Genomic DNA, 144,179 nt, shown 5'->3' with positions numbered 1-144,179 from the left:
TGAAATCTCTAATAACCCAAAATAAGATTTTTGTAATCTCAGTACCTCAAGGTTGTATCTCTAAAAGGGGGGTGATGACATGTGCCTTAGCTCTGAGTGGTTCATGAAAATAAATTTAATAATATCTGCAAAAATATGAGGCTGGAGTGGTAAGTATTCTGAGAAAAATGATCTCTTAAAAAAAAAAGATTTGCTTATTGAGCAAAATATAATTAAAAAAGATTGAACAGTGGAAACAAACTACTGAACAGAAGCGCACTTTTCAATTGTAGCACTGAATTCAGAAAAAAACTATGAAAACATGGCACTTGGTAGTTTTAATGGCACAAATACAGTAAAAATTTAATCTAACCTTAATTTTTCAATTTTATGATTCCTAAGGGCTCATTTTTGTTACCATGATAGTATTCTGTGAAATATACTTTTCCATGGGGTAATTCACATGCATGTACACTGCACATCCCCATGCATTGGGTAGGTGCTACTTGTCAGCAGTTTTTACCTTTGCCAAACACATCTCTCTGGTGTTATCCTCACCAGAGTGTTTCCAAATAATATTATGATAGGTTGCCATTCTAAACCAAATACTTTAATATCCCTGTCACGAACAATCCTCCTGAAAGGCAAAAAATGCCAACAGACATAACAGCCACCCTTCTGGAGAATCTCTGACGCCCTGTCTCATTCTATTTTTGTGCAAACCATTTCTCTTTAGTAGCAAATGGGAACTCAACCTCTATTTTAATTATTCATGTTGTCCATCTTTCCTGCTGACTCTGCACCTCTCCTGAGCGAGTATGTCTTTGGATGAGTGAGGGGATGAAAAGTAAAGATTTCTGGATGGGAAATAATGGGGTTTGATGGCTTACAATAAATTTTCAATTACATGGTGAGACTAGCCAAAGCACTGCTGGAAAGAATTGTTCATCTGCTAACATTTTCACCTTCTGCTATAGCATAAAAGGCTAGGGCTTTTTTACTCGACTTCCTCTAAAGGGAGAGTCCTAATGAGCATTGCGGTTCTGTCCTTCTCAGCGGGAGGCGTGGATTACAGATGGAGAGCTAATGAAAGCTATCAGGTAAAATGAGGAATTTATGCACACTGATTTTGATGTCAAAGAAAGGCACCTTAGGCAATGAATATTTAGACATATTTATTCCACTTATATGTTTAAGAATGAATAAAATACTTGGATAAAAACTGACACCTTTTCATGGCTTGGTATTTGGATGTCATTTAGTGTCACCCTCCCCCAGTGGAATTATTCTGTGTATTTTTCTGGTCAGAGTTAATGAGGAATCTCATCTTACTGTGCTCCCCTCTACACATATATATAACAGAAGAGACTGTCCCTAATTTACAATGTTCTTTATCTGCAGTGGATGCAGGATTGGTAATCCTGTGTGCTCCAAACCACATTATGGGTCCAGCAGGGAGACTACCAAGGAGTCCCTTTATAGTCTCAAATAAACACAGCTAAATTAAGACTACATCTTAAAAAGGATGGAAAACCATCTCTGTGCACATCTCTAGCAGTCTGCAGGGACTGAACAGTAATCTAGCTATATGCCATCAGGTGAAGCATACTGTGTGTGTATCCTTATCATTATACTCTGCGCAGTTTCCAAAACATATTAGAGGCTGCTGAAGAAGATCATCACAGCACTTTGGATTCTGCCAACCTGCATTTGAACTCACAGGTTAGTAGTAAAAAGCTCCAAGTCCCATTCTGTGTTCTAGTAAATCTAGTTCTGCAGTGAAACACAAGGGAAATTTAAATTCCTATGCTAATGAAAAATAGCTGGGCTTGAATTAGTTATGAAATGAGCAATTTGCTACTGGTTTTTTTTACAGTAAATAGGAATGGGAAAATATTCTTTTAAATCCTTATCTTATAAGGAAAGACGTCAAAAATAAACAAACCAGTGATAGAAACATGGGCAAAGCCCATAGGAAAATGCTGAAATCACAAAATTTGAAGGGGGGGAAAGGGAATGTTTGAGTGGGCTACATGAGTAGCCCGCATTTTGTTTTAAAATTTTTGCTGGTGAAGTTTCTTTCTTTCCACCCTGAAAACAATCACGTGGCCAGTGTCTTCAGATGGCATTGCACATGCAGTCATTTACAGAATAGCTTCCAGTAGGCCTCAAAAGCCATCACTGAATTGTGCTTTAGAAACTCACAGCACAGCCAAATTGCAAAATTCTGGTTTCTAAATCCTTAATCAGGCACTTTTGCTGACTTCAAAGTCTGTTAATTTCTCCTTTCGCTCAGTGCATCTGCGTGTACTTTTCCTTTTCCTGATATGCTGTTTTCTGCACAGTTTTTATAAATACTGCTAATCACATGCATTGACTATAAAAAAAAATAGCCAAGCTTGTAAGCTCTTTTTTTTTCTCCTGGAAAAATGCCACTGGGAAGATCTAACTTAAGTGGCTGCAATGATGGCTGCAGCTGGTGCTCTTCTCAAAACTGGATCTCCCCTCATTGCTCTTGGCTCTGGGCTGCAAAGAGTAGAAAAGCTGGGGGGCACTGAAAAGAGTGATGCTCCTGGCATCCTCAGATCGTTTTAATACATCTCATAGTGCTTTATTCAAGTCTTCTGTTTGAAGGGATGGAGAAAGAAAAGATGAAACCCTGCTAACAGTCTAAAAGCTTCCTGAAAACAATTAATCTCCCAATAAACCCCAAAAGGCTATCTGTCAAGAAGTTAATAAAGATGAAATGTCAGGATGCCACATGGCTGCTAGCAACTGCAGGCAGGAGGGGAAATGAGTTCCAAGCAAAGAAGCACCAGCTATGTCATCCTGCATATGATCATGTATTAAAACCACACTGAAACTTCAGATGCTGATTTTGTGTCTCTGCAGACATCTCTGATCTTAGCAACTCTGCTGCTGCATTGGCATTAAGAGCACAAAAGCCCATGACAAAGAGGGATGCAGGAAGTACAATCTGCAGGTGTTGGATAATCCAGAGGGGACTGGTGGGAGAAATAGAGGCTGCCCCACGTCCCAAGAGCTGCACAGGTTAGATACAGGCCAATGTCCAGCGAGAGGCCAATCGAGCTGCCAGACAACCTTGGAGTATGGCCTCCATCCCATACGGCTCTACTGGTCTGCATTTGTTTGATGGATTGGGAGTCAACCAATGTTTTATTTCCTCCCCGTTTCCGGAGGGCAGATCAGAGCCCTGGAGCAGAGCCCTGGCCCCACTCACTGCCAATGAGCAAACAGTGCCTGCTGACAGCCCAGGCTTGCTCAGGACAGAGGGGGAGAAGAGCAAAGCAATCTTCTCACCATGCACCCTCTTTATTGCACAAGCCTAATAATTTAATATTACCAATCTCTGAACTGCACTACAGATTTAGCATTTGAAGGACACCTCTCAGTAAGCTTTGATCCCTCCCAGTGGGAGGATGCAAAACATGGGCAGGCTGACCAGATCAGGAAGCTGAAAGAAACAATTTCAGTGCTTCAAGATTGCAGAGAGCTACAAAATCCTGCAAGCAGCACTGGTGGCAGAACATTAATGAAACCCTTTTAGCATTTTCTCTGCTTCAACAGCCTCAGGCCTCATAATGTTAAAAGGGTTCTATTTCTCTTCAGGGAAGAATTTTCATGTCTGCTTCGTCCATTTAGTCACATATGTTTTTCCCCTGCACCTTTTGTCTACCTAAAACAGATATCCTCACCTACTATGAGATCTTATTGTACACATTTCGTCACTGTCTCAGGTACCTAATGGGCCAGGCAGGTCCTTGATTGCAGCCCTTTTTCCCTGCTCTCCTTTTACATTATTTTTTACTGGTGTTGGTTGCCTGGTAACTCTAACACCTTTGCTTCCTTCAGAGGAATTTTATATGCCCCTGCTCCAACAGGTACTGAAAAAACCACGTTATTTCCATCCTGGCTGCTATTTCCTTTTTCATCTGTGCCTCCACACTACGCAAAGTTGAAGTCAGACAAGTTACCCAAGCGTTGACCCCAGGAAATAGCTGCATAGCCAGGGCCACTCATCCCTGGGACCAGAGCAAGCAGGAATTAGTGCTAACATCTGAGCTAAGCTAAGATGGGGAACCTGGCCTATTTGCTGGGCCTGTGAAAAATGATCTATTTGAAGTGTTCCTTCTGTGCTGGGTAATACTGCATTATCAAAGGTTATTTGCAAGGTAATTGGACACTGTTTTGACAGAGGAAAGGTCGAGTTTGGTAGAGGTGACATAAGTTTATGAGGGCCTTTCATCTCAACAGCTCTTGACTGCTTAGTCTGAACAAGGTATTTTCAGAGGGGGGATTTCCTCAGTCACTGCAAATGTGGCTGAGAAGGTATGGGTTCCTCTTCCTTTCCATTCAGAAGTGGCTGCAAAGTGTCATTATAGGCTTCACCTTCTTGCTCTATAGCCTTTAAACTGCAAAGTCCTCTATGGGGTAGGAATCTACTAGTGAATCAGTGTTCAGCATGGGCTCTGGGTTCTGCATTTTATAGAGAAATCTCAGGACTATCCCATGCTTCTCCTGCAGGATTAACAGAATTCTTATCACAGGTTGCATTAAAAAATATTATGGGTTTTCCTACACAAATACAGATTATCTTACACTTGGCTTCAGTATTGTCCCAAAGAAGGTTGATCCCTTGTGTATCAGAACAATATCAGCCTGTCATGTTGGTGCTGAACTCTGCATCATCAGAGACTGAAAAGAGTCTTGCTGTGCCACTTCACAGAAACTTAGAGAGACTGCATTTGTGACCCTGAACTCACAATGTACAAAGCTGGAAACAACGTAGCTTTGCAGGAGGACACTGTCCAGGACATTTTTGCACATGAGAGAACCTCCATTTGTATATTCTCTCAACCACATCAGCCAAGAATGGGCCAGTTGGAAATATTTTACACCAGGCTTTGATAGGGAAGAGTAGATTAAATTAATTAGGCTCACATCACAGAGATTCAGTGTCTGCTCCAAACAACAACTTGCACTGATACCAGAACTTCATCTGCATAATGGAAAGCATCACACCACTCCTCTGCTTTGCAGTTCATACTGAAGTCAGTAGATACAGAACATGCTGGGATAGACTCATATCCAGCAAAGAACTAGTCGTGTTTTTCTGTCAGTGCAATGGAGAGTGCAGCCAGGACGCTCACAGATTAGCAAGCAAATTATTTTATTTGATCATTCCCCCCACTCTCATCTCCCCAGTGTTTTAAATATCCCTTTTGTTGAACAGGAAAAAATTAGAATAGCTAGGCAGGAGATATTTGAATATATCTGACCTACTGGAGTGTAGCCACAACCACCAAAGTCAGGCATGTGTTTCTATAGTACTTAGCAGAGTGGGGCTCCACTGGGACTCAGAAGCTATCATGATGCAGTAATAAATAATGATAATAGGAACATCAGGAGATGAATACAGACAAGCTGTATGTGCTACAAATCTGTCAAAAATTATTAACATTTGCCATTAGCAACCACCACATGACCTTCATAGCTTGATTCAGTGCCATGAAGTGTAGACTGCTGTTTGAGGGAAAAAATGGTGAGGCAGGGCAATAGGGCTGTTTCTCCAGGACAGGCTCCCTCAGTATGGGACAAATCAACAGCAAAGTGTTTCATTCACATATAGAGCACTGCATCTGTAAAAAACTGCATTTCTGCCCAGCAGAAAATGTCCTCATGTAATCAGCCTGGGCTCTGTACTGAGAAAGGACATCATGAGCCTTTCTGAGCTATACAGTCTGATACAGCCATACAGCCCCAAAATAATCCTTGTTTAGTGTCTGATACTTTACCAGATCTCTCAATCATATTAATTTTTTTTAATTATTATTATTCCAAGTTATAACAAGATTTGGATTTAAGGAGGGTAGGTTAAATGAGTTTCCTTGTCTTTGTAAATTCACTATCAGGCTTGTGGTGAAATCAGTATCCTTCAGACTTTAGTTCCAGGATGACTGCAGTATATTTTCCATCTATATTATCTATTCAACTCACTGTTTTTCCCTCCTAAAAGGGAAGGTTGAGCAGAGAGGAACATTATGTGGCTTATGACTTACTAGCCTTTGAGATGAAACTTTGGACTCTATTCTGGGCAGAATAATTGATCATTTCAAACTGATTCTCAGGTGAGTATCAAGGATACAGAAGCAGTATCCTGAATTTTTGTATTGCTCATGGGTTTTCTTCTTTTTCATCCATACTCGCTTTATGGCAGATCAAATGTCTCCTCTGTTGAACATTTACATAAGTGGACATGGAAAGCTGTATTCATCCTGTATTTCTTTTTCTGTATGAATCTCATTTGTTAAAATTCATATGTTTATCTGGTTTGTAGTCCTTTTAATCAAATTAATCAGTAAATTTTACAAAATACAGACTATATTAAATGTTGCAAATTCTTGGGTCTCACCACAATAATCTCAGGTAATGCAAGTCAGGACACACTGGCATTCCCATTTGTCAATACCAAGTTTCCAAAGCCTAACTGCCTTTCAATGCTGATGGACTGGAAGTGACTATATATGGCATTTGTTTTCCAGATTGTAACTCATCTCCCATACACATTTTCAGTGCAACAGCTTGTCTCAATGATTCCAGAATCTAGTCCTTTTTAGAAGATGTTTCTCATTTCTGTAACCCTGAGGCCTCAGACAGCTGAACAGATAAAGACTGGATTTATGAGTGCAAGTGTATGTCAGAAAATCACCTCTCAAACGAAGAAAAAATTATCAATGAATCTACAAAGATGTTCCTACTTATCCAGTCCACACATATAAACCTTTATATAAAATATTTGCTATTATATAAAAGTGACCTGTTTGCTTTCAATCTGTAGATGACTGTGGTGTTATACAGTGATTTGTAACATGAACATGACACTAGGTGATTATATAAATTTTTGTATTCCTTAATGCAGTTCAAATATCTCATTTCAGCATTTATATTAATTGTAAAGCACTCTTAAGGCATATGGTAAACAATTAAAAGCAAATTTCTAAGTCTTGTGTCCACGCCTGTCTTCTCTTCATTCCCTCATTCAATAGGAAAATGCTAAAAACACATCATACATTTACAAGATGGCTTGAAAAATACACTGATACTGGTCCTAATCACCAACCCCCTAGAAGAGTTGTAGCTGAGAAGCCTCATCCCACCAGGAGGTGCTGCAGGACACGGCAGGGGGGCTGGGTCACTGGAAGACGTGGGAGAGACTCAGAGGAGAGAGGTGGGAAGGTAATTCGACTGAGATGCTCGAAGATGTTGTTAAGAAGTTGGACCACCTATCCTGGATCACGTTCCCAAAGGTTAATGCCCTGGTATGCCACAGGGGTCAGTTCCTGAAATCAGAAGCTTTGAGACCCCCATGCTGCTCATGAGCATGTGTTCGCCCATTTTGTGTTATCAGCTGATGGGTTTGTGGCAGTATCCCCTGTTCTCATGGGTACCTTTCTACAGAGGGCATTATCTAACAGTAATCCGAGTAACCTGTACGACTTCGAGGAGCTCTTTGTATTTATTAACATAAGATACATGTATGATTCTGTAGGAAGAACCCTTAAAGACAATGAAAAAAAAAAGAATAATCAATAAACTAAACCGAATACTAAGTGGATGAGCAAGCAAACAACACCAGGACAATTGCAACATACCCCATTTCTCCAAGCAGAGTGGCTGAATTACCACCATTCCCAAAGCCTCCCAGTACAGAATGAGTGATCTTGCTAATAAGGTCAAGCATAGCTTATTCTTCTAACTGCTCTGCATTTTTTAGCACTGGTATTTCTAAGCCTAGCACTGTGATGAAAACAGTCAAATAATTGTACAACTCCGTGAAGGAAGGAAACAGCTCAAGGAGAGATTTATCTAGGCAGACCCTCGTGAGCAAACCGTCCTTAACTGAAAACCAAACTGGCTAAGAATTAAATGAGGTCTGGATACCAAAGTCAGTGGGTGGTTGACAGGACATGCAAGCAGAGAAGCAAGCAGAGGCATGGTCAATGAGCAATTTAATAAATCTATATTAATACAGATATTTTAATTTTGGAGGAAAATAGTCCATTTTCTTTCTGTTCAGTCTCTTCAACACCAGGAAGCCTTCCTTTCCTGAGCTGCCAGGACACTCGTGCTCAGGGCTAAGAAATTATTGTGACAGCTGTGCACAGACAAGTAGGTCCATAAGGACTGTTCACCTGACTCTCCTCAGGGCAATTTTGTTGATATAAGCTGTGCATGGCAGCTTATGGGGAAAGAAATACCTTTTGCAAAGAGTGTACCAATGCAACAACAGTGTGTTGCAGGAACCATGAAATAAATTTTCTGCAGTGAAATCCTCAGTGAGCTTCGATTAAATAGTGGTAGTGCTAATCTCTACATGTCCACATTGGGACCTTACATTTACAATGTCACGTGAACCAACTAAATGGGTTTAAAAGGCTTTCATAGATCAAGGGCCATTAGAATTTCTGTGCTCTTTGCAGTATGAAGCAATGATGTTTCTTCACTTAAGGTTCATTTAAGCTTCCAGAATACACAGAGTTATACTGATACCACACCATAATGGCCACTTTCCACCACTGCAGTGTCCTAGGAGATGAGGTCTGGCCTGGAAAGCTGTCCAGATGAGGAACAGAACCATTTTTGCAGCAAAAGAAGAAAGCTGAGAACCTTACATGTGAACTGCAGGGCTGATGCTACTGGGACATGGACATCTGGTAAATCTGCGACCATGCTGCTTGGGGCTTTGTGCCCATCAGACCTCGCAAGTTTCTTTGAAGCAAATGTGGGAATGCATGTTCTCAGGAAAACCTCACATGTTGCACGATGATAAATATTGGGGTTGCACCATTACGTGTGCCTCTTTCAGAGGTTTTCTTCCTTTTTCTGCTTTTCTGTGAGCAGATCACTCATACATGTGGTAAATGAGCTTAAAGATGTCCAGTTTCCACTGCAGCTTTCACTCAAGTGGTTTCACTTGAGCACTTCTTTATATACAAGAATCCCCATTCTCAGAAATGGATCTATCTCTAGGATGAAGTGAGACATCTGCTTAGCTGTGCACTGCAGCACCCTCAGTATGTTAGGGAAGAGAAAAGCAAGCAGAATAACTACATCCAACTGGAAAAGCAACTGCAAATGCATTTACACTGAAATTTGACCCAGGTCCTGCAGTTTACACCTCAAACTCAATAACAGCACAAGTGTATTAAAGGTCAGGAGCATAAGACACCTTCATCTCACCTCTCTTCTAAAGATAGCATAACCAACTGAGCTGCAGGGCCTGCCAGTCTGCCGACACGGTGGCTAAGTGCTCTCTTAGGGGAGTACCATTTACTGTTTTGTCAGCCACACTTCTCGAAATAGCCTATTTCTCCTCAGAGGCCACTCATCTGATCACCATCAACAACTTACAGGGACTTTTGAGACCAGGCAGGGAAACAGTACAAACTTCTCTTTGACATCAGCCCAGGCAGGTATGTCTAGCATAGCAAGACCCTTCCCAGAGGCCAGGGTTTAGTACTCCTCAGGTATGACAAAATTAGTTGGCATAGCAAAGATGCCATGACACAAGACAATGAAAATGGATGAGATGTGTAAGACAATTAATGTAAGCCACAGTTTTCAAGGACATTGCCAAACTAGAAACTTTCCAGACAACTTTGCTTGTTGTGAGATCTTAACTCCTTCACACATTGCCAGAACAGGTATTAGAAGGGCAGACACTTCTCTAGCAGGTCTGCTTTCTCTGTAAAATGAGTGCTCATAGCTTTCCTCTTGCAGTTCAGCTGTAAGAGGGGTTGGGAATAGCTGCGCCTCACACTATCTGGCAGTTGCACAAAGCAAGCAATTAGAAGCATAAGCATCCCCATTTGCTCCCTTGTGTCCTTTTGTAATCTCATAAACAGAGTCTAAGACACAAAACTGAGAGAGATGTTTTCTCAAGTTTAGAGGTAGTTAGATGCATATTTGATGTGTGTCTATATGTTACCACAGAAGAATTCAGCTGAATGAGAGTAACAGCCATATGTGTAAATGCAATCCAAGGGTGATTGGCGTTAGCTATAGAGGTAGTGGACAAGTAATGATAAATATGCACTCATCCTGGTGTAAAGACTAGGCAACAGTTCTAATGTGGGCATACAAACTGAACAGGCTTTACTGCTGGTGGTGACTGGATACGTTTCTGTTCTGACTGCCAGCAATTCAAGGTTCATGGGCAGTCAGTGCATTTTAGGATTCTTTTTATGTTGTTCAGTAATTCAATTTCCAGTTACACTCACATACTGTCTCATTAGACTCAAACCCAACTGAATTACTCCACACTCTTGTACAGATCTAAATGCAGTGTCACCTGGTCACTCTTGGATGTAAGTGATCCTTACTAACCTTGAACTACTTGGCATTTACCTAGTCAGTAAGAAGATGCCAGACAGGAGCAGACCCACAGTAAGTGCTTCTATGCAGCCTTATTCCCCACTAATGCAGCACAATATGCAGCCTCCTAGCATTATGAGAATGAGTGTCTTCACCTTCATGGAGGATCAGAACAGGCACCCTGCCAGTCACAGTGGAACAGCTGATGCACAGTAACTTGAGCCCATACTGCTGTGACATAGCATTAGGCAGTTCTGAGGGTCTCTCTGGGGCAGTAGTAACTGTGACAGTAGAGAGAGGGTCTGCTTCCTTAGGGTCTCAGTAAAAGCATTGTTTTCAAGTCAGATCTAGGTCACTGCTAACTCAAAAGCCTCACACCAGGCTTGTTTGTCTGGTGTAGAAGTGTCTTCAGAATCAGGACAGCCTTGGATTCTGGAAGGTAAGATACAGGAAAAATAAGGATTGAAAGATAGAGGAGTGCCTGCTTCAGAATTCTAAATATCTGTCTGATAAGCAAGATATGGGTGTGGTTTTTCCAAATCTACTCTCTTCACACACAACATAAGAATCAACCTTCCTGGTCTTTAGTCCAGCCTGAATAAAGTGCAAGAGTAACCCAGAGCATTGGGGTTCACTTGAGAGATTATAACTGCAGCTTGCAGATAGACTGTCAACAACTGATTTTAAGAGATTAAAAATGTTTCTCAAACTTTGTTGGCAGCATTCCCTTCCAGTGTGATTGTCCTGTAAATCAAAGCATTAATTTTTAATTAAAGTGCAAAAAGAAACAGTGGGAGTGATGTTAAATAGTTTTGATTTGACCTGTTCTGGGTCCATGGTTAAGCCTCTTAGTTAGCAATTTATTATCGCCTTCATGAAAAAGAAAGAATTCAGAATGCTAAAAACATAATTTGAAACAGTTGTTTTAATTCTGAACAGCTCATCTGTTTAATCATCCGCCCCTTAGTACTGTCAGCAAACATTTCTGTGACAAAGGTAGTGGTTATATACATGCCCAAGGAATGGTTTGTCATAGATACTCTCATTTGCCTCCAAACATTTCTGTTGACCATTTTTCCTTGATCGTATACTATTCCTCGGAGTTTCATTGTAGTCCTAATTAACCATTCTCAACTAGGCAATCAGCAGGCATCAAACAGCCCAGCAGGATCAACTGACCAATCAAAGAACGCAGACCATGGAAGAAAACACAGGCACAATACCCTTTAAGTGGTTTGTTGCATTTGATGAACACTTATAAACTGAGGATCTTGTGTGATAAAAAGGACTTGTTGACTGCAAAAAGTGATATGGGGAGATCAAAGGAATTTGTACTAAGGTGGCATCCTCTGTTGCATGTGATTTTATTTGCTTTTCCTCTCTTCCTTGGGTATAACTACATAAGATGATCTCCCAAGCAATGGATTTCAGAGGCTTCTCTGGTTTTGTGTTTCAGGGCCTTTCAGAACCTCTTTCTCTTCTTTTCACTGTATATGGACAAAAGGCTATGGTGCAGAGCTTTACATACAATTTGAAAATAAATAATGGATGATTGACTAAGCTGGTGACAGACTGTAGCAGCAGCAGCTGTGTATGCTGGAAGCTTGCTGCTGCTTGGGAATTCTGCAGCTGAATGCAGTCGGTGAGGGATCTCTTTTCCACCATTTTCATCACAATCAGAAATGGATGAGGCTTATGCTTTGGCATGAAGGACTTGATGAAACAACTCTCACACGGCCAACAGTCCCATCAGCATGAATGAATGAACAAGAACTGGACTGAGGCCTTACATGCTATACTGCTTTCCAAATGGATATCTGGTTTTGCATATATATAGACTTGCATCCTCATAGTAGCCCTTAAAGTTCCAGTTTATAAAAAGCTCACCTCACAGCATAAATGCTACAGTGGATTCACATCCATCTAGAAGAATCATAGAATGGTTAGGCTTGAAAGGGATCTTAAAGATAATCCAGTTCCAACCCCGCTGCCATGGACAAGGACACCTTCCACTAGACCAGGTTGCTCAAAGCCCCACACAACTTGGCCTTGAACACTTCCAGGAATGTTTTCTCTAGAAGCTTTTCTGGGCAACTTGTTCCAGTGCCTCACCACCCTCATCATAAACAAATGTCCTCTTTATGTCCAATAAACCTACCCCCTTTCAGTTTAAAGACAATCCCCCTTGTCCTATCACTACATACTCTTATAAAAAAAGTCCCTCTCCAGCTGTCTTGTAGGCCCCCTTTAGGTACTGGAAGGCTGCAATAAGGTCTCTCCAGAACCTTCTTTTCTCCAGGCTGAACAACTCCAGTCTCTCAGCTCATCTTCATAGGGAAGTTTCTCCAGCCCTCTAAGTGCCCCACCAGAGCCCAAGTACCCAGTCTCCTCAGCTGTCTTGGAAGCCTTTCCAGTGTCCTTATAGCAGTATCCTGAAATGCAGGGAATCTGTCCCATATGCCTGTAAATTAATCATCCTATGGGCAGGCAGAAACAATTGCAGCTAAAGGAAGGCTGGAAGAGCTCACAGCTATGTGAGATCCAGTATTTTTCTCAATATTTACCATTTCACCTAAGAACACATCTCCCAGCCACGAACATGACTCTACAAAGACAATTTTCTTCAGGTAACCTGTGAACAGGAAATTATGGTTTAATGAGTCACAGATCCTAAAATATCCCTATGAAGCATGTGACCGCTGCATAACACTACTATTAATAATAATTGAGCGATGCAAGTGTATGCTTTGGGAACATGCTTAGGAAATCTCACTGTGGAGGAGGAAAGACGGCACATCCAGGCAGTTTCAGACACACAGCACCTGGGGACATCCAGACAGACAGGCACACCCCATCTATTACAGTGTGAGACAGATAAGCACATTCTGCTTCTACGGACAAAACCCCATCACCATTGGACAGAAGTCAGGCACAACAGCTAATAATGACTAATACCATGACCTCATCTCATGGCATACAGATAATGACTGCAAACTGGCCTAATTTTATCTGAATGTACGTATGCCTTATTTCACAGTTCATTGTATCGATTTGATATACAAACTTACTTTTTCTGATGCTTTCAGGTTCCTGTCTTGTTTTCAAGCTGGATATCACTAGAGGTGTTGACCATGGCAAGCTTGTATGGTGAGTCTACTGGGCTCCAGGCAGCTGAAATCTAGACCTGAATATCACGTCATATGTTAAATGAAATGTGATGTATCTCTCAAGTACAAATCTTGTCTGACTCAGCAAGGTGATAGCTTCTCATGTTTTCCCCTAAGTACTATGTTCCCCTTGAAAAAGAAACAAACACAAGGGGTCCCCTACATGAAGAGTAAATGGGGTGACCATATGACTGGTGTGATGCTTCTTAAATGTTTTAGTGCTGCCAACACACTACTTAACTCAGCTCCTGAAGGAAGGAACTGATGGGCTAAACTGACCTTTACCAGTCATCCTACACATCTTACAGCAAGTCCTCTGGCTGAGAGATCCAGCTCTCAGGTGAGGGATACTGTTTGCTATCAACACAAAATCTAAATTGGCCAGCAAACAGCAATCATTCATACACTTCTGTTATGGTCTGTTTTGGGACTGACAGTTGTGACATTTCTCTTCACATGCACCTGCAATACCAGGAAGACAGGTTAGACATTTCTTGAAGAACTACAAGATGGAAAACCCATTTGGGTGGTTAGGCAACATTTGGGACTAAGTCACAGTTTGGTGTATTTAGTATAGTTCATAACGTGAGGAGCACCCAGTTTTGTCAATATTTTGTGACCATTTCTGACCACTTCTGCACCCATATTGGCAATGGCCACTGACAGACTCTTCAGTAAGAAAACTTCCAGTTTTCATAGCCTGTTTCAGACTTCTGCTGTTGACCAATAACCAGGGGAAGACACCTCAAAAATTCCTTAAGCAGAGGGGGGGGGGGGAAGAGTATGTCACTTATGTCTCAGTGCCCCCTATACCATGTGTATCTGTGGGCTCAGGCAAACTCTGAAAGAGGGAAGCAACGTTAACTCCCAATGTCACTTTGCTACACTGCCCTCCAAGAAAACAGTCCCTTCTTCGATAGCTTCTGCAGCTGCTCAGATCTGAGTAATTAATCCTCTGTGGCAATCCCCTTTCCTCTGGCAAAGTCAGCGTTCCAGCACAAGAGATGTACATTGTCCTTGTGAATTCTCCCAAGCAGCAATCAATAATGGTACAATGAAACCTCTGAAATTACTTAAACTTACCTCATGCAATATGACTAGCAGACAGATTAAAAAATGTCCCAATAGGAATTCTCCTTCCTTAATATTTAGGTTCCACACACAAATTCCACTCTAGCTATTGTGACTAATATCCACCACCACCACACCCACCCCTCAGGATTTCCTGATTTTAGATCAGATGCACTTTGAGCAAGATTTGTAAGTAATTTATCTCATTCTTGGCTTGAGGTACCTGAAAATACTGAGCATCCATTTCCATAAAGTAAGATTTCTTGAAGATGTCTAGTAAGGCACCTAGAAATGAAAGCACTTGAAATCATGTTATCATTGCGGAATACCTTAACTCTAATTTCTCTCATGCAAGTATTTACAACATTGTACATCTATCACACTAAGTATGATGCTATTTGCTTCTCCTTGAGGTTCCAATCTTTAGATTTAAGTGAGTAGATGTATGTCTGGCCCACACTGTGACCATAACTTCAATAAAGTCCAAAAACCTAGCAGCAGGGACCAATGCATAAAGCACTAGTAATAAAAATAACAGGTAATAACTGGTAAGCAATTTATTTGCCCTGCTAAAAAGGAATTATCCAGGCACCAGTCCCAGACCTGCAGTAATACCTTTACATGAAGCTGTGCTACACAGCTATCCCAGTTTGCCCAGCACTGCACCACCATGTGCCATCACAGTAGGCTGGTCATATTCAAAGAGAAACTCAAGTCCCATTTTAAAATGGCATCCTAGTTGCTGAGAGAGCTTGAACACATTGCACCACAGCTCTTTACCATGTAAGAGTTGCACGGGTAATGAAAAGATGCCTCTCAATATATTATTTAGAAAAAAAAATCTCACTGTGTTTTCATCCAGCCTATAATTTTTAAGCACGAGGTATGGCCTACAAAATATCTTGGCACAACAACGCATTCAATTACATCAAACTGCTCTCATATTCAATGCAGACATGGTGTTTGGCCTAACAAAGCAATGCCTGGTGCTGAGTACAGTCCTTCTGCTGTCTGTCTGCAGGAGGAGAGCCACTCCCCACTGGTACCCCCCAACCGCGAGATGTTCCAGGCTTCAGTGAGCATTGCCCCATTTTTCAGCAACACATGGGGAAATCTGCTTCAGGAAAATCAAAGGCCCTGAGTGGCTGGTGCCAGGGCGGTTACTGGGCCTTGGCTTTTGCTGCACTGATGCGGAGGACACAGGAAGTTTCACTGCCTGGCACTTGTTTGCCCGGCGACATGGAGTACACACACCAAAACACCTTGAGGGACCATGAGCAGATGTTGGTGGTGGGTGGCCACTAGTGGGATCTGGGAGAGGCAAGAGAGATGGGGAACTGGGGTGAGAAGAAAGGAAGAGGTGGGATGCCATCCCGCAGACAGGGAGGTGAGACCTTCAGGTACAGGCAGGCAAGGCACAGGGTGCAGAAGGGACTCGTCTGTGGGGTCTGAGGGGAGCCAAGCCTGAGGGAGAGTGGGAGGCTGGGCGGGGGGTCTGTGGAGTCGGTCAGTTCGGGGACCTGCGGGGCCAGGTGTACGCTCGCCCCTTGCCGGGCCAGCGCGGAGAGCGAGGAGCGGGGCCGGAGCATCCCCACGCCCCGGGCTCGCCCTCGCCGCCCCGCGCTGCGCCGGGCGGGGGTCGCAGAGGCGCGGGGGGCGGCGGTGCCCGCGGCGGGCGGCTGGTGGCGGGGGCGGGCGGAGGCGGGCGCCCCGCGGGCGGCGGGGCGAGGGAGGAGGAGCGGCGGCCGCCGGAGGATGGGAGCGAGTGGCGGAGCCGGGGAGCGGCGCGGGGGTAAGGCCGGGAGCACGGCGGCGGGCGCCGCGGCATCGCCCGCGTAGGGCGGCGCGGGAGCCGGGCGGCGCCGCGGCCATGGAGAGGGCGAGCCCGGCGGCGGGGAAGCTGAACGCCGGTGGCCGCGGGGCGGGCGATGGGCACGGCCCCGCCGGGGGTGCCCAGCCGCGGGCGGCGGCGGCGGCGGGCAGCGCGGAGCCGGGCGAGCTCATCGGGCGGGCGCTGGATTTCAAGACCGAAGGGGCGCAGTGCTACAAGGACAAGAAATTCCGGGAGGCCATCGGCAAGTACCACCGCGCCCTGCTGGAGCTGAAGGCGCTGCTGCTGCTGCTGAGCCAGGAGCCGGCTGGCCAGCGCCCTCCCGCCGCTGCCGCCGCGGCGGGGCTGAGCGAGGAGCAGCGGCAGGCGGTGGAGGCCATCGAGGTCGACTGCTACAACAGCCTGGCAGGTCAGCGGGGCCGCGGGCGGGGGGTCCACACCTGCGCCGCGCACACCTCCCTTCTCCTCCGCAAAGCAGCGCTGCCGCGCATCTCCTTCCCTCCCGCTGGCTTCCATTTTCACGTTCGCGCTCACGCCGGGCACAGCGGTGCTGTCGGCGCACGGCCGGGAGCCTCGGGCAGCTCTGGGGAGGGGGCGCACGGCCGCGCCGCTCCTGCTCGTCGGGCGCGCCCGCGGCCCCCAGCTCTTCCCCCGGGCGGCTCCATCCGCCAGCGATGAATCCCGTGCCCTCCTCCCCCGGGAGACAGGTGGCAAGGCGGTGGTGCGTGCGTGGGGCGCTCCGACTGACAGAAATCGTGGCTCGTCAAGTGGCCGAGATTGCATGCTGCGCTGTGTCCTCAGCCCGAGATGTCCTTCAGTCCCTTCAACCACAGCTCCGCTCTGGTGCCTGTAATTAACGGTATTACAGAGAGACAGACTCCTTCTACCACATTTGATGTAAGGAAGGGGAAGGGTTTGGGCTCTACTGCAGTAGCTCCAAATAGTTCTACTAGATATAAAAAGAATTTTTTGGCCTCTTAGCACTTAAAGCTGAAAGAAAATACAGCCCTGGCTTTTCGCTAGCTGCCAGTTACCGCTGTGGTCAGTAGACGTTTGATCATCCCTCCCTTTGCTCTCTGCCATCTGTTTAGAAGTGCTGCAGAAGATGGAGGGGACGGGTGGGGGGTTTAACCACTTTGTAGTCTGATTCTGAAGTCCTTACAGAAACAGAACTCCTGTTGACTTCAAAAAAGACCTGCAGGATCGGAGGTTATTTTTGGTTATTTTTGCAGCAGCGTATGTTTTTTTTTCTTTCCAAGCCTGAAAACATCTCTGAAACAAAAACTCGTGCCTAGGTATGAACAGGGAAGAAAGTATTCATAACCTGGACAAGGTGCACAAAATAACATTAATAAAGCTCTGCTTTTTTCCAGAAGGATGAAGAGTTGCTCATTACCCTTTATATCCTTGGGGCTAAAAAATGGAAAAAATAAGGGCATTAGCTTTTGGCTTCCTAGACAGAGTTGGTTAGCTTTGTTTCCTGTTCTTTAGTGCTAAAAAAGATGCAGAATGAAGTGAGTAGTTTGAAACACCAAGCCAGCACTCTCTCTTGTCTTAATGCATGCCAGTCTCTTATATTCCACATGCCTTTTGGGATGTAATGGGGAGTACAATTTAACTCCCTTTCATCATGTTTCCAAATACTCTTCCTTCGAAAGCCTATTGAAATCACATAGAGGGAAAGGCAAGTGAGATTTCAGAGCGATACCATAATTGCACGGCTGTAATTTTGTCTCTCTACAAATTTCTGTTCACAGGTTTATTAAAATCCATTGTATTTGGCAAGGTTCATTTAGATTGGCAGGGTTATACAAAGAACCTGTAATACTCTGAACAATATAGCTTGGCGAGTTACTGGGCTTGAAAAGGGCTCACAGGCAATATCTCTACTAGATACAAATGAGACATGGTAGGTAGAAGGTAAATGGAGTGGGAGGGAAGGATAGAATTTGCTTCTGTGGCACTTTCTGCGGAGTACACAAGTTCCACTTGCTAGAAACTTGTCAGCTCCTGCTGACAGAGTTGTCCTGTGTAATGGTCATTGTCCAGCCCATTTATTTCCCATTTCAGGTTTGTGCAAGGAATTTTTATCTTTGTTGGTTGTATTTGATCTTGTCAGCAGTAGCAACTGGTGAGAGAAACATGCTCCATCTTTAACCTAGATATGAACAGATTTTTTCCTAAATTTAACCAGTATGAACGCAGGAGGAGATGAGTATAATTAACCCTGGAGTTACAAGCAGCGCTTTTCCTGGGATAACCTCACAGCAGGTCAAGCTGTCATTTTGCACAGATGGTTGTCACATGTTTTCAGTAGATGGCATGCACAGAGCAGAGAACAGCATTTGTCTTGGAAATGCATAGCTTCACATGGGTCTGCTGGGCTGTCCGCAAGCAACTTTAAAGAAATGCCCTGCATGTTGGAGAGGGCAGTGTGCAGTTAAACTGGAACTGCAGTTACTCCTAGCCCATTCCAGAGCTCCCACTCCAGCAGGAGGATCTCTGAATTCATGTCTGAGGTGAAGAGGGGAGTGGAAATTTCCCCAGAACTGTAACAATGATTAGTATACCTTTCTAATAACTACTTCAAGAGGTGCAACAGTGGGACTTTATTTTCCAAGCGTCCTACAGCAGACGGCACCAGTTTCTTTACACAGTGGGCTCTAGCAGAGGCAGCAGCACATACTCTGAAGTATGGAGTCAGTGTTACTTGACCTGGGGAGGAGAGGAGATGCAGGGAGTTTTGCTTTCGAGCACTGCTGGGTGTCTAGAGCTTTTTCTAAAATATATAAATCTGTGTAGTTGCAGAAAGCATAACAGCAGTACATGTTAACTCTAGAGAAGGCAGTTTTTCACTTAGCTCTGAAGTATACCCGGTAGCATTAGCAGCTGTCATCTCACTGTCCTTATTACCAAGTTCTTTTAGCACCTCCGCTTACTCTCCAGGCTTGGCATTTGACAAGTCCACCTTGCTTTTGCACTGTCGTTTTTCATGTGGCCCCCACACATCCACCTGTCAGAGATGCTTTGCATCACAACTATAGATGCATGCACACACACATTTACTTGTTTAGATGCAGCAAAAGAGTAAGAGGAGAGCATCAACTGCAGGTAAATATGCATGTAAGTGAGAAATACACCCAGAGGGAATTTGGGGCGATCTCATGGATGAGGGCTGGGGTTCTTTGTTTGTTTGTTTGTTTAATCTGATCTATTACATGAGTAGGAACATGTGGGCAAATACTAAACTGTTGTCAGTGCCTGTCATTTCCTGCAGAAGGTAAATGTAGGCACAGACGTGCACACAGACTCTTGTTTAGCTCCGCTTCTTTAGCAGAACACCTTCAACAGGCAATTCTGTTGTAAGGTGCGGTGGCGTGGCCAGCCCTCATATTTAATCAGAGCCCCAGAGTATTTGGTGTGTTTTCTAAAGTACGCTGTTGTGGAGTTGTGTGGCACCCCCACAGCCTAAACTATTTAGCCCATTTCAAAGGATCCCAGATCTGCTGGGTTTTAAATTTGTGTGATTTTAAAAAATTATTATTTTAAATCAGCGTAGGATTTTCATGGCATGCTATTGGCAGAGCTGCTCATGTTTCTTTCACTAACCTACTGCCTGGACTTCAGTTTAAACTCCAAGAGTTTTACCTTAAAGGGACTCCACATCTGCAAAATCCAGTGCTGCTGCATTCTTACGCTGGCCTGCCAATAATTTTACCACAAGTCATTCTGATGAATGTCACCAGAGGAAAGAGCAGCAGCATAGCCAAGGCTCCCAGAAATTGCTAGGGTAGGCAAAGAAAAACCTTACCAGCAGCACAGAGCTTTGCAGAATGAATGCAGGCTTGTAAGGCAAACAGTCCTCTCTTTATGACTCACTGATGGTCTCTGACCTTGAGGGAGTCATTTGACCTCTTTCTGCCTCTCTCAGCCCTGTTGAAAAATAAAGAATGGAGACCACAATCTCATCCTGATGGCACATTCAACTGTGTTTTCTCAAGTTAGTGTTTTATGTTCTTTTAAAAAACAGAAGGATATACAAAGAATGCTTGCAGAAAAGCAAGCTGGCCAGATACACCTCAGGTCTTGGTCTCCTTTCTACTTCTGCAGCATCTTTGATGTAGAAGAAGCTTAAATGCTTTATGTGTTGCATGCAGATGTGGATAATATGCCCACTACAAATGCAACCATGCAACGCAAGGATTGTTTTATTCCACCATTACTGCCTAAAATTCTACAGGATCAAAAGGACAGTGTCTGCTCTGCAGAGAGAAACAAGTCCTAGTCATTCCAAAGCAGCAAAATGCTAAGGGTAATATAGTTTTAAGCTTTTCTGGTGAGGGAATGTTGCAGTGTGATAAGCAAACCTTTGCTGATTTTCCTAAGCATGCAGAAATGCTAGAGCTAATCCTGGCAGGAGAAATGGAATCAGAGAGAGATCTAGGGATGATGAGTGGCACAGGGGGATCTGGTTTTTAATCCTTCCCCTCTGGGCTAACCAATTGTATTATCTTCACCAAATCTTTCCTAAACTTCAGTTTATCCATCTGCATTAATGATCTCCTGGGAGTACTGTCAGGCTTTGCTAATTACATGAATGTAAATTAAATGCAGCATATTTATATTCTCATTCAGGTATCCTTAGTTTACTATAGGAGTCTTGGCAAGAGGGTACACATACCTGCAGAGTATTAAAAATGTAGCCCTCCAAGATACACCTCAGCCTCGATAATGAGGTGTGGCTTCCTACACTGGCAGAGACATGGACTAGCACCAATCATATGACTATGTGAAGGTCATAGTGGCAGTCACACAAAGCATGGCACTTCCATCAGCATAGGAACCTTCAAGTGCCCTCGGCCTGGGGTGTAGGTACTACTTCCATTTGTCACCAGTTGCATGGACTTTGGTGAGTGCTTCAACTGAGGAATCCAAATAAAAATACTTATAATACTTAATCCAAGTAAAAATGTAACTAAACATGAGAAAAACTGGTAAAACTTTCCACTGACCACCCACTAGGACGCATCACAAGGAGTCTCTGCTAAAAGCCCATTCCAGCATATAGCCGTTAGCAAGTACAGACTCTACCAGGACACATGGTGCTGTGGGTGTTAAAGCAGTCTTGGATTGTTGCTTGATGTGATTTTTTTTTTTTTAATGTGCTGCATCAACAAAAAACACCCTCTGTAAGGATGCCATGCAGTGGGAAAAAGGGACAGCAGCAAACAGAGCAGCCGGATGTGGTCTGCGTTTTCACTGATTGCTGTGGGAGTGTTTCCTGACACTCTTGGTTTAGATATATCTGCCCAGCCCAGAATGCATGGAAACATCTTGTTTCACAGGATTGATGCAATTGCTGCTCCAGGTAGGTGCAACTGCAGCAGAGAATAAACACAGATCACTGTGTATTGGTTTTAGTGATAGGCCCAAACTCTGACATGTATTTAAGAAAGGTGTGGGTTTTCAAGCTGTTGTCATTAATTACTCTTTATAAATACTCAGTATTTACCTTTACCCTTGTATTTAGGATAACAAAATTCTCCCTGTTAAGGGAGTTTCTTGTGCATTGAAAGGATGGGATCGAAATACATCCAGATGCCAGGGGGGAGGGAGGGGGAAAAGAAAGGATAGCAAGCTGCCACCAAACTTGGTTTAAGTGATACATGTCTGACAGCATCTCTTACTGAGGCAGATGCGTTTTCCTCTATATATGTAACTATTCATCCTAAGCCTTTTCAAAACTTGGGGCTTTGTGGGTTGGTTTGGTTTTTTGCAGCCACTTCTATCACATGTTGAATTCCCTTTGCATGAGGAGAAGCTTGTCCCAGCTGACCTTGTCACCATTTGCCTGAAACAGAGTACTGAGAAGGTACAGATCCCCTGGCCAGACTGTCCAGAGGAGCTGCAGTCTTGGTAAGCTGAGATCCCTCAAAGTCTAGCTACAGCTTACTATGGGAGATGAAGCAGGAGATACCAAAATCCACAAAGCTTCTCCAAGAACAGAGCAGTGGTTAATTTGTTTACCTAAGAGTACTGGTTGTTCTCCACCTTGAGAGCACTGCTGTTTTCTCAGAGTTCTGTAGTAGCACATCGTTCCAGCTTTACTACATCTTCTGAAATGCTGTCCTAGAGTTTCCTCCAGCAAAAGTTATTCAGTCACAGCCTCTTAGACCTCCACACGTTTTCATCAGTGCTGTGCTGAAGATGTTTCAGCTGGTTCAATAAAATCTAGGGTTAATATCAAATCTGGGTTCCAGTCTATTGCTAAATACATTCATGAGCTCCATGGTTACCACCTTTTCTGAGAGCTGGGCCACCTCTGCATGGTTCAGCAGGTGGAACATCCTTCTCTTCTTGCTGTTCACTTGGGCTCAGGCCCAGAAATTTCTAACCCAACTCCAAACCTCTTTCTCCAACCTTTCTCCTAGAAATGCTTATCAATTCAGCAGCACATCCCAAGTTCCTCATCAGTGTCCTCTAGCATTGCAACTGATGTTCCAAGAAGGGAGAATCATCAGAAGTTCTCACATTAGGATTTTAAGATGATAAAGGAGTTGCTATGAAGAAAGGAACAGTAAAAGTAAACCGTATAAATAAAAGGGGAGGTCTAAATGTTGCCAGTTTGTTCCTGACATTGTGCCATCTCACAGAAAATAACATACAAAGGACTATGAAACTGAGGGAACAAAATGAAGAAAGGGAGAAAATACATAATAAACTTTTGAGACAAAATACTGGCTATTTATCTTCTTCTTTCTTCTCTCACTTCGTGGGTGAGAAGCTGATACAGAAGGAGGACAACTGTTTATTAATTCTGGTTTCAGCTTACTCAGATGACCGTACCAGTGACTAATACAGAGGGTCAAAATGCTTTGAAAAACAGTCAATATTAACTGTCATTAACTAGGAAGTTGTTATTAATGGCTGCTCAGGAATCTGTCTCCTTTTGTTCAGTTCTGCACTGCATCTTGGATGGGAAACAGTAAGCTTAGGACATTGATGGATGAATGCAGGTAAGTCTTCTTGTGGTGGCATGGAGTGTTGCTATTCTGTTCCTTTTAACAAAGATTGTAGTCAGTGCAGTTTCTGAAAGCTTTGCTGGAATTGCTGAAGGTACACTTGCTTATGTGAGGCTGGTAGGTGGTAGTGTTCTTATACACTTGCCTAGGCAGCTGCAAATGTCATCCATTAAAGATCCATGGATGGATCTCCAAGGGGCTGGAGCAGCAAAATCAGTCTCAGTATAGCCATTCAGACTTTAGGACACTGCTAGAGACAGTACTAAGACAGTTCATGGAAATGAATTAGACGCAGTCCCATTTTCTCTCTGATAACCTGTGGCGCAAGTGACAGCTGGGAGCAATGATCTTTAGCTGTCATAGCTTGACATTCCAGAGCTCATCTGTTACTATGCATATGCAGTAGCTAATGTCATGATCTTTACTTCAAAATCCGCTCCATTTTTCCCACTTTCCAAAATTCTTGATATGCCACTGCCCTGAGGCTCATAGGCTGGATAGCACCATCTGCTTCTCCTTGTCTTTGCCCTGTGTACCCAGTTCTCCCATCTTACTTCTCGACACAGGAGTTGGGGCTGCTTACACAGTCCATGCCTCTACCCTTTGAATTCTGTTTATCGCTCTCCTGATTGCAACACAGCTTTGTCAGACGTTATGATCTCCCACACAAAGCTTTGTCCCTTTCCCAGATGCCCCCATCTCTGCTCTGCCAGTGAGGTCCTCTCATCCCTCTGTGGGTGCTGTGACACTTGCAGGAAGGCAGTCAGCTGGTGCTGGTCACCTGTTTATGTATAACAAGGAGGAGCACCTCTCTACAACAGAGCGCATGCGTGCAAGCGTGAGACTCTGTTCTTTATATTTGCATGCTCTGGCATTCACCTTGATAAAATTACCAACTCTTCCAATTAGGGGCATGAATTTTATCACATGCTTGTCCTGTTTATCCATGATCACAACTTTGCCCACCAGATTAGCACATACTTATCTGGAAAGCCTTAGCAAGTGTAAGTCACCACCACTGAGTGGTTCTGCAACAACCTCCCAACAGGAGTTTTGGGGGCAAAAAAACCCTGATGCTGTTTGCACCTCTAGTAGTTGGGGATGTTTGCCAATAAAACCATAATTGCCTGACAAGTCCTGTGTCCCAAGCTCCTGACTGTCGTGACATCTCAGTCCTGTTCACTCGCATGTAGCATCAAAAAGGCGGGAACTGCAACCCTTTACATGTCCCTAGGGGCAGAGAACAACCATCCTTACATTGCTGCATAAGCTTTTCAGGACGCAGGATACTGATTGATGCTTGCAAGACTACAGCACTTTTCCTTCTCCAACACATCCATGCTTGACAGGTCAAATCTCTGCCCTACTAAAGCGAATACCTTTATAGCCACTTCTCAGTATTCCCTTTCTTTCTTTAGTAGGAGCACTGCCCACTGCATTTAGTTGCTGCCAGTTTAAGGGGCTGTCATATAGATTGTTCTGCATCAGTGGCAACAGCATCTTCTTTCATATCAGAGTGGCAGACAGCAAAACTCTGTTGATCCAGCAAATTATGTTTCTCAAATTTTGATTCCAAAGCTCCTTTGATGCCCTGATTACAACTGTCCTTTTCCACGCCTCTGATGTTGCTTTGGCCTGGCCACATCAGAGATCTCTAAAGAGCTCATTTCCTACCTGATGAAACTCAAATGAGGTACCTTGAGTATAAGTCACCTTATTCTTGCTGTAAGTCACCTTATTCCGTAAAGCAAGAGGGTTCAGGGCCCTCTTGGTAGAACCTAATCAGGAAATTCACTGCCCATCTGATGTGTCTGTGAGGCTTAGCGTAAAATGTAAAGACTGATTTCAGATCTGTCTGATTGGATGCTGCTTATCTTTGGCCATTTCCAACTTGAAAACTTAACTCCAGACAGCAGAGCTGTTTACTGCAACTTGAAGAAGGAGGACAGGAGAATACAAAACAAGCAGTGGGGTATCCTTGCCCTGCATATTCCCCACTGTAGTGCATGGGAGAGGAAATTTACTCCCAGAAGCAAATTAAAAGCAGAGAAAGTGTTTGGGACTGGAAAATTTACGTCAGACTTTTAGTGCTTCCTTTGTCTATTCCTGGACCTGTGTGACTAACAAACATCTACCTCTGCTGTGCTGTGTTATCCCTGCAGTCACCACATAATCCAGAAATTCACCCTGAAATGAAGTGCATCTTTATGATATAAAGAATGATCTTTCAATCATCTGCAGGGAGGAAGCTGTGAGAATACACATTCCTCTGCTTCAGTTTTGCTCCCAGAGAGGGAGAGGGCAGAAAGATTGTGTTTCATCCACACTTTCAGAGAATAAATCCACACAATGGCCACAGCCTCTCCCAAACAGGAGCTGCCCACAGAGGCATCACCCCACCCAGTTGATCTTACAGAAGCAGAGATCAGAGAATGTGAGGAGGAGTCTGTTAGGGTGCTCTGGAAAACCATAAATCAGCCCTAGCCATTGTTCTGCAAAGGCACTTTTTTTCTTGTCTAGTGATTCAAAAAGAATCAAATCAGGATCTCTGCACCATGCCTATAGCAATGATTCTCTCATTAAACACTGTGGTGCAAAGTTAAGTCTCGATTCCTTTTAGTCACCACATATTTTTAATACTAGGATAATTTAAATCCCAGATTACTATCCTCTTAAATGCTTTTCAGTGATTAATTGCTTAAGACACAGTGTGTTCATGTTGCAAGGAAACCAGAGCAGCATAAGATCCTCACCTATACTGAAAATACAAAGCAAATGGATTCATTGTCCTTTTTGCATTCTCTAACAACTGTGATGGGACTCAAACTGAGGCAGCTTAGGAGCTTTGCTCGTGGGGTGGGGTGGTAAATTAATAGATTAATACAAAATAATTTTTAAACCCCAGGTCTGATTAACTTGGGAGTACAGTGCCAGAAGGTATCATGGAGTTAAAGAACCTAATAAGGTTAGAAAAGAAGGCTTAGACATATAACTAATCAGAACACTCACTGCCCTATTAAATAGGATAAAAACTGTAAAGCAAATATTACATTTTCATGCTTGAGAAGCACTGCTAACTGGTTTGAGTTTTTGAATAAACTTCTCCAAGATTTTCATTTCCCTGTCCACAGCCAGGTCACATAAGTGACTCATTCTGTGATCAAATAGCATATTCACATCCTTTTCCTCTTTGATTGTTTTCTCACAAATTCTAGCAAAAATTCTTAGTTGTCCCGAAGAGCACAGTCTTAAATTTTGTAACACCAAATTCCATCCCAAATGAATTTATTGCTGTGTACCAGGTCATGTAGTTCTTTTTATATCCCATTTTCATCCTCATCCCTTTTGACAGTATCTTTGAACTTGACAGTCAGTAGGTCACTCTGACTTTTACACAGGGGTATTAATAAAACACTAAACAAGCTCCATTCTGAAATTAATTTCTGAGGTATTCTACTAGTGATCTCTTTGCAGACCAATATGCTTGTCCACAGAACCCATTTCAGTCTCTTTAGCCATCATATAATTCTTATACTGTATTTTCACCTTCCTTAGCTTAACCAAAAAGGTACAGTCAAGACAGGGAATTCTACTGATTCAGTATAATAATTCTGGTGTTCATAGTGCCTGAAAACAGCCTCTCTATTTGGGGTGGAAGTTACCCCAAGTCAGACACACACTCCTACCTCGTTCTTCCACTGCCAGCAGTGCATTGCACAGACGTGGTTTGTGAACACTTTGGGAGTGATCTGAGATCTTTACCTGAAGCACTTTGCCACAGCTTAAAGAGCAGGCATCTTATTAGAGTTCTGGCTTATGCTCCTTCACAGTTCAAACCCTGACTTTTTCAAGCAAATAATATATTGAGTCATCCCTCTGGTCTTTAGTTTATTCATTTTCAGCCTGACTTCTAAAGGAAATGAGTCATAAGCATGTATGTTTTCTGCAGTCTGCCTGTCAGTACCCTCTCAATAATTTTCAAACCTGTTGGCCAACTAGATTTGATGTATCAATGATACTAAGTTTGTATGATATAACTGGAGGACAGGGAAGTGGTAAGGACACTAGAAGCCAAACTATGTGAAAGGGTGATGTTTAAAGTCCCTTGACATGGTCTGTCAAAACTCAGGCAAATGACAGCCTGGCACAGCCAGGGTTAGTTCGCTGTTGCTAACAATCCACTCTTCTCTGTAAGTTTGTTTCATGCATTTTTAAGGAAAATAAGTTTGAGAGGTTTGTTTTACACCTCTCCCTCTTCCATTATTTAGAAAACAGTTGACTTGGCCATCCTTGCCTTTTTGATTCTGTCAGTTGTTCTCCTCTCCATCCCTCCCACAGAGGCCATAAAGGTTTCTCTCTGTTTCAAAACATCATTAAAAGGAAAAGGCTTTGGGCTACACTGGACCTGGATAAAACATGTAAATGAGTAATTAATTTAATGAAGGAAATGCTCCTCCTCATTTGACATCTCGATGATGTTGCTAGATGATTCTTTTCAGCTAGGGAGCATTCAAGGCAAAAACTAAAAGCGTTTCAGTCCCTATCAATTAAACATGGTACGAATATACAAGGAGGTGGCCCCAGGGCGAGCCTGCTTTCCACCCCTTATCAGACTCTGCAATGGTCAGCTCTTTTATGTGTCCTGGGAGGTGAACTGTGAGCCACCACAGGGCACAGCACACAGATGTTATGCAGCCACGTCATCATGGCTTGTAGTACAGGCTAAAGAACTAGCTTTCATCCCAGATTGAGCATGCTGCAGTAAACCAGCCTTGAGGCAATCATGGCACACACAACTGTCTGTGACTTCATCTGAGAGTCTTCAAGCTGTTCCAGCTGCATTTCACAGTACTGTTGTCAGTTGTTTGAACCACTGTGAGCAAAGGATGCTTTTCTCTTCAGTAGAGAAGGCAGCTTGAAATCCACCACTTCTTCCGAAGTGCCTCCCTGTTTACAGAAATACACTCCTTGTCTCAGATGGGTTTTAAAAAAACACCATTCTTCCATTAAGACCTTGGTTTCACTGTTTAATATATTCTGGTAAGAATCATAGAATATTTGATGGCACTTGTTGGAGTTGGACTGCTGTTGAATGCCAGACACTTACTAGATGGTTGTCTGGTGTTGCTGATCACTGATAAAATTCTGTGTACTTTTCTCTTGTGAAAACAACTCAAGAGACAAGATTCCTCCAGTGGATATCAATAGCAACAGGAGGCCAAAGAAGGAAAAGATATGATGTAGAGAAGGTATCACAGTGAGGGAGTAAAGCAACACGAGGTGAGCAAAAGCAAACAGCAAGGAAGAGGCCCTGGAAAAAATAGAAACTGGAACAGATCCGAAGGTTAAGCATATGTAATTGACTGGACTAGACTAGGCTAGATGATTTTAAAAGATAAAGACAGGTCAAAGATTACTAGATAAGTCAGAGAGGAGGAAACCTCCAGGGTGTTTAACTTGAGAAATCAACAATAGCAGCCTTGGCAAAAACAAACACAAGGAACTTCCATCTCTTCTAATGTAGCTACAGTAGAAGCTAGTGTTTGTAGAATCAAAATTATCTACTAGTTAAAAGCTGACTGAAGCTCTTGTTCCACCAGTTCTTTGATAGGACTTTGCTCCTACCTGTGGGAAAAAACCAAAGGCATGCCTATTAGAAGATGCAATATGAAGATCATCTCCAATTGAAGCTCTTTATTTTGGTAGAATAAAGATTTCCTGGTACACAGCTGGAGGCGGATTTTGGCTTTAGACAACAATTCTTGTTTGCAAGACATCTAGGTTTCAACTACTACTTTAATATCACCACAGCTAAGAATTTTCAGTAAGCCTCTGGTTTAATTTTGAAGGACCAGTAACTACAGAAAGTGGTAGCTCAAAATACTCTTTTGAAACAGAAGCAATGGGGATCAGATGAAAAGTTGGCCAAAATTCCTTGCTTCTCAAAGCTTTGTCCCTTTAAAGGAAAACTACAGCATTATATCACTGGATTTGTGACAAAAAAGAAGCACAAATCACCACAAACTTACCTTAAAGTAGCTTAAGAAACATAATTTAGAAATAATAAACACTTTTAAATAACTGTGCTCTTCAAAACTATGGAAGTCTGAAATATGGGAGTATAAACACATTGCAAAAGCCAGCAGTTATGCCAGCTGTTATTTAAACGCTCACCTGTTCACGTGTCCTGCTCTGACATCCTCCAGCAGGACCTTCTGATAGGAATTAGCATTAAATGGCAGTTGTCAAGGACAACTCAGGATTGTGTATGCTCTGAGTGTTACAGGACAGTCAAGAATGGGACTGAAGAGCAGTCAAGAGCCTTCTATCCATACCCATGTGTGGTACAAGTGTACAGATAAGACAATATCCCAGATAACTTTTGCTTAAGCTGTTCTTAAACACTTGGAAATATAGGAATCTTAACAACTTTCCCAAGCAATCTCTTTCAAAGCTTCTCTCTCTTTACTGCTATAAAGTTTTCCCTAGCTGAAAAGTAAGCTCTCTTCTTACTTCCTGAGTACAAGAAGAGCAGATGGTATTCTGGTTATGCCCTTCTTTGCATTAGAGTTGGGGTTTTTTCTTTTTATGTAGATGATCAGAGTTAGCCTCTCTTCCCTCACTGTCTCCTTGAGGGCTTATATTCTGTCCTCTCTGGACCATTTGTTTTTGTCAGGGTTCTCCTGTGGATTTTCAGCAGAATTGTTCTCCAACCAACTGTTCCTCTGCTGTATTTACACAGTGGGGGGCTTTCCTGCCTAACTGTAGGACTTTTAACTTTCCCCTGTCGAATTGCATCCTATTTTTATCAGGACAGCACCAGTTTGTGGGGATACTTTGGAATTTTACCCGTATCTTCCACCAGACACCGGTTCCACACATCTGGGTGTTATCCGCAAATTGACAAGACAGTCTGCAGTCTGTCATTTGGGTCTTTATTGACAATATCAAATACCATGGGGCCTAGGACAGATCAGTGCAGAACCCTACTTAATGTTGCCTTTCGTTTTGTTAACAAAGTTAAGTCTATTCATTAAGACTGTACTCTTTCAACTTGCTTAGGAAAATGTCACTAACATTTGTCATTTGGCTAGCGTAAAAGCCAAGATATCCACTCTTTCTCTTTTATCTTCAAGATTGATCACCCTATCACAGACTGAAGTTAAACTGATCTGTTCTGACAGCTCATATTAGCTGTCACTTATCTTCTTGTTATCAGCCCTGTGCATTCCAAGGGGAAGCAATAGGCAGAGCCCTAGTGTGGGCTGCCCACCACAGAAAGCCTGACACACAGGCTCAGCAGCAACTTTGAGAACTACTGAACACCTTTTAATGTGTACGGTGGTGGAAGTGTCAGCATACTTCTGTCACTACCATTGCCTCTCTCTCTCACAGAGAAGCCTATTGGAATGGTGAACTCAGGGTCCTTCTTCTGGAATAGGTATGAAGGATTTGGGAGCAGCAGAGAACTGAGAGAAACCGTGCTACATATTGTAAGGAAAGCATGGCCAGGCTGGCGGGATGGGGAGGAACAGTTGGTATCTGTTTACAAATTGAGAGTCACGATGAGAAGAATGGGAAGGCGGTTTGGAAGAGGTGGCTTACTTTGGGCTCTTCAAACATTTGTGGATCCACACTTCATTTAGCATTAATCCCTCCCTGTGGGGAGAGACAACCTGTCATATAGTTTGGATTTTAATTTTCCACGTTTCCTCGCAAGCAGAAACATACGGGCATATTTAGGCTTTTTTGGTACCTGGAGAGGAATAAATGAGAGCCACTGGCTGGAAAGTTGTACCATCATCGTGATATTCCCTTTTCATCCCATTAAGGTTGTCTGGGAACTAGGAGTCAGCTGATCAGATTATTGCCAGACATTATCAAGCTGTCTATAATTAGCTTTTTATTGGTGAGGAGCCAGAAAATCCTCTTTGTTTGCAAGCTTGGACTATAGAGAAAGAAGAAAAATATTTAATGGAAGAGATTGTTTGGAAACTGTAGATCCTAATTAGTGTCTCAGTCTAGTAGTGAAACTGCATGCAGCATTTCTCTGAAAAAAGATGTTTTAAGCATCTTCTTTTGAGGAATGCTGGGTTGCATTCTTGAAAGGCACAGCACACATGGAGCTCTGTGCAGATATGGACGCTTTACTCTATTCCTTTGGCACAAGCTTCTTACAGTCAGCATGTAATATGGCTCCATTTAGGCCAATCTGTATTGAAAATTTAATACAAAATAAAACATAGGTTAAAAATTGGGCTGTGCCTTCTACATGTAGCCTGTACAGTTTGCAGACTCAGGATCAGTAACTTCAACTTTAGAGAAATTTCGATAAATATTTAAATAGCTAGTTCTTTTTATGCTGTGCATTAAAATTACAATAGTTTAAGTCCAAAGTGACTTTTAAACTAAGATAACCCTTTACATTTTCAGCATCATCTTATGAGTCACGTTACCAGATTTATTTTAGAAACTTTATTTAGAAGATTTATTTTAGAAGCTAATTATATTCAAATTACAAACACATGACTGACATTTTTAGTCTCAGGTAGTAATGGTATTCCTTTTAATTCTTCCAGTGTACATTGTAAGCTCCATGTGCTTTTTGTAAACACCATTTACACAGTCTGCAGCACACGAAGATTAATGATACATCTGTTAGTGGCATGGTTAGAAGGTTACTGTCTATTCCAAGACAAATATTTTTTCTTTTTTTTCCCCTCCTGATTTGTTGTTTTTGTTGTTGTTATATTCCAATAATTTCTCTTCCCAAATGCTTAAACCAGAACTTATCTCTACCATCTTTTCTCTTTTCTGAGGAAGAGCATCACCATGAAGGATGCCAAGCCTTCTGAAGTACAGGACTTTCCTAGTCTGCCCTATTAATTTGAGTCTTGGATATGAGAACAAAGCCTGTTCAATGATATATAAAGGTCTTCATGAAATATCTGAATAAAAACCTGAAGCAGTAATATCAAAGTATTAATCATGTTCCCAAAGTAGAACCAGAGGAAGAATATTCACCATCTTCCTGCAATTTAAATATTTTAAGTGAACCACTGGCTGCTATACTGAAGGTGAGAGCATATCTGAAAGCAAAGTATTTTACAGAGTTTAACTGTGGTTATTTTTAGGAATGACACTGTCAGTTTGTGAAATACAGGTTGAGTTTGTAGTGGTTGGAGTACCTAGCGCTTGCTAAAGAGTAACAATCCACATAGGTTGTTAAACTTCAGTGACTGAGTCAAGAGTAAATACAGTAAAGAGGAAAGATCTGCTTCAGGTTTAAGCAGTAATAGGTTTAGCTACTTCTCTCTGCATTGCAGCCAAACAAATCAATACAGGCTGTTTTTCTCATTCTAAAAAGTGGGTAAAAAAACTAAGGTCATTTGGATTCAGACCCTTTTGCACAGGTATATGAGAGTGGTTCAACTACATGACTTGCCATTAGCTCTTGTATAGGACACCTGCTTCAGTCTCCAGGGAATATTTGCAAGGGCTGGCTTGCAGCACTGCAGGTTACTATCCCTTGGTGAGTATAGCCAGCAGAGAAAAAGGTGATTACAGCAGGAATGTGATTGGGGTTAAGTGATCTGCCAGAGAAGCTACTGCCATACACAGCTAGGGAGGCTGGTTTCCTCTGCATGGATTTCAGTGCTATAAATGCTCCTCGTGCTCTCCAGGCTGGCTGCACTGTGTCTCCTTAGCACCTTGTCCCAAAATCTTAATTCCACTTCTCTGCCCAGACTATGCCTCCTCAACAGACCTTGGCTCCCAACTCCCTTGCACCACCCCCCCTTTCTGTGCCTCTGTCCCCACACTACTCTCAGCTGCAGTCTCTTCCCCTTGCATCTGCCTCCCTGTCTTTCTGTCATATGTGAAACTTGATTTCCACTTTCTGCTCTCCTTTATTCCTGTGACCAGTGAGCCAATAAGAGGATTTTTGTGCTCTAAGTTTCCAAATCCCCACTTTTTCTAGATCAAACTGTGACCTGGGTGGACTGAAATATTCAAAGGATTTGGGTACCAAATTCTACAGTATGCAGTACCATACTGGGTTTTATTTTCAGAAGGTTATCAGTTGGCCAGCTATAGATTACTGTGGGGATAACAGAAGGCACCTGCTTGACACAAATTTTATCTGCCAGATTTCCATTTGCAAAGCCAAACGGTGAGGAAACGAGATACATCTAAAGAGACAGTCACCAGAGATCTTTAACAAGGGAAAAATAAGATATGTTTCCCTAGCCTCTTTTTAAAAAATACCTGAACTGTCTTGGCTGACATTTTCCAAAAGCAGACATCAAAGGCAGATATCGCACATGGAATATTTTAGTCCATAAACTTAAAAAACAACAAAGTTACAAGTTACCCTATCCTATAGTGGAAGGCACAAGGCAATCTTAAAAATAGGCAGTGTGACCAGCTTACCTGAGTGATAGCAAACAGCAAACAAGACAGGAGTTAGGGAAACATTAACTTGCAACCCAGGATTCTCCTGTAAGGTAAAGGCATTTCCATCTCCTAGAACAACAGCAAATGGATTCCTGTTATGACTAACACAGTGTGCTGAGCCCAAGGAACATGCCACAGGGTATGGATATGCTAATGCTGCTTGCACAGCAATTTGTCCCACTCACTTAAGTGTTCTGTAATATGGATGGGTCTCAAGCCTTGCCTATAATGGGAATTTAGCCACTGGTATAAATAGTCTGGATACTGGGAGCCCCCGGTGGTCTAGGGGAAATGACACTGCACTGTCACTGCAGAGACCTGGGTTCGATTCCCGGTCGGGGCCCCTCCCCGGGCAGATGGAGCTCGTTAGCCCATAAGGCAATCCATCTACGTCCTGAGGACCTCGCTGCCACCGTCCAAGCGTGCTTGGCCCCAGCAGATGAACCTCAGGATTAAAGGGTGGGCTCAGTTCCGCGCACACTGTGTCTCACCTAAAAAATCCAATGTGCAGGCTGGAAGGTGGAAAGACCTTCCCCGGTTCTTCGTTCGCGAAGAGACTGGCCATTCAAATAGTCTGGATGGTTGTTCTGGCATGCAGATTTACCCTTCAGTGAAAATTGCCAGGTGAGCAAGGCCCTCTTGATACTGTTGTTGAAAAACCCTGTGTTAAAACCTGGACATTCTACTCCCAGACTTAGTTCTTAGCTCAGCCAAAATTAGAAGCCAAAAGTTCAGGCCAAACTGAGCTTTTTGCGTAACCTGCAAAGGTATTCACACAGAAGAGGTTTCTGTGATAAGATGCTAAATGGCAGCACTTTTAGTTGAACTTCATTTTGCGGGTTCAGAGAACAGCTATAAAAGTGAGGAAAGATGAAAACTAAGGGTATTTTTTTAGTAAGAGACTCTAGTTACGTCTTTATAGGAGCTAAGAAAGAGAAGATGGAGTGGCTTGATCTTTGATCATAATCTCAGAGTACCGATGCAACAAGGAAACACAAGCCTTTCAGGGTAGCAAAGGTGTGGCTAGTCAACTGCAGCTAAACAAAAAAATCAGAATAGAAATGTAGTGATGTTTCTTAAACAATTTAAGTAATTAGCATTTGAGACAAAAGGGTGGTCACAAATCTTTTCTCATTGGCACCGGTCAAGCCTAGATAGCTTCCTGAAAGATATTCTGGAATTCAAAATTACTTCAGGGTGGAATAAAATAGAATCCAAATCCCTCAACTGCCAAGATTTTGGTTACAACTTCCCACCATTGCTAACTACAGCTGGCGGTAAAGGTTAAAGGTGTAGATGTATTTTGGCTCTACAAGTGCTTTAATCTTTGTTTTGCCCAGCCTTGTGCTGAGCACGGATATAATACAAACTATCTCAGTTATCTCCTGGTACCAGATCGGTACTGCACCTCCCAAATTGTTGCAGCTCATGGAGCTGGCTGGCATAGATTTGAATCCACAAATTAAAATGTACAAATCTAGGCTTAACGTTCCTCTTGTGAAGAAAAACAGCCAAATTTCCTGTTTCCTTGCTTAAACATCAGTTGGAATTGTGATGGACAGGGCCCCTCCTGTGGGACTAATAGCATTAACCTTCTCCCTGTTCCCATGGCACATTTCACCCAGTAGTTTCAAGGTGGCTATTTTATTTTATTTTATTTTATTTTACAGCAGATGGGGACTCTTCAGCACTATGTGACATACATGGTTTTAAAAATTAAGAGTTACTTATTGCTTAACCTGACACAATAAATCAGCTGCCAAACCGAGAATCATAACCAAATATGGTGCAGGAAGCAGGACAAGCAACATTTCTGAGTTGGGAAGACGTAGCCACCAGGTGCTGTATTACAATGGCCGTGAGACTCACAGGGAACTGATGACTGTAGGCTTACATCTGCAAGTAAAGGGCACCCTTCTAATCACCAAAGAGCTACTAGAGCTGATGCTGTGCACAATCAAGCCCACTGAGTTTTGAGAAAGTAGAAGGAGGATCTGGATAAACCTCTAGATTTGGTCTTTCTCAGTGAGCTCTGTTCCTCAGAGGGATTCACTGGGGGCCTATTATGAACATAGAAGGAGGGTGATAAAGTGTTTGATGTGGTAAACAAACTCTCCCAGCCAGAGCTGCACATGTCTGTTTAGGAAAAAAATACATTTTTGAAACAATTCTCCCCTGACTGAATTAGGTAGGAAGTACGAGAATTCAGTGTATATTCCATTTCTGAAAGCTGAATTACTAACAGCCTCAATATTTGCATTGGATCACAGTCGATTAAGATCATTTCAGTCCACGAAGAACTGAAAACACCCATGTCTAAATATTTATAAGGGAGATACTCCCTCCAGGTTCATTTCCAACAGCCGCTTCCAATGCTGGGTCTCCAAATGGCCAACTCTTCCAGCAGAACTGTTTCCTGCACATCCATCTGCTCGCTCTGTTCAGATAAACACACGTCTCTCCTGCTAGCCATGTGGTACTGACTTCTCTTCACTGCATGCCTGGTTAGTGGGGATGCCCTGCAGAAGCTTTACTGTGAGTATGAGTCACAGAAAGAACCCAGCTGGATATCTGGAAACCCATTTTGGTTTGTGAATTAGCAGGATATGGGAGAGAGTTTCTTTTCTTTTAAACCAGTCCATGAAGCAAGTCCAATATGGAATTACTGAGTTAAAATATATCAATACTGCCTGTATTATATATATTAGTTAATATATGAATCTGCCTGTCATTTTTCACAGAGGTATTTCTATGACTTTAACTGGAAATGGCAAGTAACAAATGAAAAGAGAGACTGAAATCTGTCCCCTAGTTGCTCTGAAAGGCAGTTTCACAGAACGTGGAAGGCTGGCTCAGATTGGCAGTATGCAGAAAGCTACTGCCACTGCTGTACATGCTACTGGTCAGCAGATAAACAAAGCAATCCTGTTTCCAGGGTGGTAAAGCCAGAAGTAAATTTACACAGCCCTCTTTTTAATAGCTTTGAAAAATAAAGAAAAACAAGGCACAGTCATTTCAAGCTCCATTAGAAACAGAGTAAGAAAAATCAATGTGTGACAAATAGGAAAGGACAAACTTTGCATAAGGAAATGCTGCTAAGCTTTTAAAAACATACATATTTTTTTAACTGGCAATCAAATAGCAAGTAACCAGAATCTTTTGAAATACCTGTGCACATTAATGGCAGGAACTGTTAAAATATATTGACTTTCCATTATTAAAGCAAATGGGACAAAGCTCTGGTTACTCATGGCTGCGTCACTCAAACAAATGCACCCACAGTGGGGCTAGTTCTGCAGTCCTTGTTCAGCACATCTGCACCATCAGTGCTCTGCTGGTAAAAGCCTGTTTATGATTGTTCCCAGTAAGCTCTTTAAGCTTTAAATGTGTAATTGGGTTAGGAATGTGTTCTGTCCACGTTAAGTGATCATAGTCTTGGACTAATTTATATTGGAAGGAATTTTTGGAGGTCATCTAGGCAACCTCCTGCCCATGAAATGTAAAGTGGGATACAGAGAGGGTGTAGGGCTTACATTAGGGGTGCAGGGGAAGAGGATCAAGAACTGCATCATATTCTTGACCCAGCATCATATCCTCTCACCTGCAGTTACCATGCAAAAAATGAAATCTGGCTGTTAATTTGTGACACCTGAACTGTGATGACTTGGATTTCCAGGAGCAGTGAGTCTTCTCCTTGCCAGAGACACACTGAGTAACACCACCTGCCATGGGAAATTTCTCTCCATGCCCTGGCACTTGAAACTGTCAGCCTCTGAACTGATCCTTGTGGCATTCTGCCTTCCTTCCCCAAATTGTGTCATTCCCGAAGTTGCCTTGGAATGCAGCTGTAGATGGGCTTATTTTTGGTGGCAACACATTCCAACAGGGCAGAGCCCCTTGTTTTCTATAGCAAAACTCCCCACAGGATCTCCTGGATAAAAGGCAATTACATACTATTTTTAAACCTAACAGCCTTGGATTAAGTTATATACAAAATTTGATCTAATTTATCCCCCTTTTTCTTGTCACATAACGATTAGACTGCCTTTCTGTATTTTTTGGAGCTGCAACCGTCAGTCTGAGAAGCAATGTCACTACAAATGATGCCAGCCACTGCCACGAGACTGTGTGGCATTCCAAAGCTGCAGAGGGGCATTTATGTTCTCCCTCTCTGCTTCAGAGGTGTGCCTGTGTGTGCACTGTGTGTATGTGTGTCCCAGGAGTAAACGCAATCCCTTTGTTTTGCAATGCCAAAAATAGAAGCATTGGTATTTAAATTGAGAACAATCGCAGGGTTTGGCAAACAATCCATACGACTGCACCCTTTCTGAATCGCGGGGCTGAGTCATTTCCCTCACCTAAGCTGCTCTCTTCTCCTGCAGATTGCAGGAGCAGGGACAAATAAGGCACTAATGTTCTCCTGTCTGTCTGTCTGTCTGTCTGTCTATCTCCCTGTCATACCCGTCCCCTGCAGCCTGCCTGCTCCAGGCCGAGCTGGTGAATTACGAGAGGGTCAAGGAGTACTGCCTCAAAGTGCTTCAGAAGGAGGGCGAGAACTTCAAGGCGCTCTATCGATCGGGAGTGGCATTTTACCACCTGGGTGACTTCAACAAGGCCCTCTACTACCTGAAAGAGGCAAGATCCCGCCAGCCGACAGGTATGGGGAGGGGAGCAGGGATATGGCTTTGCACCGAGTGCTTTTATATTTCTTTTCATGAGACTTAGTCTGTCCCTCACTTGATTGCGTTGATTTCCACAGGGACGAGCATGACTCACTGTGTATCCTTTATTGTACTCCCCTTCCAGCACTCTCGGGTAGTGCAGCAAGGTTGCAGTGCCCAAAGATTAACCATTGCCAAGGCTGCAGCATGACCTGGAAGATGACAGCATTGCTGGAATGCCGTCGGTGTGGAGAGGATCCTGCCTCTCTTTCCCTACAGGGTTTATTTTTGAAGAAGAAAGCAGGATGGAGGACAGGTGTACCCTGACCATTATATTTTCTGAATCTGAGAAAAAGCTTTTTCCCCTTAGCAATGCCAGGAGACTATTTGTAATCCTCAATGGCTGTGCCTTCCACCATCTCAGTAAAGATGCTTTGATCAAGGAGACAGACATTTACCCACAAAGCATGCATTAGGATGCTTCAACTTTTGCCATGAAATCAGCCAGTTGCCTGTTAAGTATGTCATCCATCTGTCAAAACCATACAGTTCATTTGGGGACAGCAATGAAATTGTATATCCAAACAACTTGGCCTTGCTAGAACAATCATCTTTATGCTAACCTGCCCAGCCTTAGAAGGCAGGTGGCAAGCCATGAGCAGAGGTGATGCTTTTATTTTTAGATAGTAATAGGGAGATAAAACAGCACTATAGAAAATTAAAGAATCACAAGAAAGCAAAATGTGCAAAGAAAACCACAGAGAGCAGCTCTTCAGCTGAACCTGAGAGGAAAGAGGGAGAACTGGGTGTGAAACAGGAGCGAGCCTGGGTCCTGGCAGAGCCTGGTGGAGCTGATATTCATTGAACTAGACGAGGGAAGGGAGGCTGTCAGAGCTGGCTGTGCTCGATGTCCTACAGGCATTGGCCCTGCAGGGCTCCTGCAGTGGCTGTGCCCTGGAGGAGCATCAGGGAGGGTGCGCTTGGGAGTGTGCTGGGATCTCCTTCCTTTTCCACTTCCCATAAGGGTGCTTGGTCCCATCTGCTGCGCTTGGCCATGGGCTCTGGGCAGTCTGACAGCACAGCTGTGCACCCCACATTCCCAGAGCCAATGTGTTTAAAAGCTCAGTTTAGCCTATTTTAGTTTACAGTGTGCCCTTCTGCGTTCAGCCCTTGCCAGAACCAGGAAATGGAGAAGCATATGCAAGAGAAAAATAGTCAGTGGAAAATAAGAAGTTATCCTAACCTTGAGGTTTTGACTAAACTCAGATATGAAAAATTACTTTTAGCTGAACCACTTTGCTTCCATTTTTTAAATATATGTTTCTGTGCTCCTTTACCCACCCCTCCTCATGATACTATTTATTTGGTATTCCTCATTGCTTCTTGAAATAAATACTAATTTATTCAACAGCAACAACTTCAAATACCATAGCTTGCTACAAAAACATACCAGAAAATGTCCCTAAAGGCCCTTTATGTATACAAAACCAGTTCTGGCCTTCAGCTCTGCATCAGAGACTCTTTCCTGTTATTTGTAGGCCATTCAAGGCTGTTGTTTCACTGTTTTATTTATGATTATGGAAAACTTGGAGGGTATTCAGGGGGAAAGAATTGAGCATGTACAGTAAGAAAGGATGTGGCTGTTAAAACACAGCAGTAGGAATCGAGTAATGTTATCAAGAATTATTATGTGACCAGCAGTAAGTCAGTGTCTCCACTTGTAGTGTCTCCATTTGCAAAGTGTGATTGCTTTCCTTTTTCTGAGGTTTCACTAGGCTCACTGGTAAAAGCGCTTGTTTATTATTACAGACATGTTCTGTGTGTTCCTCTTTTTTCTAATAAGGAATGTTTTTGGCAAAAATCACTGGCAGTTATTCTCTTCGGTGCAAGAGATTTTGAATGGTAAAGAGGAATTAGCTAGCAGAGGGTTTTACTGTTGTAAAAGGCTGTCAGCGCAGCAGATCCCTTATGGCTATACTATCTATCCAAGGTGAAGGAAGGTTGGGTTTGGCCTGATTTCTTGTTCTACCTCTAAACAAAAATCACAAAAGCAGATAGAACTAACCCAAGATAATTGTATAACCCTCCTTACTCAGGGATAGGGAAGCTGTTGTTAAGTCATAGAAAGCATGGCTGGAGCCCTCCATGTGTGCAGAGGCTGCTGCAAGATGGGCAGGCAGACATGGCTGCAAGCATTTCTCAGCCCTGTTGCACTGGGGTGGATTGTCAAACCAGGTACTGACTGGGACTGGGACCCGACCATTAGCTGCTAATGGCCTGATAATATCAAACACAGGTCTCTGCTGGCCCTGTGCTGAGAGCCCACCTTCAGACATCCCATGGGCTGCCTGTACAAGATGTTTCCTGCGCTGTGTGGGGCAGGCTTGTGGCTGCACTGGGGCTCTGCTTTCCTCAACTGAGTTGTCCTGTTATTTCCAGATCAGCCGTAGGGGATCACTTCCTCACTGAGAGACGAGAGCCTTCTCCTCATTAACATTTACACTTTGAAATACTTCTGTAGGCAGAGCTAGTATGGTGCAATACTATTTGGTAAAAAAAACTTGACAAAGACTGGGCTCCATTTCTATAAACAGAGTGTGCTGATCTCATTATTTCTCCTTGGTAAACTAGTGGCCCTCAAAAGTGAAGCAAAATATGCCAAAACCTGCCGGAGAGATTTGTAAGTAGCTCACAATAGGAGCATCTCCTGCCCTCTATCAGGCTATACCTTATTTTGCCCCTGGCTTTCCAGGCATGTGGAAGTCTCCCAGGTGAGTGAGGCTGTGCCATCAGCAGTCACTACCTTATCTGAAAGCTAAAGGAGGCTGGCAGCTTTTCCTTTCCCAGTTATGCACTGAGCCCACTTCTGCCCCCTCAGCTAGATGCCAAGTCCCTGCGGGCCCAGGCAGGTGGGATTTCCTGCCATGCCCACACAGTTACGCCTTTCCTGTTCACCTGCACCAGGCAGGCATTTAGAGCATGGACCTTGGTGGCAGGGATGTGTACCCAGAGTGCAGCCCTCAGAGCCTAGGAGGGCACGGAGCAAAGAGGTTACAGTGAGGTGTGGGCAGCACAGCAGGACCCTGGCCAAGCTGCGTGCCCTGCCTTTACACTGCTGGGAGTGAGTCAGCCACCTGCCACCTGCGCCCATTTTATTTTAAGTCTTAAATTCAGGGCTACCCCCTCAACTGAATTTGTTCATTCCAGGAGGCTGCGCAACTAAAATCAATTTGGTTTTTAAAAAAGATGCTTTAAAATTTGCTGGGCTGGTAAGAAATGCTAATGCATGAACAGCCCAGGATGCTAGTGCATCTTGTTTGACACAAGCAACAGCAGAACTTCTTATCTCATTATGAATGCCCCAAACGGGGCAAGTAGCTTAGTCATCGAATCCCAGGCTCTGGAGTACCTAGGATGATGCAGATGAACATGAAGAAGACTCAAGGATACCCATCTCACCAGAGACAGCTTGAGAAGTCACAACAGCACCACAGTGCCACAGCCCACTGATGCCCCATGGCATGTTTGTGGATAGCTCTGTATGAAATCTCCCACTCTTTCAGCACTAGCGGAGGGCACAACAGAGATGTCCCTTTCTCACATTTGAAGGAAGCTTTGCACCCACAACTGCTTTGGTGCTGGTGCTGGACATGTTCTCAGTAATTTGTTCATTGCTTTGAAAGATCAAGCACTTCTCCTTTCTCTCTCTAGCTGGTGTGGAGCATATCATTGTTTGGATGAGGAGGAGACAAGATTGCCCTCTGAATGGACTGCAGTTCAGTTCAGATTGGTTTCTGAGGATCTAATACATGGACCAAGCTGGCCCTGTTTGTATGTCTGAGCAAGGCTCTGAGCAAAGAACCATTTTTCAACCAATACAGAAGTGAAAATGGCTGTGTTTTTGTTTGCTTGCTTCTGGTCCCACATGGCTTTTGCACTGTGTGGGTGCTGCATGTGTGGGAGGTCACCCTCATGATAGAAATAAACATGATTTGATAAGGGATTGACCATGATTGCAGAATCATTGGCTCTGTCTGGAGGCACATACCCCATTTAGATCAACCTGTGATTCAGGATGAACAGGTTCCTTTATAGCTGAGGCCAGGAGTAAAACTCACGTGGTATGTGTGATGTGTTGATGCTCTGAAATGCTGGAAGGAAAAAGAGGGCTCAGCTTATCACCTGCACGGTGCTGGGATCTCATAGTTCTCTGCAGGGATGAGTCAGTGGTTCTCTGCCCCTAGGAACTTCAATAGACAGGACAGACACAAGACAGTATGCAGCATACAGCATATGACAAAAATGCAGATAGTGTTGAGGTGTCAGATTGTGTCATGTCATTTTTATATTTCCAAATAGAAAAATTAAGGAAAGCAAGGGTACAAAGAGAACATGAAGGATGCTCTTCCCAATTCTACTCACCATGGAATAATGTGAAAGGAGTGAAATAGACTGTAAATGGAATAGGAGAGTGAAAAGGCAGAGCATGAACGTACACAGAATGCCTTTAGGGACTTGCATGCAGGCACTGCAGGAAGGGAAGCCAATGGAGGTGCCACTCCCCAAGTACAGGGAAGGACTACCTGGATAGTTTCAACCGTGCAAGTTCGATTGTGCTGACCAAGACTAATCAGAGAGAAGGTAAAAAGTAGTGAGGCAAGACTGTGACCAACAGAAGTGATGAGCACAACTCAGAGCAGGTTCTCCAAAACCAAAGCTTTAGGGTTTGGTTCAGAGTCCCTTTCAGCTGATACTGTTCCAGCACACAGCGCTGGAGCTGTGCTGCTCCCCAAGTGAGGTACCAAGGTTGAAGATGCATCCTGTCTGTCTTCCACAGGGAGCTGTGTAACCACTGTACCTGTATGTGTGCATTCTTTCCCTGCAGATACCAATGTCATACGATACATCCAGCTGACAGAAATGAAGCTCAGCAGATGTTCCCAGAGAGAGAAAGAAGCTTTGTGAAAATGAAGCTGCTTCAGTTGAAGTGCCCAAGGGGGAACATTCCCTTCCTAGAAGCTCATTTGGTGGATTTTCCTGTTTGCTCTGCCTCATCCTCATCTCCTCATCCATCCACTCTCCCTTGCTCTTCATTGAATACCAGTTTTGAAAAATAAGAGACTTAGACGCTGGATATGGCTGCTTGCCAACCATGGTAATACCCCTTCCCCGTGGCAAAAGAGCACAACAACTACAGCCAGCCTTGTTCCCAGACAGTGTCACACACCTGGAGTAGGCAATGCTGGGGGACCTGTTCCGGTCTGGAACTGACTGCCTATTACCTATTAGGGAAGCAACCCCAAGAGCAACGACTTCCTGACCAGGCAGGTTGGAGACAAAGAGTTTCTGATCTGAGTGAGCACTGGAGCTTGGAAGAGCTAAGAAACCAAGAGGGCCGCTGGTCATTTCACAGGGGACAGTAAATGCCTTTTTACCATCAGTTCCCTCTGCCTGCTTCTCCAGTGTGTGTTATTGGTCTCCAGTGAGAGCTCACATGCTCCCAGTCTAATGTCAGTGAAAACTGTTTCTAAACATCTTCTTAAGGAAAGCACAGAGCACCCTATGAACCCCCTGCAGAGCTGTCCCGGTGCTGGAGGAGAAGGCTGTGGGCTACCACAGAGCGCTGAATGGACTGTGAAAGCATGGTGTACAGTGTGAGGGAAAAACTGTGAAATAATTCATTAAAGGCAAATAAAAATTATTCATAGGCAACAAGTCCAGGCATTGCTTTTCAAAGGGACCTGTTGGGTTCCCCGTGTCCAGACAGACAACATTGCCTAGTGTTGGGGCAGCATGGGGTGGGGAAGAAGGGATGTCTCCATTCTTACCTTGGCTCTGCCAATGCCTTGATGTGTGATCCTGGGCAAGTCACTTAGCCTCTTGGTGCCTCGGTTTCCCTATCTGTACACTAGGGATAAATAATACTTCCCTACCTCGCAGGGGTGTTGTGAGGATGTATTAGTTAATGTTTGTAAGTAACAGTACAGTGATGTACAGTGCTAAGTATTATCAGTACATTGGATTGAGGTCTTGATTCTGCCACCTTGTGTTGGTGCTTCCTGTGTCCTGTTTTTTTCTCTTGTAGGAGAACATGGTGCTGACAAACAGGGAAGGACCAACAGCTTTGGAGCCTATTTCAGCAGCCCATAGGGCCTATTTAGACCTCCTCCAGCAGTTTGATTGTTTCTAAGAGCTCAGGCTCCTTGGCTCAAAGGTCCTTTTCTGAAACTGCCAGTAATGGGATCAGTAAGTGCCACAAATACACTTCCAGTGTGACTTGCTGCAGCAGTGGCCCAGAGAGACCTGTTTACAGTTGCAGGATGTACACGAGTGGTTTCATCCCGTGGTGGTCAGTGTCGAGTGAGTATACCCAGAGTTACTTCACTCAGCCCTCAACTGAAACATGGAAGCTGAAACAGAGAGCTGAACAAAGTTCAGCCAAGTGCTGTGTGCTTTAGTCTCAGTGGATGTCGTGTCTGCAGACAGTTGGCTACGACATCCCACATTCCAGCTGTGGTATCTAGCCACACTTTTCTCCAGCCCAAATTTGAAGGAGTTGTTAAAGAAACATCAAGAGAAAAGGCAAATTGAATATAAGCCAACAGTGTGCCCTGGGGGGCATCAGGCGGTTGGTAGAGGTGATTGTCCCCCTCTGCTCTGCACTGGTGTGGCCTCACCTTGAATATTGTGTGCAGTTTTGGGTGCCACAATATAAGAAGGATACAAAGCTCTTAGAGAGTGTCCAAAGGAGGACTGCAAAGATAGTGAAGGACCTTGAGGGGAAGCTGTATGAGGAGCAGCTGAGGTCACTTGGTCTGTTCAGCCTGGAGGAGACTGAGGCAAGTCCTCATTGCAGTCTACAACTTCCTCGTGAGGGGAAGTAGAGGGGCAGGCACTGATCTCTTCTCTGTGGTGAACAGTGACAAGACATGAAGGAATGGTGTAAAGCTGTGTCAGGGGAGGTTTAAATTGCATATTAAGAAAAGATTTTTCACTAGAGGGTTGTTGGGCACTGGAACAGCTTCCCCCCCCCCCCCCCCCCCCATCCTTCCCGGAAGTGGTCAGGGCACCAAGCCTGCCTAAATTCACGAAGCGTTTGGACAACGCTCTTAGGCCCATGGTGTGATTTTTGGGGTTGTCCTGTGCACAGCCAGGAGTTGGACTTTAATGATCCTTGTCAGTCCCTTCCAGCTAAGGATATTGTATGATTTTACAAAATCTCTGTCATTGTCTCTGAAAAAAACTGAAGTCGTATTCTTTCATATCCAGTCATATCCAGGTCACATTAGAGGTGGGGAAGAGACCATGTTTAAGTGGCATATAAGTCTCTGAAATAATGCAGACCTACATCAACTGTGTAAAGCATGTGTCAGCTGAGATGGTACCAGAAGTTCATGTTCCTCTGGTGGGTGGTGGAAGGCAGCTGCTTCCCCAAATTAGGAACACATTGTGTAGGGACTGTGAAGGAAAGGGCTGCATCCTGGAGGCAGCACAGTCACCTTTTTCAGATGGCCCATGGTTCATACATCTGGACCAGAAACAGCAAGCACCCCTTCCCATCACTACAGATGTCTAAGCAATAAATGGCACTACAGCTGCTGCTAGGAAAATAATTGATTTCAAGGCAAAGAGGACAAATGAGGGAAATTCTGTAAGTGGTTTCAACCAGACCATAAAATAAAGGTTAGGCAGAGATGTGCTTGGCTGCATATAAGGTGTACCTGGTACTGCATAAAACAGAGTTAATAAGATTCTGGTTGTCAGATGCATGCAGTCCTCTATACCCTAAACACATCACAGCACATAAAAAATTCAAATAGAGGTGATTCTCTCCTACTTCATATTGCTCATGACAGTTCATCCCTCAGCCACATGTGTTTCTTCACTGGGAGTGAAATGAGGATTTATCCTGCAGGCCATGCAGGAGGAAAGGACACCACCTACGCAAACAGTCTCTGCCCCAGGAAAGCTCAGACAAGCAGAGGCAGGCTTGTTACTCATGACCTTAATGTAAGAGAAAGGGCATTCTCCAGCCACTGGAGATGTAGGTCCATGGCTGTCATTTTGTCTGGGAATAATTTTAGCCCTCACAATGGCTTCACTGACGTACTGTCACTGCATTAGTCTCATGTATATATTAGTATAAAAAAGGCACAGCAGGCTCCAGTCTCCTCAGTTTTCAGCATCTTTCCCTCTGGGAGCACTACAAAGGGTGGGAGAAAGAGGGAAGTTTGTGAATGTGCATAAGAAAAAGATCTCAGAGAGCCTTCAGGGACTACACAACAACCTATTTTCTGCAGAAAACTGTTGTCCCTACATACCTTGACATCCAGAGCACCTTGCAAGCAGTGCACACTCACAACAGAAGCTGAAGAAGGAAGTCGCCAAAGAAAACAGTCAGGGACTGTTTTGACACTATGTAGCATTTCTATGTTTCCACAGTAACACTGAGCCTGAGAGAAAGTGGACAAAACTCCATACGGGGGGCTCTCCACATGCAAGGAGAGACATGGCAACAATGCCACCAAAGCCCCCAAAACTCCTTTGGGCTCTGCACTCCCAATAGTAGCCAGTTCTCCCTTGCTGTCTAATTAGAAAAATGTGCAGACATATCACCTCTACTGTGTATGTCAGAAGAGTAAGAAGAAGCCTTTGAAAGCTTCTAAAATGCTTTGTCTGCAGAAGAAAGAGAAGGCATATTTGACATCTGACACATCAAGGGGCTCTTCAGCTCTAGAGAAGCAAGGCCCTAAAAGACCATGGGCAAATTTATCCCATGGCAACTCCTGAATTTAAGAATACCTAAGGGAGAAACTTGTGTTTTTGTCCAAGAACTGTCTTAACAGGAAACAGAAAAGTGAAATAAGGGTTGGCTGTAAAGGGGAGAACCTAGTACCAAGCCCCCAAGAAAAAGATCTGCATATACAGTAAGACACTCTAGAGCCCATAGTTAAATAGAGTTACACACCTTTTCCACTGAGTAGTCCTTAACAGCCAGATGTGGAGGTGTGGGCAGAGGGCACCCAATCCCCCCCAAGTTATCCAAACATGGTTACTGGGAGCTGTAGAGGCAGAGAAGGACCTGTCTCTGTTGGAGGTAGTCATGTCTACTACAAGTTGGTGGTATGTTTCTGTGGAGCAGTCAAATGGCAATGTGAAGATACATATCCTAGAAGCCCAAAAAAGCAAACAAGGCTTTAGCTCAGTCAGGTGGTATATCCGTATGTCATCAACATGTGGTACAGAGGGGAATGAACACAGGTCCCTACATGTACCCAGCAGGGCTAAAATCTCTCCAGTGCGATGAGAAATGAGCCTATTCATCCATCATGTGAAAACAGCAGGAACAAAATGGCAGGTGCCAGGCACAGCAGTAGGACAGCAAGCAGGAACTGAGGCTGAGAGAGGGATGAAATGATCATGGGATGCAAAATATGAGCCAAACCCAGGTTCATGGGCAGAATGAGGATTGAAATAATAAAAAAAAAAAAAAAAAAAAACCTGACCAAAGGCTTAGCCACACTATTTCCAGTTCTTAACAACACCCAGTTTTGGCAGGATACACAACAGGAAAAAAAGGCTGCAAGATTAGATGTGATTTTTCCAGCTGGATGGGACAAAAGAGGGGGAGGCTTCCTTCCTCCAGCACAATCATTTTCGATAGTGTGAGGAGAAGACAAACAGATGCTGGCTACAGAATTTTTCCAAATATATGTTAACAGTTGCTGTTGGTAGAAGTGGCCTGAATAGGGTGGAAATGTCTTTGTTTAAATTAGGAAGAGGGTATGACTGGTATATGGAACTGATGGGAAGGCAAAGGTCTGGCTATTTTTGCTTGCTAGTGAAATCCAGGAGCCTAAAAGATGAAGAGGAGGGTCTTGAGTGCAGAGCAACCCCCTTAGCAATGCATCTCCATTTAGCTTCGACAGAATTTCTCTGCAAGTTTCATTTGGTAAATGTTCTCCCCAAAGTACAGCCAGCAGGCCCAGGAGCGGCTGTGTTCTCCTCATGTTTCACGTGAGATCTCCAGAGGTTTTGTCTGCATGGTTTCCTTTATGCTCCGTCCCTTGACGATACTCTTTCGTCTCACTTTTTTGGAGGGGCATGAGAAGGGAAGGGGGAGGGTATGCACTGGGCAAAGGGGAAATCAAACCAAATTCACACAAGACCTGCTGACTATCTCTTCTCTGCTTGTTTGTTCACCTTTCACTGATGTTCCTCCCAAGTTTCTATGGCAAAACTTCTTGGTCTGCACAGTAGTTTAGAAGCTTGGGCAGGGGTCACTTAAATAAGGAGAAACAGTGGTGGGCCAGTGTGTCATGTCACGCAGAAAGGATGCTTGGGAGGATGCAGTACATTATCAGGTTTCTTAAAACTATCCGTGTGTTTGCATAACCAATTAGCAGGACTTTGTATCACTGCAGCTGGTAAGTGGTGGATTCCAGAGATTATTCTGAGTTGATCTTCTTAGGAGTTCCTTGGTTAGTAAGTGCTGCAGGCACACCAACAAGAGCCTTGATGCTGCTTCAGTGAAGGTGATGAAAAGACAAGACACCCTCCTGGCTTCTCCCACACCTGCAGTTGAAGGAAGGTAAATTCATGGATACTTGGTGAGAACATGAGAGGAAACCTGTGGCAATTTGGGACTTCACTGAGGCAGTTAGCAGCTTGTGAGGTGGAAGGCACAAGGATGTAGAGTGGGGGAAAAAAAACCTCTCCTTTGCTTCCCAGAGACAGATGCTCTCTCTCTCACAGAAAGGAAGCAGCTCAAACTCTCTTCAGCCCAGAGAACTGTGCCTACAGCAACTGTTTCCAGTTGTGGTTAGGAATCAGCAAAGAAACAGACTGTGTAGTGCCCAGGAAACTATGTTGTTACTCTACTTTCACCTGCTCTCTCCTTATCCTATGGAAAGCACCTGTTGTCACATGGATAAGAGGACACATATGGCACTATTCAACCTTGGCCATGGTGAATGAAGCTGCTCTCCAAGAGAGGCTTCACAGGCCCTACCTACAGCCTCCTTCCTTCCTATATTGCCACCCAGGTCTTATAAATAGCAGTAGCTCTGCAAAACCAACTTCCACAACTTTTACTTCCTTCCAGAGGGCTCCCCTTTTGCCTGCGGGGAGTGTGAACCTGTGCCAGCTGGTAGCTACCTCTAGCAACTTCTGTCACTGGTGAGGAAATAATTTGTAATGCAGCCAGGTGGAATTGGCAAGGGCATCACTAAATAAGAATTTGGCTGGGGTTTTGGGGCCAACATGGATTCTCATACAAGCAGTGCCTCCAGATCTTCAGTGATTCCACATGCCCAGGCTCCTGTATACATGTATACAAGAACACCGTATATGTGTACACATGGCACTCACTAGATCTGCTCCCTATTGCCCACCAAGCCCAGAGAGGATGTGGCAGGTTAGCTCAGAGAAAGGGTGAACTACTGGTGTATTCTCTTCGTTGGACTATTTTCTCCCTATAGATAAGCTAACAGAAGCACATAAGCATATGTTCTCTTGTCTATTGTTAGAGCTGCAAATCAAAACTGTGATTAATGTGAAACTGTACATTTTATGTATTAGACCACAGCTAACCTCAGTACTGTAAAGGTTTGCTGTTAACTATTGTGTAATATTGGCATCCAAAATGCAAAATTTGAGCACTGAAGATGACAGAACAGCTTTCTATAATGAACTCTGCCCAGAGAAAAATATCACTTTGCAAGAAAAGGAAAAAGATCTGGTTACTAGTAACAGAAACAAGATTTAATATTAAATCATCTTGACCGGTGACTTTTTTCCCATCACTTAAGGAGGCATTCCTCATCTACACATATGTGAATGTCTGGGTGGGTGGGCACACGAGGGGGTTGTGAAGTGCAGCCCTGAGGGCAGAAATGTACAAGACAGAGCTGGACCAGACCACATCCTGCTGCCCAGTCCATCCCACAGCAGGACCTGCTCCAGCTCAGCCAGTCCTGGTATGTTCTTACTGACTTGTTGACTCCTGAAATGAGAGCAGGGCAAATGTTTGGTTACCCATTATTGCTACTATTATATATTATATTGTTACAGTTCCCATTTCTGCAGGCTTTTATCTGGCCATGAATCTGCAGTGAACGTAACATGTTCCCCAGGGAGAGAGAGGAGGGAGGAGATATTCCAAGGGAAGTGAGAGCTTCATTGAATGTGAAAACCAGCCTGAGTACTCATGGCGAACCAATCAATCAAATCAGATGCAATTCAGAATCTGGGATCCTGTTTGAGCAAGAAAGGAGAGACTAGTTTAGGTGGGAAAAGGAACACAGGAAAAAGAGACACCAGATACCAGACACCGAAGATACCCATAGCTGAAAGTCAAAAGGGCCTGGCAGGAGCTCTTACTGCAGAGCAGAGGAGGGGTTTTTGGAATGACACAAAAAGGAGTGAAACACAAAAGAAAGAGGAAATAGAGAAATTGAATATGGTAAAAAATAATCAAAATATAGAGCTGATAACCAGTCTTCCAATCCCAGTAGGACTTGGTCATCTGGATGACCAGACCCTACCACAGCACCGACTCTGAAGACAGAGCGAGGAATAGTGAAACTGATATCATCCTGAGGACAGAAGGAGATCTCAGGCAATGGCCATCTGCTGGAACTTTAAATGCTGATCCCTTTCTTTTGCCTCTGTATTGCTTCCAATGTGCTGAACCAAGAGACAAACCAAATGCCTTGTCCTGATGTATTTTTTAACACATGACAGCAGCATCAGGGCTGGGGGGGACAGGGACATCGTGCATAGGGTCATCGTTTTAAGACCTACACTAGCTGGAAGGGATAAGTTACCTTCGGTATGTGTTTTGGGGACAGAGTTATTTTGAGACCCGAAACAAAGCAAATGAGAGCTTTTTTCCAAGCTAATATTTTCTTGATGACTTTCAGATTCTAGCTCTTCTGCTGAAGTTGTCCATAAAGCAGGCTGATATTCCAGTTTGGTGGGGGGAGCTTTTGCTGTCAATGCCTCTCCTTCAGCAGGGGTCCAAACTCAGATATAGTTGCACCTGTTTCCTCCTGCAGCAGCATCTTTAATTCATGTTCCAGACAGAAACTGTTGCTGAGCATGTGATACTAAAATTAAAATGTACTTTAGTGGCCATTGGAAAAATGTGACCAATATTCAGATTACCCAGATTGAAACAGATGGACTAAGCATTTCTCTGATTTTGCTTAGCAAATACAGCTGGGGAATTTACAGTTGGGAACAAAGGATTTTCACTTCTTAACCAACAATGGAAGCTTTGCAGCCAGTCCGGCTGCCTGTGTTATTCTTATTTCATGATAGCAGCCCAAAGAAAGCATCTTAGCATGGCCTGGAACAGCCTCAGGAGAAGTCAAGTGCTGGGTGGACTGTGTTATCAGCTCCCTGAAAAGAGCTGGTGATAGAGCTACAGACTCTGCAGACTTCCTCCACTTCACACAGCAGCAGTACTGGGTTACAGCAGATCTCTTGTCAGCAGATAAAATCCCAGCTGTTCCATATTACTTCCTACAAGGTGGGTTAGAGAAATGGCCACATGCAAATGGCATATTCCTCACTCAGAGGTGGTCTCCAGCATCTTGCTGGGGCTGAATTAGATCCAACCAACAGCTTGCTGAATTCAACAGGTTGTCTTTAAGGCTCAGCTGCCTCCTGGCAAGCTCTGAGCATTGACACAGGGAGACCACATAAGCCCAAGGACACAAGCCAAGATGGAAATCCCTTCATGGGGTCCTTTAGATGGCCTCTGGCTGAGCGAGATATGGGGGCTGAGCCAGCACGCTCACAAAAAGCCAGGTCTCGGCATCAGCTGAGCAAAACAGATGTGTGACCCTTTTGTAGTGCAGAGGTCAGGCTTTCACATCAGCTCTGCAAACTGCGGGGGTGGGTCACAAAGCCAGGGCTGGCTCTGACTGGCATATCCACATTGCTAACAACACTGCTGGGACTGTATCACACAGGCCTGGGCTTCCATATAAGCACAGAAAAATAGGTATCTAGTCATTGACCCAGAAAAATGGAAAGGTTGAGTGAGAGAAAAGCCTGCCTTGAGCATCACTAAAACAACATGTCACAGCACCAACCCAGACTTAAGTTTTCACTTCAACCTGTCAAAGTCAAGTTGCTGTTCAACAGGCTGTCAGTCTGGAAGATTTGATTGATGTCTGGAAAATTATTTCCATATGAGAGAAGATGTACACAGGAATAAGGTCTGAATCTGCAGATTACAAGTAACTATAGCTTGATTCTAAGATCAGTGGCTGGAAATACAACACCATCACTTAGGAAAATCCTGTTATTTAGAGCATACACAGTCAAAATTGAAAGCAATAGAAAAAATGAGGAATCCCACAGTGTCATTAGTACTGGTTCCCATTATAAAATGAGCTCCATTTTTCTTCACAAGCAACGCATCTTCTTCTATGACATATGCTGTTGTTGAGAGACATCCCTGTTATTTTCAGTGTTCTGGGACAGCCATTTCCCACTCCACCTGTTATTAGTCCAGAGACTGCTGTGGAGCTCTAGGGATCCCAGATGTTTATATCTCTGTGATGTCAGAAGGACTCACATATGACTAATGAAAGATAGCTGTCTAATAAAAGATGAGATCTCTCCTTTCCACTCATTATCAGTATAAACACAAAATCCCTGCAGGGACTTCACAGCTCTGTTCATGATGAGCAAGCCAAGCCAAGCCGTATCATCTCATACCATAAAACTGAGGAAGTATCAACTCTGAAAATAGGACTGGAAAAGATCCTCAGGAGAGCATGTACATCACCCATTACCTTAAGGCAATTGCGTCAGAACAAGTTAAACTACTCTTGAGAGATATTTATCTAACCTGTTCTTAAAAGCCTCCTATGACAGAATACCACTGCCTTTTTAGATGGAAAGTTAAGACACTTTTTACTAAAGCTTAAACTAAGTCTCCTTTCCAGTAATTTAGACCAATTGCTTCTCTTTTCAGCTACAGCAGATATGACCACAAAGTTAGTCTCTCTCTTTGCAGCAATTCATGATTTTTGTGAAAGTCTCTTCTCTAGGACTGATCTTGCAGCTCCCATCAACGTTTCTGCAACTTGGCAAGTTTTCTGGCTCCTTGCTCGTTCTCATTCTCCTCTGGATTTCTTCCAGGTGGTTTACCTCAGTACAATGCTGAAGGCAGGACAGTTCTCCAGCTATGGCCTTCCAGTACAAGAGAGCAGCAGCATTATTTCAGAGGTACTATATAAGATAGGCCTCCTTACATGTTTGCTGCACTAGCAAGACATTGTTGACTCAAGTTCAAGTTTCACCCCAGACTGCTTTGACTCACCCCAGTTTTTCTTCTGCTCTGTCATCATTAGGTCCTTTTGTATCTGTGCAGTCAACACTCCTTACTGAGATTCATCCCATGTGACTGAGAAACAGATTCCACAAAAGCAGACATCACAATTCTTTTTCCACAGAAAGAACAGATCTCCATCTCTCTACTTTTTAAAGGATACATGTGGCCAAATTTTAAAAAGCAGCAAAAGTAAGATTCAGTATAAAGTACCAGGTTTTGGGTGGGGAAAAAATCAATACACACGTTCCACTTTTGTAATATTGTTAACAAATTCTACAGCTGCTCAAGCTCTTCAGTGCTTTAGCAGTTAAGAAAAACACTGACAGCTGAGAGGCACAGTCTGTAGGGAGCATCACCCGTAGTTGTGTTTCATCATGCAAAGCAACTTCTGCTCTTTTAGATTGCCTTGCAGAGTCAGGCCCACTCAGATCATCCAAAATAAGCAGGAGTAATAATGCCTGAGCAAGACAGCAACACTAAAGAGCGACAGCACAAAAATCAAGTGTTGGTCACCAAACCTTGAAAGCTCTTTCCCCAACATCCCCCCAGTCAGACAGAAGATACATGTTTCTTTCAAAACCTAAGCCAAGTTCACAGGCACTGCAGCCCATGGATTTGAATTACCCTATCTCCTGAGTGTCTTGTATTGTCAGCGGCTCATGACCACGAACAGAAAATCAGATGATGCTCAGCAGAAACTAAAATTATGGAGGAGAGATGGGGGGAAGAGGAGGGGAAATGTTAATTGAAGTTTTCCCAGATTTTAGTGAAGATTATGGCTTGGCTTCTGTTCCTAGATTTTTATCCTATACTCACAGGTAGCGAGTAGTTCAGTGTCATCCAGAAAAACATTCTGGGTATTTGACTTGCTGTGTGTGCAACAGAGGACTTGATTTGGTAGGTCGTGAGGTCTGAATCCACACATTCAGTGTTTCTGTCTTTAATCAAGACCTAAGGAACATGCCCCACAGTAGTTGCAAGCAGTGTGAGGTTTCTGAAAACCTTGAAGTGGTGTCAGTGATCTCCTAACATTACTGAGCATCTAATTCCAGGGCAAAGCCAGCGCTGAGTTGGATCTGCTCCTCTATGCGGCAAGAGCAGAGTCAAATCCATAGCTGCTTGGTTACACTGAACCAGGCGGTAGGATACTGCTAGAACTCCCTACCTATTGTGGGCTCCATATCCAGGTTCATGTTGAAGGTGTTAATTGCTTAGACCAGACCATTGCTTGAAGGACAGGTAGGTCCCTGATTCTCCAAGACTACCAGTGAAGGCATAAAGCCTGTGATGTGTGCTGCCATGCCAGACCTTCAGGCAACCACAGGTTCCAAGTGTGCCCTGGAAGTGCAGGTGAAGGAACCCGATACAAACATGCATCGTCCACCTTCACTAAATCATTTGTTGCATGTACAAACTCAGCCTGTGCTCACAGCCCAACCTGGTGGGCTTCAGCTTCTGCCCAGAGAGGAAATAATCCAAATGCTCACCATTCTTGATGGGAGCAGTGAGCTAAAGACATCTTAAAAAACCGCTGAGTATCGATGGGAAATCCATGGGAATTTAGTCTGAGAACATGGGCTGGATCCAGACAAATATCAGCATTTCCCAAGGTGTTGAAGGAAGTAATGGTGATTAAAGTGACTGAGGATCTGATAGCTGGGTACAGGGTTGAAAAGCAGCTCAGAGGGGAAGAAAAGTTGTGTAAGGCAGTAGAAGCTGGACTTCTCGTTCTGCACTCTCATTTGGCCCATGTCAGAGACCTGTGCTGAGACCCATTTCTCACTTCACTGAACTAGCCCTACCTTCTGTTGCTGAGTATGGAAGACTTCAACAAATAATGATTCCAGCACACTTTTGAAGGGACTCTATGAGCATGAAATATTATTGCTGCTGTTGTTAGAATCAAGAACACAGTCTGCTGCTGAATAATTCATTTGATGTGAAAAACAGCCAGCGAGTTGTTGAACAAAAATGCTGTACAATGAGACATAATTACAGAGTGGTTATAGGGAGCAGGATGCAGATGGAGCTCTCAGGTTGACCGGTGGTGACATCAGACCATGGACAAGCAAGAATATGTGTCAGGTTGCATATTTCATTTTCTGAATTATTGTAACACTGTGCCTTTAATCTTTGATATATCCAAGGATTATCTCATTTGAAGGGACCATTTCTGGTTGAGAAAGAGGATTTGGTGTTTCCAGCCTTTTTGGTACTTGACCTTTCTAGTAAGGTGGTAACTATTGCTTTCTGGGAGGCATTGTCCTGTCACATCAATACTGGATTTCTTGACAGGAGGAGTGGGCAGAGCTGCTCATTCCACACAGATGTGTCATGTTGTAGACACCAAAACTTTCCTTAGCAGTTTTTAAATATGGGAAGGGGATTCTCTACCTCAGATTGCTGTTTGAAAAAAGATATCAGCCTTCACAGAGCCCCGCCTGCAGTGTGGGGGCCTTAGAGCTGTCTATGTTCTTAATCAAATCACACAGGTAAATGCCTTGGCTTGGGAAGAAAACTGATTCCTCTGTACTCCGCTCTCATGAGCCCCCACTTGGAATACTGAGTCCAGCCCTGGGACCCCCAATATAAGAAGGACATGGACCTCTTGGAGCAAGTCCAGAGGATGTAATGAAGGTGATCACAGGGCTGGAGCATGTTTCCTATGAAGTCAGACTGAGAGAGTTGAGGTTGTTCATCCTGGAAAGAGAAGGCTTAGGGGAAACCTTATAGCACCTTCTAGTACATATAGGGGACTTCAAGAAATCTGAAGAGGGACTTTTCAAAAGGGTATGTAGCGATAGGACAAGGGGGAATGGCTTTAAACTGAAAGAGGGCAGGTTTATATTAGATATAAGGAAGAAACTCCTTACTGTGAGGGTGGTGAGATACTGGAACTTGTTGCTCGGAGAAGTTGTGGGTGCCCCATCCTTGGAAGCATTCAGGACCAGGTTGGATGGAGCTTTGAGTAACCTGGTCTAGTAGAAGGTCTCCCTGCCCAGAGCAGGGAGTTGGAACTAGATGATCTTTAAGGTCCCTTTCAAACCCAAACCATTCTATGATTCTATAATTCCTGTCCCTAAGGCTATGTCCTTTGTTCATACTCGATCACAATCACCGGCTTGAAAGTGAATACAAAACCTCAAAATCTGCTGCAAAACTGTTCTGCCATTTATGTGCACAGAGCTGTGGTGCCCTCATTCTTCTTCAGGGACACTGAAAGCCTTCAGTGTACCAACAAAAAAACAGGCACTGAATCAAAAACTAAACTGAGATATACTTCAGGCAACTTGTCATCAGAGTTAAACAAAAACCCAGAACTCCCAGATACTACTGACAGATTCAAGCCTGGCATAAGAGACTGAAAGATAAAGGTCCCTCTGCATCCCAGGCCTCTGGCTCTTTCTGGCCTGTGAGCCAGATTCAAGGTACGTGGGAGTCTGGAAGATATGGATGGCTTGGAGCCAGGGAGAGAAAGGGCAACATGAGAAGAGGCTTTATCAGCAATTCCTTTATAATAGCCAAAATACCCTTCTGTTCTTTCTCAAATATCCTAGATAGAGCACAACTGAAGTGTGAAGAACTGTTTAATGGATTTAGTAATAGTATTGATCTTCTGTCATTTAAGAAGGGACTCAGAGCTTAATCAGATCTGTTAGAAGTGTCTCATTATTTATTTTGCCAAAGGAAAGGATTAGATATCAGAGAAAGAAAAGGGCCTTCTCTAGGAATAGGGTTTGCTCTGCAGGATGAAAATTCATCTGTTTACTTTTACCGCATACGTATTTAAAAAGGAAAGAATCCAAACAACTCTCCATGAGACTCTGCCTAGACTCAGAAAAACAGCACCCTGATTTAGCTCCATAATCTGGTCACATAAGCACTGATGGTAGAAATTGTATTGTTGGTGACAGTCAGAGACAGATTGAACAAGTTTTCACCTTCTGAAGTGCCATCCTACCACTTAGATACAAAGCGCTGTTTACTTGCAGGCTGAACACATCTGACTGGGAAGCAACACTGAGAAGGAATAAATCAGACACTCTCAAATGACATTTTTACAGTCACCTCTGAGACAACAGAAAATTGTCTTATCACACCATTGCCCATAATACCCTTGCCTCAGGAAACACTGCAATACTTTAATTTCCTTGATACTTAAAGCCATAACTTCCCCATTGTAGCAGCTGTAGATTGGCTACTCAGCAGGAGTTGGGTCTACCAGCAGAGCAAAATATTTCAGGTTGAACACAAACAGTGACTTTGCAGTGAGATTTCTTTTGCAGTGAGAATTTTTCTTGTGAATGTCTCAGAAGTAAGCAGTAGATTCTGGGGTAGGCACACACACACACATGTATATATACTTGCATGATAATTATGATGAATAATTTGGTTTGATTTGGCTTGCAGGAGATACTTTAAACAGCTAATCCAATTCCATGCAAACTCTACACCAGTTTCTACTACTGAATTCCACAAACAACAGAGAGAATTCAAGAACCTCTGTATTTTCCATTGCAGGAAAGATTTCACATTAGTTCTCTTTCAGGAACTTCTTTTTGTAGACTTTTACTTGAAACACCTTGCTGTTTAAAATAGGAAGCTTGCAGATGGCTTACTTTTTTGGATCAACATAGTGCTGAGCAAGGCAGATCAGCCATTGTTCTTATTCATCCTGATCTACACTTGCATGTAGTTGTGGGTTTGCCATATCCCTGGCAGGTTTGTAGTGAAGTTAATGGAACGTTATTTGGGACATGAAAGTTTTGGACATCCCTGATGTCCCAACTACATATGTGAGGAAAGAAAGATGCATAAAACCAAATGACCAACAAAGGGTTACTTCTTTCATTTCTCTAACCAGAAGAAACCTTCTTCCAGGGCAGAGATGGGTGAGCATGTGAGCAGAATATCTGCTTGGAACAGCTCAAGTAGGCAATCCCAATGTCCCCAAAGCACAGGAACATTGCTCTCTGAATCAGAGACAGTTTCAGCATGGCAAGAAGAGCCACTGCCAAATTTTGAGAAGCCTGAAAGCAACTGACAAGCCCACAGCCTGTGCCAAAGTGGCAGAGAGCAGCAAAGGGAGCGCTGTTCTGCCACAGCAGCTGTGGCGCTGGAAAAATGTCCCCAGGCTGGCGGCTGCTCCCCGGGCAAAGATGCGGGCTGGCAGGGATGGCTGGGGAGGCACGGGGGGAGGAGGAAGGGGTAGTGGGAGTGTAAATTCTCACTCTTGTATAACCAGTGGATTTCACCTGGCAGGCACTGGTAGATGATAAATTTAGCAGAAAAGGAACACCATTTTTTTTTTAGTGTTCCTATTAAGAAGGTGACAGCATTGGAAAGGTGCTATTTATTTATTTACCTATGCTGCAGTACGTTACATAGTTTGGTCTGACATTAGAATCCAGTGTCTCAGAGACATTTTAAGAAACCTGTACCACTGAAATTCTGGTGTAGATTCAAAAAGCTTGGAGAGGCAGGAGTAGCCAGCTGCTACAAATACATTTTCTGATTACAGGAATTCCAAAGGAAGAGCAGCTTTGTCTAAGAAGAGAACTTTTCCTTTAAGCTCAACCATCTATTTTGTGCAATGATTGAATGTCTGCTGAAAAACTGTCTTGTGATCTGCTGTAATAAAAGGAATATGTTTGATCGTAGCTTGGTTGTGCTCAGTGAAATGCTGCAGCCCACAGCCTTGAGGGGAGAAAGCCTGACACATTCCTTCTCAGAGCACCCCTCATTCATATAGAAATATTTTGGGCCCCTTGGATATTTTGCTTCCAATGCCAGAGCCCTATCCTTCCTAAAGCAAAAGCCTTCGAGCTCTCCTTTCACTGTTGGAATATTTTTACAGGGAGGGGTACCTTGGGCTTTCTATCAGGTTTGTAACCTCTTTCCCAGATTTCATGCTCTGTATTATATCCACAGTCGATCACAAAAATAGATGGCAGCTTTTATTTCCAGAGTTCAGTCTGAACCCTACTGACTTGTCAGGAGCGGGGGAGATGTGGTGAATTCATCTTAGCTTGTATTGTGTCCTCTCAGTACTGCACCTTTGTATCTGTAGGAGGACCTGCCATTTTATGAAAGCAATTTACTGCAGCGTGATCCAGACAGCTTTACTTCTATTTTTTTTTCATTTGTCATCACATTTAATCTAAATCCAGCCTTACAGTCCAAAACCAGATATTCCACAGAAGTGCAGATAATTCAGAACAAGTAAACCGCCTTTTTTAGAATTGTATTCTATAATAAGCAAGTATTACTAGGATTGTTAATATCATTAGGAGTGAGGAGACAATTTTGTTTTGGTTTTAAAATCACGATTTTGTGATGCTGAGAAGCGTACCACAGTTCTGTGTTGTACTCCAGTGGCTGCTGCAACACCCTCCTGGAAACCATAAGGAATGAATGTGCTATGGTGAGCTGGGTGTGGGTGCTTCCCCTAACTCACACAGGCTTGGGTGCACGTGTGAGGGAGGACCTGAATGCACAGGCACATACACACTTCAAAGGTATTTTATATTTCCCTCAACTTTATCCCACCTGTTGAATAACAGCCTCGGAATCTCAGTGCGTAGCTATTCCAGCCTTTCCCTACCTATTTGCTCCCTCACTAAAACTGATTTTAATTCTACATCAGAATTCCCCTCATCCAGATTAACTTCATCAATTTTTGCTTTGACGTGGGTGACCCAATGACACCAATAGATTCCCCGTCTCTCCCACGGCCCCTGCTCTCCAGCTCAGAGAAGCACCTCTCTCTCTCTCTCTCTCTCTCTCCTTGGCTACTCACCAGTTCAGCTACTCCCATTCTGCCCTTGGTCTTACCCCTGGGCAATAGGACTGGCATGCCAGACCTTTTACCTTTCGTTGTTCTTTGGTACAAAGAGGTGGTTTATTGGAGCAATGCCCAGAATATCATCTGTCTTTGTTGAATACACACAGAGGGGCATAAGAGAGGGCAAGGGCATAAGGAGAGAAGGCATTTAAAGTTGTGTCAAGTCTTGACTTGTCTCTCTCTCTCTCTCTCTCTCTCTTACCTATGCGGGAGAATATGTTATCTATCACACCTACCTGTTAGCAGAGGTCAGAAATTACTTTCCTCTCCTTGTCCTCCACTGGAGCTAGAACAACAAAATGACTGGATATGAGAAGGGTGTATGCAGTCCATAATGCCAATCAGAGGGTCATTAAATGAGATCAAGAGTTAGAAATCAGCACCGATTAGCTGTTAGAAACACCTGGTACTTCACAAAGTGAAATGTGCAGAAGAGCATCAAAGAAAAGCTTCCAGGATAAAGGCAGTTCCAGGACATACAATGCGCAAAAGCACAAGCAGCTTTAGTTCACTGGGCTCCTGTCCCCTCACTCATTTCCCTACCAGTGGATAACAGTAACATACAATGACAGTTTGGGGCTTAAGTCCATCTCTCCTGTATCATTCACCTCCTTTAGCTGCTATGTTGGCTCCTAAGTAGTGTAAAGAACTGGACTTTCTTCCTTAGGTTACGAGGACAGCCCTGTTCCTTTCTCCACCAAAAGGTATTTTGCCAGTTTTTATTTTTATGATAGCATTTCACATTATTCCACAGGAAAACTCTATGTCCACCCTCATATTCTTTTCCTAGGTTCTGCTTCTCAACCAGCATTTCCCTGCTCCTTTTATTTTGGTAAAGCTTATTCCTTTTATTTGAATCAATACTGCTTTATTTAGAATGGCATCTTTCATAGAAACTGTATTCTCAAATGCCTGTGAATAACACCAGATCATGGCCTGCATCTGGGACAAAGTACTGCAAGCAGCAAATATTGCATGGTGTAAAAACATTCAATCACACTATTTGTTTCAGCAAATCTCATGTTATTGATTCCTTACCTTTTCTGCAGCTCATAGATTTCATATCTCCATACTTTTCCTCTCCTCTCAATTGCTAGTGTTGCCCAGTTTTGTCCTTTATGAGGGTCTGATTACAGCAGAATGAAATCCTCAGGAAGGGAGATGTTCTCAATTAAAATATGTGCCCAGCCTATACTTCCAATGGGGATTTGAGATGCTAAGGTAGACAGCTCCCTACCTCGCAGTGTATCCAATCTCATTAGTTCTACCTAATTTATCTAAAGTATTGCTTATTCAGAAGAGGTTCTGAGTGTTGGTCCCAGAATATCAGCACCCATGTGTAACATGCTGCTGTAAGAGACACCAGAAGCATACACTGAAGGACAAGTACCTGCCCCAACAAGGACACTTTAAGCCCAGACTTGTCAGGGTCTCAAGTCAGTAACATCAGGCAAATGGCCACTTTTTAGTAGGAAGAGGATGAAAGGTACATTGGTGACCTCCTGGGGGGAGCACTAAAAGGGAAAATGATAGTTCTTCCCCAGTAAAGCTTCAGATCCTCTATATCCTATCCCTGTGACTACATCCCAGCCTTTGTCTCCCTGTCTCCAATCCCACTGATGCAGGGGTACCAATACTGACTTTTCCAGAGGCATCTCCTGTATGCTCGGGATTGTCCCCCTGAAATGTGAGCAAAATAGAGGACAAAATGGGAAGAAGAGCCTCTTGCATTAAGTTTTGGTTGTTTTTATATGACCAGAGAGTATGGGAACAGGGATTAAAAAGCATTAGCACATGCAGTGAAAACTAGGAACAGCAAAGACCCATGTACTCTGATCCCAGAATAATTTGGTTCCCCTCAGGACTCACTGACGTTAAGGATGGGTGGTCAGCCCTGCCCACTAGACTGTGTGGCAGATAACCACCAATTGCCAGCAGCTGGCTGAATCCCCAGATCTAGTGTGCTCAGGAAGCTCCATGCACATCTCTGAAGGGCTGGGAGACTGCCACCCCCAACACATCAGGGCACAGGAAGCACAGCACAGAGATCACCTCTGGTGGTGCACATAAGGGAACCCACAGCTTGGACTGTGTGGTCTAAGCACTGCAGTTCAGAGATGCTTTGACTCACATACAGCACTGCTAAGGGATGCTGACACTCACTGTGTATTTTTAAGTTTCAACCAAGAGAAATGCTTTATCATTCAGCACTCATGCATCTATCACTAACCTTCCTTTATTATCTAAAGCCCACAAAACTCACAACAAAATGTTTGACTGATCCCCTGGGTAGAATGCAACATTTTCTTAGGAAACAATGATCAAAACCAAAAAATAGCCTCAAATTCTGTACGTAATTTTTCTTCTTAATGGGCCATTAAAAGCTCGTTCTTGAGCTACATTAATCAGTACCTAGCTACAGCATTTCTCTCTTTCCTGGTAGTGCTGCTCTTATTAGAGCATTTTGTGCTTCCCTGTAGACCTCTAGAGACATCCAGCCATTTTGTTTTAATATTATTATCCCTGCTAATAGCTGAATACAATTGTCCAAGAGAGCAAGCTAATGTATACCTCAAGTGAAAACCATTCGTGGAAAATCGAAGAAGAGCACTGGGGCCAGAGAAGAGAATTAAGAGGCAGGACTCTAAGGCTGTACTTTCAGTTCCGCTTAGAGCTTGCTCCTTCGGAAAGATTTTTTTTACCTACTTTCACCTCAGTTTCTAAACTGTAGATAATCCATGGAAGAGGTTAGCTTAGAATATTAAAAAGTGTTTGAAAAGATCCTGGATTTAAGGTACTTAGTGCGCTCACAAAAAAGTCAGTCTGCACTTCCGTCCCCCTTAACTACACCACTTACATCTCTGTGACTCTACTCATTTCCTTTTCCCACACTCCATCTTCAACTTTTTCTACTTATAAGTTTTCCCTCCTTATTTGGTTATTATGTGCATTATTTAAATTGCACACAGAAACATCTGTAGTGGATGTTAGGAAAGCAATTCTAACAGGAAAGATAGCAAGGTGATGATGATCATTTCCCCCATAATGTATTTAAAAGAAAGGAAATGAGCACGTGGAAATGCCTGCCCCACAATTACTCTGTGCAGCTGCCAAGTATTGCTGATCCTCAGGCCACACGGCTGGAAAGGAGGTCACAGCAGTGCAGTGCTGTGGTTTCACATCCTTACTGCCAGAGTGGCTTTGCTGCCGTCTCTCAGCCATCCTGCCTGCAGCACACCAGTTTACCTCTCGTCCTTCAGTAAGTGGCTTTGCTCCTGCACCCGAGGCCAGGAACGAGGACATGCTGCCCGGCCTTGAGGAGTTAGAAGCTCCGTCCTCGTGTTGATGTGTACGTGCAGTTCCCTTCCTTGGAGGAGCACAACTCATCTCAGCAATCTTCACTTATCTGGCTCCCTCCTTGAATCTAGAGAAAGTAAAAGTTGTTGATTTTGAGATGTGCTATGGCTCCAACCACCCACAAGACGTGTAAGGGTAGCCAAAACACAATTCACAGCTCACCAAGGAAATTTAGCCACTGAACAACTTACAAAAACCAGAAGGGCTAGGAAGAAACTTTGGGGAGGTGAAAGCACATAATTTGCACATAAATTTGGATTTGAATCGTGATGTTCACTGCCAGACAAAATCAGCACAAGCCTTAGCCTCTGACTGGGACAAAAATGACAAAAGGTTAATGAGCCTCGATAGAGAGAAAAAGAAGAAAAAAAATCTGAAAAGCTGTTACAGAATCAAATGCAAGCTGCCAGAGCAAAGCCCAGTTCTGTGACGGTCATATGCTCACCTTGGTTATTATTTTGTACCTCATTACTAGCCTTGCTGATCCTATAAATGCAGAAAGTCAGCTCAGCTGGAACTAGATGTGATCTATACCAATTAGTATCCCATCTGCTCAAGAAGACACAAAATGGCACAGCTACATAAGACGCAAAACTGAGTGCTGGTAGATGAGGCTCCAGAAACGCATCCAAAAAAGTCAGGTGAGAATTGGGAAACAGAATGGGTACACACAGCAGCAAGAGGTGGTGAGGAAGGGTATACAGGAGATCATCGCTCCCGGGGTTAGCAATAGGAGATAAGGTTTCATGGTGCTCAGTCAGCAGAGAGGGATGTGCAGGCATCCTCGTGTCTGATGACTCACTCTTGACTTTAGGTGTAAGGATGCTTGGCAAAAACCACTGAAAACCCAGAGACTCCTGAGAAAGGGGGCATTTTGCAGCTTCTGAAGGCACTAGATGCGTGCTGGCAAGTCACTGAATGTCTGCTGTAAAATTCAAAATTTTCTTGGTGAAATGTAGTTTCCGCACAAGCAGCATGCACATTTACCACGAAAACGTGGTAAATTTCCTCAGGGCAGCAAGGGGCAGGAACATGGCCCACACCTACTCCCCACTGACCTGCGGCTCCCCACCTTGCCCACCAGAGCCCAGCCAATCTATTCCACAGACCCTTTATAGCATCATCTCTTCTCTGCAGGGCCCTCCTCCACCAGTGTGGTTCAGGCTGCAGAACTCAGATGGGAGTTCTGGATGTTTTCCTATCCACAGAAGCTCTTTTATCTTTCCACTGCCAAAGAGGCATGTGGATCCTGACAGGAAAACAAGCAGCAAGTCTATCAGCCAGAGACATCAGGGACACAGGCATGTTTAAGCCTCACTCCCATTCCTAGCCCTTATCTGACTCTATACTAAACTGTCAGGTCCTTTGAAGAGTCTGAACTGCTCCCTCACCCTGCTCAATGTCCAGGATCAGTGACCTGCCCAGACCCACTGAGAGCTGCCCGGCCTAACATCCGGGGAAAAGCCCCTGCCCTTTTAGCAGCTATCTCAGATGAGTGACAAGGGGTGTTGAATGGAAAGGGAGTTGTGTAACACCCATGGGGACCCTTGTGACTTGTCACCTGCTATTGCGATTCTTCCCACTTCATCTACTCTGAACTGGCACCAAGTGTGCAACATCAGAGATTGCTTCTTGTTTAATAATCATACAAGAAACTTGTAATCTGTTTTTAAATAAAGGCTGAGTACTCTGAAAGATGAGTGACTGGGGCAAGGAATATAACTAAAAAAATAAAATGAGATAGAAAATACACACATGCTCCCAGGGTCTTCCAATACAAGCTCCAAAAAAGGTTATGCAAGATGGTATTCACATCCACTTTTTGCTGTTTTTTGGAACTGCTGCATAGTCCTAGAGATAAGGAGCTTTCAGCCCTGAGATAGATGCCCTCAGCTTCTCTGGGCAGTGTCCTTCTGTTCTACCCAGGAGAGGGTAGTAAAAAGAGCATGTAATGAGATGTAATTAAAAACCACCACCACTATTCCACCTACGAGCAAGAGGAAGGGCTTCACACAAAATGTCTCCTATTCCCACAAAGAGGTCTCTGTCCTCATGACCTTTCTGAGAAGGAGCAAGAGCCCTTTTCTTATAGGGAGGAAACTGAGGGGTGCACGTGGTAACTAAAGGTTGCCAAGCTATTGCATGGCTGGGTTGGGAGCAGGTCTATGCAATGTCCTGGTTGTAATGCCCAGAAAATACATCCTTTAAGTGTACAACAGGTCTTGAATGGGGTAGTGGCTTCTGTGCTGTGACTTGAGCAGGGGGAACAAAAATCTACAGAATATAGGGCTCCACAGCACTTGGTGCCCAACAGTGGCTGCTGGCGACCACAGGACCTGAAGCAAATCAAATCCAGTGACCTCCCTCAATGAGGCTTCTTTACCACATTGTCCAATGCTTGTGCAACAAGAGGAAATGTTTTATTTTTGGCCTGTCACTGACAGAGCATAGCACTGAGACGCAGATGTGGTAAATTTTCTCAGGCAATAAAGTGCTGAAATTAAACGGTCATTGCAGCAAATTTTGTCCTTCAAGTTCTTAAAGCAGGACACAGACCATCACATTGTGAGTCATCCAGCCTCACAGCAGCACAAACTTGCTGTCTATACCCTGGGTTGCCTTTTTACAGTAAATCCACCTCCTTACCCGCCTGTCACAGCATAAAGCATTTAGCAATGAATAATAACTCTGCACCGGTAGGAACATCCCCTACAGTTTGAGGATGCAAACAGTTTCTTCCTGGCAATGCATAGAGCAGCTGCCAGAGGCTACCAATCTGAGCTGGAGCCTCGGTGTTATTTTAAGCCCTGTTCCCAGCTGCAGCAGCACTGTGTTCGCCAAAACCCTTCTAGAAAGGAAGAAAACTAGCCAGACCATATGGTGGCTTTCAGGGAGACCAAGTGTTGACTTTTCTCAGCATGTCATGAGGATAAAATTAATCCATGCTTTAAGCGGTGAAGAATACTGTACACCTTTGCATGTTCAAACCTGTGTATTTTGTCTTTTTAATTCTAAATTAAATACATGTTCCTAAAATTCCAGGCTGGTGCCAAGACCTACATGAATGCTTTGTTTGTTACAATCACTGAACAAGTATATGGCACAGCTGCTGAGCTGCATTAAAAGCCAAAGGTAGGGACCCACATGTGAGGATGAATGAGGTCTTTGAGGGACAGAAGGTTGGTGTCCGAGTGACACAAAGGAGAATGCCCAGAAGAATTTGTGCACTTCTGACTCACCTCTGGCTAGGTAGCCAGCCCCCCTGCACACTAAGACAGACTCAGGAGTGGGCTTCAGAGAGTTCCAGACTCAGAGAGGGAACATTGATGACATGGGGTCAAACCCGGTTGAGCAGCGACACTCCAGGAGCACAGCCCACGCAGAGAGCGCTGTGCGCACACACGTGCTGTCCGAGGCAGAGGGGACACACCGCTGTGCTGCACTAACTGAGGGCTCTGCACTGCCTGCAAGCTTGCTGATGTACACACATACCTGAGAAGGGTGATTAAGACATGCGCTCTGCTCCAGGGTCACCAAGCACTTCTGGACAAGTCTTGCTGCTTTTCTGTTCCCCTGCCAGAATTGGCAAGCTTAGCCACATCCACCAGATACCTGGGTATAAGGCTAAATGCAGGCAGCACCCGCAGAACCTTCTCAGCTGCCAACAGAGAGGTTTGCCTCCCCATATGCATAGTCACCCCAGGACACACACAGCTTCTGTTTTAACTACTCATCAAGAGAAACACTTAAGTATGATTTCAGTCAATTTAGCAAAGGTTTGCTTTAGATAAAACTGAAGAAAGGTGAGAGCCTTGCATAATCTAAATCACATTTACTCCCACACACAAAGAAAATTAAAAAATCCTGTATATTGTGCACCATAGCCTACAGAGAAGTATATATATACTAAACATCCCCATTCTAAAAGTGGTTAAATGAGGGGTGTAATGAGCCATGAAGGAAACACATTGGGAAGATGTATCCAAGTGCTCATCCAGCTCCAAGGTCTCCCAAGTTCGGTCTGCTTTCCTGTGGTGGCTCACAGCAGTCAATCCCAGCAAACTGAAGCGGACCCATTGGCAAAGAAAATGGCTGTTTGAGTTACAGGATTAGGCCGCTGGCACTTGGTTGGCATAGCGCTTCAGTCACAAAAGAAAGGCTGATGGGGATGTTGCTGAGTGGCAGACCTTCTTCTCAGCTGGTTTTATTTAGATTATGTACAGGCATTCCAAATCTTTGGAGAAGAGTAAGTTTACAAAGGGTATCCCACAGGGCTAAGACTGCCAGTCTGAGACAGATCCCAAGGTCATAAGAACTGCATCAAAATAAGGCAGTTTGGATGTGCCATATAGCCTGAGGGGAATCTCTTGTGGGATGAGAAAGGAGTTGCACAGAGCTGGCCAGGCCCCCAGATTCCCTTTGCCACATGGTCCCAAAACTCTGCCTTTGGCTTGTGTGAAAGCTTGCCAACTGTTATCCAATCACTGAATGGTTTAGATGAGGAAAGGAAAACTGTTCTTGAGAGGTATTAGCTAGCATTTACATCTTGAAAACTGTATAAAAACAAGTCCAGAAAAGACTTAATTATTAAGCAGATTATTACAGCTAATTCCTACTTTCCATAGACACTTTCAGTTTTGCACTGCCAAACAACATTTTTTTAAAAATCTGTTCCACGCTTAGTTGGATGGAAAATAATTTGTGATTGAGAGTTAGACATCTGTTTTTCTGATAGCTGTTTAAGTTGAAGAACCCTGAAGACTAAGTTTCTGTGATGCCATTTCAGAATTAAGAATAGATAATATTGATTCCTTGTCCGTGTCTCCATGCAGGAGGAGAGGGAAGAACATGGTTTTAAATAGTACTGCTTGGAGGCATGTGTACAATTTGTGAGAAAAAAGTGTGTCCTACCATGCACATAATTTGTGAAGGGAAAAATACTTCAGGCTAACCCAGAAAAGATGGTATGTGGCTGCAAGAAGTGGTCCTAATGTCAGAATTGCTACCAGGTGAGACAAAAAGTTGACAAACTCAGTTATGATGGACTGCTCCAGAGAAAGCTATGTGATTGCAGAAAAGAAGCTTGGAGTATAAAGATGGAAAATTGCACAAAGGAGGAGAAGGCCAGCAGAGAAACTCAGCTGTCTGTACTGCAGATACTAAGTACTGCTTCTTCTACCAGACTTGGCAAAAGCTAAGGTTCTGAAACGCCCAGTGGTAGTAAAAGGTCCTGAATCCTGGTCCTCCTCTCATCCTCAAACTGCACATAATTACAATGCTGAACTGTAGAAATAAACAAAAAACCCTCGAGACAATTATGAAGTTTAATGGATTTTGTCACTGAACAGGTATCTGCCCCCCTTGAGTGCCCAACAGCCTCCATAACGTCTTTTCTCCTTCTACAAGTTTAGCTGCTTGGGCTCCCACACTTAGCTCAGACAGAGCTGTGTGTCTTTGCCTGGGTCAAGAGCTCTGAGAAACCTCATCACAGACTCCCCACCTTCACCAAGCAGGCACATTTTCTTGCCCACAGTCCTTGCCTCAGCTAAATTATGATCCTGTCGAGATACCTTGCTCACCCAGATGCAAATTCTACCTCTCTGCCTTCCTAGCTTGACCTTGGACCTGTCTTATCCCTACAGACTTGCCTGAATCACTGGACCGTGGTTGGCCCTGGTTACTGTCACTTGGTCTGCTCTGCTCACCTTGCTCAGGTGGGGCTGTATCCATGAGGCTACAGCCCTGCTGTCACCCTTTGCTCCAGCTCACCTTTTCTTACAGAGCAGTACCTGACATTGCTGCCCACTGACACAAAAATCTAATTAAGGAAACCCAAACATTACAGTTATAACCTTGATAGCACCAATAATTGACACCAGGCTGTTTAGAAAACCTTCACTTCTTGTCAACTATACAAATGGGTTGACTAGATGAGTAGAATAAAATTTTTAAACTAATATTGCTGGAAGCATACCTGGAAGTTCTGCTCATGAGTTTGCAATGTTACTGATGCAATAAGGAGGGAATTTATTTAGTTTTTTCTTGGACAGGTCCAAATTTAAAATCACTTCAGTGCTGACTTGATAGTCCTGAAACCAGCATAGAAACAACAAATGTAGAAGTAGCAGATATTACAGGTATGCTACAGAGCTGGCCTAAAAGGCTCTGCCTGCCCTGAGACATCACTAACATTTGCTTGTTTGGAAGATGCAGTGAGATAACCAGGCCTACAGAGACAAGGTTCTGAGTTCAATAGGGATTAAGACCTGAAGCTGATGATGGGACATCTCTCTCCTGCTGTACTTGCTTCTTGTCACTCTAGGAATTGACTCTTTCTACCCTCAAAAACAGAGAGGGATGCAAATTCTACCTCTCTTTCACACCACATAGGGTATGAAAAGTGTAAGTTCTGTCTTTCTTAAAAACATCCTCCCTCTGGCTTCAAAATCACTGTGAGCAGATCAGTATTTCAGGGACCCCACATTCTGTTTTGCTGCTGGAAACCAGGTGCATGATCAGGTATCAGCCAGAGTATTTCCTCTTCTGTAGAAACTCTGCTGGTTTCTCCTTATTTCCTGTAGCATCCCAACAGGGTCTGACCCATTCTCCTCAGTGCTGGTTCCTGTTCCAGCCATCCTTTCCCTTCCGAAGGCAGACAAGAACAAAGAAATCTTTCACCTTTTGCCTTCTTCCTTCCCCCCAAGTCTGAGACCTCTTCCTTTGCCCCAGCTTCTTCAGTCACAAATCATCAAGAAGCAATTCTCCTTCATAATGCACACCAGCTTAGATCTTTTTACCTCCAGCTAAGGCCTGCAAGATCTGGAGGTATCTGTAGAAGAAGTAAATAGCCAGATGCAATTGCAGGAAGATCACCAAAAGCAAAAATGCCAGACTGCTGCAAAAAATAGTAAGCTCACTGTACAACATCCGGAGGTATCTGTAGAAGAAGTAAATAGCCAGATGCAATTGCAGGAAGATCACCAAAAGCAAAAATGCCAGACTGCTGCAAAAAATAGTAAGCTCACTGTACAACATCCAGTTGTCCAACTGCTGTCTCAGGGTCCCATAGGAGAGGAGGATACTCACATCCATGAGAGCCAATTCTTTAAATACTGGTTGCAATCTGTGACAGATAAAAGGCATGCATGACTTTTTTTTTTTTTTTTTAATTTCAAACCCATGAATTGTTATAAATTTAAGATACTAGAGCATGATTTGGGGAGAAAGGAATATATTTCAGAGCAAATTTTGCAAGCATGAAGTGTATGCACTTTGGTTATATTTAGTAAAGCGATTATGGTTTTGTTCTACTTTGTGTTGGAATGCCATCAGTTGATCCTGCCTCTTTTCATTCCACTCAGATTAGTTCATTTTTAAATTAATGAGGACTTCACAGAAGTAAATCACATGTCATTTAATAAGATTTCAGATGAAGTAGCAAAGAGCCACAAAGCATGCTGAAGTCTACTTGAAAGCCCCAGAGCTTTGCCCAATCCTTAGTCACAATTATTTCCTCTTTCACTGCCAAAGGAAACTGCAGTGTCCATTGCACCCAAGCACGAAGACAAAGCTTGTTAACCCTTGTTAAGATACTGATGTTTGTTGCTGCCATATTCACTCCAGAATTTTTGCTAAAGCTTAGTCTTCTTGAGCCTGATACCAATATGCCTACATACTTTGCATCTTACAATTAATTAGGTTCTTGTTAAGTCTAGCTTTAGGAGGACATCCTCTCCCTTTCTTTCCTTGTCAGAAGGGCCAAGAGTGTCAAAATTTCACTAGAAACATCAGGTTAATTCATCATATGAGCTGCATACTATAGAAAAGCCTGCCCTCTTTTCCCTTTGTACAGCCTTTGAAGGTTAGTGCAAGTTTCATCAAAGTAGCACCACTTAAATCTATTATTTCAGCATGTACCATCTGAGGAACATAATGTAATCCATAATGATTTCCTCACTTGAGCGCATTCATAGCTAAAGGCCTACATACAATTTGTAGATCACTGTAGAACTTTTATGCCCAACACTTGCCCACACATCAACCAATGAAAAACTGAAGCTACTCAGCCTAAAGCATCTGTTGGTGTGTTCATTCTACATCCATGCTGACCCTGCCAGCTCTCATTTAAGATGCTCCCTCTCTGCTAGAAGTGGTTAGATTCCACTGCTTAGAAAACTATTTTATTTTTCTACTCTGTCCCAGTGCTCTGTGTTCCTGCCATGGTCTGCAGAGTTTGCAGTTGCTGGCAGAAAGGTATCTGCCATGATGCATGTAGATTTTTGTTGCTGATGAGGTCAGCTCGAACACTATGGTAACCTTGTGCTTGTGACAGGGGAATGAATTCAGCTAGAAAATCTGCTTCTTTTAGGACAGAATCCTACTCTGCAGAACATTACAGGAGGCAGAAATACTCAGTTTCAGATGGGCAGGATTTGGGAAGAAGGAGTGGAAAAACCGTTTGAAAGACAAAACATTGCATGATACCTTTTGTTGTAACAAGTAAAAAAGCGATTCATTTTGCATGCTATTATTTCTAACTAAATGGACTGCCTGTCCACTTTCCTCTCAGTTTATCACAAAGCAACACTACAGCAGTTTGAATGGAATATATGACTGAGGGTACCTACCTATGCATTGTTCAGTCTGTGTCTGTTGGAAGACTGTTGGATTTCTTGCATGTACCTGCATTAGAAAAAAATCCTTTTTCAAAGGAAATTACGAAACCTAAGTTCTTGTAGTGCATAGTCCTTCATCAGTACAGGCACATTTCTTTAAGCAGAGAAACACGAAATGATGGCTTGGTGGCAAAGAAGAGCAAAGGTACAACCTGGGAATCAAACACATGATCTAGGAATCAAAACCATGTTATTTTGGCTTGCACACCTACAGCAGATGAAAGACAGCTTGGAAAGATCCTTGTTCCTGCAAATGTGTCTCACTGAATGATGTGGCAGGGACAAAGGCACAGCATCAGAAGCGAATCTAAACCATCTGTTAAATGTCAACATGTACAAAACATGTTACTGCATCAGCTTCAGATTCAGGCATTAAGATTCACATTCTGGCTGCAATACTAAATAAAGAGTAGAAAAATCTCAAGCTAACAGAACAGAAATATTAGCCTTAATAAAAATGGTATGCAATTAATTACCCGGTTCAGAGAAAAGCCAGAATCGGGTTTAGCAGACAGTTACCGTGTGCCAAGACTCGTACTAAACAGTCAGGGCTTTTGCAGAAACATTTCAAAAGCCCTATGGAGGACCCAGAGCTGGAACAGCTGATCAGGATTGAGATACCTAGCAAAGAAAAATAAACTTCTTGTTGCACTGGGCAAAATTCTCAAATCCTCAGAGCAAGGTAATGCCACTGCTATTCTAAATATCTGCTTGAAATTACTTGAAGCACAAACCCAAGAACTCAAGGCCTAAAGACAATCACTTTTACAACAGTTTTATTCAAGTCTGTGTGCTCTAGTGTTGAGACAAGGCCTAGATCAGCATTACACTGTAATACAATAATTTTAGCCATTGAACCAAGCCTGCTTGGCATCCTTGGTTTACAATTTACAGTACATCCAAAAAAAGAGCAAAGAGAAAAGAAAACCCAAAACGCCAACAACTTTCAATAGCTCTTTGCTTCGCTTAAATATTGTTCTATAACATAAAATAATTTAATACAAAATGAACTGTAATCCAAATACACATAATACATTGACACGGAACAGAGGAAGGATACAGTAGATTATGCACAAGAGTATTCAGTTGATGTGTTACTTACAGTGAAACAAACCGGACATTAATATAATTTAACTATTTAAGCCCAAGAGGGTCAGAGGCAACAAGTCCAGGTCACAAATAAAGCTTTTTAAAAAATAATGCAATCCTCTTTTCCTCTAAGCTTACTGCTGTACAGAAGTTAAAGGAAGGCTCCAACAAATCACTTAATTTGACAACATTTCATCACACAAACAAGAAAAACTTGGTGGCCTCTGTTATTTTACTCAACTCTGGGGTACATTGCCATTTGCTAATGCAACTGCTTCACTGCAGGTTCTTCAGGCAAAACATACCTTCAGGTGCTACTTCCATAGCAACAAACTTTTGAACACCATGAACAGAACAGAAGACAGAGAGAGGTCTCCAAAACCAGACTGAAATACCAGAGTTGTAAGATGAATCTCAGTCCTACAGAGTTTGGAGTTCTTTATGAAGTACCCAACACTCTACACAGTGATTTCAGCACAAGTAGGAACTACCTCATATCTCAAAGGATCAGACGTGGGGCATGATCTTATACTAAAGTAATCTACTCACCTGGTTCTTCAGATTTAAAACATTGTACCTAGCAAAGTCAGGTCACTGCTTTTTGCATCTGGCTTTAAATAGGAGCAGGAGAAGATCCACAAATAATAAGGCAAAAGAAAAAAGTAGCTTATAAAAAGAGGAGGAAATACATTCTCTGGCTGAGAAATTCTTGAATTTTCAAAGCCACAGAAAAGACATAGTTAAAAGCACAGGTATTTTCCCTGATTTTTCCACCACTGTTGCCTGCCACTCCATTTAAGCCTCTAAACTTGAGTGAGGCAAAATATCTCAGATATTTCCAGCTTGTCGTGAATTTACAAGAAAGGATTCACGTACAGCAGCACAAAGTGCTGTGCCAACAGCTGCCAGACAAGAATCCTAGAACTCTAGTGAAGTGGTGGATGTTGATCACTGCTGAACTTGTCAGGTCTGTCCACCAGCATGGAGGGATGCATTTTGAAAATGAGAAGAAACACTAGAGAAAAGGCCCCAGGTTAAACTGCCATTTGCACACACAACCTCCAGTCACCACTTAACTGCCCCTTTACAGACAGCAATCTGCTAATGCAGAAGTTGTTGCTCTTTCATCTCATGTCAGAAAACATTCTGAGTGCTTACCCTGCTTATGGTAAGAATTAGCAGTCAAATAGGCATGGCATGTACAGTCATGGAAAGGCCACAAGAGTCAGCAGTCAAACCAGCATTTACCCAGAGGATTGTTGAGGAACTTTTTTCGCAGATTAACTGACTCTTTTCTCTGGCAATCAAAGTAAAGAGCCTGGTCCTTCACCATTGGTCTCTAGAGGACAATCCTCCAACTTAAAAGCTTTGCTGAACTGAGGTCTTGAGCATTTTGACCCACAGACACATTCCACTGACTTCAGTGATGTTTAAGTATGTGACAAAGAGTTTTCTGAATTGAGGCCTCTTCCCTTTTAACTTGAAAAGTAATTACCCTAAATATGAACTCTTCCTACTACAAGCAGCCTAATGTGAGTATCTGGGCGGCCGACAGTAACAACTCAGTTTGAGACACTGACTAGGCCTGGGAGCAAAGACATTGCCCAAGTTGAGAAGTGGCCACATTTGCAAATTCCAGAAAAACCTCAAGAAGCTCAGTGTGCAACAGAGCTATGCCACACAGCAATCAGAGGCTATGTTTGTTCTGAAACTTAACTGCTGTTAGCAGCATTCTTATCTACGAAGCTTGGAAAAACACCAGCATGTCTTCCTGCTCCATTATAATCTCTCCTGCTAAGACCATGAGACACAAAAGCATCAGCACACGCCTAGAACAATGTTTCTTTTTTTCAGACAAATATGTCTCTCCAAGACAAGGAGGTTAGTTTTATCCAACCTCAACATCTGTTCTTGAGAAAATGCTGAATTGAAACAATCAAGATAGAACAGGGAGACAGTATCAATCACTCTGAAATAGCATATTTAAAATGCATTATTCTAGTCTTATGTTCCAGCCAAAAACTTTTGAACACAATGTAGTTTCTCAATAGCTATCCTGGCAGCTAAAATTTAGAGCATGGACAAGATCCTAGAAAAGTATTTCTGAATAATGAAGGCCCTTTTTCCCCGCCATGATTACTTTTCAAATTGCTTATTTTAAGCAAATAAAACTTTGGCATTCCTCCTGCAGATTTATTCTAAGCCCTCTTTTGCTAGCTGTGCATCCATCTGACCCACCAGCTACAGACCTAAGAGTAGCTCACTTCAAGCTGAGCTTATAAATCCACTACACTGCACACTAAAAATGTGTCATAGTTTCTTAATATTAGCTATATTGGCTGCACATTATTAGCATTCAGATACAGTAAGGGCTGTTATTAGGAGCTGATACATTAGGAAAACAGGACTGCAAATACAGGAAAACAATCAGGATCATGTGTACGTTCATTTTAAGAGCACATGAGATAATTAAAAAAAATCTGTTTTGAAAAAAACAGACTGTTGCTCTTAAAAACAGTAGTGACCAATATGAAATCACCACCTTTTGGTCTGTGGACAGTTAACTCTTCCACAGATCAGAAATCATCATGAAAAAATGCCCTGCCTTGTCCTTTATTGTTTATTTTGGAGACACCAATCTATAAAGGAAGTATAATCTTAATAAACCAAATGGTCAGTTTTATTTTTCCATCAGGAATTTGCACATCAAAGAGCCAAACACAGAGTTTGCCTCTGCTCTCCCATCTCATTCCAGCCTCAATTGCTTACTTAGAGCAATTCTTAAAATGTGAACTTTCTTCCCATTCTATCTCTATAAATGAGGTAGTTCAGGGTAAAATACAACAAACCAACCAGAAACTGGAGGAGTTGGATGGGACTTTGAGCAACTGGTCTAGTTGAAGATGTCCCTGGCCATAGCAGAGGGACTGGAACTAGACGATCTCTAAGGTCCTTTCCAACCCAAACCATTCTATGAAACTAGGTAACTACACATTAAGTGACTACACATTCCTCAAATTCTTCTTTGGGACCCAACTGACCAATTATGCCAACAGATTACCAAGCAGCTAATCTCTCTCTGTTCTCTGACTTGCATTAAGAAGGATAACTTCATTCTTATTTGCTATTTCCTGCCAACCTCCACTTTCACTTCACCCAGTTGTATCTGATGCTTCTACCTTGGAAACCTTTTGGGTCAAAGCACACCTAAAATATATACTGCTTTCTGTCTTAGGCTTGTTACTTTGGTAACAAGAATAAATAACCAATAAAGATGGGGCAGGGGCAAAATTCTAACAGAGATACTGAGAGCCAGTGATAACGCATCTCTTCACACAGGGGTGTGGGCACATCTCTAACTGGGAGGACATGAACACTGTTCTGATATTTGGCCTGGTGTGTGATGAAGAACAGTACTGAAAGCTACAACCAGGAGTTTCCTCCAAAAAACTCAGCTCCTAGCAAGGAAACATGTGAGATGGAAGGCACCTAGGAATACAGGATGCACCTCAGACACATATATATTTCATAGGCTTAAAATACAAACCAAAAATAATCAACATCCCCAAACAAACAGAAAGCGAACAAAAACACAGAGTCCAAGTAGCCATTCTTAGTAGGAAAATTATGTTCCTGGTCAGAAAAAGTAAGAGGTTTTTCACACATGTACAGAAGGAGATAAAATGTATTTCTTGTGTACAAACACTGATGAAGTGCTGGAGACTTTCCAGTAGCAAAAAGAGAGATCCTTGTTAGAGAGGAATAATAATAATTTTGGTAGCTACATCAGATCCACCATCCAGTTACAAGTGACAAACTACTTTTTAATCAAGCACACATACCTCGTTAGCCTGGCAGTCACTACTTTCAACATACAAAAATAAAGTTGATATAGGTAATTTCAGAAGTTGTGTCCATCTCCGACCAATAGAAGAGTGGCTGAAAAAAAACTCAGCATGGGAAAAACTAAAAGCAAATGCACATCTTAACTGCAGCATATGACTTTCTACTAGTGTGTTCAATAGAGGGAGCAGCAGAATAAGCCATGAATTCATTTCCATACTGCCTTGTGAAATCACGAAAGTAAGGCTAAGGAAACAATAAAACATAAGTTCTTCTTAAGAAGACTGTGTTGTTTGTTTAAAAACAACAAAAAAAATTAAACCACAAACTTGATTGAAAATAGAGGAAAAAATCAGAGAGACAAATTTGATTAAAGATCCTTTCTGTCCAGCTAGCTACTATACTGTGAAAACCACCATATTCTAATCTTAATCATAGTATAATCTTAAAATAGTAAACGTAACAGAAAAACATAGGAAGGCATTCTTTCCTAAAGATACCCTAATTACATAATCAAACAAAGGTTTATGAAGTCTGAAAGTTATGCTCTGTGACAGCATGAGTATATTTTGGTTCCCATATTTGGTGTTCTTATTGCTTGTTCGCAAATATGTTTTAAAACACATCTATCCCCTCACTCTTACTGTCCAGTTTGACCCAAATTGTAGTCTTAAGTGAGTAAAAAGCACAGAAGCTAAGAAAATGATCTGCAGTGACAGGATAAGGATCAGAAATCTTAGTTTCCAAATATAGATGTTCTTGTTTCATACCAAAAAAAGCCAAGCCAAAAGGAGGGCCTAAATCACTGTGAAAGATACAAACCTCCTTATTCATCACTGAATTGGTAAGAGTTCTTGAGAACATTTCCAAAATGATGGAAAAGGTTAGAAAGCAATAAGCACTTTTTCCAAGAAGAAAGATTTAAAAAAAAAATCCAAAATAAACAAGCCCATTATAATTGGCTTAAAATTACTTACCAAAGTAACAGGCTGTCACTGAATTTTGGGATACAGTATTAGGTTTAGTTCCATACATCTAAAGGGACTCCAGCTCCCACATTAATCCCACAGAGATTAATTAAATTCCAAATAAAAGTTAAGCTCAAGCTAGAAAGGTGACTCAAGATGAGAGGTTTCCTGTCATGTTCTATTTAACAGAACACTCCAGATGGCAAAGACCTTTCTTTACTCGACCATTACTGCCTCACCTTCCACAGAATGAGAGGTATCCAGTTTCGTGACATATCGAAGCAACATCTCTGTGCAGTATTGTCCACAAAGTCTTAAGATAACAGCATGCTATGAAGAGGAAGGCAACTACTCCCATTCCTAGAGGTACAGAAAAATACTTCATCATAAAAACATGTCAAGCCAGAACAGGTCTTTCTACATCAACAACGAAATATTCACTTTAAAAATACTCATTTTGTTAGAAAAACATTACAAAAAGAGTATTTTCACTGAGGTTTCCTGACTCATAATGAATATCAATCCACTGCAATACTAATCTGGACAGAAATACCTACAAAAGGTTACATTTGCACCTCTGAAAAGGACTGAAAGGAGATCAAGACCTGCTTGCTGGTAAAACAGAGCATTGTGCAGTCCGTAAGAAGCAACGGTATCAGAAAAGTCCAGAACTATTTAATCGCCTTAGTTTTGACACAAAAGTTTTCTTCTTTCTACTTGTCCCACACTCAATTTCTGTGAAATCAGTAAAAGTTGATTAAAAAAAATTGCAATTTTTTTGCACTGGTTGCTATGTCTGTGCTTTCCCCCCAGTTTTACAGGAAAACCAAACAGGCTACAAGAACAGCATATTTTGAAGGGCCAACAAACTTTTTTGTATTTCCTAAATCAGCATATCAATTACATAGTGATCCATACTGGCAGCTGACTAAACAAAAGCACAAGCATATTTCTAGACCACAAACATTTCTCTCAGCTACAATCTCACTACTACTGTCAGTTAAAAAACTGCCCTTTCCTCCTGTAATTAGATACACTTGACTCCATTCTCTTGTCATTACGTTTAGACTGCTCAGTGATTTTGTCCTCTCATGTTATCTTTTTCTCATTTTCTCAGAAAAAAAGTGCAACTTATTCAGATACCTAGGAAGCAATGCATTTATTAGAATTTTTTTAAATAACATTTTCACTATTTCCCTCAAGAATACTACTAGAAAAGTATATCAATGAACAATCTCCCTGAAAAATGGGAATAATAGTGGCCAATAGGAAAAAAAGATTTGTAAGCTGATGGGCTCACATCTTCTCACTATCTAGTGGACTACAGTGGAGCATTCCTTTGGAGATGTGGAACACCAACAGACTAAGAAAGCAGCAAATTCAAGCCAGAATGGGACACATGGATATAGGGAGAGGTTTGGGGATTCATGAGGTAAAACAGCTCTTTGCCTTGAGAGCCCCCTCTGCCTGTCAGAGAATACCCCACCACCTACTAAAGTCATTAGTCTTGGTTCCACAACAGTCTTCTCTTGCCTGATACCTCAGGTTAGTCACCGGAGGACAGCTATGGGTTGATGCTCAAAGACTACCTCGGGTTAATTCATGTTCTAGATTCAATGAAGATAATTGCATCAAGTAAGGGTTTAAAAAAAACCCAAAAAACAAACAAACACACCCCTAACACATTATGCTTCTACCTAATCTTTCTAGCAGCTTTGTAATAACAGTATCTAGTTTGAAAACCCTGACTTGACTCCTTGTCACCTGTCCTACCCAGTTATTTGATGGAGCAATGTCCATTTGGTATTAGTGAAGATGCTCTTTGGAGCAAAATACTTCTTACTGGTCAGCTACATACCACTTTCACCAAGTGATTATCTAAAAGAGAGAGAGTGGCAAGGAGGGTTTGATATGTCATCCTCAACTATCTTAAGCAAAAGAGAATCATAGAATCATAGAATCATAGAATCATAGAATAGATTGGGTTGGAAAAGACCTCCAAGATCATCAAGTCCAACCCCTGATCCAACTCCAATTACTATAGCATGGCACTAAGGGCCACATCCAATCTCTGCTTAAAAACCTCCAGGGATGGTGAATCCACCACCTCTCTGGGTAGGCTGTTCCAATGCTTCTTCCAGCTGCCTTGACTGATGGGAACTTGACAGAAACATTAGAGGTTACTTGGTGAACTTACTGGTCAACTATCAGAAACTTTAGCAGGTTGAGCTAAAACAATGTGACCTAAACAGGTAGTCTCCCATTTCGTGCAAGTAAATGGATTTTAAAGATTTCTGTTCAAATGGGGCTATTCCAGGTGACACCTTTGCAGAGCACATGATATTCCCTATGACACTTATAACAATACTTTTTGGATAGAAAACATTACATTTAAGAACAGCTGATCCTGTTTTGTTTCAGTCTTTTTAAAATGGTAAGGCAGACTTTGAATAACAGACTGTTTTAATCCCTTTCTTTTTAGTCCCTCTGACACAGCCTCTCACCTCCTTCAGCTTGATTTATAGCACAATTAAAATCAATCATCTTTTGGATGGGTTTTGCCTTTTTGTTAGTCTCAGGATCACAGATTAATTTTTCAGAAATGGAAAACAAAACTATGAATGCTTAAGAAATCAACAATGCTAAGTTCTGCATTTAACAAAACAGTCAGAAATGTAAGTCCCACATCACAACACCTTGTCTACACAGTCTATCCAGCTTCAGCACCTAGTATAGCACAATTAAAGCTAGCTCTGGAGCATTTAATGGGGAGGGTGGCAGAAAGTAATTCTGCCACTAAAAATTTTTTTCATGGAATGTGATAAATAAGAAATATGTGACCTTGCTACACAAAAACTTACTGTAATTGCTTGGAAAAAAGGTGCACTTGACTAATGGCAACATGCTAGTTTCAGTCCTCAAACAGAACTAAAAAACCTTATGTACAGTTCCTCCTCACATGCTGGTTTTTTAAGTCCAATTACAAACACGTAAACACACAGGTTCTCTGTGCTGACAGCTGCAGGAAGTATTTGGCTACACTGCTTTGACACCAGGACTGGACTGCCCCGACAGGCTGAGCACTGCATTGGCGGCACTGTCAAATGAGATATTTGCAACCAAATGGTCAGTAGATTAGCAAAATGAGCACAGACCTGTACAAAAAGAGTGAACAGATATGCTTAACCTGCAACAAAGCAGACTACCCTATTACACTCATTTAAAGGCTACATCTCTTATTTATAATGCTGAACCTGGGGAAGCATGACGCTCTCCTTACAGCCACTAAGTTATACCTGTAGTGGCACAGACACACTTGGAAGTCTCTGTATAGAAAACTGTGAGCATAGGCACAACCTATTTATGTGACTTCCTCCTTCAAGACAGGGGTCTGTTCTTGTTCCTGATTTACTTTTTTACATATTTGAACAAGAATGAAGAATTTACATGTCTATAGGGCCTTTCACTCAAAGATCTCAAAGGACTATTACATGTGTCCCAGCCCCTCCCCTTGTGAGGTAGGTATTATTCCTATTATTTACAGATGGGGAAATTCAGGCACAGAGGTTACATTATTTGCCCAGGGTCACACAGTGAATCAGTGACAAAATAAAACAGAATCCAGATGTTCCAATTCCTGTTCGCACAATCCAACTACTGACAAGCCTCATTTTCAAAATAGCCTTAAACAAGTACCAGTGTGCATAAGAACAGTCTCGGGTTTCATGGGTCACTCCTAAAAAGTGTAAGAAAGGAGAAAAAACAGGAAGATAAATTTGGGAACATGTCATTTACTTCTGCAAGTCAACACAGCTTTAAAGAAATAACTCCCTTCCCAAAACTGAGGCAATTTCACTACAGCCTGAGAAACAGGCAGTAGGAAAAAAGGGACAGATGGAATCAAAGTTTGAAACAAAAAAGCAAGATAAACAGCCATACCATAAGACTTCATCTTCTTGAAAGCACCAGGTCATAGAAAAACAGGGTTGAGAGGGACCTCAAGATACCACTGAAGTTCATTCAACCTACCTTGAAGCCAAGATCAACTACACCTACTTGTTTCATCTGGTTCACCTGCTCTCAAAGACCTCCATCAGTGGAGATGCCATGCCCTTCACCTGCAATCTGTTCCACCTTAGACTATCAGTTAAGCAAAAGAGGACAAACAAGCCTTAAGATAGCTACTTTTGCTCTTTCAGTGGGGGTATGATGATTCCCAGGCCTGTCTAATGATTTGAATATATTTCAGAGAAGGTAGTCTCTAGATAATTACTTGTTTCTGTCCTGGATTCCTTGGGAAAACATCAAACACTGATGTCTGCTATTGTATAATATTTGAGTTTTGAAAATACTGATTAATACCAGCATAGATACCAATATACTTACTGCAAGTGCCAAATCCTACAAGGTCAGTAACAAAAGGCTTTGATATGATAATTTTAGCTCATTGCAGATTCAAACTGCAATAAGAGGACAGGGAAGACTACAGAAAAACCCCACAGCAAAAGTCAGCAGCTCAGAGTTGCCAAGTTTCACCCAACTGCAGACAAAAATTAGGCAGTCAACAATACATCTTCAGCAGAGGCAGCACCATATGATCTCTGTAGCATCCCTCCATCTCATCTGTCTTCAAAGTGCATTCTCAGTGCAAAAAGTAGGATTGAATTTAGAGGGAGACTCGCTGTCCCCATTGGTTTCATATTAAGACCAGAATTCTTGCTTGAGTTCATATGCTGCAGCTTTGTGTGTGTTAAGTTCACTTCTGCATAGCGGAATGGTGCTGTCCTGGCTCTGCCCCTCAGCATCCATGTCCAACAGTGTCCGCTCCTCTGCAGGAGGACCCACCTGGAAAGGAAGCAGTGCAGGCAGTCCAGGTCTCTCTTCTACAGTGCTACTGCTACTAGCAAAACAAGAGTCCAGATTGCTTGGAGTATCAGTACTTGAACTGTTGGCAGAAGATTCTCCCTTGGCGTTGCTGGGTGACACAAACCACCAGGGATCGAGCCGCTGCCGACTGGCTGCAGGACGTGGCCGGGGCAGGAACTCCAATGTCTTGGGTCTTTCCAGTGTGGGATCCTGCTGTGCATTCCATCGTCTTGGGGTTGGAGGAAAAACAAGGTTGGGGTCTGGCAGGCGAGGGACCTCAGTGGGATCTCTACTTGGACTAGGTGTTTTTAACACACCTATCCAAACCAGACAATGTAAGAGAAGAGGGAAACATGTTAGATGTCACTGTTCCAACAGATCTTGGCTTATTGTATGTACAGTGCAAAAACATACAAACTCCGTATCTTCAAGATGATGCAAACCTGAAGTAACTTGCTTCTTTATCCCTACACTGTTCTCAACACATTGCAAGACACTTGTTTCACTGACCTAGCGCATGCACCAAGTTTTGTTCATCTCCTCATTTGCTTTCTTCAGTTTTCTGACTGGAGACCATGGATTTGACCTCCTACCAGAGGGGAGGGATCTCCAAATCCTTTGGAGGGTACATTACCCACTAACAGCTCGAATGGATCAGGGAGACAGAGCATGATACACAACAGCTGTTTGTCACAAGCAGGACCAACTTCCTGGAAGAGCCACGTAACACTACCTACTGCAGATGCTTCCTGGTTTGTTTTTGTTTAGGAGTGGGGGATGGTGTTTGCTTGATTTTTTTGTTTGTTTGTTTTGCAAACGCAACATAACTTTTACCATTTTAATGAGAATTCTCAACTGCATTAACCCACATTTTACTGCAGATTTCCATTCAAAATACAACCTTGCATTTTGTTTTACCATTGGGAAAAGATCTAATTAAATCAAATTTTAATTTATTATTGTAGTCCTTTTTTTCTTCCTCTGAATTACTAGAGTAAGAACACAAGAAAACATTTTTTAGGTTATGAAGTCACATCCACTTTTAAAGACTGCAACAGTGAGAACACTACCTATTCGTCAAGACCCCTCTTAACTGCAAAGGAATAAGAGCAATAGTGGCACAAGCACCAACTGTTTTAGAGATCCCGTTTTTACTGCCTTAAAGATCAGAATTCACTTTGAACTACAAACAAGTATATAAAGGCATTCAAGATGGAACACCAAGGAACTGTTAAAAATGTGCAGTATTTTGTACTTTGGCACCATTTTTGTCTAAGAAACAATACTGTGCTCTGCCTTACAGCACAGGGGGAGCAAAGAGTTCCTTAGTGCAGAGATGCTGGAAAAGAAACCATTACTGCATTATTCTGTTAACTATTTGTGTAAAGATAGTATCCATAAGCAATACTCGCGGGCTGGTCATCACAATGGACTCTGTATAAGCAATAAGTAATTATACTGTTTGTGTCTTTATTCTGAAGAGGAAAAGGAAGATGGCTGAAAACCTACCTGCTCCCAGTGCTCCAGTTAAACAGCTACTGGAAGGGCATCCACTGGTTGGGCACCCGTTGACAATGAGTCCACTCCCTTTGATGGCCCCATCAGAAGGTGTGCGCCTGTGCCCGCTTTGCTGGGTGTGGGAAGAGACTGTCACATGTGTGGGAGTCAGGGACTGGTTGGGGTCTTGTTTGAACCTCTCGATCTGAACATTGACTAGTGGGTTGGTAATGGCTGGCAAAGGAGCCTTGACTGTCACTGGGCTGACAGGCATTTCATATACCACAATCTCATCACTGTCTGAGCGCAGCAGGGACCGGGTGGAATTACATTCGGAAATGGAAGACAGGGAAAGAAGGGTAAGGGATGTGGATGGCTCGCCTAGCAGTAACATGGGATCTTCTTTCTTGAAGATCTTCCGGGAAGGTGGACTAGTGCTCCTGCGTGGGCGTCCAGCTCGCTGAAAAATGCTGTCACGCTTCTTCTTCTCTTCCTTGGGCACCTCCGGCTCCTCCTCAATCAGCAGCTGACACTTCCCTGCTTCTAACAGATCAAAACCCAGGCCTGCAGCAGCCAGCACTGCTCCACAGCCAAGCAGTGCAACCTCACATCGCTTGTGGTGGGAGCCACTACGTTTGAGGCTGTTGGTGGGTGTCAGCTGTGGGGTACTAGTAGCAGAGTTTACAGGGGTGGACTCCTCATTGGCATCACTAGAAGGGCCATCCCAGTCTTCACTCTTCTGAAATGGGATGCAGAGGTATGACTGATTGTGTACAGGTGAAGGGTGCACTTTGTCCTCTCCATTAAGACATTCGCTGTCCTCATCATCTGGAAAGCAATTAAAAACAGACTTTGCGTTGATGCAACACTTCCGCTAGCAAATTTCACTGTCTTACAAATATACATGGAAACAAGCTTCTCCTCAAAAAATGCAACTGTTCTCATCACAAGCGTCATTCATCAACCGCCAAATAGTCACAGGCTATTGTCTCCAAAGCAGATAGGCTGAGACAAATACCTGGAAGCATTATCAAAGTGGAAGAAATTAATGACGCAATAATCTATTTGGGATTAATTGCAGAAAAGCATTTTAGAAACAACCTGCACCTCAGTTACTTCTAGAGTAAATGTATATGTTTGTGATGAGCAAAAGGTAGGAAAATTATAAGGATCGCTCCTTGCAAGTGAGGGTGTGACCACACTGCACATCTAAGTATCAATATACAGGAAAGGAGCTGAGAGGTAGCATGGAGCTAGAGGAGAATTAACAGAAGCTTATTAACTTGACAGATAACAAGCACAAGCAGAGAGGTGAATAAAAAGGAAATCTAGAAGGAGGAAGTGGACATTTCACAAAGGATAGAAGAAAAATAGGTACCAAAAAATTAAGACATTGCTGTAAGGTATCAGGTGAGGGTCAGAAAAAAAAGAAATTTATTCAAATGTGAATGAAAGCGGGGACGAGAGTATCAAGTTCAGGGAATTCCTTTACCCATCTCTGCTAAGCTGGTGAATCCTGGAAAAGCTGGTGCAGTTCTCTGGATCCTTCCAAGGTTCGGTGCACTGGATGACCACTGTTTGTATCCTTCTACCAGAGCTTTCAGACTGAAATAGTAAAAGGATGTGAGAAAATGTACCATGCTCACAAGCAGTTTCCATTTCCCCCTTCTATATTCTCTATCATTCTATTATAGCATGCATGTATCCATCCTAACTACACAGATTTGAAGCCCTCCCATAAAAAGAAATTGTGACATTTTTACAGCACCTTAAAATAGAAAAAAAAGTCATAAGGTTCCTCCATCGTTTACTACACCACAAAAGTCAAAAGACCTCTGCTGATAGCTAACAGCTATGAATGCAGAATAATAAAAAGCACCACTACAAAAATCAGATTAAACATTTTCTCCTGAAATCAAGGCATCTTGATTTCTTTTGCAATCAATCTTGCATGTAAAAAATAAAGTGCTAAAAAAAATTTAAAAAAATAAAGAGGAGGAGGGGAAAAACACCTCCAAAAACATTTCCATGTTTGCTGCAACTTTGTTCCCTTTAAATCAAAATTTGCAGTCCAGCATGATCTCAGAAAGAAGTTCATTGTATGTTAGCCATACTGCCCTCTCAGCAACACTATCCTGTTTCAAACAGTCTGCAAAATGCAATAGCTGTATTGAGTCTCCCTAAGAAGGATTCTGAATACTACAGAACATCTCAGTTGCAGAGAGAACGAGATAGTCTTATGAGCAACTACAGTTAGCAATCAACTCCCTTCCAGCTGTCTGTGCCCAAAAGCCATCAGTGCTTCAGACTGTACAGTAATGAAAACTGAAGAGCTTTATTCCCAGAATTCAAAGAACATGATTTCAAGACAAAAGTATTTTTTTCCAGCTTCAGTGATCTCCTGCCCTTTCATATAGTTAATGATTGTGAAGTTTCACATTTGTTTTAATTCTGTAGAATGCTATACTTCATCTACAGAACAAGTAAAGCACAGACATCAGTCAAAGAATCTTCCTCCCACATTGCCCTGTCAACATGTATAAGTTTATTTGAGAGAGAACATATTCTAATAGATCCAGGCTCTCTTGCAGAGGACTGCAATAGTAATGCATTATGCAAACATCTGGTTTTCAGGCATTTCACACCTGAGCACACAATAGTTAAAGATTATAACCAGTTATTTTATTTTCCCTGCTAAAAATATGGCAAGAGTAAAACTATCAACTTAGCAGAGGGAAAAAGCTTCAAACTTCATGAAAAAAAATCACAAAGCATTCAAACTTCTCAGAAGATCAAAATACTCCTACGTTTAAAGCAGCATTTCAGCAATGATCTATTGGAGTCCTTCTATAAATATTTCACACACACACACACCAAAAAAAGAGCAGCCACAGAACAATAACCTATAGAAAAAGAAGTACAATCTGTATCTCTACAAAGATCACTTTCAGGATGTATTCACTCCAAGGACATATATTTGTCCTTTTCAAACGACTGAAGATATTTGTCTGTCTCTACCAGAGATTTATCTACCAGATAAATGCTATTATTAAAAATTAAGACAAGAAAAAGCGTATCTGAGAATTGTAAGAGAGAAGTATATTCAGATACAATAAGAAACTACAGGAAGTTGAGCCTGAAAATTGAGAAAACCTACTAGGTAAAGAGTTTTGCTCAGCTAGGAAGTCCTACTGATTAGAAAGACACCTAACAACATAATAGCAAACAGTGAAAGCATCAGTCATCAGCAACAGATTGAATGCAGTTCTGTAATCTGAATCTCTAACATATCTGGTACAGGAATTAAGTTTGGGAGCAGGAAAGTGTTTGCAAGAGGATAGGCAAATTTCCCAAGAGCCAGCTCATAAGTAGTTTTAGAACCTGGAAATCAGTCTGCCTCCAGACCCTCTCTTACCCATCTTCTCCTGCACCTAGCTCCTTGTGACAAAGTGAACTTGGTCCCCACGTGCGTCCCTTTTTCTTCTGGCCTCTCTTCTCTTCTTCCTCTCCTTCCTCCTTTGGAAGGACTGAGCTTCGCCCCCACGTTTTACTGCTTTCAGCAGGAGTCACTTCACAAGTGGGAAGAACAGCGGAAAATGGGAAAGAAAAACAGATAGACAAATTAAAGAATTGCTTCCATGGCAACATGAAGAATAAAATATGGGCCAAAACAGGAATAGTAGCGAAAATTATTTTCCTGTATTTCTGACCATTTATCAACACAGCTCTAACAACCAAATCCCTTCAAAATTAGGTATTCCCTAATCCCTCAAAGTATAGGTAGCCTTTACAGCTTTATTCCATCACTGTTTTCCCTTCAGAACCACCAGTTTGATACCAGAAACATAAGTGTCATGGTATTCAAAACAAACACTATACATTAGCTAACATGACTTCCATAATTCTAAAACATGCATGTCTGTCTAATTCTGTTTTATTATGGCAACACTACTTGCATGACAAGCACCCTTTTTTTTTCTATTTCCTTGCAACAGTAACTTAATCCACTTCAATAATGTTTCACAGATCTACTCTGCAAATTAGTATTTTTAAAAATTAACTCTATACCTCAGGAATGTATTTTCTATACAAACAGCAGTATTTCAAGGACTTGGTTAAGTATGGTTTCGACTCCAAAAGAGGTGATATTCCCCCCCATTACCAATATACCAAAAATACACTCCATTTTTCTCTCTAAATGCATACATATAAGGTACAAGGAAAACATTTGAGTACTTTCTTTTACAGTCCTGTCCTAGATATGGAATCTGGACATCTTACCACGCTGACAGACTGCACATTTCCCAAATTCAATACTACATTGAGCTCCTTACACTGTATGGCCCTGAGTCTGGGAATAATGGTAGGACTTGCAGGAGGGCTGGAGCAGCTACTGATCAAGCTTTTCCTTTTATCCATCGTTGGAGAAGCCTGCACAGTGAATTTATGCTGAAAATCTGTTCAGCAAAAGAAAATAAGCAAAACAAAAGCAGAAAAATAGTTGAAGTTTTTTTTAACATAAGGAAAAAGAAATACTTTATGCTAACTTTCAAAGAGCATAACTTACAGGATCAAGGTAGAAATGAAGTTTTACAGCTAATTGCTATTTGCCCTTTATGCACACTGTTACTCCAGAACAAAAATGTGTGCTCATACTCTTGAAGATATATCTTAGCATATGTGTAACACACATACACACACATTTTGACTGACATTTATGCCAAAGCATAACCCTGTATAATTCCTTTCACCTTATCTCTCAGTTGCTTAAGCACCACCAAAATAGGCATTTACAGACCTAAGGAAAGGCATAGTTAACATACGCATTTTAGCATAATTCCTCTTCTGAACAGCCAGTATCTCCCAGAAAACAAATAATATAGTGCAAGCCATCATCCTTGATGTAATGATGAGTCTTAGGTGATTTACAAAACTCACACTTTTGTTCTTTTACGAATTTGAACCTCCATACAGAATCTGCAGTAGAAATGCTAAGGATTCAGTATTTCTGAAAACCACCATCTTCGCTCTTAAGAGTGACTTCCCTAACACCTCACTAATATTTAGCATTTCTTCCAGAAGGGTGGTATTAGAGGTCACTTGTGTGTTAATACAAGTTTACATATGAAGTAGCAATCTAGAGCTATAGTCTCACAGCTATAAATGTATTTTGGTAATTTTTGGATTCTTACACCAAGAGATCCAATACGTTACAGTTTCTGCTGCAGCATTATGTAAAGTATTCCCAGAAGAAGAATCTCCATCATTTTTTATGCACATCCTTTATTAAACTGGTATTTTGAATATTAGCATGCTAAACTGCAACACCAGCATTTTAACCATTAACCATCTACAGCCACTGATCAACAAACATGTAACATCTCAGATTTACTTCTGGCCTTCATCTTGGAACTTTGAGCAATGCTAGCAACAAAAACATCAAATTTATTTTACTGAACCCATAAGGTATGTTTTTTTCCCAAATTACATCCAATACTTTCTAATGCTTAAGTGTCAGTAGTAAGGAGCTACCAAGCCTGCAGGTTGCTCCCATTTCACCCGGTACAGCACAACATGTCACCAACCTGAAGGTAGGCTGATATGATTGCCATCTTTTAACTTGAGCCGGTTCCTCTTGAACTTTCCCATGCGTTTCTTCACTCGAGGCTTCTCCTGACACAGCTGGTGAATGATGATGTTGAGCTCCCTTTCCAGGATGTCAATCTCGCGTTCTGCCAGCTCCTGTTCCCGCCTTCGCAACAGCTCTTCATGATTCTTCTGTTCAACAGCAGCACGACTCAGCTCTTCTTCCCATGTGCGCAGCTCCTGTAGGGAGATAAGTAGAAATAAAAAGCTACCTTGTGACCTGTGCGTTAAGACTAACCTTGCCTAATCTGAAGGTACAGCAGCAATGACTTGTGATCACAGCATTGCTACCCCCACTGTTTAAAGGCTCAGCTGGAAGCCAAAAACAATCCTCAAGGACTTCTGTGCTTGCCATTCTAGGACCTTCATACCAATACTAAAATTTGGACATCAGCACTTGTGAGGTCACCCCTGAAATCCTACTTCAGGTTCTAGGCTCTCCAGTACAAGACAGACATGGACATATCAGAGTCCAACAAAGGGTCATGAAGATGATTAAGAGACTGGAGCATCTCTTTTATGAGAAAGGGCTGAAAGAGATGGGACTATTAATCCTAACACAAAAAAGCCTTGGGTGGGGCAAAGGGGGATCTTATCAGTGTATATAAAATCCTGAGGAAAGAGCAGAAAAAAATATTAAGCCAGGTCCTCTTCAGCAGTGCCCAGCGACAGGACAAGAGGCAATGGGCACAGACCGAAACACAGGAGACACCTCTGAATGCTTTTTCACTGAGAATGTTACTGAACACTGGGCATAGGTTGCCCAGGGAGGTTGTGGAATCTCCCTACTTAAGGATATTCAAAAGCCATCTGGACATGGTCCTGCAGAAGATGCATAAGGCAAACTTTTCAGTCTCTCTCTTGCTGACAAAATGAATCAAACTGAAACTGTCCTTGAAATCTCAAAAAGACTTCTCCCTGCACTCCTGTCTTCTCCCCACAAGTACATAAGAATTCAGAACTCAGAATAATTCTCTCCAACTAGCTAATTCCAGTGCAGAAGGTAAAAACTGAAGAATTCAAAGTAAACTTCAAAAAGATAATCAGATAGATTTTAGTTTGGATTTTTTTAAGAACAGCATTGTTACCTACCTCACCACCAGGGAGATCTGGTACAGTTTACTCTCTAAATGAACAGCATATGAAATTATTTCCCCATCACTAAAGAGGAACAGAGTACTCAACCTGAGGGCAGTCTATTAACTACTGTTTGGCTTTCTCCTTGTCTGTTGAAGTTTCTAGTTTTCAAAAGCTGTTCCAATACAGTTCCAACACAGGACAACAGCAGCAGAGAAATGCCAATTAGCTATTCTATTTTCCCCAAAAGCTACTATAACAGGTGAATAGAAATGTTTTAAGTATTGTGGTAGGACTTCTGTCCTCTGACCCAAAATCATCTTTTTTCTTCTCTCTGCCTCCTAAATCCAATCTCAGAGCCCTGATCAAGTTGGAGGCTCATTATGAGTTTATTTTTAGGTAAGAGATTGTGAACTTAAAAAAATATTACTTTAGTGATTTTGCTGCAGTTTTTACCATTGACTGTAAAGACAGTCTCTGTCTTTAGATGCAGCAAGCTGTGCTTTCTGAAAGTATGTTTAAAGACAATTTCATTTTTTTCACTTCTCTTTGAGGCTGATGGTCACCACTCCTTTTATTCCTGCCAGCATTTTTGTTTCCTGCTTTCTGCACAGATGGACTTCAATTAGAACAGTTACTACACCATTCCCTTGGTAGCTTTCACATTTATCATTGTCTATGCACTTTGGTTGTCTTCAAAACCTGGAAAACACAAACTTGGCAGAATCAAAGCTGCAGTGTGTACTAGAGTATATATGCTGAAACTACCCCTCCAAAATCTCCTGTTATCACTGGGTTTCTCAATTAAGTGAAACAGTTATCAGATGTTTAAACAATTAACACAACTCATCATAGCAGTTGCACAGTGTATAATGGAAGTTCCCTACAATATTAGAATGAGTAGCAGTTCAGAATAAGGATATTTATTTTTCTCATGATTCTACCCTTGCGTGCATCATAACCTGCCACCGATTCAGGGACTTAATACAGGCTCCAGTAAAGCACAGTCAAAATTATATCTGGGATGCACTAAACAATGATCCCTGTTTGAATTACAAAATGGGGAAATTATAATCCAGACAGCACAAGGCAGGGAGCACTGTTCTCTCCTTACCTTTTCTTTGGCTCTGAGCTGATCAAACATCTCTTGGATCTCTTGTTTCCAGTCTTCCTGCAGGGAGTGGAAGGAATCTTTGGGCATTTCAAAGAAACCAGACTCTTCTATGGCAGTAAGATGGTCTAGGATACTGGCAAAGGAAGGTCGTGAGTGTGGGTCAGGGTTCCAACAATCTAGAACGGGACAAAGACAAGCAACTGTCAAGCATCTCTAAGTATGGAGGCTTGAGAGGATTAGTAGTACTTTACTGATCCCCAGTGGCTAAGAGTGGCATGCACACTATCTGTGTTACCCCACCTTTCCCATTTCCCACTCGCCTTGACCGTTGTCAAGTATGCAATTCATGCTTTCTTGACTATACAATATCCAGCATCACTTAAAAATCTTGAACTACCAAACTACCCAGTCTCTAGATTCTATTGCAATAATATGTCAAATAAAATAGAGGTTTATTAATTCTACAGAAAGTTACATTTTCAAGCATTTTAAAGAAATAACAAATAATTTCCTTAAATATTTTGCTTTAAAATATATGTATGTGTTCACAGAGCGCAAATTTATGCAAGGCTTTTGTAAACAGTTCTTTTATAACAGCTACACCTCAGAGTTAACAGCCATAGTGCAGAAGGGTATCTATCAGGGTTTTTTCTAATGCCAAACTGATACTAAACTGAGTCATTACCGATATCTTCTCAAAACTGAAAACCTCTCCTACAAAGCAAACTGGACATAACTTGAGTAAAATAACGGCATTAAATAGTGCATTTGGAGTTTTCTTATTTGTAAGGATTCCTCTTTATCATTTGAGAGAAAATTGCTTGATCAGACCTTTTGCTTCTAAGAGAAACGACAGATCAACAAGTTTTTTCATTTACAGTCTACAGCAATTACTTAGCAAATTACAGAGCTCTAAAAATGCAGAATTTAAGGTAGTCATCTTACCATATAAGGCAATTCAGTGAGCAACAATACAAAAAGTAACGTTTTTACAGTGATGGGAACTGAACATTGAAAACAGAAACAGAAAACAGTACCAAGTAACTGCTCAAGCTACAAAATCACTAAAATATGTTTTTAAAGAGTGTTTACATCAAAACATTTGATTTAACAACACTTTTGAATAGGAAGTTTGTACTCCTTCAGTCCTCCCTCTTACTGCCCCCTCACCTTTACTCCTGCAGAAAACATCACTTTTTCATTCTATGTTGCCCCATATTGAGACTTACACGGGTTTTTGTTCAGCAAATACCCTTATTCTCTTTAATACTGCTGAATGCCAAATTTCAGAGCAATCACAGAGAAAAACTTAACATTCAAGTGTATTTCTAGGGAACACAGCTTTTCTGCATGAATGGAAGCAACTAACACGTGGGTCTCTCTCAGTGTGTTCATATTATCATTGCTCTACATGATCACTGGATTTAAGACACACATTACTGCAGCATGAAGCAAGAGTTATAAAAACGTTCCAAAAGTTTTTTAGACTTTGAAGTTGGAGAAAAAAGGAAACTTTTTGACAAATATTTGGTGATGTCCTAAAAGACATTCAATCATCAGATTTGTGAACTGAAATACACCAAGGAGCAGCTGTAATTAAAAATAAATATCACTTTGCAAAATCTGTGCAACTGCTGAGGCTTGGTCTTGCAGGTCTTTGATTTTAGCGTCACTGAGATTTTGCATTTGGGAGCTTTGGTTTCAAAACTGTGGGTATCAACAGGTTCCATGAGACATAAGCTGGAATGTGTTTATGTTTATGGCTTTCAAATTGCTTCTCTTATCAAAATAGAGAACCAAGGATGTTAAAGAGTGCTCTGAAGGTCCCCTGCTGCTGGTCAATTAGTAGCACTGGGTGTTACAGCTGGACTGTCAGTGCCATAATCCCTGTCTCTTTACTCCAGGTTTTAAACATGGCAAAGCAAACATGACCCAAACTAAAATAAAATGCTGCAGCCAGCCAAATGCATGAATGAGTGAACAGGATAACTAGCAGGTGGCCCGTGGCTTTTATTTTCCCAGGCCTAGATCTGCCATTATTTGCACTAATGAGGACAGTTGTAACATACAAGTCTTTTCTGTGAAGACCGAAAGTTCAGCTTTGTTGTCGCAGTGAAGACCACCAGGGCAGTAATTCAAAAGTAAAAGCAGCATTAGGGGAATAAGAGTTCACTCGAGATGGGAAACAGCCTGTTCGAAAAACAGTTTTGGTGAAGGGGCAGAAAGTAATTGGTTTTTTTTTGTTCTCGCCTTCTCCCTGTTGGAGAAGCCAAGCGTTCCAAAGCCGAGTGGGTGCTCAGCCCTGTGCTGCTGGGTTCAAGCACTGGCCATATGCCTCTACCTGACTTTCCCAATAGAGGGCATTATTTTTAAACCCAGTTGCAGAACCGTGACAAAAAATAACCACCTGGCAAAACACCGAGCTGGTAGTTCCATTAACCCTTTCAGATGCAATTTCTTGCTTTATGTTGCTTCCAAGCTACTCTACCTGCAACTCTGCTGCTGTTTACTATCCAGTAGGATATTTCTTTTTTAGCAGAAAAGTACGTAAAATTTTCTATTTTAAATTACCTAAAGCTTGTAACCTAAAGAAAAGACCAGAGAAAGGCAGAAGTACTCTAAAAGCAGAGAAATCCATCAGAAACACTTTCTTACAGAGCTTATATTCCTTTCTTGGGCTAAAAACACCACCAGAGGCCACAGAGTATCAGGTCTATGTTGACATTAACTCTTTGCTCACCAAGACTATAAACCAAGTTTGATTTCTCTTTACCTCAATTTTTCTTTCTGACAGATAGGTATCCAAATATTTATTACATATAAACACCTGGAATTCCTGGGGAATAGGGGCACTGACAAAATTACTAAGGGTAATATTGGAAGAGAGAGAGGGAAGGAGAGAGGGAGGGAAGGAGGAACAACTGAGGCTCAGGAAACAAGCAAGTAGCTGCAAGGACCAGCAGAGCAGGACACATAAGTACACCTCAAAAGCTAGCTCACACAATCCTTTCATGTCTATGTAGCCCACCGTGGGCAAGAACTATCTCCACCTACAAAACAGAAAATAACATCTTTTGGACTGAAAATATTGGTTGTTTTGGAATGTTGAAGCCAAATTTCAACCCTCTCCCTGAAATGTCAGTAGGATAAAGTTTCATTTCAAATCACTGCCTAGCAAGATGTTCAAGCTATGAATTTTAAAACAAGTTGAGGACTTCAAACCAGACGAAAATATGTGAAGTTTTTGTGTTGGTGAGCCTTCACTACTAGAAAACAAGCTAGATGATGACAGCAGTAAGTCCCCATTTTCCTATAAAGTCAGTTGATAAAAAAAGGCAGAGAAATTTCTTTCACTACTCTGGTAATAGAGGAACTGTCACAACACATTAACAGCCAAGCCTGGCTCCCATAATAACCTGCACCACTGAATAAAGCCATTTGAGAAATCTGTGCTCTTGGGTATCAAAACCAACACAAAGAGGCAGTGCTCAACAGCACTATAGAAACAGCACAAACCACACTCCCATCACAGCTGGCTTACCTTCCATGAGTTTGGCAAAAGGCTCTGGACACGTGGAAGGGATTGGAAGGGCAAGTTTATTCATGGCAACACCGTATGCTACCGCAAGACCATCAATTCCTCGGAATGGCACTTCTCCTGTCAGCAGTTCCCAAAGCAGCACACCATAACTACCAGGAAGAAACAGAAAAGAGAGTAGGTGTTTGACTTACATTCTTTGTTAAGTAACAAGAAGGTACTTGAACTTTTAAAAGTGAATCTGGTATATTAAAGAAATTGCAGTTTTCTGGACAAGCTCATCACAATTGCCAAGCTGGTGATGTGCCTTATTTTAACGGCCTTTTTTGAATAAGTTGAGATAAGATGCCATTTTCACCTTTTAGACAAAAATAATTTTCTCTCTGGAAATTGGGAACAATTGAAAACCATAAATCTTCTAACTAATTGGCAAGTTTCAAAGCAGCACCTCTCAAAACACTTAAAAATGTGAAGGAGGGTTGTTTGATGGGATGTTATTTTTAAAAATAAGTCAAAAATACTTCTTCAGAATTAAGTTGTTCTTAAGATGTTCTATGAAATATTAACTGTGAACTTATGGAAATGGTTTCAAGACTGTTCTCCCTCCAAGTATATGCTGAATAACATATCCTCAGAATATTTTCTCTATTTCTAGAAAACCCGAACCAGAAACTGCTTCTTCATCCTTAGTGACCTCATAGGTTTTTCACTCATTGGTCTATCTGTCCTACTCTCTTCTGAATCCATTTACCGTCCAACTATGTTCTCTGGTAGTGAACTCCACAAATTTAATGACCATTGCCAAAAAATACTTCCGTGTATTTGTTTTGAGCTTGTCACTTGGTAATTTCATTTGCTTCCCTGTAGTTCTTTCAACACGAAAAAGAGTGAACATATGTTCCCCTATTAGCTCCTTCTATGCCATCCATGATTTCACAGGTTCCCATGCATCCTGCCTAAATCACCTTTCCAGACCCCCAAATCCTAATCTAGCTAAATCCTAATCTAGTCACTATCCCAAACAGAAGCCATTTCATATCTTTCATTGATCTTGACATCTTCTGTGGAATGAGCAACATCACAAAGTTTTAAAGATACAGGGAGAGGCACAAATGGTACTGCTTTTATTTTTAATTAATTTTAATTTGCCACTTGCCTTTCTGACTCTTCACAAAATGAGCTAGATTACCCACAGTAGCTCAAATATCTTTTTACTGACTCATCATAGTAAAATTTAGAGCCTACCATTGTACCTGTGAAATTCTCCCATGGGTACTACTTTGTATTTATTACCACCTTCTTTACCATTCATTATAGTAAAACTTTTCTTCAGCTCTCTGCAGTAATTAGGTTTTCTTAGTCCTGAATAACTTGGTGTCATCAACCATGCTACCTAACCATTTATTGTTGTTTTGTTTTTTTTTTTTTTCAAATCACTTATGATTGTGTTGAACACAGAACTCTCCACCAACATAACTGATTTACTCCTTTAGTAATTAAGAATTGACTACAGTGATGGGAAACAGACTTGCCCTCTTCTTTGTCCATTAATTTACCTTCTTTAAAAGCTTTTGATGAAAGATTTTGTTTAAAGTGATTATAAATCCAAATATAATATAAGCAATCTTACCACTTATCCACACACTCAGTAACTCCTTCAAGCATTTTCACAAGGTATTATATTCTCTTCTATAAAAGCTGACTCTTCCACAGATGTGCTCATATGTTCACCAGCTCCCTGGTCTTTGGTGCTGTTTCTACCATTTAGAAGAACTGGAAATCATACTTGCTAATACTCAGGAAGCTCTTTCAAGACTTGTCACCATGTTTTCTGCCTTCCACTTCTGTGGTACTGCAGCAGCTTTAAGCAACAGATTCCACAGGATAGCTATTAACTCATCTATCTCTCATGTTCTTGTAGAAATCTTGGGTGTTACTGTAAATCTCAGCAATTTGTTACTGCTCATTTTATCAGTCAGTTTTAACACCTCTGTGGACTGTACTTCACTCAGATACATCGTTTAGCTTGGCTCCCTTATAGGGAAATTTTCAGCTTAAAAATCCTCTCTTTGCTCCATTCTAGCAGACACAAGTCACTAAGGTTTTTTTACTGTTATAGCCCTATCTTCTTTGCCTTCTTACATGTTAGTCACCTCTGGGCCATATGCTCTCTTGCAGGGTTCTCACCTGTACTGCATTTGAAAGCAAATGATTTGGTTTTATGCTTGAAGACTCTCCTCAAAGCCCTTTAATCTTCTTAAGTGTTTTATGTTCAACTTGCCAGAGTTTAAGTCCATGCCTAATTTTTCCTCACTGGATACAGATTCAACTTTCAGAAGGAAGTCTTTCAGAAGTCTCTTCTCCACTGTCTTCTTAATTTTTTTTAAAGCCTTTCCTATGCATTCATTTAGAGATTTAACAGGTGTCTTTAAAAGATATTCATGTTGTGTGTTCCCCTTTGGTTGTTTTTACATGAAGTTCCCAATGTTGTCATTAATCTCCTTGAGATTAAACACTGCTTTAATGGACTAATTTTCCTTCATTGCTCTTGGAAAGATATCGAATCTAAGTATACCTAAATTTGGATCATGTCATACTGTACAATCTTGAAGGCTTCATAAGCACACCTGAAGACCAAATGAAAAACCACTTCTCCTCCTACAACCTGCTTAAATAGCTGCTCCATGAAACAGTCATTTCTGAAGCTAAAAGATTAAGCTTTCCTTATTTCAAACCAACAGTTGCCCTATCCACTTGGGAGTACATTATCACAACCTGTATTTTTGCAATCTCACCCCCCCACTCTACCTACCAACTCACTGTAACTCCTCCCACTTTAGCTGGACATCCTTAACAATCTTTTTCCTATTTAGATATAGGATTTTAATCACTAAAGATTTCACCTTTGCTGCTAACACAGCTAGTTAACTTTATTCAGCAAAGTATATTTTTTCACCCATACAATATTTTGCATGTTTTCTAATTCATATCCTTGATATTATAATTTATTACTTCTTACTAACTCAAGAGCCTTATTTATAAAAAACTAAGTAGAGTTAAGGAGTTCCCATTTTCTTTTTTGGCCTTCTAGGATTAATAAACACTCAAAGAAAATGAATACTGGACTGAATGTATATTTGGACTGTCTAAATCTAATTGATCTAATTGATTGTTACTCTTCAGTTTGAATATGACTAGTGGTAGCAAAAGGTGGTAAAAGCTAACAAACATCTGTATTATTACTTTACCACTAGTACTGGATAAAGCACTACTGATGTGCTCAAAGCACTTGTTCCACAGGGTCATTTTTAAAGGAAAAAGGAATAGACAGATTGGTGTTTCTTCCAATGTGACACTGTATGTGCATATTGCAGGAAAGGTCACTTTGCTTCTGACAAAACTGAATGCCACCTCTTCCTCACATACTTAAAAGTACATTGCTGAGAATACTGCTTGCACAGAGCTAGGGGAATACCGCTTTGTGGTACTTGAACAACAGTAATCCCAAGTGATTAAACAGCAAGAGAGGTGCTGAACAGAGTGTTTTCCACTAACTCTCAAGCAGAAAATTGGGAAGTACAAAGGAAAAAGCCAGAGTCAGAAAACTTATACCAAAAAAAAAAAAAAACAAAAAAAAAGCATAGGAAGAAAGAAACAAGGGCCTCTACTCATTCTCAGCAGGGAGAAAGAAAAACTGATCAAGCTCATTTATTTTTCCAGCACCCAGTAGTAATTTTTGGACTTTAATTACAAAATGAACCATGTGATACAGACCATGCATCCAAGTCAACTGACACTTGTGTGAATAATTAACCATCTTTCAGTGATCCGGTAATCCCTTAAGCCATTTAACATCAGGTTCAATCCTACACACTGGATTTTCAGGGTGAGGGAGGCTGGAGGTCTGCAGGATTTCACATGCGATTTTGCCACCTCCCTTGTTAGTCTATGAACTTATAAAAAATCAGTAATTCTTTCTCACTGATACTGTTCCACGCATTTGTACCATAGGTTTCTCTTATCCATCTCCCTAGGTTCAATACTTTCCCTAGGTTTCAACATAAGGAATTATCAGCGCAACAAGGAGACTCCAGTTGCAACAGAAGCTAGAACATCACTTTTGTTAAGAGAAAAACCCCACAAACCTGATTACATTTGAATGGCTATTAGCAGTTAGCATTTTGCGTGTTATTGAACTGGCAGTTCCAGAGCTGACCTTTCCTGCCCATTGCACATCAGTCAATATGCTTCTCCCGGGTGAGCTTCTGCTAACACTGCTAGTCAGCACTTACTTGCCAGGTACTGAAGTCTTGCCAGTGCTTCATTGCACACAGGGAATTACAAAAGCCTACCATCAGTCAGTTGTAGATGGAAGTGCTTGACCAACACTTGATTAAAATAAAATATTCCAATGACTGAAGTTTCTACATACAGCACTAAATACCTCAAACTTCCTGATCTGCTAATCTGATGGTTTCAGCTAGTGCTAAATTCCATTTCCAAATGAAAATTAAATTCCCAATTATTTCACTGGTGTCAGAGTAGATACATCTTATAAGCATCTAACTTGAGGAATGTAGGGAACTCAGATGAAGGTTGTATGATGCCTTTATATTCCCCATACCAATCATACTGACAATATGACTGTCTTTTAAGCAGTACAAGTAAAAAATTGTTCACTGCACATTTAAGCAGTCAAATTACAGGGAAATTTGATTTATATGCCTAATAACATTAGCTTGCTGGATAGTACTGGGTAATCTGCAACATCCAGGCTTCAACTTCAACCCTGCAAATCCAAAGGAAATCTAAACGTATAAATAGATTTACAGGAACTGACTTATTTAAATAAAACTGTGGCTTCTTTGTCCTCTTCCCAATATAAGCACAAGGTTTCTACTGTATATCTAAAGCTTGCAGATACAGCACAGCAAAATTGACAGTAACAAGTTTTCACTAGCAAGTTTTACTAGGTACTGGTTGGTACTATTAACAGGGTTTACAGTGGCCCAGACCCCGGTGATCGATACCAGTGTGGGGGGCCATTCCTCACTCTTTGAAGTTTTTTGCCAACCCTGCTTTACAGTGGGACATAAAAAAAAGTTTGAGCTTTTTAAATGGAACTTGATACATGTTTTGAAAGGACAGAAGTTAGTTATGATGTGATAAGATTGACTCAGGAAATTGCAGTCCTAGCAAGCATCTTCTTCAGATCATCTTCACCTGTTTTTGCAGTGACAACCCAAGCAGAACAAGATTCTTGTTCAATGGCTGGGCAACAATTCAGCCAGCAGTATTATTCTAATGAGCTTTAAAGAAAAGGTGTTGAAATAAAAGGGTTTGTGAATGTTAGAGACAGAGACAGCCAATTCTGTTGATGCTGCACAGATCAACTGTAAGGTTGTCAGGTAAAAAAACTCCTGATGACTCCACTGAGTAACTAAGAGGTTGAACTGGACAAGAGGAGGGGCAAGTCTAATAGGATAAGAGAATTCATCCTGTTAAGAATTTCAGTTGCATCCTTGGGTGGGGACAGAATTTATTACACAAGTCCATGACTGCTTTTGTAAAATCCAGTGCTTACCATCATTGACACACTAGTAGTGACAGCACTGGAAAGTATTTGTCCTCTGCATACACGCCTCAAACATCATGTTCTTTTCAGTTTATTTAACTATGAATAGAGGTTTTAGCCACCCAGGAGAAAAGGGTTATTCAGAGATAGTATATAAGTTCTCCTAATAGTGATGACGCTCTGTTTAAGGGCGAATACTGTAAGGAACTCAACCTGTTTTCAAGGCAAGACTGGTAACTACAACAAGAGAAAGCAATGAAGGAATCTTAAAAGTAGAAATAAAGTATTCTGAAAAATTACCAAATCATTTAAGTTATGTACAATCCTTAAGTCCTGAAGTGATTCACAGTTCATAAGTCAATGACCAAACTGGTACTTTTGCACAGATATAGAGGCACTTGTGCTACCTTCATGAAAATCATCAACCAGTTAATTAAGTCGTACCTTTTTTAAAATGAACTCATACTGGTACAGAACATCTACCGATCTGTTCACAGCATGCCTGGATAAGTAAAGTTACAATTACAGGGAAACGGTTTCCCCTTTGCCTTCTCCCTTTCCCTTAAGGGCCATTCGTGGCACAGTTTCAGGGAAGCGCAAGTTGAGGTTGGAGCTGTGTACAAACCAGTACTATCATCATGTACACAGAAGGGGGCACAGCCTTGAGATTTTCACTTCTCTCACACTTCACCCTGAATAAAAGCCTGGTTCTTGCTCAATTTGTCTTAGATTAACTACAGAGGCAACTACATTTCATTAGAGTCAGAATTTTACCCACAGTATTAGTGCGCAAAATACAAGTTCACAGTCTTATCACAAAGCAGCAGTATCTATTCACCAAATCTGGATATGGAAAATGAAAATCCCCACACCAAATCTCTGCCATAACAGCCAGGCAATTCTGCCAGCTGGGGTATTTTTTTATCCTGACTGATTTCACAGTATGCACGCACTTGTGTGGGAGTGTTACTGGCCAGCTCTGAACCTTACTGCTCTGAAGATGAAGTCATCCTGACATTTCAACACCTCTTTCTCCACAACAAAACCAAAATTCTCACCAATTCATCTGTTTCAGATGTTCAGTACTAATTCTAAGTCATCCAGCATCCAGAGAAGTCACCATCCTAGAGCTATTTAATGAATTCTTTATTTACTAATTCACTTAATAGCAGTATTCAAGCTCAGCTTCTGGAAGTTCATGGGTCGATTCTTACACTCCTTCCCACTAAATTAATTAATTCACAAAACTCCCAGTGCATGAATGGAAAAGACAATATATACATGCAAGTTACTACTTATGGATTATGTACTCAGATAGACCTCAGAAGAGATTTATTATCCTATGAAAGACCGGAAGGGTGGAAATAATTAATAAGAATAATTAAAGAGAAAAACATCACATTTGGATTGAAACTGCATGGGGAATTCAATTAAGTACAGTGTGTTCGTGTATATGTACATCAGTGACAGAACTACTGAAACATGAAATTATCTTACTATTGGTAAAACAGTAAAGTACTTCTCAAATGGTATTGTGGCCTTTGATTATGTCAGTCAATAGCCAAATAAGCACAAAAAGTTTAGTTTAGATAAAGCAGAGGGGATTTGGATTATGAGTACCAAAATTATCTGAATGCAAATTTATAGAACAACAAAAATTTAGAGGCATGCAGTACCTGATCCACCACTTTCTACAGAAACAGAAAGTCTGAGATAAGTCTGACAGATGGTAAGGTGATGGATAAAGTTTCCTTAAGACCTGAATTTTAATATTTGGTTCACCATTACTCATTCTTAAACATAAAAGAGGTTTCCTGGCAGGTCTAGTTACTCTTTATTATCCAATTGCTTAATGCCAAATCAATACCTCCAAACATCGCTGCCTTTGGAGAACATGGAGGAGCGGATGACCTCAGGAGCCATCCAGGCATATGTTCCAGCTGCGCTCATTTTGGTAGTTTTATGCCATTCCCTGGCCAAGCCGAAATCCGTGATCTTCAACATCTTGTTGCTCAGATCTCCATTTTCCACCTTTTCGAGTATCAGTACTGGAGAAAAGGGAAGGGGGGGAATAAAAGGTATGCAGAGTAAAGCTAGTATTTATGCAAAAAAATTCTCATGGAGATCTCCCAAATTTCAAGTTTTTCCCTGGCTTTTAGTTATTCAAACATCATACTCTATTACAAGTTATTTCAAGCTGATCCCTTCATCCGACAACTGAATAGCTGTCTAGCAAATAACTTCAAATTTAACAAAAGTACCAAGACACAGAGAACAAATACATAATAACATAATTATTTAATAAAGTGCCTAGTGTTCTGTATAATAATTCTCTGCTAAGAGGAAGTGAACCACTGTAACTTCTAGAAATCCAGATAAGGGAAGACATTTCCTAATTAATCCTCTCTCAGCAAGTCAGTAATAGCATCTTTTTTCTTGAACTGCTTAGAAGACTTTTTTTTTAAATCCAGATGCACACACAGGCTGGATATGCCCTTCATTTAAATGTGTTAGGAGTGGAAGCTCTATGCATAATTGTTTTTTAAAGTCACATTGAAAAAATATATTTATGATTAGTAATAACATACTCAATTCAAGATTTCATATACACCACTACAGATTCCCTCTCCCATCATTATTAAGGTACTTCCTGGTTAAGCTGCCAAAGTTTCAATCTAGTTTTGGTGGCAAAGGAGTGTAAACCCAAGAACTTCAAAAACACCTTGAGGTAGAACTCCAGAATGCTTTTTAGTCAGAAAGTTGTACTGTCACAGCACTGGGAAATGAGTGTAAACCAGAGGCCAGAAGTATCCACTCTGCTTTAGCAGCATCTCATTATCCTCTTCATCTTAGTGTAAAGTGACCACACAAGTTGTGCCAGCAATGTAACATCAAGCAACAGATTATAAGAGGGCACTAAACTTCCATAACTAATGCAGCCATAAGCCTGTGAAAGAATTTTCAGCTACTTTGTAAAGAATCACAAAGTAAAAAGAAAAATCTGTATTACTATTAGTCCAAAGACCTCACAGCAAAAATCATCAAGCCAGTAATACACCATTGACGCTGCTGCTACTCTCTTTTAATGTCATTACATACACAGGTTCTTAGAAAACATGAGGGTGTTTTTTTTTCCTTTTCTGTGTATGCAGGAATTAAACAAACAAACAAACAAACAAAATAAACAAAAGAAAACTCCCAACAACCCACAACCAAAGAATCATGGATTGTAATAAAACCTACAAAAAGCAAAACTCCTGCAAAAATTACTGAACATATAAAAATCATCTTCAGGACCAGTTTTATCAGTCCATGAAAAGACTCAAGCAAACAGAGCTGCTTTTTTTTTTTTTTGGGGGGGGGGGGGGGGGTAGGGGGGCAGGGAGGGGATATAGGAAGGGGAAGGAAGAGGAATCTTGCATTCGATCTCATACTTCCCCCTACAATAATCCAAGTGGGGATTCCCATGAAATAGAAGCCAAAAGTGTTACTTGAACCCATCTGCATAATAAGTAGCACACATCTATATGTTAAAATACTGCATTTACTTTTACTAAAGGCAAACAAATTGTCTGTTCCTTGAAAATTTAAAAAAATCAGTTACTCTTTCTACATGGCTTCACAAAATACTACTTCAAAGATTGTTGTGGGCCAACTCAAGCTGTGAATAAATTAGACCTGTGGTTAAGCTTCTGGGTCTTGCTTCTTCTGCAAAATTCCTTTCTAACATGACTGAATGCTCCGTTTTTTCTAATTGCAGAAAAAATAGGAGACTGAGGCCTAGAGTTACTATTCTCTTCGTTTGGGCAAAAGCATATGCATTTTTAGAGCACCACGTCAATGTAGAAGAGAACCACCACAAGAAGCCAAGGAACAGAAGGCATCTTCCTTTGAGCCTCTTCTAGTAAGCCTACCATTTTTCCTTCTTTCTAGCAGATGAAGAACTGCTAAGAGAAATTGCCTACCAGTGATTCATTGATTACAAAGTGAAAAGCTCCCAAAGAGAAAAGCTTACTAGAACATACATATTATTTCTTCTTCTAGCACATACTCATTCTGCCTGAAGAGCTGTCAGAATAACAAAATCTAATTTTAAATTTAAATGCAGTAATATGGAGATATACAGTGATGTTGTAAGGGCAAAGCAAAACTCTGAAACAAGAAAGAATGAATTTAGGTTTTGTTGTTTGCGGTGGGGTTTTTTTTTTTGTTTCCTTTCATAAGCACAATGAGGAACAACCAAATTCATTGTTCACAAGGCACATCATATTCTGTCTGAATGAGCTCAATAGCAGGACAGAGCACCATATACTACAGTCTGTACATCCCTTCCTAGTAGGTAGTTATTTAAATCTAATTACCTTGATTTGTACCAAGTTCTAACAAAATAATTAGTACTTACATACATCTTTTGTATCCAAAACTTGTTCTTTTGTCAGATGCAGGATATTAAGAAAGTTACCATGACAAAAGACCACAGACAAGGACAGTGAAAGAGCTGGATTTACTGCAAGCCCTTGATTGCTTAGTTACTAGAAACAGTCTGTCCTATTTCTTTGTAATAACTGCTTGGGATAATAATCTTGTAATCCAAAATTTTATAAATTAATTTTAAGAATGGTATCTCTTTCCAGCATCTATTTCAGTTCTCCTTATCACTATCAAATTATTCAGTATCAATGGGCTCACTTGGAACTGCCAGGAGTTTCCCTAGCCCATCTGTCAGATTTTCAAACCAAAAACATTGACTCTCTCCCCTTGCATTTGCTTCAGTTTCAATGAAGAATTTTTAAATAGGTGAAATATTAATTCCTTTCAGTTTCCTCCTTAAAAATCTCTTTTATGGAGAACACAAGGCAGGTTGCTAGGACACAGCCAATGCACTTTTAACTTATGCTAATCAACATGGTCTCATTTACTTCTATGTTTTATCTATGACCAGTTAAGTGCATCTTGTTTAATACCCTTGAGTGCAAGTCCTCTTATGCAAGTACTACTTCTTCTGCACTCATGGTTGTCTATCACAGAACAAACAAGAAACATGAAACACAAACAAGTAACATACTTCCTACATTTACAAACATACCTTTCCATCTCTGAACAGATTTGATCACTCAGGACTGAGCTACAGTGGCCAGATGATCAACACCTGCCCTAACAAGTTCAGACAAAAATATAGAGCACTTACTCCAAAACACAACTAATTTACCAAGGCAGTAAATCTCCTCATTCTTGTCTGCTGATTTTAGAGATCTGCATGTGATATATAAGTTTAAAATAGGTAGAAAATTTAACAGAAAATCTTTCACACTGCCAGCCTTAAAGAATGAAATTGTTTGGCAACAAAGACACTGGGCCTAGTTTTCAAGGAACTGGGGAAGAATGAGATTCTAATCAGTAGGAACATGCAGAATGTGTGTCAGTTTGTTCGGGGTGGATCAGTCTTTCCATGTTCCAGCAGGGCCCATGCAAGAAATCTCTTCCTGTGTGCATGCACAGAGCCAGCCAAGTTGCAGAGGAAAGCCTGCTACGTACCACTGCTCCTCTTTTTCCTCTGTAGCACAGACTAAAAGCTGATCCTCTTGGTGAGGAGCCAAGCAGCAGTGTGCAAAAAGGACTGGGGAAGCAAATCGGGTATTACAAGCACATTCGACACCTTTGAGCACTCAGCTGCTAAAGCAAAACAACTTCATATAGCAAATTACCAATGCCATGTTTTTTGCAAACTGCAAGAGCGAAGCAAAGGGTGGTGGCTTAAACTAGCGTTAAAAATTGCCAGCAACTTTAGGTGAAGTGTACCATGAACATGTGATCTTACAGGAGCAAAACTCCAGAAGTGCTCACATATGTTTTCACATACTTCTGAAGGACTTGGAACTTGTCCTCTGGAAAATAAGCATTTGACAATGAGAAATTAACTACTGTTCACAGGATTTCTGTCCAGCAAGACAGCTCTTGCACATCTCCAAGTGTCCCAACATGGAAGGACTATGAACAAATTTGCCTTAGTACCTCCTAACAAGACTTTCCCCGGATAAGGAGGTCATCCAGATGCAGATACATACGATTTATGTGTGTAATTTCAACCATTAAGAATGCACCAAGAATTTTATTACCACATGGACTCTTAAGAATCATTACTGGTAATGATTCAACTCCACTATTTTATTTCCTGAGAGCCACGCACACTGCAAGCGCTAAAAGACTACAGTCAATTAAGACAAGTAAGGTCTGAACTTACAGAAAGAAACAGAAGTAGAAATTAAATGTTGGGTCTCCTCTTATCTAGGTTATGAAAACTAGTCTTTTTTCTTTGAAATGAAAATGTCTGTTGCGGTTCTTTGAAATGAAAATGTCCTCTATTCTTCAAGAACATCTTTGATGCCCTATAAGAAGCATTGAGTCTATTTTCCCACCAGACTCTTGTGAAAAAATTTCCTGAAGTACAGAGAAGGAAGTAGGCACCCTACAAGCAAAGGGGTTAGACAACCAAAGGCAATAAGCTAACACATACTAATAAGACAGACTAACCAGCAAAACGGTACAAGGCAGAATTTAAAGATTTGACAAGACTCAGTCTGGTGCAATCCTTAGTCATACTGTCTGACATTACAGCAAGTAAATGAACAATTGTATTGCTAGACACGAGAAAACTTGTTATCATTAAATTTTCAGTACTTTGAGCACAGGTTTCCATCTACGTTATGCTTTGGCTTCTGCTCTGGACAAAATAAATTTGCACTAACAAAGAGGAAAGGCAGCATTGCATGGCCTGCTCTCATCACTCACTTCACAGTCCTTTTCAGTCATCTCTGAGTACCTCAGAGCTATAGGCAGCAGTTTGTAGTCTATTCTCTGAAGATTTAGGATACCCTGTGACTGTAACCTTGGTATTTCATGAACAATTACCATCACGTTCATAGTAGTAACTGCAGCATCCAGGCCTGCAAGACCATCCCAGATACTAAACAGCCTTTCTTAATTATGTCCTTTAATTTGCCTTTGTTGCCATGAATGAACTCAGCAATCAAGATCCATACTACTAGCAAATCATCCTTAGTCAACAATCCTGGTATTTATCCTTTCTGAATCACAGTTATGTGGAAGAGTATAATTTCCACAAGAAATCCAGTGACTTAACATATGGTTCCATCTACTTGTTTTGAATTTTGAAGCAATAGTTAAGAGGCCAGAGCCAAAGCAGACAGATAAAGTTTACAAAGAACATCTTCAGTACAGTCTGCAGATCACTGAATGCTGGCCATTAACCAGATCTTTCATCAGGTTTAATGCTCTTCGGTTAGTAGGTAACACCAGATGCTAAAACAGAAGTATCATTAGAGACTTTCCTGACACAACTTGAGTTTCTCATTCCAGTCTCAGTCACTGGTGGTACCATACAAAAATGGTTTCTTAGGGTAGGGAAGAAAGAACGGATGATGCACCTAAAACCCTCTTATGCTTGTTTGTGATTTGATATAGCAGTTTTTCTAGCAGGGTTGGAAGTGATGGAAACCATCTTCTTGAGGTCAGGTGAGATCAGTTTATCTTCCCCAGTTGAAGTATCATTCGGTATGTACATTATACCTAACAGGATATTTTCACAGAATTCAATGTCAGTCTTACTGAAAGCCATCAAGCTTGTAGAAGTACACATATCCTAGCACTAACAGATCCCAAAGGATACATATGATTATCAGTTTAATAAATCACTGTTGTATATCAGTGGCATCAAGAAGAATGATGGTTTTTTTCTAGAGCCGGGGCCAACTCAGATGCTTTTGCTGTTTAAACAAGGATTTGTACCAAAAACAGACACCACAGAAACAGATCGACCAATGTACAATTGACACAATGGTATCTGACACTGAGTCAGCTCTTCCTCCTGTTCCACTCCATTCCAAATTATTATACTTTACTAGAAAGACAAAAACCACCTGATTCAAAGCAATACAAAAAGCAACTCAAGACTTCTAAAATGCTATCATATCCTTCAGCCCTCATGCTGGATTCCTCAGTTCTGTCTCATCATCACAAGGCACTATAAAGAGAGATGCCTTTCAGAAGCAGAAATCATGGAAACTTGCACCTTTAAAATTTTGTTAATGTGGACATCCTGTACTGTACTAAAACCAGAGGTTACTTTACAGGCAAAACAGAGGATCAAATGAATTCTGAAGGAATACAGACTGAGGTTAAAAAAAAGTGTATGGATTAAATGCTGGCCAAGTTACAACTCTGCCATAAATTATCAGATAAAACTACAGAAGGGCTGTCCTGGAGGCAAGTAATAAACATTTCTATAGAGATGAAATTCTGTCTTGCAAGTATGAAGCAGAAGCACACCTGCCACAACCTCACATGTTCAAAAGGTGAATTTCTTCCCCTTCCCCCATTGCTATGGATCATTACAATCAAAGCTGGCTTAGATGAAACAAACTCACAGCATCTCAGAAGGCAATCTTCCTAGACTCTAAACACAGTCAGAGAAAAGACAAAGCCTCAACATAAGGGGATTCCAAGCATAAGTCTAATACACATTCTCTGAATTATTCCCTGCAGGAGCCTTGCTTGACTAGAACATCTGTGCTAAGTGCCCACTCAAACCACATGAATCTCTGTGGTCTGATGTAAGCAAGCTATTTCAATTACAGAAGTTCCCCTACACACCACATGTTAGAGAGACATCTGGTGAAAACAAATTTACTTATAGATGCAAGATTACTTAGTGTTCTAAATTTCTTTAAAATTGCCAGAAATATATTGCGCTATTAGTGGACAGCTAATGTAAGTCAAACTGGTACTACTGTGAAATCAATCTTAAGTAAAACTGTCCCTTTGCCCATAAAGGCAGCTTGAGGTTACAAATCATTGTATCTTGCACCACTCACCTTAATAATCACTGAATCAGTCAAAAAGTCAATGGTCAACATCACTGTCAAACACCCAAAGCCTTACTACAAAGGAGGACCTCATTTTCAGATATTAAACAGTTGCGTTTTCATTACACATGCATCTACCAGAAAGACGTAACAGCAGATATATAAATACACCAAGACACGGGAAAGACTGGGGTATAAAGCTGTATAACCTTTGAGGGATAGGTATAGAGCTGTATATATTTTGATCTACTTGTACCTATATTTTAATAAACTGTAAGAGGACTGTGTAAGCCACATCTAATATTGTCAGTATCATTCCTGCTTCTTAGCCATTGCAGTAAGAACTCTAAAACTGCTGAGCAAAATTTTTTTTGGCAATCTTCTAGTAACTTCATTACAGCGTTCCAATGCAAAGAACTGCATTGTGGATATATTTTTCACTCTGCTTAACCCAACTGATTTGTATTACAATGCGTTTTTCATCTTCCTAATTATGCTAGAAGCACAAAACAGTCTGAATTTTTCCTTCTGACAAAATATACACATTTCTACCCCTTTCCTCTAATTTTCATCTCCTCTCCTTGTAAACACACTCCTCTATCCTACAAAAACAGATAAACTACCTCCACTGAATCTTTCAATCCGATCACTAAAAAAAATATAATAAAAACTTTACTTAGGTTTCAAGTTGGTCATTTTACAAAACCTCAGTCATACACCTATTTTTAATCCAGTACCATACTACCTCCAGTATGCATAAAAAGATAGTTTAAAGAGGTAGATTTATTCCACCAAGGGAAATGTTTTACTAGTAAAATTATGAACAAATTTTTGGCAACAAAATTTACAGCTGCTGTTTGAATTCTCTATTCTGCTCACATTACACCAGCAGAGGCAGAAAATGTATTTTAGCCTTCTTCCACAAACTTCCCCTGGAAGGCAGTAACAGTATCAGATTTTTGTTTCTTTCTTTTGGAAAGTTATTTTAGTTTTCAGCGATACTTTTGGGCAGTTAGGGCAGTGTTCTTAGTGTCCAGTAAGCCAAAGTAGTGGGAAAGAGCAAGTAGGGTAAAATAAACACTTTTACCCATGCTGATCCAGTTGCTAGTAACATCAAAGTCCTGGTAGAGAACGGCTTCTCAACTGTCAAAATTAAGTGTCAAGGCAGCAAGACACAGTAACATAATTGCCTTTTCCTGGTTTCTGCAAGTAGAGAAAGGATTAGGTTAATCTGCATAGTGTGGCGCTGAACAGAATACTCCTTTGCTTCGCTTTTGTGCTAAAAGCTGACTCATCACTTCAGAAGCAGAACATTCAGGGAGGAACTACTACAGTGTGATCTTCCGCAGCAAAATAGCCCATTTTTATATATAAAAGGTAGAGGAAAGGGGTCCCCCTCTACTGCACAAAATAGTATGAGCAGCCAGGCATACCAAAAGCTGGTTTCAGCTTTTTCAACTACTCTGCTGTTGTATTCCCAATTTATTTAGCACACAGAACACCAAGAAAATAAAGAAGTTCCTGACTTAAAAGGCAACAGTTGGTAATAAGAGAATACCAGGGAAAGCAGGATTACCTTGCAATACCACCACAATAGTTAACCACCAGCATGCCATTGCCCCCAGCATTTCATGACAAGAGCAGTATCAGCAACTTCATGCTCCATTTCCCAGTCCAGAGACTCTGTGTGTTGTATAAGGAACATGAAAAAAATTACAAAAAATCCAAGACAGTCTCTTGCACGGGCCAGCTCACACCAAGTCATTTACATGTGCGTGATGTTAATTGGTAAACCTGGCACACAAGAACAGAAATCTATTAACTAATGAACATCAAGCCTGATGGAAATGGTTCCAATCACTAAGTGAAAGGAGAAATAAAAAAGACAACGATGAAAAAACTTGATGATGTAGACTCGAGAAGGCCCGAAACCCCCAAAAATGATGGAGATACCTGAATACCTGTAAGTGTCAGAGCCCCTCAGTAGTTCTGTTTCAGTCTTCACCACCATTAGCACTGCTGTGGGTCAAATGCTTTACTATCCAAGATTGTAGGAATGTGGAAAGCAGTCATAACAAGATATAAAGGAAAATCTCCAAGCAAAAGGATTTAGCCTGCAAATGCACCCCACTCACACCCATGCCCAAGAGACACTACCCATTACTTTGTGCTGTGCTCGTCTCCTTAGGGCCACATCAGCTGCTTACACAGTCAAAGAGGTAGATGGCAGCAACAGTGATGGGCGGGAGTGACAAAAGGAAGGACTATAAACAGGATAAATATGTTGTCATTGTTATTTTACTTGGTGTAGAAGCATCAAGTTCTAATATTTAAATCATAAAGTGGTCATCCAACTAGCTGCTTAGACTCAGTGAAGTTTCTTCCCCAGTCTCCCTTACTTTTATCTGGACTCTCAACTAGGTTTCTGCTTTACCATATCTATTCTCATTTTGTTAGGACTGAAGTAAGGCGAGAATACCATTACTTACGATCTCAAAGGCTGAAAAACAGCAAGGTAACTCAGACTCAAGGAAATTACACCACTCTACCCAACTTATCTTTCGCCAGGATAATACCACATTTTTTGCCACAGCTAGGTGTTTTTGCACACCACTCCAGAGCAACTCAAGCACCAATAGAAACAACAGCCTAGTACCAGATTTGTTTTCCCACAGGCCTTTGCTCTGTATGATCACTGTTTTCGAAATCAGCAAGGTCAACTGGATACTACAAAAGAGGCAAACTAAGGCTTCCCCTTTCATAGCTGGAACGTGAAACACCATTGCTGGAGTTGAGTACTCACTGTGAGTGGAAATATGGGACACACTTTATTTCTTCCTCTATCCTAAAAGCAGAACAGCTTACTGTGGCTTCACTTACCAAAATGTAACATACCAAAAGCTATCAGATAGAGTAAGCATCAGCCCATCTATTTCCTCCATTTAGATAATTCAAGTACTGTAAGAAGGTATATTAGATACAAAGTCCATCAAATCTCAGGTGCAAGAACTTTCCAGAAAAAAAAGAGCAAAGTACAACCTTTAGGAAAACCAATACTTTTTCATTCCAAGACCCTTAAATGCAAAACATGAGCAGGGTTTCAGTTCTAAATAATGCGAGTCTTTTCTGTGGTGTGAGTTAAGAGCAATCCAGATCCATATGGAGAGTTACTACCATTAAACTTCTCTCTGCCAGCAATACAGCAAAAGTCTCAAGTGCAAGAGTTGAAGGAAATAGAAAGCACTTCCATTTCCAAACTATTCCAACTTTATTAAAAAATTGCTTTACACAAGTTTCCCAGAAAGTTAAGGCTTCCCGAAGTCCAAGGTTTGCCAGAGAGGATAAAAGACTGATTAATATCACAGGATCCAGACTCACCCACCCACGGCAAAATGTGTCCAAAACTGAGCCAATCTGTCACAGGAAACCTTGTCTTGAACAAAGAATCTCCTCACTCAACCCTGTACATTTTCTAAGGGTTTGTTTTTCAGACCACAGAATAAAGTTATCCGAGCCAGGAGAGCTCTGAAGGCTCTTTATGAGAACTTCTACTCCTAGCCAGAGGGTCCTTGAACACTAAAACATTAATACTACACTTAAATTTTAATTTGTTCCTTGATACGCATTCTGGAATTTCACAATTGGGACAGCCAACTTTAGCCTACAAAATTGTTTGCACTCATCTCCCCACATTTTATGTATAATTTTCACTTTGTAGAGATCCCTTTCACTGCCTTCTAGGTCTATTTCCATTCAAAACACTTTTCAACTGCTGTGAAATTCATGAAAATGTGGATTAATTTTTTTAAATGAAGACTAATTCAGAAAAATAAGTATAATTCAGTAAGCATATTTTGCCTCTTGCATGGGCCAATTACTACTTTTTATACTTGCTTTTATCTGAAAAGTGAATTAAAAGTTCCACTGTACTCTGAACAAATGCAATGCTTTCTGAAATCTTCAGGGTTCTTATTTAGAAGGTACTATAGTAATACAAGTATTAACCTTTGTCCTCTAGCTTTGGAACAGTCCTTATTTGAAGGAGACAAGTATTCATAGATGAAATAAAAACATTCTGGCACAGAAGATGGTTTCACTAAGCTTAGAATGATTGTTCCAATCCTATTTTCCTTTCTCACAAATAAACAAAACTTCCCAAGATACATTTCAGCTCAGAGGGCGGTGGTGGGAAATACTGCATGCTAGATAAAAAGATAGCCTTAATATACTGCTATATGCTGCTGCATGGTCTCAGAGAGCCAGAAGATAGCTACTAAGTCTGCAATTAGCCTAACAAGTCAGAAAAGCAGCACTATTGCAAAGGGAATAAGAGACTGAGATTGCTAGGCAATCCTTTTTTTTAATTATTAAATCTTATTGGCAGTGCAGTGGCATTCTGTCTTGAGGGCAGAACAAAGCATTTGGGAAAGGAATTCAAAAATTCGCTCCAAAATGAGATTTTATATTGTAGTGGTTTGCCAAAATCTAATTTGCAATTTTAGCTCTACCTTCCACAGTCAGCCGGCACAGCTTTGCTTCACAAGTATCCAGATAATGAGCAATCTGCTCTTGATCCTGCATTCAAAGTACTTAAAGTGATTAACAGATCTGCACATGGAGTGAGTTAGGGCTTTCCACATGTAGCCTTTACCTACCTTCTGCTGTTTATTTCAGTATGACTGCATCTTTATTCTAATTTGTTTGTGCTACAGAAGGCTAAGTGTTGCATAAGATCCTGGGGAGGACAGAATTTAAGACTCACTCAAAATTTCACATCTTAGAAGCAAAAGCAAAGAACATAAGTATTGTCTCTAGTAATATGCAAATATTTTCTCTTTTATTACTAACCATTCAGCAACAGTACATTTAAAAACATATATACACCTTGGAACCAAAGCTTTTTAATTACTAGGTACATGTGAGGGTTCAGCAAATCCATAAAGCTGGCCAACTGTCCTCTTCTATCAACCTAGAGGAGGTGATGGATGTGACAGCACAGCAGTTCTTGGATTTTAAGCCGTGCAGTACAGTAGCTCTAAAGAGCTTCGTGCATAATGGGGGAGGGGATAAGAAAGGCCTCCAGAGCCACAATATATTTAGAATCGATCCTTTTACCCAGCCAAGCTGAAAAAAGTCTTATCACCTTAGTGATCTGTACAAAACATTTGGAATGCTCCTGAAGAAGGCTCAGGTGAGTTTCTGGGAAAAATAGAGCTATTCAGCTCTGGTTTCAGACTAAATCCTACCATACTGCTGACATTGGAACAACCTTCTAGCTCAGGCATGGATTACTGTACTCTTAATAATCAGTTAAATGCTCCGAGGAAAAAATACAATTACATGAGTACTCAACACAGGGCGTCACCAAACCGTATCAGTCTGAGAGCTTGCAACAGATCTAGAAGGCAACAACAAAAAAAGGAAGGGGAAGAGTAAAATCACAGGAATGACACTCATCATTTTCACTCAAGGGACTGTCTGAAAAGAGATTTAATAATACTGCTGCTTCAGTGGGAGCTGTTTACAGTCAAATAGAAACACAAAATGCACAATGAAAAAAAAAAGTAGCCCAGAACTGGTTTTAGTTTCAATTAAGATGCCTATATGAAACAGTAAATATCACCAAGTACTATTCATTAATGGAATAAACTCATACATACACAATCTACAAGGTAAGGAAGACGTAAAAAGCTTCACAGGCGGTAGCAGAATCCACATGATTTGTGTCTTCTGCTTGATTTTTTCTAAATCAGATTCAATTAAAAAAATTAGGAAAAGGTAGAGAGGTCTATTTACATTCATCAGAACAAATGGTAAAAGGCTCTTAGATGCACAATCAATGCCAAGCTACAGCTGACAATAGTGAAATTCAGAGTTTCTTAAATACTGCAGTTTGACCTTAAGCTGAGCAGAACAAGTTGGCAGCTGCTGAGAAAGAGTGGTCCTGCACTGTAGAACATGGAAGTCCACACAAGACAACAGCTCATGCACCAGAGCTATCAGAAAGCTGTTCGCTTTTTGATGTGCTACATTTCTGTTAGGTTTTTTTGACCCACCTTACTCTGTAATCAGAGTCTGACTATACACTAACCTGATGAAGATTAGGAACATTCCCCTGGTTACCAGATGACCATAATCATATCAAAATCACATAGTATGTGACTGATTACATCGAACTAGAAAAAGCAAATCAGTAAATCCAGAATTAGGCATATTGAGTTCTATCAAAGTCACGGGATTTTTCTTATATGCAGGATCCTTGAACAATGCAAAGTCAAAAGCAACTAAAGACTATTCTCTCTCACATCTTTTCATAGGCCCATACTCATAGGGGAGAACAAACTAGAAACGCAATACTTTTCTGGTAGATGGACACATTGCCGGGTTCACACACATCCCACCACCCTTAAACATACCATCTTTACAGCAATTATTCATACTAGCAATTCTTTATAGTACACCAAGAAACCCCCAGGATCCCCAATTTAAGCACATCTATCACTGCGATAAGCAAAATTTTAGGGGCAAAAGTACTTACCTGTTACTAGTCAGTGGAGGTACCGGCACACTGTCATTTGGTACATATCTAAACAATGAGTCTATACATAAGCAAGGTTGAAGCCTTGCTAGCATTTTAGATGTTTCCACTTGTAATACAAATGGTAAACATTTCACAATGGCCAAAGCAAATTCCAGAAGCGTGTCTGATGAAGCATCAGAGAAAGATACACAGCAAACTAGGAGCTTGGCTTGTAGCTGTAAAAATCATCCTGAACTTAAGTAGTACAATATTCAAAGCACATACAGGATTTCAGAGATAATGTGGGGAATCCATATGTGCACTAGATAATGTTTGCTGGTTTGGAAGGGTATTTTTATTCCTAATAAAAAATGGTGTTATAATAAACGCTTGAGCAATATAAAAGTGTTTCTAGAAAGCAAAGTGGAAGAGCAACCTGTGGTAGAAATATGAACAGTTCAAAGGAAGGCTGCCTGTCCTTTGGCTACTTCCTTCCAAAGAGGACCCTACGTGATGCTGCCATGCTGCCATTACCACTGTAAATATTTAGTCTACAGGGTGGGACCCAAACATTTACTATTCTGTGAGTCCTCTTCTTCCCAATCTTAAGAAACACTGATGAAACCAAACAACACAATTCTAAACCATTATGCCTAGCAATAGTTTCTCTTAATCAATGAGGTTCTGAGGTACCTTTCTACTAGCAGTCAGACAATTAAGAAGCAATTAACAGACATGCCAATCAACTTTAGCACATGATCACACCAACATAAACTATCCTAGAATGAGAAAGTAAACGTGTACCTAAAAGCAGCTACTTAAAACCATGTGCTACACACATGGTTTTCCAACAGCTTAAGGCTTCCTATCATAAGGAAATATGCACTGTGTTCAAAGTGGTATATTACTTAATATTAAGGAAACATCTTGGGTAGTGAATCATCACATCAAAGAACAAAACTGTGTTTAACATCTGATGCTTCCAGAGCAAAATTGTTTCAGATATGTTGAAATTCTGAATAGAATTGTTTGATAAGAAAAGCAAGAGTGAACCTGCTGACAGAAGTCAGTCAAAATTCAACTAAGTTTACTGATGTGGAAGCAGTAAAAAAAAAAAAAATAAAAAAGTGGAGCTGAAAAAGTTATTCTAGCTTCCCAGAAATTCCAAAAGGCTGTTCTCACTCTTGCCTTGCTTCTTGGAAATTTCAGAATACAGATTTATCCCAGCTCTGTCACAGATGGTCAGACAGTGAATTCATGGGATGCCTAGGCACACCTCCTCCATGTCAGCACTTAGATCTGTTCATATCTGTTCTATGGTTTCATATCCACAATTTGGAAAAATTCCTTAGTGCCAAGAATCTCAGGTGTTTTTTTTTCTTAGGAGCAGAAAGAAGCCTCCAAAAAAAGAATGCAGCAGTCCAATGACTTGAAAAGGATATTAGATAGGTTTTCAACAGTAATAGACACAATTTCATTTCCTAAAAACAAGAGGTATTCTTTCCACAGTTGTCACTGAAGGTAACAGACTGCATCTGTAAAATTGCCTGTTTACTACTTGATCTGAGCAGTAGGATACCAAAGTGCTCTTGTGGACATCAAACTTATTTCATAAAGACTTTCTATTTTTGACAAGTATTTAATAGTGAAGACATCAATTCATACTCAACTGAACCAAAGCATTTACAGGAGATATATTTTGATTTTGAAGCTCTCAGAAATCTACTAAAACTTATGAAAATAGCAACACGAAAGCATCTGTCAAACCTCTCAGAGGAAAACAGCTGCAAATAATTTACAAAAGCAAAGGAAGAAAAAACCCAACAAAGTGCTGAAGTACAATATTGTCATCCTACTTCTGTAAATTCCCAGTACCTCAACATCTTAAAAATTAGCAACACTTTCAGGCATAATTTACACTTTCTGAATTGATGGTACATTAATTTTTTTCATTCTTTTAAATCAAAACTTGTAGTATTAATGGCATGCATTTCCTCATCATATTACCACATGCAAAAAGTTATAGTTACTCGAAAGTGTTTTTTAACCGCAATACAACTGATCAGGATATCAGCACAAAGGATGATACTCCGGGGAGACAGAGAAAGAAGTGAGTAACTGGAACGAGAAATGATGCACCATTAGCAATATCTTATAGCTTGTCCATAGAATCAGATAATTGCCTAAGGGCAGAACCTGAAAAGTCATCTTTCATCACCCTTAGCAGTATATCCAGGCTGTTTGAAAGTCTTGATTTCTACTGTACACATTTTTTAAACTTCAAAGAAATAAAAAAAAAAAGTTCACCAATTTTTCCTCCCTGAAAATTCATCTTCCAGCTGTTGTCTTCCCTACTACCAACCCTTCCACTCCCCCCCCCCCAAAAAAAAAAAAATCACATTTTTATCACTTTCCTCTTACAGGGCAAGGGACTATCCAACTAAGGCCAGATCAGTTCATTCACCCAGTGAAATGCACTCAGATGTCATTGAAATAGCTTCACTATACTTTACCTAAAGCATTACTCATACTCATTTAATTGCACTGACAAAGGAAATCCATTCTGATAGAAGGTACAACATTGGAGAATTAGTCAGCAAATTACACTGAAGTACTAGAAGCAGCAGTAATAACAGTGCTCTCTGGAAGAGCTCTCCTCTACAACATTGCCAGACAGAAGAAAAGGTTTACATCAAGTACTTTTCCTTCTCTGAAAAGACCAAGAGAAGAGTGCCAACTATGGCTGGACTGGGATGTGAACACTGCAACAAAGAATGAGATAAATCCAATGTTACCAATATGTAACACTGAAGTCCTACTGTCCTTGAGTTGGATTTGAACTACTTGTGTCTAAAATCTGTCTATACTTAGAAAAAAACCCAACAAAACAAAAAAAAAACTCCAAGGAATATTGTGAGTTCTAGGAAAAACTATCCATGTGAAAGTCAGCTATACTGGCATCTTTATGAACAGAAAAAGGCACTACATCAAATAAGCAAAGCTATAGGTAGAGTTTGGAATTCTTTATGAAGCTAGAACTTGGAAGAGCAGGATACCAAAGCTTACCTTAGTGGTCCAGAAGTAGGAGAGGTGAAGACTTCAAAGAACTAGAAAGGAAGAACTAATGACTTGGCTGATTCAGAACTGGGGTTTATTTTGAGCTCTGTCCTTATCTCTTTCTTTGACCTTGGCCACGCCACTTTGCTGCTTATTTTCTGTGCCACTTTGTGGAACACAACCATGGTGACTTTTAAAAAAGCACTTTGTAACTGGCATGAACGTCCTCAGCAAAATGTTTCAATGCAGTGTAAATAACAAATAAGCTTTGCTGAGACAGTCAAAAAAGGAGCAAATAACGCTTTTGCTAGTTCTCTGCAGTATTAGTTATCTGGCATTAGTCCTACAGCAGCACTGGCATATCTGACATTGACAGACAAACAGAAACAAACAGGACTAGCTTCATTATTTACAGTACTTCAATAAAACCAACAGGACTGTCCTTTTTGATCCTAAGCATTATGTGCCAAGCACCTTCCTCTGGCCAGAAATGAGACTCAAATCACAGGTAAGAGATAAAAGGAAGGGAAACTCTTAAGAGCTGTGCTAAACACAGTGATATTGACTTCAGTTGGCATTTCCAGTTGTTTTTTTTCTATAGCTCAGCATTTAGATTATTTAGGTGCCTTCACACTGGGAAAAAAACTAGTACCAATTCTGTAACATACGCTCAAATGGTTCACCAACACGCAGCTAAAGAAGAAGAGGTTGGCAATATCACCAGATGAAGAAAGGAGAAGCAGCCAGTGAGGACTCTGTCAGACTAATAAGATTAAATTTCATATAGAATAAATTGAATCCCTTATATCAAATGCCAAAAAAAAAAAGAGAAATACTTATCTCCTCATGCAGCAGAACCAAATAGTTTACCCAAATTATCTTCCTTCTCTTGTGTAGTTTAAATGACTGCTGGTAATGCCACTGGAACACCTGCCTACCAAACTCACTGCTGACTGAACTGACACTCAAAAAAATAATTTCAGGGACTCTAAAAATAAATCACAGGTGTGCAATTTATTCTGTAAAGACCTTTATGTACTCATTTCCTGCTAGCATCCCCAAATGCAACAGGTAGCCCCCAGAATCTCCAAGATTTACAATAAATCTGCCTCAAACAAACACAGTAGTAAACTTCAAGGGCACCTTTTCTACTCTCTAAATGTATTAGCAGTAAATGTAAAGTTATGAAAATGAAAAAAAAAATTAAGAAAAAGGATGGAACTGAAAAAGATTCCTTCTTTTAACCAAAAAAGGTGGACAACTTGGTTTGGCATGCTTTTTGGCAAGGAGAATCTCACGAAATAGGCATCTTCTGGAATTGTCAAATAAATCCCCTAAAGTTCAGTCCCTGTACAAGACAAAGTTAGTTCTCAAAGTAATCAAACTCCTATATTCTTTATTTACACCATCAGAAACATTGACAACTATTATTTTGGTATGTACTATTTGAGTCCACAAAGCTGCAATAGTTTAAATTAAAAAGGACTTTTTTTCAAATCCTTATATAATTGAGTAATTTCTCAGACTTGTATTAATGTGCCCATTTGACACACTACTGTTCAAAATATAATGTGATCCTAAAAGATTCAACATGAAGTCCTTATGCATTCTCTATCTGCTGAAATATAGGTAGACATCTGAAAACAAGGCATTCTCTCATTTTCTTCTATTCCAGTAGAAAACTTGATTTTGAATAAGGAAACTCTCTTCTTTTGCACTCCCCCATATTGTTCCCTAACTTCCAAACTAACTCATCCTGCAGCTTCAGGTGCATAGTGTAGGTCCCAGCTGGTGCAAGATGAGATGTATGAGAATCACTATTTCTCAACATCGGCAGTACTAATCAGTAGATCAGCACAGCTGATGCTCCCATGAAAGCTCTACAGTTCTTACAGATGTTTAGTACATTGTAAGAAATGTGTCTGCAAGAATCACTTCCAAGTTCTTGCAAGCAGAAGCTGTTCCCTCACCAGAGACACATTACTGCCTATCAGTAGGTGGGTGGTAACTTGTGCTAAGAACATGCTACATCCATGTAATTCTGCAGGAACAAAGCTAAGCAGAAAACCCGTTCTTGATTACCTACAGTAATCAGGAAAACTAAGCACATCAGAAAAATAGAGAATATGCAAGCTATATAAAAATCAGGATGCAATAACAACATACTTAGTCCACTAATCTTTACAAAACTAGCAGAAAGCCTTCCACAGAAAACAGAGCAGAGAAATTTCAAAGATGCTTATTACATATAATGGAAAAGGGATTTGAGCAATGCAGTGACAGAACAATCAAGAAAGACATGACTTGGACCTACAATCCCCTATCCCCATAAAAAAGCTCCACCGTTGTCATAATCTACTATTTATGATACTTGCTCTATAGATTCACTCTAAAAAGAACATATATATTTTAAAACATCCCTTCCACTAAACAGCCCAGAATGAGGAACTCTGCTTTGTTTAATAAAGTAAACAGATGTTGTAATATCTCAAGCCCATACTCAAGGTTACTAATTCATCTTATTTCAAAAGAGAGAAGCAGAACAATCAATTTTCCTTAAAATATCTCAAGTTCTTCCCTCCAGTATCAGCTCCTACTATTTGTTTACCTTCCCGAATGTAATGCTGCTTGCTCCAGACTTAGGTGGGATAGAATTTTCCATATACCCATCATTTCTGTACTAGATTTGGTGTTATCTTTGGTCAAGACCACCTTTCCCCTACAAACATAGGACATCTCTGAATCCTCCCATATGCATTCCCACTCATTCTTCCTCTTTCCTTACTATTGCTTCCTCTCAAATGAGGGAAATTAAAGCAATATATATAGCAAAGCTCTCAGCTTCTCACTGACAATTTACAGTGCAACACAATTATGCTCTGCTGATTCATTGTGACAAGAGACATTTACTCTTGCTGCTGACGGTACAGATGTTTTCTAGCATCCGTATCTGTTTGACTGGCAACATTGTGCACCAGTGTCCCTCCAGTTGGTCTGGTTCTCTTGTTGATATGTTTCCCTTTAACAGCTAGCAGTCTCTGCTCTGAATAAAACAGTGAAATACCCTTAGCTAGCAGTTCTTCATCTTAGAAATACCTTTCATTCTAAACCTCAAAAATGTTCAGCTAGCACTAAGCAATAAAGTCTTAATGGCCTGTGAGTAAAATAAGCAAGTAAATATTTTCTTTGGTAAGGAGGAAAGGTGCAACACTTAAAGGCAATTATTTCTTATTCACAGATGCAGCCAGTAATCCATTAATTAAGCAAATAATTCCTTAATTTTACAGCATTTATCAACATGCCCATATATACTGCCATCTGTAAGGGAGGGTTTAGGTATAAGGGCATCTTTATAAACATTAAGATTGCCTTACTCTAACAAAAAGGGAAACTTTATTAGTGTAAGACTAATATTGTAGAAGCTAATTTGAAAGCTCTCATAGTTCCTATCTGCAAACTCACTAACAAGAACTAATAATACTTTTTTTACACCTTCACAACAAACCATATAAATTCACTGTCACAGCATTTGAGGCAAAAGAAACATGAGAAGATTCTGCAAGGCCTGGAAATTTACAGCATTTTAATAGTTAATGCTAGCTCATTTGAATCTATTTAAGATATTAAAATTCCCATCTGTCAGACCTCTTCGCTAATATCACTGCCCTCAAAGCAAAAGGGAACATATGCCTGCATCTCAGCCACCCAGGTCACAGTGCTCCTTTTTAACTCAAGCCATAAATGAACAAGAGTTCATACTAACACACCAGCCTAAACCACCACAGCCAACATGCAAGTATCTGTTTGCTCTTACCATCTAGACATAGCCAAGCAGAGAAAAAGGCTAATCAGCTGCATAAGGCATCAGGAAAGGAAATTATGAGCTTTAAACTACTGCAATAATTCGCTCCCACACTCTTAATGTTCTATATGTGTGTTTGAATTCAAGGCAATTTCAAGTCTGTGAAAAGAGACGTACTACCAGAACAATACCCAAGTGACAGACATTAATGCTGTTGGTATTACAGAGTAGCTAAAATCACCACGATTCCCACAATCCTAACTACCAAAGTTCAATCCCCATGTTCTATAATGGCTCAGCTGCATCCCATGTAAAGCATCACAAACATCAGCTGAAATCAAGCGTGTACAAGGACATTTTATTTACCCAAGTAATCCTTCTCTCAGCACCAGCTCTATGATGGATAAAGAGAAGATTCATTTCAGCTGGGATGGGTTAAATCTCCCAAAAGGAAAACAAGCTTGCATGTCACCTATACAACAAAATCTAGCAAGTAAATGAAAGCTTGGGATCATTTATCTTAACGGAGGAGTATTTACCCTTCCAAAAACTGGAAAGAGAATACACATTTCAAGTTCAGTAAGACTTTCCAGCACACAGAAGTCTGCTGAAACGCCAATAAAACTGGACAGTATTTATGTATGTATATTAGCTACTGGAGAAGCATGCTTCATTTACAATTGCTTTTGCATCCAATCAGTTAAGTTGCTTATACAGAATGAAAGTATTTATATGTTTCCTGCAGTCTGTAGCACCATACTATTTAAAAATAAACCCCTCTGGGATTAAATTAGAGGATACAGTGGTTCACAAGAAAGGATCACTAAGTTAACATTACTCCTCTTTTTTCTTTGTATGATTTCTTTTCAAACCCATACCCCAGCACCCCGATTGTTCACTGTGTAACACTTACTGTTGCTGGACTTCAGGTCACGGTGAATTATGGGAACAATCGCTTCCTCGTGCAGGTAGTTCATTCCCCTCGCAATCTGTACTGCCCAGTTCACTAGTATGTCAGGAGGTATCCTTTTACCAGACAACACTCTATTTAGTGATCCTCCACGGGCAAACTCCATGATCAGGCAAAGATTAGGTTCCTTTAAACACACGCCCCTGAGGGCAATGATGTTGGGGTGTTTTAACATCGCAAAGAGCTTGGCCTCCTGGCGGACATTCTCAATGGTCTGGCTGATGTCCTCATCAGGGTCGTAGCGAGCTGCCTTGACAGCAACCTCATCTCCTATCCACACAGCTCGGTACACTTTTCCAAAGCCCCCTATGCCAATGATTTCCTCCAGAACAAGCTCTGAGAAGTCAATCTCCAGGACTAGGGAAAGAGGAAAAAAAGAAAGATGTAAATGTTTAGCAACGATGCAGCCTGTACATCACCTGAAGGTCCATGTTGCCCAACCTCACCCTTACCCTTGGAGGAAGGGACGATTTTCACTCCAAAACAATACAAATGAAAGCAGAAGTCCCCTCCAACAATCTTTTAGTGCCAAATAGTGTCGTAAAATAGATCTTGCAGTATCATAAAACTTGTATGAAGTACTTGCTGTAAATGATGAATGACAATAAAATAGCCTCCTCTTGCCACACTTAAACTCATACAACACTGATGCCCCCTCCCACTACTTACAGCTAAACCTGCATTGACAGTACAAGATTCCAAAAAAGAAAAACACACAAACTAATCTTCACTGTGTTCACAATACAGTGCTTAATGTGAGATATCTAAAACTCAGCACAAAATGCATCTGCTTCTGTATTTGTCCTTTATTTCAATGTCTCTTATTCAATTTTATTCCTTCCCAAATCAAGCTTATTCTTCCATACCTCTACAGGGTCTGCAGATTGATCCCCCACAAGAGATCTGTCAACCAATTCTGACGCTTCTGACAATAGTGTGACAGATAGATGGATCAGACCACACACTGAGTATGCAGTGCTAGCAATAAGAATATTTTTTTCTATTACCATATACTGCATTCTTATTACAGAAACTTCCTATTCCCGTGCACTCACAACTACACTTTACAGGCTGACATAGTAACTGGTGGGTATTTGGCATTGTATAGGAAAAATCTACAGACGCAGGTGTCTTAATTCAACACGTAAATTGCATCTAGAGTAAAAGCAGTGAGAAAATGCATCCTGTACAATGCACACTAAACACAGCTTATACTCATGGGTGGCCAAAAGAACCCATCCAATACTGACTAATGTAGAATGAAAGCCCCAAAGAATGACCAATGAAAATATGTTGACACAGCTGAATTTACAGCAATGGTAGGCCACTGGAGAGATACCATTCTGTCCAGTAGAGATGCTATTCTGTTTGATATTTGGCTGATTACAATTACAGTTAATGAAATTTTTTAAAGCTTTAAAAGAAGAATATCATAATGCAAGATTTAAGCAGAAAGTCACCAAGACTTTTAATACTTTCCTGCATTTGGAATGCCAAATCTGACATGGTTCCCCTGTTTTGCTTAGTAGAAAGGAAGTTAATCCTGTAAGGGAGCAGGTTAGATCACATCAAAGTAAACTATTTTCCTTATTTCAATCAAATGTCTTTCCTAAGAACACAAGACTTTGTTATAAAACTACATGGAATTAGTACAAACTCTTCGGTCCAAAGCTGTAGGCTTTTTTTCTATTTTTGCCTGAGCTCTGCCTTTCCTGAACATGATTTTTCAAAGTCTGGTTTACTACTGTAAGTCAGTCAAACCTATAAACTAGTTTAATAAGGATACTTGTGCTCCTTTTCCTGGTGTTCCATGAACAAAAGACTAATGGAAAATAAGATAAGAGAAATGGCCAGGAAAGTTTTCCAAAAGGAGAAAAGGTCCCTTCCAGTGCACAACAAAAAAAATAATTTACTTTTCTGCTACTGTGAGTACATATTTTGGGTAACACTGACCTTCAAGGATTTACAAAACAAAGAACCACTCCTGCAGTAGCAGCCTTGGTGCTCACGAGACAGAGATTACCAGAAAATACGAAGAAGAAGATTCTGACCTGAAACACTGAAATTTTAGAACAAGGCTGTAATGACAATAACTCCAGATAAGAGACTGAGAATGTCACTGAGACTACACAGAAGGAGCTGCTCTTGTATTTCTCACTAATAAAAGAACATAAGAAATCAGATGTTGAGTCCTATCTCTTCAGTCAGTAGAATTTCAGCACTGTTATAATCCTCAGTTAACCTGTTCCTAGGGACGAGCTCAGTTACAAGACTGAAAATGAACAAACACGTAAGCCACAGCACCAGGCGACTGCCCGCCCCGCAATCTCCGGACACGCAGCATTCCGATGCTGTTCCCAGTCCGTGTTCTTCTCCTCGGGCATTTCACGCACCGAGAGTACAAGAACGAGGCGGCGAGCGAGCCGTCCCGCAGGTGCTGAAGGGACAGCTCCGGCGGCAGCGGTGCCGGCGGGGCGGAGGGACGGGACGGCCCCGCGGCCGTGCAGGGGAGAAACGCGGCAGGAAGGGGTCAGGCAGGAGAGCGAGATGGGCAAAGGAAACCGAAGGGATGGAAGGGATAGAAGCTTTTGTGTGCCGTCACCCATTTTCTGTCAGAAAAAGCACATGCCCGCTGGATGCACAAGTTAACAGGGCTGAGACGTAAAACAGAGAGACTTCAGCTTCCGGATGAGATGTCATGTGTGACACAGAATGTTATTATATTTGCAAGTATGGCCTTAGCTTTAACTTTGAAAATGTCTGTTTCTTTAAGGCAGAGTGCCCAGCTCACCCTGATGTGTAGCTTCATCAGAAAAATCCCACATTTTAATAAAAAATATTCTGGGGTGGGGTTTTTTCTGGTTTTGGGTGTGGGTTTTTTTGTTTTGGGGGGGGGGGTTTGGTGGTTTGCTTTTGGTTTTTTTTTTAAAGCTATTTTGTGCTGAATTAGCTTCTTTGTTTTCAAAGACTGAATTATACAGCTACATTAGGGCACAAAATACTTCGTTTTCTTCATATTTCTAAACACACTAACCCCACCTCTAAACTCCACCATAATCTGGCAGATGTTTGTACTGGAATATACAGGCAATAGGAACGTTTAAGGGGCATTTTTTGCCTCAGAATTTAAGAAATGAAGCATTAACATTCCCCTAGGGACTGATAAGGAATTACAGAACCTGTACACCATGAACCAGTGGCTATGTTGACAACTGCAAAGCAGATGCTTTTTAATCAGCACTTACTATACCATATGATTAAGCTATTTAATTCAGTTTGAAGCGTATAAGAGCCCTCACTGCAGATGAGGGTCCTTCAAGTTGGTCCACTGCTGACAGCCTCTACAGGCTCCTTTTATCATTCTTGCCTCTCTAAGGCAAGGTTCAGGCACACTAATGGGATGACGAAAATTACCAGCCATACTAGTTCACCTCTCAGTGAAAGCAGAATCTCAAGGATTTATACTCCTAATCCACCACTAAACATGAAGATAAACTTTATGAAAGCAAGTAAAAATATTTTCTGTGCAGAGGTGTATGTCTAGAATGACGCTTTGTGTCACTCCTGCAAAGCGTTAACAGTTCACTGTCCAGTAAGAGTAGACTGTTATTCCAAACAGCTAACAAACTAACATCATCAGCTGTAAAAGGCAGTATCATTCCTTGCAAAGGATTTCTAACATTAAACTTGAAAATCCAATTCAACAGCAGCCAACTTTAACAAGACTGTCCAAATTGCATTGTTTCTTTTAAGAAAGAAACACACTCCTTAGGCATTATACACACCTATTGGAGGGCAGTAAGTTCTACTCTGCCATGAACAGATGATGATCATCATCAAGGTTGGTAACTTGACAGAAGAGAAGTATTGTAGCCCTGGTGTGGCATGAAAGACAAGGGTAAAGGGGGAAGATACAACTCCACAACTGCTCCCAAACTGTCAAACCACAGAAAATGCAGCAAGGCAGGAGAATCCCCAGTTATAAAGCCTGCACTTGAACACTCAAAATAGGATGGGAGCTGAGGGTTCAAAGAGTTCTGTGGAAATGGTTCTCCTAACTACCTCAAAGGCAAAACCTTTGAGATTAATTCATAGCGTTTTCTGCATGTGGGGAAAAAATAATTTATCTATACTGTAGCAGCAAGAAAGAAAGGACCACCACTACCAACCTAGTCCTTTCACAAGCCCAAGGGCAATGCTTCAAATTAAAGAGTTTTACCTAAATACTTTCAAGCAGAACACAGAATAAGAAAAAAAAGCTATTAGTTGTATTCCTTGGAGATACGACCTACATAGGACAAAGCATCTTTTCACTCTTTTACTTTCTAGAAAAGCCTACTAGTCTGAAGATTTTTCTCTGCTCGCCAAAAAAAAAGCATTATCCTTGCCTGAATTGTCAACAGTGATAGATAAACAGGATCCAGAAACAGTCATCCCATGCTGTTTCTCTTTCCACAATTGTATGTAGTGGCTAAAACAATGTAGAGACGAAACAGCCCTATTCTCTGTCCCTGACAAAGGCTTTTAAACTGCCAAGAAGTTCACAGAAACAAACCAATTCCTTCATGCCTTCAGCATCACAACTTAGTCAAGAAACCCTCAGGCAGGTCTAGCCACCCAAATGCAGATAGAACTCATTCACAGGTATTTTAGGAGAAAATTTGTACGAGAGCAGAGGAACTTGGTAAGACAAGTCAACTTAGGAATTTTTCAGTCAGCAATAATAAGCGTTTGGTTAGGAGGAAGGAAGATACTGAACAAGTATTAGTAGTGAATCAACACTGCAGAAAGCAACTGCTTTCTATCCAGCAACCCTTCCTTAAGGATATTCTTAAAGGGAGAGTCACCAGAGCCCCCAGTGACACCACCACTGCACAGCCGCCAGGCTTCAGCCGTTTGATGAAAATTTATCAGCCTCTGGAAACACATGACTTAACAATGGGAAACTGCTTCTGGCGCCGGTGAAACCCCAATAACACACTGAGCGAGGCTCGGCCTCCCTGGAGCGGCGCGCTAGCCTGGAAGACAGAAGGGCACTGGTGCAGCAGGAATGCGCCCGCGGGTGGGAAAGGGAACGGACCGGGGTCCTGGGGCAGCCTCAGGGCGAGAAGGGTCGAGCCGCGGCAGCCCCTCCGCTCCTCGCTAAGGGCCATAGCAGGGCCCGCTCGCCCCAGCTTCCCCCGCCGCCGGCCGGGCCCGCGGCCTCCCACGGCCGCTCGCCACTGGGATGGGCCTTCCCTTCCCCTTCCAAGGCGGACCCGGCTCCCTCCAGGACCCACCGCAGGGCCGGCCCGGGCCTCCCCCGTCGGCGGCAGTCCCGCCTCCCCCGGGCACCTCAGGAAGGTCGGGCCGCAGCTCCCCCTGCCCCACCTCCGTAGCCCCGCCGGCCCGGTCCCCCTTGCCCCGGTGACCTACCCCCGTCTGGCCCAAGGGAGCGTCGTGACCGCGCCTCTTTCCCCTCCCCCGGCTCCCTCCGTCCCGGCGGAGGAGCCCCGCCGAGCCCCCCGCCCCGGCCCGGGCCTCCTTACGCTGTATGGCGGGGGGCGGCGGGTATCGGGCGCGCAGCTCCGGGCCGCCTCCCGGCACGCCGCTGCTCACGTAGTTGCTGGGGAAGATGCCGACGCGCTGGTCGATCTTGCCCGTCCACCAGCCCTCGTCGCCGGACACGTGCGAGTCCCGGGACAGCACCTGCACCACGTCCCCCGGCCGCAGGCTGAGCTCGTCCTCGCCGCACGCCTCGTACTCGAAGACGGCGGTCCAGAGCGGCCCGCCGCCCGGCGGCTCCCCGCCGCCCGCGCCTTCCTGGCTGAGCTCGGTGAGGGGCTCCATGGCGAGGCTGCTCCATAGGGGGAGGCGCCCGCGGCAGCCGGGCACTGCGGGGGACGGCGGGGCCGGGACCGCCGCCTATTGTTCATGCGGCCCGGCGCCCGCCGGCACCAGGTGCCGCTGCCGGGGAATCCCGGCGCGAGGCCGCCTCAGCCCAGCGCGGGCAGGGGCGACAGCAGGAAGTATGTGCCGTGAAAGTGTCGCCGCATCCCCCCAATCCGCCGCCTCCTCCGCGCCCGCCTCCGCCTCCCGCCAGCGCCGCGCATCCCGGAGCCACCTGACTCTCTGGCAGCTTCGGCGGCAGCCGCTGAGGGCAGCGCGGCCCCGCCCCCGACCCGCCACTGGCCATCGCCATTGGCCGCCGCCGCCGCCCGTCAGCGCCGCCCTCACCTGATTGAGGGCTCGCGCCCCCCTGGCCACGCCCCCTCCCTACCCGGCCCCGGCCCCGGCCCCGGCGTCGCGCACTCACCGGTGTCCTCTCGATTGGCCCCCGCCTGCTCAGCGCTCGCCTTCCATTGGCCTCGCTCTCCGAGCTCCGCCTCCCTCTCCTCTTCTCATTGGCTGGGGAAAGGGGCATGACACGGTCCGGGGTCGGGCTGGGCGGGGCGACCTCTCCAGCCGTCGGCCGGAGGGCGGGGCGGGCCGGGGCGAGGCGGGCGCCCCCTGCCGGGCGGAGGCAGCGCACACCTGAGGGCAGCAGCGCCGCCCTCCCCGAAATGGGTGTCCCCCCCGCACCCGGGGAGCTGTCACTGCCCCGGGGTAGCCGTCTGGGGCGTGGGCTTGGGCCAGAAACCAAACCAAGGTATTCAGTTGTGTTCAGTTATTCCGTGTTCCGCCGTACTCGGTCTGTGCTTAAGCGCAGGTGTCAGGTGGTTTCAGCACGAGGTTAACCTGGGTGCATCCTTGCCTTTGTTAAAAATAAACAGAATCTACTTCTCACTCTTGAAATCAGCATGTAGCTTCTCGGTCCTGAAAATCCAAATTCCTCCTCCCTGCTACCGAGGTTTTTACAGCTTGTGAAAAGCCAAACCTTGCAAATGGAATCTGTTTGCTCTTGATGGTGTTATAGGGAGATTTTGTTTCTATTTCACTCCAGTTTTCTTTAAAAATCATCATTCGATTTTCAGTGGTAAAACTGGAAATGAAAAGTCCCTGTTCATGCTTAGTCGTAACAAAGCCTGCTGAAGCCTAATGAGAACTCCAGGTATCCTGACCACACCTGATGTCTTGCCACTTACCTAGGGCTTAATTACTCTTTAGTGTTTAGTAAATGCAATTACTCAATTCTTCTCTGCAAAATGAATTAAAACAAACAAACAAATTATTCCTGAGTGAGGCCTCTCTTTTGCTTTATGTACAGAGTAATAATTCTTTAAATTTTGTGCATTGTGATTTTGTGTATTTATTTATCCTTGTTTTAGCACTGTGCTGCTGCTCTTCTAGGAATCACCAGGGTTTAGGCTTTTAAAAGAATTATGAAGATCTTAAGTGTAACATGCTCTGAGGTCATTAAAAATCCTTATCAGTGTTAGTAAAATATTTGAATTTACTTGTCTGCTTTCTGGGAGTACACCCCACTTAGCTGAAAACTAGTAACAAGTATTGCTAAGAGCCCTACAGGCAACTAAAATTATTCTAGTTTCTCACTTTTTTTCACAAACTTCAGGGCCTTTATTTCTCACAGAAACTGAAAATACCTTGCCTAGAAAGAGCTGGTATATTAATATATAAATATCTATATAAATATACCTAGTTGAGGTTGGAACTAAAATTTCATTGTAACACATGGAAGATGCTGCTGCAGCACTAAATTTCAACTGAATAACTAACTAGGAATTGAGCATTAGATTTTCACCTCTACCTCCATTGCCTCTTGCCAATGGGGGCAGAACAGAGGATGCATCCTCTCCACTGTTCCTTTGTTATTTAAGGGTGTGTTTTCAAACCTAACGTAGGCCTATCCAATACTGCTCTGTTGCTGAAAGGGACTTTCTTGCCCCTCATCACATGCTTGACCTGCTTTACTGATTGCAGCAGTAGTGACTGCAACTGCGTGGCTGTGGAGCCATTTCAGATCATTTACCTAGCTGAAAGCTAAGCCTCTGAGTAAAAGCAGCTAGTTTACAATCAGCTGATATGACTTGCATGAGGACTGTATGCACAGTCATTAAAACCAGCACAAGGAAGCGGGACAGGTGAAAGGGATAGCACGCCTGGGTCTTTCAGCAACATCCCGTAGTTAGGTTACCTTGTCTTGATCATGAAGACAGGGGATAACAAATAGCTGTAGTCATAATTTTGGGATTTCAAATAATAGATGACTGGGATGGAACATGAAGGACTGATGTTAATGTCCCTAGTTAAAACAGCTGCAGTTGCATGTAATATTTTTCTGTCCAATTTTATTTAGGAAAAAACATATTTCTTTATTTCACACAGTGAGAAGTTATTATGCTTTATGTGACTATTGTGCTTTAAATGTTGTAATACAAAAATGTGAGATGATAAGAAAATAGAGGCCTCCTGTCTTTCAGCTGTTTCCCACCAATTTTGATCACTGCTTTGATCAGAGCACTGGTAGCTTTAACGTAGAGTTGTATTACCAATTGTCAGAACTATGATAGAAGAAAAATTACTGCTGTAGAGGCTTGGGTTGCTTGCTGTAGGGACCTGCCAAGACAGAACGCTGCCATCTTGTGGAACGCCTTGATATCGAAGCACACAGCTTTGCTTTTCAAAAGGCATCTTGCTTCCCCCACACCCTGTTTTTTTGGTTTTTTTTTTTTTTTTTTTCCCCCGATGATGTGTTTGTTTCTACAGAAACGGTGTGACTGGCTCAGGAAGCCCAGAGCAGCTAGTGCCTAAAGCTGGGAGAGTGTCCAGGGAAATGCTCTGAAGAGCCATGATAGGATTTTCCTACTCTCACAGACTTCTCTTGGCATCTTTTACCAGCCGTGCCAGACTGGTTTCTGAATGAAAAGACTTGGCCAGATTGGATAGGCTGTTCTTAGCATCAAGGTAAATAGAACAGTCAGTGGATATGAAGCTCATATTTCAGTAGCTGGCAAAAGGTAAAAGAAAAGAACATTAAAGACTGACTGCATGCAGTCTGTGAAAGACGACATTTTAGCATTTGCAAGATACAGAAAGATTTTTGAAGTGGCACATGCCTTCTGATGAATATATAGCCCAAATGTTACACTGAAAGTTTTTTTCTCTTACATTTTCTAATAAGAATGTATTTTTTCCCAGTTCTTAAAATCTGTATTTGAATACACACCCCGTGCTTCTCAAAATTTGGACATGGATTTTGTTATAATATGTTTCAAAAGAAGAAATGTTAATCTGAAAAATGCAGATGATACTCTGAATGTAGTTCAAACTTCCTCCAAACTGGGAATTTTGGATCAAAGCTTTTAATTCAGACTCATTTTTGCATCCACGTTTTAAAAATACCAACAAATTATTAGACATTAGACAAAACCGCCAGTCTATCCCCAATCCTTATTTTAAGAAACAATGGAAAGTACTCAGCTTATTCAATACCATTATTAATATAAATTTAGGATTATGATCTCAGCTCTTGTCCTGACTTTTCTAGAGGCTTGTGCAGACTATCAAACTAATATTCTTTCTTTCAATGAATGTCTTTCCTCTCTCTTCACTGGACTTAGCAGTTCTATAACATGTTAACACTTGGAAGTCCATAGTTATAAATCTACACTGGATATCAAAATGTTGGCAAGTCTAGGTTCCTAGTATCTGTGCTCTGTGAGGGGAAAAAAACAGAATGATAAAAAACAAAACAAAACAAACCAAACAAACAAACAAACAAAACCCCAACCCAAACCAACAAACAAACAAAACCCCACCCAAAACAAAACAAAACACCACACACAAAAGGAAGAGGAATGTCCAGGAAAAAAAGAAAGAGTATCAGCACAGTGCAGCTGCACTGCAGTACTAGAAACACACTGTACTTCCAACTGTATGAAAGCACGTCTCTACCAGCACAGCAAGAAAGTATAAAAGATTAAGGAGATGCCCCTTGGCACATCTGCTTATTGCAGCTCACTCCTTTTACATCCTCTGGTATTTTATATTGCATCTTAAATTAACCCAGCACTGATGTTCTCATTTGGCTTTTATACATTTCAGAAGGCGTACCTCAGCTGTCTTACGTGCTTAAATCCACAGATAGAGCCATATATACTGCTCTGGAGATGAATCTCATGCCAGTAGCCAGATTTGTTTGATCAATTGCGGATAATTCCTACTGAAACAACGTAAACTTCACTGACAAATGGATCCGTCTGTCATTAAAAATTGCCTCTACATGGCTGTAAAACTGGACTGTGTTTTTTCCCCCATTTTAGGACAGTACTGCTTTGAAAACATCACTTTAGTGTGGGTTTGTTCTTCATGCAGGGAGAGAGATAAGCCACTGGCAACAGAAGCTTTATGAACTGTGCTGTGCTAGCTAGGAAGCAGGCTGCAAATCTGGGTCTTTATCATCTGAGTCAGTGAAGAGAGAGCTCTACTGTGCTTCATAAAATATATATGCTAATCTCCCAGATGGCTATATCTCCTTTCTCCATAGAACAGATGACCTGGAAAAAGAAAAAACTTAAAACACTGGAGAGTGGGAATTCTGGGCCAAAATCGTGGAGCTTGCGGTAGATTTTACAGACAGACTTGGCTCTTAAATTTAGTTGGAATCTGGTTTGATAACAAAATATAGCAATGGCTATTATTATAGCTATTATTATTATTATAGGTCACAGTATAATTTCACATGTAACATGAACCATTCATACATCTGCATCCGTATAACAAAAAGAAAACAAAGGAAGACTTTCAAAAGAGATTTCTACCTGCACTAAAAGATATACAGTTAACAGAAATAATGTTTAACTTTGGCTTAGTAATGATTAACATTTGCATACTGTGTATTACCACAGTCCAAGCCACATGCATAGCTCTTATTTAATTTGTCGTTGATTGAGTTGCTGCTCCTGTAAAGGAGCATCAGAATCATGCTGCCACACTGGTAACATTGTGCCACAGTTTTGGAAGTGTGTGGAACAAAGATTTAACTTATTTGGATAGAGGAACTGACATTAGTGCAGTGCATATACTCTCACCGGAGTTCAGCAAAGATGCTACAGCAAACCTTTCAGGTTTCTGAACTCTTTATATGTGCAGATGGCATTAATCTTCCTTTTTACATTTTATGTGAAAAACGAAGCAGCAGCACAGTAACCTTCAGTGCCACAGCCAGCATATGGTGCAGCACTCATTAAGAGTGTTCTGCACCGCCTCCGGCACCTCATCTCCCAGTCAAGGCCTTCTGCCCATGGAATGACCAAGTCTCCTGTGTTTGTGAGGGCAGTGAGATTTTGTTTGGAAGTAACAAAGACAAGAGGGAAAACAAGGTATTTTGTTTAGGTTTTAAGTTTGTCAAACAAAGCCTTTGGGCCAGTTTGCAGATCACTCAAGTCACCTTTCTATAGCTTCAGAAAATCAACACAACAACAAAGAATCCTGCCTCCGAGTTCAAACCATAGGGGACAGATGCAAACTTTATTTCTACAATGCAGAGAGACATACAACATCAGATGCCAGCATTCATATGCAAATCATAGCTTTATATCCAAATCATAACTCTGCTAAATCTGTCATTATAAAGTTATGGACATAGAACTGATAGCCTTTTCATTTGGAGTAATCCTTTTGCTCACTGAGGCTAGTGTTGAGTCTTTTTTTCTCCAATTTGTATTTAGTAAGTTAATTTACTATTCAGAATAATAAACCTCAATTTAATATAAGGCGAATTAGATCAGTGAAATAGTAATTATCATAGAGTTATATAATGGTTTGGGTTAGAAGTGATCCTAAATAGCATCTAGTTCCAACCCCCCACCATAGTCAGGGACACCTTCTGCTAGACCAGGTTGCTCAGGACTTCATCCAACCTGGCCTTGAACACTTTCAGCATGGGACATCCAGAGGTTCTCTGAGCAACCCATTCCAGTTCCTCACCACCCTCACAGTAAAGAATTTCTTCCTAATATCTAATCTAAACTTATCCTTTGTCACTTTAAAGCCATTAGCCCTTGTCCTATTGCTACTTGCCCTTGTAACTTGTCCCTCTTAAGCTCTCTTGTAGCCCCCTTTATGTTCTGGAAGGCTGAAATAAAGTCTACCTGGAGCCTTTTCTTCTCTCTCAGCCTTTCTTCATAGTAATTGGTTTTTTTCAATGTTGTCTTGAGAGAACAGATGAGATTTGCCTGCCGTCTCCTTTTACTTGCAATGCCAGTTTAAATCCTTAGGAGAATTAGAGGAGCCCCTTTCAAAAAATGTATGACTACTGGAAAATTTTCTATCTTGATTTTCCCTTATAGTGTCTACTCTGTGCCTGGTGACTAAGCTCAGATATCATACTGTATCCCTTCGATATTTCATAAGGCAACTAGAAGATTTCCTCGTACTTACATGGAAATGCACCTAACTCTGTTTTGATCTTTCAGTTAAGTGTGGGCAGTGAGACACATCATGTTTTTATCATGCCATCTTTCCAGACTGGCAGCACCAGATCCACAGACAGCCAGAGACACGTATCGAGTGGAGATTTCATGTTATAAGCTTGTAACATCCTCAAGGAGTCTGCCTTTACAATTCGGAATTAATTTGCATGTCCTATTTACTCTTTTTTGTTCAAAAATTGGTGGTCTTAATTAGTGGTCTCTGGTCACACCGTCAAGGCACCGTACAGTTCACTCAACAGCTGAAGCTTTTGTAGGACGACGGAAAGATGATTCATAGAGTGAACCTACACAGATCAGTCCTAGACTACAGACTGCTCAGTGTCTTTAATTGCTACCTGGGTAGTTTTCAAAAGATAATATTAAACATAATTAACCTTCCTGAAGGATACGTACCTCCTTCTTTCTCATAGTGTGGTATTTCCCCTCCAAATTTCGCCACTAGAAGGGCCTGGAAGGATAAGATTTGTTAATGTATGAATGACAGCATTTTTGCACGTATGTATTGCTTTAAGCATAACTCTTCCTGCTTCATTGCTGGTAGGCTCTGAAATTTTCTATCCCTGGGAAGAAGAAAGTCTCAGCTTTGATCCCAAAAGGTCTGCGGGTAAGACTCGAGTAAGACCCAGATCGTTCTTGCAGCCAGCTTTGCCCCTTGCCGGGTGTGTGGCGGTGAAGCCCCCGAAGCCCTGCGGGGGGCGCCGGGAGCCCGCGGTGCTGCCCGCCCGCTGCCGGCCCGCAGCGCCCTCGGCCATTCCGCGCTCAACCACAGAGGGATGCTCGCCCGGGCTATTTTTGGCCCTGCTGGAGCCGCGCGCTGTTTCCTCGGGGCTCAGAGCTCATTGTTTTTATTCGCTTAGACGAACCAATTGTAGTTTACGCGGGACGTATTTGTTTTCCAGTTCCTCAACCCATTATTACCTTTTTCCTGTTCCCCTTGAGAAAATGGACCTTTGACACCCTGCCAGGATGCATTATTATTGAATTCCCTTGCCCATTTCAGGGTGAAGTCATGATAAAAGCAGGTGCTTTTATTGCAAGGGGAAAAAAATAATCGCAGAAAAAATGTGGACAAAAACCTTACTGTGGAGAAAAAGCAAGTTGCGTAATAGTGAAGGAATGAAGTAGTGTGAGTCATCCTGCTCATGAGCACTTCATCTGGTGAAGTTATCACCATCCAGAAGGGAGTTTGCCAGGCCCTGCTTACATCCCACAGCCAGTGAGCCTAGCCAGGGGTATAGCACTGAAAATAGAACCGTATCTAGCAATCCCCTAGCATTTATGAGAAACCATCTCGCGGTTGTCCTCAGTAGATGCATCATCTCTCTTTACCTGCATTTTATTATGAGTAACATCACCAAACGTGGCCTCATCTAGGTACACAAGGTAGTCTGGAAGACCTAGGTCCACAGGCTCCCCTACACACCCAGTTCCTCCTTGGAAGATCCCATTTTATAGTCCGTGCTTCTTACTACCCTTACCGTATTTTTTCTCTAGCGTTACCTTCAGAACAAGTTCTTTTATCCTCTGAAACGAGGTTGATTTCAGTTTTTTTCCTGTTTGTTCTCCAATTTACCTCTCTTAATCTTCATTGGGACTTAGGAGTGCCATTATGGATCCAAAGGGTGATAATAAGAGTGAGAGAAAAGAAACACATGCATTTGGGATATAATCTTGTTTCTTTTTGTTAAAAGCTCTGCAGGAGGTGAGGCAGGTTAACTAATTTTCACTTGAAGTTTGAATTAGTCTTAATTCAAATGTAACTGTATATGCACACCTAGGACTTCTGTTTTTTCCTCAGCTCTGATATCAATGGACTCAGAGAATGTGACAGTTTTGAAGTTTGTATCCTCAGAGACTGACTAATCCTCAACTCACTTCTATCCTTTATTTTGTATAGGGAGTCTTAGAAAGAAAGATGGGTCACAAACACAATGGCCATTGCTATCTTATTGGTGGGAAGATGAGGTGTTACTTTAAAGGACAAGCTTTCTATAATGAAATCTCTGCTTTTCCTCAAGACTACACAAGGCCACACACCCTGCCTGTGCAGCCACCTCCTAAGGAATTTCCTTGAAGGTCACTCTAGCTAACTGAATTTGATGGATTTTCTGGAGGCATCAGTCCCACTCTTTCTAAACACGTCTAGCCTGGAGCTGATGTTCACCATAAAACTCAGTCCCTTATAAATTCTCTGTTGTATTTATGAGCTAATCTGACAATTTAAGCACTTGTCTCGAAGTTTATGAGATAAGGTTCATAGAAACAAGAGATGAAATCAGCTAGTGAGAATAGCATCTGTCAGAAGCTCCTACCATACCTGCCAGTCACATAGAACTCTTTTCGAGAAAGTTTGTGTTGTTTAGATCTGCTCTAAAGAGTGTGGCAGAAGGGAGTCCAGTGCAAAGCTGGATAATTATAAGCTCTGAAATGTTTACTTTTAAGACTCAGATCCTAGAGCCTTTCTACATTAAAAAACAACTACAGAGATATGTGCACTTTTCCTAATGTCAGTAGAAGTAACACTTGTGAATAAAGATGCTTTTCAATCTATAGCTTTCAAAATTATGCAGGAAGCTTTGACGTGTACTTTTTTTTTTTTTTTTTAAAAAAAACAACCACACTAAAATGTTTTGCTTGTTTTCAATCATATGTCATTTAAAGATTTACAAGAAAGCATTTAGTTGCTTTGCCACAACATAACGGTGAAGCAGCAGGGTGTACCAGAAAATTTAAAATTCGGTCCAAGAGTCAAATTCCTTTGGCCACCTGTGCTTAATTCTGCTGTTACCACAGTGAAGCTGTTTTTCATATGATTTGTGTAACGGTCAATATTGAATTAAATCTTGGAAGTACATTTTCTGCTGCAAAATAGCTTTTTGTGGTTAAAATACTGTTTGCAACGAAACCTCCTCTTTTCGTGTCATGTCACATGCTGAAACAATGGCAAAGAGATAAATCGCTCCAAAACTAATTTTAACTGCTGCAAATTTTGTAACAGGCTCTCTGATTCTTATAATGTTTATAACACTGGATATAGCAGCTATAGGCATATAGCTTACAGATTTCTGATGCAACCTTCACTGGCATTTCTGGGTTCTATAAGCAGCACAAAACAGAGTATAAGTCTCTCCAAAAGAGTTGGTTACTCCACCCCTTCCTTTGTTTCAAAGTGGTTTCAGATTTTTTTGCCTTTTGGGTTATTTTTAATGTTAGATCATTTCCATTGTTTATCTCCAGAAAAGTGTTTCCAGACCATTTTGCAGTCATCACTGTTCTGGGAAGGCCTATGAAAAGCTGAAGGTTATATGTTTCTCCAGCAGATGTGGTCAGAAATATATGACTGTCATCAGCATCGTACACCTACATTTAACTCCTTTGATTTCAATAATTTTCTCCCTGATCATTTTCATTACTTAATCCATCAAACATTTCCCAAGGGGCTGAACATATCTTTCCATGTTGCAGACAATAAAGAATGCACCAAGACAAATGCTACTGATATGGACAGTGCCCTGGAGCGAAGATCATACCAGCTGCACAAGGCACCCATGCCTTGGGTGCCTTGGGAAATACAGGTGCCTTGGGAAATACAGGTGCCTCTGGATGCCTGAAGATCCCTAAGAATCTACCATGAGGGACTTACAGGCTGCTCCATAATGGGCAAAATCCTTCATTCCCTAGCAAAAGATCAGGAAGAAACTCTTCAAAGGGTACACCCTCTCAGAGCACCTCCTGTGGGTTTTAGCACAGGAGGGATGGACCAACAAGCAGGGTCTGTACAAAAACCTTTAGACTGGCTGAGAGCTGGAATTCATCCACCTGCAGTTCTCTGATCTGTGAACTCCACTGCTACTGTGCTGATCAGTATCTGCCCTTGATACAAAGTGGGGAACACTCTCATATGATAAATAAGTATAGAAGAATGAGTAGTCTTAGTGTCATCGCACTGCTTTGTCTCTGAACCAAGAAAAAACTCACTTGTCTGGCACTGATTCTGCAGAAGCTGTGACAGTTTGTACAGATGCTCTTCATGTAAAACATCACTCTGTTTAATGGATCAAGACTTGGGAGATTGGCTTTGCCAATGGTTTACAACATGAACCAAAGTAAATTACTCTATTTGCAACAGTTTTAACACCTGTAAAAAGGAATTAAGGATAAATCCTTTGCAAGCTGCTTTCATCCAGATAAAAATATATATATATATCCAACATATGCATTAGTATCAGTGCCACTTAACAGATAACACTGAGTTGCAAAGAGGTAATCTATTTTTAAGTCTACTTTTCTTGGCCACATATAGTTCCCCATTCAGTCTGGTACTATTGTGACAATGCTCATGATGGGTATCATCAGGCCTTCCCTGTACGGGTGAGGACAAAGAATTCTGAAGACAGATCTCATGGATACAAGAGTAATGCCAAGAGTGAAACACAGTCTGATGTGAAAACAGGCTAAAGACTATCAGCTCACTCAAATGAAAAAATATTTGCATGAAAAATTATGCTCTCTCAGAACCTGGGGTGTATCTATATATATGCATGAACACGTGGATCAATACACATGCATACATGTGTTCTTTGTTCACAGGGACTGTCTTACTGCGTTATAGCAAAGAGCTAGCTGAAAGCAGAGGCTGCAAGGAGAGCCAGGTTGAATGTGTGCATCTGTTTTTCTATAGCTATGAGTTTCTTTTACAGTAAGAGTTTCCTCCCACATCAGCTTAACATGGAATGCTATTTTTGGTGAGTAGGTCAAAACCAATTGCCCACTGAATGGCTGCAACAAATCCTTTCAGCCAGCAGGGGAAGAACACCTTTGTAGCTGCTGTTGTTTTCCTGATGAATACTTTGGCCACACCCAGCTGGCTGCCAAAGACCCTTCCTTTAAAAGCCATATGTCCTCTTTAATAAGGTTCTCATCACACCTCCTTCAGGCTTCCCTCATTCTGCTGTACTTATGCCTGATTTCATCTACTTCATGAAGTGGTACAACTGTAAAATGATGGCTTCCTCAGAGAAAACATGGCCTAGAGAACAAGGAAAGATTTTCTGGGAAAGCAAATGTTACTCACTTGTAGCTCATATCGGTTTTGTTTCTAAATAACTCTTTAAAGGGTTGCTGGATCCCAAATTACTTTAAATCTGCCATAAAGTGGCAGTGTTTCAGGGCACTCCCCCCAGATTAATAATTTTCACATTTTGAAATTTGTGAACTGTACCTTCAGGCACTGCCAATTCAAGCAAATACAAAAAATAGTAGTCATGACACCTCAGGGCATTATTTCGTCTGATCTTCTACACTAAGAAGGTCCAACCTGCTCAATATTTATCTGGGAAACCCCCCGAGAACAGAAAGAAGGGTATAGGAATGGGCAGACCTTGTAAGGCAGCAGATATTTCTTGCCAGTATAAATCATACAACATCTCTGGGAATTTAAACCTTGGTTGTTTAAAAAATAGCACTGCTTCTTCTGCAGCCAACCTGCATTGGCACTAAAGCAGCCTGTGGCTAGAGATGCTACCTTCAAAAAAGGATCTAAAACTGAGATTCTGTCTTTCTTTTCTCAAATTCAGGTTGTTAACTATGGCCACATTCCATCTCAAAGCAATGAATTTCATAACTGTTTCCAATAGTCTTGAATGTCAAAATTATTCTTCACACCTCCTACTAAAGCACACAGTCACTGCCATATTCTGCTTCAGACAAGGCTGTATTCAGTGAGGACTCTTACATACACAGTTTGCAAAGGAGTTGAAATCAGACAGAAATATAAAGTTACTTTTCCAATTATTCATAATGAAGCTAAAATCCAAGAAAGATCTAGGGAAACTGCTAAGACTTGCAGGACCTCTCAACTAATTTGCCCAAGCAAATCCTTGGACTTCTAAGAAATCCATCTGCATGAAGTTGTGACTTATATCCACTACAACATTATCACCTTGCAATACCACTAGTTATTCCACATGTTTCCACAGTTCCCTGTTGATAAAGCCAACTGTCTTAAGACTGTTGTCCAAATTCTGCAAATTCTGCCTACATTTCCTCCTCAGTTTCCGATTTTGGCCTCTTTTCATTACCCTGAAATTGATAGGCATTTAACATTTGTTGGAATTCTGCCTCTGACAATGTACTTTAAACTGGAACTGTTTTCTAGGCAGGGATTGACCAAGTCAAAAGGCTTCACTTTCTCAGAAAAATGGCTAAAAAGTGCCATAAGAGAGAGGAAATCCTTTGAAATTAAGAAGATGATCTTGGGGACTCACTAGCATGTTATGGGAGCTTTGTACTTCAGACAGAGAGTTTTAACTGTGAACAACGATCTTAAATTGCAATTTATCCCAGTGGCATTGTGAATCATTGTTTGGTAGAAATGAGGCACCACTGTGCTGTACTTTAAAGACTGTGGTATAAATGCTGCTAAAATACTGTCAGCTGAGTGTTTGGATGTTCTAATTTTAGCCTTGTTTATTATGTTTCATCTCCATGGTGTTTTTAGGCAATGCATGTATCAGCAATGCTAGCAAATTCCTCTTTTTCAGAGAGACCTTG

The 144,179-nt window shown here is 41.7% G+C and overlaps 2 protein-coding genes across 6 annotated transcripts; one reads left to right on the top strand and one right to left on the bottom strand.

Annotated features, from left to right (window-relative positions):
- Positions 1–16,412: 16,412 nt before the first annotated feature.
- TTC9 (tetratricopeptide repeat domain 9) lies at positions 16,413–44,623 on the top strand. The gene is made up of 3 exons (XM_027879676.1): positions 16,413–16,852; positions 38,395–38,577; positions 43,467–44,623. Exons 1-3 carry the CDS (start codon positions 16,483–16,485, stop codon positions 43,544–43,546), a joined length of 633 nt encoding a protein of 210 aa, XP_027735477.1. The 5' UTR covers positions 16,413–16,482; the 3' UTR covers positions 43,547–44,623.
- A 16,162-nt stretch (positions 44,624–60,785) lies between these two features.
- Positions 60,786–131,185, bottom strand: MAP3K9 (mitogen-activated protein kinase kinase kinase 9). Of its 5 annotated transcripts, XM_027879672.1 has the most exons (14): positions 130,782–131,185; positions 125,197–125,610; positions 103,890–104,070; positions 96,451–96,599; positions 92,910–93,085; positions 90,658–90,898; positions 89,407–89,529; positions 88,488–88,641; positions 86,565–86,677; positions 85,085–85,900; positions 78,949–79,069; positions 75,419–77,987; positions 65,341–65,345; positions 60,786–60,796 (listed from the first exon to the last, which is right to left on the bottom strand). In XM_027879672.1, the coding sequence occupies exons 1-12, from the start codon at positions 131,080–131,082 to the stop codon at positions 77,723–77,725; spliced, it is 3,054 nt and encodes a 1,017-aa protein (XP_027735473.1). In that variant the 5' UTR covers positions 131,083–131,185; the 3' UTR covers positions 60,786–60,796; positions 65,341–65,345; positions 75,419–77,722. The 5 variants fall into 5 exon arrangements, with proteins under 5 accessions (XP_027735473.1, XP_027735475.1, XP_027735476.1 ...); XM_027879674.1 differs by lacking the exons at positions 60,786–60,796; positions 65,341–65,345; positions 75,419–77,987 and adding an exon at positions 64,055–64,201; XM_027879673.1 differs by lacking the exons at positions 60,786–60,796; positions 65,341–65,345; positions 75,419–77,987 and adding an exon at positions 83,555–83,892 and having other exon boundaries at positions 78,936–79,069.
- Between the last annotated feature and the right edge of the window lie 12,994 nt (positions 131,186–144,179).

Source organism: Empidonax traillii, unplaced genomic scaffold, assembly GCF_003031625.1.
Source record: "Empidonax traillii isolate 1590-97213 ecotype Southwest subspecies unplaced genomic scaffold, ASM303162v1 scaffold56:size2478089, whole genome shotgun sequence".
NCBI classification, from domain to species: domain Eukaryota; kingdom Metazoa; phylum Chordata; class Aves; order Passeriformes; family Tyrannidae; genus Empidonax; species Empidonax traillii.
The sequence above is the reverse complement of the archived record's forward strand: the minus strand, read 5'-3'. Positions and strand labels throughout refer to the sequence as shown.

Coding starts and splice junctions, on each gene's coding strand:
- TTC9 (XM_027879676.1), top strand. CDS start 16,483: ATGGAGAGGGCGAGCCCGGCGGCGGGGAAGCTGAACGCCGGTGGCCGC. Junction 16,853..38,394: donor CTGCTACAACAGCCTGGCAG/GTCAGCGGGGCC, acceptor CGTCCCCTGCAG/CCTGCCTGCTCCAGGCCGAG. Junction 38,578..43,466: donor AAGATCCCGCCAGCCGACAG/GTATGGGGAGGG, acceptor CTTTCCCTGCAG/ATACCAATGTCATACGATAC.
- MAP3K9 (XM_027879671.1), bottom strand. CDS start 131,082: ATGGAGCCCCTCACCGAGCTCAGCCAGGAAGGCGCGGGCGGCGGGGAG. Junction 93,086..96,450: donor TTTTGCCAAACTCATGGAAG/GTAAGCCAGCTG, acceptor GTCCCGTTCTAG/ATTGTTGGAACCCTGACCCA. Junction 88,642..89,406: donor CAGACTCAGGGCCATACAGT/GTAAGGAGCTCA, acceptor CCACTTGTGAAG/TGACTCCTGCTGAAAGCAGT.